The sequence below is a fragment of the Tamandua tetradactyla genome, chromosome 15 (assembly GCF_023851605.1).
Source record: "Tamandua tetradactyla isolate mTamTet1 chromosome 15, mTamTet1.pri, whole genome shotgun sequence".
In the NCBI taxonomy this organism is placed as follows: Eukaryota; Metazoa; Chordata; class Mammalia; order Pilosa; family Myrmecophagidae; genus Tamandua; species Tamandua tetradactyla.
Window position 1 is genome coordinate 36,191,200 of NC_135341.1, and position 107,976 is coordinate 36,299,175.

General features: G+C 43.7%; 3 protein-coding genes across 6 annotated transcripts; all 3 read left to right on the forward strand.

The window, feature by feature from the left end:
* The first annotated feature begins 1,455 nt into the window (after positions 1-1,455).
* On the forward strand, positions 1,456-5,315 carry LOC143657177 (uncharacterized). The gene has a single exon (XM_077129263.1). It carries the CDS (start codon positions 1,520-1,522, stop codon positions 5,288-5,290), a length of 3,771 nt encoding a protein of 1,256 aa, XP_076985378.1. The 5' UTR covers positions 1,456-1,519; the 3' UTR covers positions 5,291-5,315.
* Positions 5,316-9,197: 3,882 nt separating this feature from the next.
* Positions 9,198-19,482, forward strand: CAMKV (CaM kinase like vesicle associated). 2 transcript variants are annotated; one of them, XM_077129265.1, is made up of 11 exons: positions 9,198-9,291; positions 16,398-16,506; positions 16,617-16,748; positions 16,906-16,980; positions 17,202-17,340; positions 17,476-17,596; positions 17,767-17,842; positions 17,939-18,075; positions 18,203-18,281; positions 18,508-18,595; positions 18,873-19,482. In XM_077129265.1, exons 2-11 carry the CDS (start codon positions 16,412-16,414, stop codon positions 19,458-19,460), a joined length of 1,530 nt encoding a protein of 509 aa, XP_076985380.1. In that variant the 5' UTR covers positions 9,198-9,291; positions 16,398-16,411; the 3' UTR covers positions 19,461-19,482. The 2 variants fall into 2 exon arrangements, with proteins under 2 accessions (XP_076985380.1, XP_076985379.1); XM_077129264.1 differs by lacking the exon at positions 9,198-9,291 and adding an exon at positions 12,423-12,674.
* Positions 19,483-22,301: 2,819 nt separating this feature from the next.
* On the forward strand, positions 22,302-82,160 carry TRAIP (TRAF interacting protein). 3 transcript variants are annotated; one of them, XM_077129268.1, is made up of 15 exons: positions 22,302-22,409; positions 44,350-44,407; positions 44,925-45,008; positions 47,050-47,089; positions 47,679-47,806; positions 49,024-49,118; positions 49,597-49,710; positions 50,441-50,528; positions 51,095-51,184; positions 51,601-51,689; positions 78,769-78,918; positions 80,758-80,806; positions 81,084-81,233; positions 81,347-81,397; positions 81,599-82,160. In XM_077129268.1, exons 1-15 carry the CDS (start codon positions 22,312-22,314, stop codon positions 81,713-81,715), a joined length of 1,401 nt encoding a protein of 466 aa, XP_076985383.1. In that variant the 5' UTR covers positions 22,302-22,311; the 3' UTR covers positions 81,716-82,160. The 3 variants fall into 3 exon arrangements, with proteins under 3 accessions (XP_076985383.1, XP_076985384.1, XP_076985382.1); XM_077129269.1 differs by lacking the exons at positions 22,302-22,409; positions 44,350-44,407 and having other exon boundaries at positions 44,979-45,008; positions 46,857-47,089; XM_077129267.1 differs by lacking the exons at positions 22,302-22,409; positions 44,350-44,407; positions 44,925-45,008 and having other exon boundaries at positions 45,601-47,089.
* Positions 82,161-107,976: the final 25,816 nt, after the last annotated feature.

Below are 107,976 nucleotides of genomic sequence, written 5' to 3' on the forward strand. Positions count from 1 at the left end.
TGTGTGTGTGTGTGTGTGTGTGTGTGTGTGTGTGTACAGGCTGCAAATCCTTGGGCTCTGCCACCTTCTAGGCCACAATGTAGGGATGAACAGGTCCTCCTCAGTGTCCAGAGCCGTATGTACCCATGTTAACCTAGGCCAGCATCCAGGGATGGGGGAAGGGACCACAAGGCCTGAGACTTGGCTGAGTAAGGCTTTGCCCAGCGCTGTATCAGGAAGGTGCAGAGTACAGTGCCAAACTTGGTCCCTGGTCACATCATCTAGCACCCCACAGCTAGCTGGAAAACTCTTTTTAGTTTCCATGAAAACCCACTGCTTTGGAAAAGAATGCTGTAGACATACTCTCCCAAACCTGTTTTCTGAGTAGAAAGACTGAGGTCTGAAAGGACATAGCCCTAGAGGACATAGGAAGAAGACCCAGAGCTCAGAGCTGGGGAAAGGGAGATGGACCCAGGGTCAGAATTTCCAAGTCAGGACCTCCAGACCCATTGGTAATGGAGGTTTCCCAAACTGTGGCCTAGGTGTGTGCTTTGTGGCTGCACACCACCTTAGGACCTGAGCTAGTACTTCCTCTAGTTCTGCATTCAATAAATGGAGGGTGAACTGGTCGTCTGGCCTGATAGCTCACATTTCCTATGGGTCCACTTTTGTCCACCCCTATGTCCAACTTGTCCTCACTGTGTTTTCAGCTCATTGCCTATTGAGTGCCCAATCCTATGCCTGCCACACTTCCCACTGTGAGGCCAGCCCTATGCTTACTGTATCCCTACTGTGTAATTGCCACTGTAATTGCAATCCTGTAATTGCCACTTGCCTGTGGCCACTGTGGCCTAGCCCTGTGCCCAGAGCTTTGCCCCCAATCTGGCCAAGGTGAAGCTGATACAATGTGGCAAGAGCTAAAATTCCCTTGCCCCTGTGGGATACTGGTCTTAGGCTTCAGGAATGTGTAACTCTGGGGAGGGGGCTCTATGAGGCATAGACAGAGTAGAACCATCTGGAGCAGCAGAGACTGCCAAGGAGCTGCTGTCCCTGGAGCGGAAGCCAGGGAACGCGGGGGAGAGGAGGTTGGGCCTGAGCCTGGGCCCCTCACTGCCTTCTGCCTCCCGGGACTGAGTGATCAAGAGGTTTTAGCCCCCCAGGATGCCTCTTGCCCACCCACTTGGAACTGCATCCCTGGTTGAAGTTCAGGTCTCAAGTTGCCACATATGAAATGAGGTGAAAGAGGCTTCCCTGGCCTTACACTGAACCCTCTCCACTGGGGCACTGTCCTCACTCTGGGGCTGACCTAGGCAGAGTGGTCATCTGGCCGGAAAAGGGAGAGAGACTGGCCTAGGGCCAGCAGACCTCATCGGGGTCTCTGGGCCTGTTTGCCATCCAAGGCCCCCTGGGTAGGCCCCCATTCCTCAGGGGGTGGGGCCCCTGGTTCCCCACACTCTAACACTCCTCATCACTGCTATGATGTGTGGTGTTGCCATGGCGATTAAGTGGGGGCAGGGCACCTAGGGCATGGAGCAGGACTATGGAAGTCACCAAGAAGGTGGGGGGCCCTGATCCATCGGGCCCCCAAGGCCACCCCTCAGCCGGCAGCCAACAGGTGGGGGGTGGCCTCAGAGGGTCTCAGGGGCAGTGGATAAATCCAGGATCCCTCTACATCAGACAAGGGTTGTCATGGTCCACAGAGGCCGTTATTGATGGGGTCTGTGGTCCAGTTTCACAGGCCCATGCCACTGAGCCCATTCACCAGCTGCTACAGGACTCTGCCCAGGCTAGTTCCCAATGCGGCTGTGAGCAGGCCTCCCAGGATGCCCCAAGAATTTCTCCCACTGGTCCTCTTCTGAACTCTACCGTGGGAGCCCAGCCACATCTCATTATGGAGGATGGGACCCTGGCCCTACCTGTGTGCAGGCACAGCGACAGCACCACCAGTGACATGACCCAGCATGGACCTTGCCACCCTCCGCTTCAAGTGCAGATTGGTGGGGAGAGCACGGCTCCAGCCAAAGTCCTGGTAGGCTGGGGCAAAGGCCTCTGCAGCTCTGACCAGATGGCCCCCTTGGGCACTAGGAAGAGCCGGTGGCTACCTTACATCCCTTCTGGGGAAGATGGAGCAACTGCAGCCCAGAATCCTCTTCCAGCTCCAGCTCAGGCTCAGGCTCCTGCCCAAGCTCCAGCCCAAGGTCAGGGTCAGGGCAACTCTCCATGTCCAACTCAGACATCCAACCTGGCTGTAGCTTCATCTCTGTCACCGGGACCGTCAGCTCCAGCTCATGCTGCTGCTCCGGCTCTGGATGCAACTCCAACACCTGCAGTAGTTGAACCTTACACCCGCGTCCTTGACCACCCAACTGACTCCATCACCATCACCAAGAGCCTGCCCCAAGACCTCCTGCTCAGGAAGTATGGCAACCAGTGGTCAGTCCTCTTGGAGTCTTCAAAAATGGGCATATCCTCCCAAGACAAAGTGAGTTTCCAGTCTCAGGAGGAGCCTTCCAACCCAGTGCCCAATTCAAAAGAGATCCCAGCCCATACACAGGAGCATGAGGTTGCCAGAAAGCAGGTTCCATCTGATCAGCCCGAGAATCCTGCAGAGAAGCCTCTGGTCTCTACCTCCAAGTCAGGCATCCCAACAGTAAACTCAGAGCCCCCAGGCATTCCCAAGCCCCAGAGGAATAGCCAGGAAGTGAGCAGCTTTCAGACAGACCAGCAGCCCTCCAATGTCAGCAACAATATCTGCTCCAATGCCTACCAAGCCTCTAAGCAGCCCTCAGTCCAGGCTCCCAGGGAAGCCATGCCAATCCCCCACTCCAATGCCCCCACCTGTCAGCTGCGGGAAGCCATGGAAGACCGTGTGCTGGTGTTTGATATGGCCACGGGCAACACCAGGATGGGGTTGCTGTGCCATGATCCTATGGGCTCACGGGCAGTGCTTGTGGGTCTTATGCCTAGCCACCCATCTATTTACATCCCTGAAAATATGCTATCCGCTCAGCCATTGGCCATGCCAATCCTCTCCCCTGACAGCAACCATTCCACCTTCTGGTCTACCACACCCATGGTGTCCAGCCCTGTGCCTTCCAGCCTTTCATCTGGTAGCTACCGAGAGGTGGCCCTTGTTCCTAAGGAGGCCAGACTCAACCTGGAATCCTGGGACTCCCCTGGTACTGATACACCCATCAGGGTCGGGATGTTCACTGGGACCATTCCACTGGGGATACCTCATCAATTTGGTGAGAGGATTCTGACCCATGTCCCTGATGTTGGCTGGTCCAAACCCGATGGTGAAAAAAGTGAACCCAGTCGCACCATCTGGATGCTGGATGCCTCCAGGATGCCAGATACTGCCAGGATGCCAGATGCCCCTGTGGTCCAGAGCAAGAAATTGCAGTGGATAAACTCAGGGCAGCCCCCAGAGACTGCTCCACCACCAACTCCCCAGGAAGTACACAGACCCCTGCTCCGGGAGGACCTGAGCAGCCCCAAACAGGAAGAGGTCATTATTGCACACCCCAACAACCTCCAGGCTGAACGTGCTGGGCAGGCCCCCCTCGCCAGGGATCCCCCACGAGCCGAGCAGCACCCCGTTTCCAGACAGACCCTCCTTGCTTGTCAGCCTCCCTCTGCTGAGGAGCACCCCCTAACTAGTAAGCCCTCCTCAACCAAGCAGCTCCCCCTTATTGGTAGGTACCCCCTGACCAGGCAGTTTCCTCTTTCCAGGCAGGCCCCCTTTTCCAGAGAAATCCCCATCACCAAAGAGCCCACTCTCTCAAGAGGGATTCCCATCACCAGGGAACCCATTCAGGCCTCTACTATGTGCCAGGAAGGTGAGCCTGTGGTTCTGCCTACCCATGTGGGGGTACTTCGGATGCCACTGGCCCCTGAGGACAGCTGTATCTATATGAGCAAAGACAAGATCGGCATCAGTATGGGCCAAAACTCTAACATACATCAGCTCCCCCTTTGGCAATCTGGCAGCTGCCCCAGGACCCAGGAGGAGCAACTTTCCCTGATCACGTTCACAACACCTGGAACTGGCTGTAAAGTATTTCCCATGGCCATGGTGAGCACCAAGCCCCAGGGTTCCCGGTTCAAACTAACAGCGGAGGACATCACACACTCATCAGTGGTCACACACCTTGGCCTGCTCCGTGGGACCTGCTATGAGCTGGTATCCACCATGAATGCTCTGCCAGCACAGTCCCCAGTGCTCTACCGCCACTCGCTGGGCCCCTGCCAGGACATGGCAGCCGTAGTGATTGACACTGGAACAGGCTTCACCAAATGTGGGTTGGCTGGAGAGGACCATGTCCTCAGCGTGGTGCCCTCACGCGTCCAGCTACTGCAGCACTCAGCCCAGGGCCAGCCCCGATATGCAGTGTCTGAAAACCGAGAGGGCTCCTGCCCAGTGCTGAACCGAGGTGTGGTCTCTGACTGGGATGCACTGGAAGTGCTGTGGCAGCACCTGTTCTACTGCCGGCTGGGAGTGCAGCCTGAGGAGCTGGCTGTGCTTGTGGCTGACTCGCCCATCTCTCCGCGCACCAACAGAGAAAAGGTAGCTGAGATACTTTTTGAGCGTTTCCACGTGCCAGCCATGCAGACAGTGCATCAGGCCCTGCTGGCGCTCTATGCTTATGGCCGCACCACTGGGCTGGTGCTGGGCAGCGGTCATGGCACCTCCTATGTGGCACCCATCCTCACTGGGGACCTGGCTCCACTTGACACCTACCGGCTGGATGTGGCTGGTGTTGACCTAACTGAATACCTGGCTCAGCTGCTGTCAGCAGGTGGCCACACACCGCCCAAGGCAGCGCTGGTCAACCAGATTAAGGAGGCTACCTGCTATGTGGCTTTGGATATGGCAGCTGAAATTGCCCGTACCCAGGCCCAGGCCCGGGTGGACTTCGTGCTCCCAGACAAACAGGTCATCACACTGGGCTCTGAACGCTTCTCCTGCCCCGAGGCCCTCTTCCAGCCCAGCCTGTTAGGCCTCAACCAGCCGGGTCTCCCCCAGCTGGCCCTCCTAAGCATCAGCCGTCTGGAGGCCAAGCAGCAGGAACAGCTGCTGGCCAACGTGGTGCTGGACGGTGGCAGCACCCTGGTGAATGGTTTCCCTGAGCGTCTGAGACATGAGCTGGGCCCTGGTGCCACAGTGCTGGGCTCTCCTCACAGGGCTGTTGCAGCCTGGCTTGGGGGCTCCATCATGGCATGCCGGGACTCCTTCCAGAGCCTGTGGCTCAGCCGCCGTGAGTACGAAGAGGAGGGCCCATGGGCCATTTACAAGTACCAGCTGTGAGCACATAAAAGTATGGTTCTGCTTGCTTTGGGTACTGTTGCATGTTTTTGGGTACAGGTTAATGCAGGGAAGGGCAGGGGTCCAGGTACCAGGTCAGGAGTGGGAGCCTTTGTACTCCCAAGGCATGCCCTGCCTTTGCACACTAGAACTCCATGGGCTCTGGCAATCCTGCCCTTTCCAGGAAGTTCTGGAACCCCTTGGCTGACATGGGGTCTGGTTTGGCCTGACCTTTGCTGCACCCCAAGGGCAACCAAAGAGAGTGGCTGCTGTGGATTTTGCCCTGTTGCCCTGGCGACAAGTGCAATTACCCTTGATTGCCAGCTGGTTGCCATGGCAATTTCAAACATAATGTAATAACCCACACAGCCTGGAGTGAGTCACAAGGTGGGGGGAGGGGGCAGCAAGGGGGTGGAGAGAGCCCCCTCCCCTAGCTCCAGAGGAAAAGACTGTTTGTCCTCCCATTTCTTGGGCCCTCTCCTGGAGGCTGAGGCGAGTGCCATAGACAACAGCTGAGCAGTTCTGGAGCATTACACGTGAGGAAGGGTCCCTGCCAGAGCCTGGGCTTCTTGGGGAGCTAATCTGGTGATGCGGATGCTCCCTGGAGTCTCAAGCTTGGCTGCAGCTCCTTGCTGGATCGGCAGAGGTTCCTGTCAGCCAGTCAGAGCATGAGGGTATGGGACTCCTGGCCTTTGGTGCCCTGGGTCAGAGAGTAGGGGATAGATAACTCCTGGATCCTGGGTGGGAGGCATAACCTGAGGTGGGAAATAAGGCCTTGGCTTGCCTAGAGTAGATACTGTGGTTGACATCCTGTCCCATCTGTGCAGTCTGGCTCTGGTTGAATCCAGAACTACAGACCTCCTTCTCCCCAACCCTCCAACCCATACAAGGGCCCCTGCCTACAGAGTAGCCAGGGCTCAAGCATCCTCAGTGGGTCCTCACAGAAATTACCAGGCATTGCCAACTCTCCCTCTTCTGCTCCCAAGGCTGAGAGACCTCCTGCCACCCTTCTGGCCAGTAGGGTGGTCAGAAGCCATGGCCCCTGACCTTGTCTGGCCCTTTGAATTGTAGAGGTAGGAATAAATCTTCACATCAGCCCAGCACCTGGCCTGGAAGAGCCAAAAGAATAGTATTCAGCTAGTGCTCCACCTACTACCCCCTATAGATGATTGAAGCTAAACACTGAAACTAGCCTGCCATGCCTTTCCTCCCTGGATGGGGGCTGAGGGACAAACCATGTCCCAGCCCCAACCCTGAGTTCTCATCTTCAGGTTCCCCTTGCCACAGAGGGCAAATACCTGATCACACACACACACACACACACACACACACACACACACACTTTAGAGGGAGGGGCTGCCCTGGGTGAGGGGACTGGGAGCAACCAATCATGTAGGGCCTTCATAGCCCCTGGGCATGGTCTAGCCCCTTTCTATGTCCTGCTCTCATACTCTGATGATGGTTCCCCAGATTCAGCCTCCATGGTTCTGAAGCTGAAGGCAGTAAGGGAGGTGGGGAAGACCTGCAGCTCTAGGGACCAGCTTCAGCATCCATGTACATGTGCAAACAAGCACGCCTGGGTGCACACAGAATGCAAACACACGTGCCCCTGGGCACCACTGCACTTACTGTGCTGCTTCCACCTCAGAGCACAAGAGTGCGTGCACACACACATGTGCACACACACCCTGCCACGTGCTCTCACCCACATGCACACGGAGTGTGCACAGGACTAAGAAGAGGTGGAGTACTGCCAGCAGCAGGAGGGCTTCAGGGAGCCACCCCTTTCCCTGCCTCTAAACCCTCCATTCCGGCTTCTCTTGGCCTCCAGGGTTCCCACTAATGACTGCCTGGATCGTCATGGCCCTTAGGAAAGACAGAAAACGTATGTGACATATGTAGTGTCAGCAACCCATGCTTTGGCTGCACTACACAATTCAGAAATCCATTGTTCTAAGGACAGTGCACAAACAGAAAGAAGGACTGTGTACCAGACCGTTCATTCTGCAGACATTAACTGAGCCGAGTGAGATGAGAAAAAGGTTTTTGCCCTGCAGATGCCCAAATTGTCCGGCGATTCCTACCCAGAGGTAAGGTTGGTGCTATGACTATGACCTCCCAGAGCTCAGGGAGCCCAGGGGCCAAACCAGCCTGGGTAAGGTAACTTAAAGTGAGGGAGGAATGTGAAGGCCCCCTTGAGAACCCTCTGGAGGAAGATATTGAGGGGCTTGTGTGAGGCAGTCATTCCTCAAGCGAGCCTCCTAGCCCTAGCTGCAGCTCCAGCTTCCTCACTTGGCCAGTTCCTCCTGCCAGCAGCCAGGGAGAACAGTACATGGGAGCAAAGACTCAGGAAACCATGGAAATCATCAATGTGGTTGAGGGTTTGGTCATGACTCCATTCCCCCAGGGCCTGGTCAGGAGTTCTGGCTTCAGGGTGATTCTTAGGGCTTGCGAGGGGACAGATATTGGGTCCATCTTCCTCTCCAACAAGGTACAGAGAAACAGCCAAGGACTTCCTTGAAAGCTTTTGGCTGGCAGTTCTGAGACTCCTCCAGTCAGGCCTGGCAGGGCACCTCGGTGCCACTGTTCTCTTGTGTCCCTATGTCTCAGCCCATGTTACCTACGGTGATGCTGCTCATGAAGTGTTTGAGGGTGATTAGACTGGTAAGAAAGCAGACTCCACACCATTTTGTAGGGGACTTTAATAGCTTGGGGAATTTGGTGTCAACGAGAGAGGGCAGATTGGGCCAGTCACCCTGGCTGGAACGTGGGAACCGGAACGATTTTGGCCTTGTGGGAGTGGGAGATAGGGTGGGGCAGGAGTCTCTGCCATCAGCATCTGGGGCCCTCACTGTGGGGCCCAGTGACCTCCTACATGCATACCTGCACCTGTTTATGGCTTCTAGCCAGGTGATAGGTCGGGTGGGGGGACTACTCCCTGCCCAGGGACTCCTGTGCAGCTCCAAGCCGCAGACTGCATGCATCTCACGCTCCCTACAATGAGTATGGGAGGGCCCCTCCTGTTCCTGGAACCGGGTTGAAGTCCGAGGGAGAACAGGAACCTGAGAGTCCGGTTGGGTAAGCCAGTGCTCACCGGTTCCACTGTCAGCTCGAGTCCACCCACCCGCGCGTGGGGTCCCTGCCTTAGGCTCCGCCTGGACTGGGGCGGGGCCATCAGAAGAAGGCCCCGCCCCGAGCCCGCCCCCGGCCCGGGGTGCGAATCCGGTATCGGCGAGTGACGGGCGATGCTGGAGGTTCGCAAGGCGAAGCGGCTGCAGCTGGCGCCGCGTCTGCCCCGCGTGTCCGGAGCAGATTCTGCCCGCCGCCCCCGGAGCCCCAAACGCCCCACTGAGCTCGCGGTAGCTTCCAACCCGTGACGGACCGGCGCTGCAGGTGCGGGGCTGCCGGGGAAGGGGGGCGCCTCCCGAACGCACGCTGGGGGGTCCTGGGGATTGGATCCCACTGGCTCGATGTTCCGGATGCAGAGTGCGCGGGGGTGCCGCGAGGGCTAGGTGTCCCGACCCGGGTGGAGCGCGGGGGCTCTGCAGATCCCATGGGGTGGCGTGCGGGGTCGGACTAAAGTTCCCCGTCCCCTCGGACTGCCCGGGGGTCAGGGTGGAAGTGAAGCCTCTGCGACCCAAGTTCAGGCGCATCTCCTCTCCTTCCCCCCCGTCGCCGGACTACGAATTGTGAAAACATTAGCCCTTCAAGATTCGTGGTCCCCATTGGGGTTGGGGGCCCGAGGGCAGAGACGTCCGTCCTCGTTTACAGAGCCGCATCCAGCCCCTCCCAACTGCCCCCGGCCCCCTCCCTCCCGCTGAGCAGTCACTAATTTCCATGACAACGGAGAGTTCTTTATTGGCGACAACCCAAAGGGGGCTGGGCGGGGCTGCTGCGGGTTGGGGGAGGAGGCTCCAAGCCCCTGGGCACTGGCGGACCCCCAGCCAACATCCAGCTGCCGAACCTTCACACGGGTCCAACCGGGGTCCAGGGCACAGACCCACGTGCGCGGTGGGGGTGGGGGTGACACATGTACCCGCTAGGGGGTGCGGGGCTTGATGCTCACACGTGTGCTCAGCATGTGTGTGCTGTGCCAGCGGGGGCGAGCAGTGCTGTGGATGGGGGTCAGGGTGGCACCACCGTGGAGGTTAGGAGTCCCTGGCTGGAGGGGAGAGGGGCGCAGGGTGAGCTGTTTTTCCCAGTTTGTGGTGACTGGCAGAGACCCCAGCTCAAGGAGCTCTGTTAAACTGCCTTTGTCCGCACCCCCACGGGGCAGAGATTGCTCAACTAGGTTCCCTCCTAGATAGCATGTCCCTTTGTCCCTCAGCAAAAGCTCAGAGCCTGCTGCAGTCTAACCCCTGTCCTGCCTCCCCCCAACCTCCAGACCCAGGATCACCTGCAGAGACCTCCCGGCCTCCCCCCCCCCCCCCCCATTTCAGAGTTGATTCTTGACAGCTCTAGTCACCTGCTGGGTCTCAATTTTCTCAAATGGTACATGTGGTGTCTCCCTTTCCTCCAGGCCAGGATAGTCTCCAGAGTGGGGCAGGGGTCTCTCTCCCTTTCTTTCACAGCATTTGGGCTGGTTCCCCAGGTACCTGGCCTGTTGTTCACACTGTCGCCCCTCCTCTCCAGCTCCATATCTGGCCACCTCTCATTGGCAGGCAGACAGTGGGGAGAGGAGGCCACAGAGGCTTTGATCTATATCTAGGGAAACTGAGCCATTGATTGGGGGTCGGGGGACGACTGTGCAATTATACCGTTTCTGGATTTCTTGTGGAACCACTTCTAGTCCCATCCTGCCAGGGCTCCATTGTGGGAGAGGTTAAGCTGAGCTGCAAGAGGGGCCCCAGAGACCCAAGGCTAGGAGAGTACAGCAAACGGGTGGATGGGTGGGACTGGCTGGGCAGGTTAAGCAGAGCTGGGCCCGCTGAGAGGAGGGGCTATTGAGGGAGACAGCCAGCTCTCCAAGCCTTGTTTCCTTCCCCCCCATGCTTGGCTCAGGGGGCTGCGACTAGCCTCTTCTCCGGGGCCAGGGTTGTGTCTTCCACACTAAGCTCGTTGTGTATCTGAGGGATACAGGAGAGTTCAGCCCTGAAGATCCAGATACCAGGGGCAGCTCCTGGCCCAGGTGGTCAGAGCACATGGCCACGGAGGCCTTAGGGCTCTGCTGGGCACCCATAGATCCTATCAGAACCTCCGGCCTACTTCCTCCATCCTCTCCCTTGCGCGTGTGCCCCTTTTACTCTGTTGTCTTCTTGTTCCTTATCCATCAAAGGTTCTGCCTTTATCTCCCTGTGTATCCGTCCTTCTCATTCCTGCGGGCTCTCAGACCCCTACCTTCCCTTTCCTTGATGGGGCTGGGATCATAGGCCCTCCCCAGAGGAAGGAGCCAAACTAAAGTCCAAGGGAATTCTTGGAGAGAAGGCCTACTCAATACCTCTTTCCTCACCCCCTCCCTTGTTTTAAAACTTCTGTCACTGTAGCAATCCTTTTACTCCAGCACCTTCGTATGCATTTCCCCTCCTCCACCCACAGGAAAGCAGGGTCCCCAGTGGGCTCTCTTTCTGGGGTTCAATGATTGGGACCCCAGGTACCTGGAGAGGCCAGTTGGCTCTTGGCTCTGCCTGCAGGCTGAAGGCTGAATTTTCTGGAGGTAGCACTGGATTGTATGCCCACCCCCAAGACTGAATATAATTCCCCTGCACAATTCCTCCTTAGAAGAGAGAGAATCAACCCTGGGAACTGTCAACTACGGTTTAGCTGAAGCCCAGAGCCCAGCCAGGGCAGCTCCCTACCCAGTCCCCTGAAGCAGTTGGTCTGTGGGCTAGAAGCTTGGCTCTGCCTTTTAACACAAGACCCTACCTGTGAGGCCCCCATCTCCCCTGGCCTTGTAGATGAGGTCTCAGCTGGGAGCTAGACAGGTTGGGGCCTATCTTTTGTAACAGGAAATCCAGCCCCAGCCTGTGAGAAAGAGAGGAGAACAGGGGAGGGTAAGGGGTGCCTGCAGGCTGGTATTCACAGCTGCCACTAAATCAGGAGGTGTTTCCCACAGTCAGGCAGTCAGAGGCCTCCTGGGCCTCTCTTGGCCTCCCTAGATTTGTTGCAAGCTCTGGAGCCCCACATGGGACAAGGAATCAGGATAACAGGATATTTCTATTTATGGGTAGGAAAGGTGGGACCTGAACCAGGTTGACCCCACTGGAGGTAGAGTAGGACTTGAATATGGTGCCTCTGGGCCACTGGAGCTGGCCTCTGGCTCACTTGAGCTTCCCCTGGGCCAGTCTTGCCGAAGGCTGCCATGGGGCTCCAAGAGGACCCTTTACAACCTGGGTGCCAACAGGTAGAGGCTCACTCAGAGTTGACTGAGGCCCAATTCCCTGGGCTCAGTGGTTAGGCCCAAGGGTCAGGCAGTAACTGAGAAGAATTTAAAGTCAGCTGTAGCACAGTGGTTCTCCGCTCCTTGCAAGATCCTTTTGGGTAGGCCCCTCTGCAACCATTCAGTTTCTCTGCAGCTAATGGAGAGAGCCACATCTACAGATAAACTGCTTCTGTGATGCTCCTATGCCCCCCAATATCCTATTGTGGATCTGAGATAGACCCAAGAGCGTATGTTCCTGGGGTTGTGTCTGGGCTGTCTAGGCCAAGGGGAGGAGGGGGGAAAGGTTGAGAAATGCAACTTCTTTCTGCCTGGCCTCCCACCGTTCCTGGAGCTGGCCATTGGCTGCTTCTCCCAGCCTCAAGTCCAGGGCCCCCCTCAATGTAGGCAGGTACCCGGGGTTTGGTGCATAGACCCATAGTCTCCTAGGCAGCAGCCATAGGGAGCAGGAGGTAGAGTGGGTAGAGGTGGAAGGTCTTTCTCCCCTCTCTGTCTTGGGGCCAGGTCTGGGGAAGGGGCCAAGCAAGTGTTGTAGGACATGGCTTCAGGGGCCTTTGTGACTGTGAGCAGAGGCCCAGGCAGTAGAGATAAATCTCAAGAGCAGCCTTGCCTCCTCCCCATCACCCCCAAGTGGCACAAGTGCATATGCATGACAACGAGCTGTGGGGACATACAATTGCAAACATATGCAAACTTAGCCACCTCTGCAGGGCTGGGAGCTGTTAACATCTAGGATGGAGGGTGGAGGGTGGAGGACGGTGTCTCAGAAGAGGGGTGTTTTGTCCAGTTTTGGAATATCAGGTTTGTTTTAGATAATTTGTTGTGCAAATAACCTTATAACGTCAGAAATCACAGTGAAAGAAGAGATTCAGCTCTGGTCACAGCCCTTGCTCAGGTGGAGGCTGCTTTGCAGGGAAGCTGGGGTGGGCAGCACCCTTGCTAGTGCCCACACTTCCTGCCATTGAATGGACACAGCTGAGCTTAACGAGTCACCTGTTGTTGGACGTTTAGGTAGTTGCTGAATTTTTAATGTTATAAATAACTCTGCTGTGACAAATCATAGGATTCTGAAGGGAGGCTTTGGGGGAAGGGCATACTCGCCAGAGGGAACAGTGTAAGCAATGCAACAGAGCTGGGACACAGGTCCCTCCCAGCCCCTCCTAGGGATCCTTCAGGCTGGGGTACCACCCTCCTGCCCTATATATGGCCCTCAGATCCTAGCCCGGGAAGGGAATTGCTGCCCGTCAGGGTCTTTGAAAGGACTGATGTGGGTCGCGTCCCCTCCCCCAGATTGTTCTCACATGGAGATGGGTGGCCGGCAGTGGTGGGTGACTGTCACTGCTCTCAGCTGCAAGAGCAGGATTCCAGCACACACTCCTCCCTTGCAGACGTGGGAGCAGGGCTGTGGTCATGGTGGCAAAGACAATCAGTCGGGGACGATCTTCAAAGCTTCTCTTTGCTTCTGTGATGCCTCACAAGATGGCTTAAGCCCTGGTTTAAGTGAGGCTGGTGAAATGTGCTTGCGTTTCTTGAGCCCAAGCAGTCCAGACGAGGGAATGATGGAATTTGTTCCCTGCTGGTGAGGGCAGATTTGAGGGAGAATTTCCAGGAATGCCACCCCTGGGACTTCCCTCTGCCAGGGTGGGTCATAGGGCTTCTCTGGGCCTTGGCCTGTGACCCCAGCTGGCAGAGTCCCTCAAGCCCAAGCTGCCCCTCTGGAGAACAAGAGGGTGGCTTCTTCCCGTCTCCACTACCCTGAGGCTGTGAGTGCCTCCAGGTAGGTGAGCATCTAGGTATCTAAGGCTCCAGCCCAAGGCCTGTGCAAAGCAAGTGCTAATCGGTATAGAGGGAGAAAATGTACAGACAGCACGATAGAGCAGTTTCAATGTAGCCTCACTGCAGAGCTTGCTGAGGTCCAGTGCCATGCTAACCAGGCACTGTGGAGGCAGCAAGGCAAAGCTCCAGACACTAATTCTGCTACCACCACCCCTGCACCCTAAACTTATCTCTGGAACAAGGACAGGGGGTGCTGTCCTTTGAACTTTGGAGCCAGCCCACCCAGCACCACAGGTGAGGACTCTACCATAGCTGGCAGGGGTGTAGACGCATGGGGCACTATGCCCCAGAAGCACAGACTGCCTGGAGCCCACTGAGCCATCTGCATGCAGCCACCTAGGACCTAACTTCCTAAGCCCTTTGTGGACCCTAGCAGTGAGGCACCGGGGAAGCTTGTCTTGCTCTTCCTGGCCATCATCCCTGCGTGCATCCTAGCAAATCCCTCCCTTCCAAGATCCAGAACTAATGCTGCCTCTTCCTCAAAGTCTTTCCTTACCTCTTCACCAGATTTGGGTTCTCTGTTGGAGGAATCCCCTAAGCAACATGCCTGATGCAATATTTATTAAATTAATAAAAGTAATCATATATAACAGTAAAAATTCTAACCGAAAATTAATAAACCAAAGATACAAATCTGCTCCTCTGACACCCAATCCTTTGCCCCACAGAGAACTCTTATTTTCTTAGATGTTCTTCCAGAAAACAGTTTGTGAGTGTACACCAGTATACAAACTTTAAAAACGGTACCCAGATAGCAGTATACTCTACCCACCATTCTCTTCCTTGCTCTATCACCTTAACAGCATACCTCAGAGACTGCCTTACAACAACACATTTCAGTCTATTTTCTTTTTTTCAGTAGCTACCAAGTATTCCACAGTATCATGGCCATAATTTTTATTAATATATATATATATATATATATTTTGATGCAACAATGTACAAGCACATACATTCTTAACATATAAACATTCCATACATGGTATATAATCAATGGCTCACAATATCATCACACAGTTGTATATTCATCACCATGACCATGTGTTAGAACATTTGCATCATTCCAGAAAAAGAAAAAACTCTTACATACCATACCCCTTACCCCTCCCTCTCATTGACCATTAGTATTTCCATCTGTCCAATATATATCTTTTTTAATTTTAACATTTGTTCCCCCTATTATTTATTTATTTTTAATCCATATGTTTTACTCACCTGTCCATACCATAGATAAAAGGAGCATCAGACACAAGGTTTTCACAATCACACAGTCACATTTGGAAAGCTATATCATTATACAATCATCTTCAAGAAACATGGCTACTGGATTTATTGATATTTTTTATCATGAAATATAACAAGAATCTAGGAATGTGCACAAAAATGTACATCTTTACAGATTACTATGATGTAACACCTGTGTAACCACCACTCAGATTCAGAAATAGTCTCGAAATAGGCTCTCCAGGTCACCCATGTGTCCTTACTACCTCACAACCCCTCCCTTTCTCTTAGAGGTAACTGATATCTGTCTCTTGGTGCTTATTTCCTAGTTTTTCTTTACAGTTTTACTACTGTGTATATATCCCTAGACAGTATGTTAGTACTGCCTGTTTTGTTTTTTAAAGTGAGGTGGAATTGACACAAGTGAATTCAGGGGCATTTAGTACACTCACAATGTTGTGCAACCACCAACTCTCTCTAGTTTCAAAACTCTGTCATCCCAGAAGAACATTCCATACCCAGTAAGTAGTCACTCACTATTCCCTCCTCTTCCCATCCCCTGATAACCACTAATCTGCTTTCTTTCTCCAAGGATTTGCTATTCTGGACATTTCATATCAAAGAAATCATATGGTGATCTTTTAGCATAATGTTTTCAAAGTTCATTCCTTTTTATGGCTGAATAGTATTTCATTGCATGCATATGACACAGTTTGTTTCATTCATTGATGGACATTTGGGTTGTTTCCACCTTTGGCTATAAATATTTGTATATTTCTGTACAGGTTTCTGTGTGGACATACGTTCCCACTCCTCTTGCATGTATACCTAGGAGTGGAATTGCTGGCTCATATGGTGATACTACGTTTAATTTTTTTAAGGAACCACTAAGTTGTTTTCTATAGTGGCTGTACCATGTTATGTTCTTACCAGTAATGTATGAGGGTTCTGCCTGTTTTTGAATTCTATATTAATAGAATCATACTGTATGCATTTTATATCTTTTTCATTCAAAACTGTGTTTGTGAGATTCACCATGCATTTGGTATAGTGGTAGAGTCTTCATTTCCATTGCTGTATAGAATGCCATTGTATGACTATACCACAATATATCCTATTGTTGATGGATATTTGGGCTGTTTCCAGTTTTTGGCAGTTACGATTTTTCCACTAGAAACATCCTTGTACATGTGTACACATTTCTTTAGGGTACTTATTTAGTAGTGCAATTGGTGGTTCAACTTTAGTAGTTTTACCAAACTGTTTTCCAAAGAGGAGAGTTCCTCTCTAGTAGCAGTGTGCATATTCTCCACATCTTCACCACACTTGGCATTGTCAGACTCTGATGATTTGATGGGTGTGTGGTTATAGCCCCCTTCATGTGTGAAATAACCGAAATTTAAAGAAATATTTTCATAGATCATTTCTTTGAGTGTATATAATGCAAAACTATTTCTGATGTCAGCTTTATATATTTTTCATAAGTGAGGGCTATTGTAGTTCAGGTAGCCAAGCTGAATGGTTGGGGCTGCGGCTGGAAAAGCAGGGGTAGGATCTGAGCCCACCTACTCTCTACCCCTGGCTTGGGCTGATCCAGTCTGGGGTCACCAAGACACAGTCTCTGCATTTTGGAGAAGAGTAGTTCGGCTGAGCCAGACCCCATCCATCCCACAGCTCAGGGCCCGGCGATGCCGTTTGGGTGTGTGACTCTGGGCGATAAGAAGAACTATAACCAGCCGTCAGAGGTGACCGACAGATATGATTTGGGACAGGTCATCAAGACGTGAGTGCCAACCCTGGTGGGCAAGGGTGGGTGAGCAAGGGCTGGGATCAGGGGAGCAGAGTGCAGGCCACACCGAAGCCAGGGCTGAATGGGATGTCTGCCGGCTGCAGTGAGGAGTTCTGTGAGATCTTCCGGGCAAAGGACAAAGCGACGGGCAAGTTGCATACCTGCAAGAAGTTCCAGAAGCGGGATGGTCGCAAGGTGCGCAAGGCAGCCAAGAATGAGATAGGCATCCTCAAGATGTAAGTGTGAGGCCTGGAGGCTGGGTGGGGAGGGGCATGGAAGGCAAGTGGCCTGAGGCAGTTCCAGCTTCTGGACAGTTAGCCTGCCATGGCCCACTGTAGTTACCAGAGTCTCTTTCACCCTGCCCTAATTATTGAATCCTCTCCCCACTGGCAGGGTAAAGCACCCCAACATCCTGCAACTGGTGGATGTGTTTGTGACCCGTAAGGAGTACTTCATCTTCCTGGAGCTGTGAGTGCAGGTCTGGGGTCCCTGGATTCCTCAGGCCCCAGGCCCCTGGCCCTTCACCTGTCTTGCCCTCTGTAGCCAGGGAAAAGGCCCCTTTCTGGACCCGTGGGTCCCGGGTGCCTGTACTTTGCCTAGTCAGCTTCCTGGTACAGGGAGCCCACCCTAGCACTGTCAGCCCAGCCACAGTGCTGTCCACCTAAGGCTCAGGGGCTGGTGTCCCCTAGGGCCACGGGGAGGGAGGTGTTTGACTGGATCCTGGACCAGGGCTACTACTCGGAGCGAGATACAAGCAATGTGGTGCGGCAGGTCCTCGAGGCTGTGGCCTACTTGCACTCACTCAAGATTGTGCACAGGAACCTCAAGGTAAGGCTGGGGTTGGGGTCAATGGGCCACCTGCTGGGCTTGGGGCTGGGCAGCACCTTGGGGCCTTGTTTCCACCTTTGGGGCTCTCATTGTGTCTTCCTCTGCCCACCCATGTGTCATCCCCGTCTGGAGCAGCTAGAGAATCTCGTTTACTACAACCGGCTAAAGAACTCGAAGATTGTCATCAGTGACTTCCATCTGGCTAAGCTGGAGAATGGCCTCATCAAGGAGCCTTGTGGGACCCCCGAGTACCTGGGCAAGCAGGGAGTGGGGCAATGACAGGAGGGTGGGGTCAGCCTCCAAGGAGCCACTTCGGGTAGGGGGGAAGGAAGTTCCAATCCTAGGAATTGGGTGTGATTGACATTGGGCATTTATTGGGACCAGCCACGCTTGATACTGACCTACAGGTGGACCCTGTGTTTGCAGCCCCTGAGGTGGTAGGCCGGCAGCGGTATGGACGCCCTGTGGACTGCTGGGCCATTGGAGTCATCATGTACATCCTGTGAGTGGAAGGGCAGGCCAGCAGGCCTTCGGCCAGGCCAGGGGCACCTGCGTCTGTGGCCTCCCTGGGTGACCCTGCCTTTTTGTCTCCATGTAGGCTTTCAGGGAACCCACCCTTCTATGAGGAGGTAGAGGAAGATGACTATGAGAACCACGACAAGAATCTCTTCCGCAAGATCCTGGCTGGCGACTATGAGTTTGACTCTCCATACTGGGATGACATATCCCAGGCGGGTAAGGAGGCGCCCACATGTGGTTAGAGTGGGGGAAGAGCCCTGCTCCTGTCTCCCAGCCCGTTCATCCATCTCTAGACAATGAGATGGGGAGCCCATGCCTGGCCCCTCCCTGGCTTTGTCCCTAGCCAAAGACCTGGTCACCCGGCTTATGGAGGTGGAACAAGACCAGCGGATCACTGCAGAGGAAGCCATTTCCCATGAGTGGTGAGTAGGGCCCAGGGGATGTGGGAGGGGGAAGATGATTAAGGCCAGGGTTCCCTCGCCCTCTGTCTCCCTCACACCTAGCAGCTTCCGTTCATGAGGTCTCAAGTGGGTTGAGGTTACCTAGAGTTCAGGACTGCCCAGAGGCTCTGCCTGGTAGTCCCTGGCCCCACAGGAAGGCCATGGAGGCCCATACCCCCTCAGAGCCAGATTCCCTCACTCTTTCCAGGATTTCTGGCAATGCTGCTTCTGATAAGAACATCAAGGATGGTGTCTGTGCCCAGATTGAAAAGAACTTTGCTAGGGCCAAATGGAAGGTAAGGCTTGGATGGCTCTCTTTTCTGGTCCAACCCTAAGAGTTCTTTCTGGCACATATGGTTTCTTACCTGCACCACAACCATGCAGCCACACAGAGGCTTTTCTTTGGCAATTAGGTGTGTTTGTAGCCTTAAGCAGGTATGCTGAGCAGCTGGGTTCATGGCACAGGGGCAGGCGAGCAGCCGGGTGTACCACTGAATGGGCAGGATTTGGCCACTGCCAGGGAATGAGTTCAGCTTCTGCAAACCTGAGTCTCTCTCTACTGTCCTCTTTCAGAAGGCTGTCAGAGTGACCACCCTCATGAAACGGCTCCGGGCACCAGAGCAGTCCAGCACGGCTGCGGCCCAGCCTACCCCAGCCACAGACACTGCCACCTCTGGGGCTGCCGGCGGGGCCACAGCTGCAGCTGCTAGTGGGGCCACCTCAGCCCCTGGGGGCAGTGCCACCCCAGCCACAGAGGGTAATGTTGCTCTTGCTGCAAAGAGCGATAATGTGGCCTCTGCAGACCGTAGTTCCACTCCAGCCACAGATGGCAGTGCTACCCCAGCCACCGATGGGAGTGTCACTCCAGCCACTGATGGGAGCATTACCCCAGCCACTGATGGGAGCATCACCCCAGCCACCGACAGGAGTGCCACTCCAGCCACGGATGGGAGAGCCACACCAGCCACAGAAGAGGGCACCATGCCCACTACCCAGAGCAGTGTCACATCAGCCACCAGGGCAGCTGTTACCCCTGAGCCAACTTTGGCCCAGCCGGACAGCACAGCCCCAGAGGGCACAAAAGGCCAGGCTCTTCCCTCTAGTAAAGGGGAAGAGGCTGCTGGCTGTGCCCAGGAGTCTCGGAGGGAGGAGACCAGCTGAGTGGGCAGGCTTATGGGGGAGTTGCAGGGGATGGGCAGGAGGGTGGGAGAGTGGATGGGGAGCTCCTCACTGTATATAGAGTCACTGGCATGATACCCTCTCCCCTTCTCCCCACTGCCTCCCACTTTGGGGCATACTTGAGGGTCATGGGAGAGCAGTCTCAGTCTCGTCTCCTGTGTATGTGTGTGAGTGGTGAGCAGGCCAGAGACAGGGCCGGCCCTAGCCCCTGCATGGATTCCTTGTGGCTTTTCTGTCTTGCTAGCTTCATCACTTTCTGTTCTTGTGGGATGCTGCTCCAGGGATACTCAGGGGCTCCCTGCTCTCCTTCCCCTTCCCTCCTTAACTCCCCCAGATTCCTTCTTGATTGCCTCATGATTCTCCCAGGTAGGCCCTGCAGGTCCCATCCTCTCCGAGATCCAAACTTGGACAGTCTTTCCCTGAAAGCTGTCTTCCAGTAAGGCCCTCAGCAGTCTTGGGCTCCTGCACATGTAGGAGTATGCCTGGGGTATGTAGGCTGCTTTAGGGGTGGACCCAGGCTGGTATAGAAAGTACAGAAATCTAGGGCAGTGTGTTTTGAGACAAGATTGGTCATATGGCTGGGGGTGCTGTTTGCTAGCTGTGGGGGCCCTCAGAAGTAGAAGAGAGTGAGTGGGAAAGTAGAAGCTTCCATTGTTGTTCTTGGGAAATCTTTCCCAAGACTCTGTTTTATTTCCTGCTTTCCTGGTTTTGGTTTCCCTGTGACCTGAGCCTTATGAGCCTGTAAGGGGAAGGAGGAGCAATAAGGTTATGGTAGTAAAGTCTGGGAGGACAATGTAGACCCAGAATCCAGTGTCCTAGCCTAGCTGGATCCTTACCCTGGGCCAAACAGGGACAGCCAATACCCTATTGCTCTTCCCAGAGAACCCCCATCGGGCTCAGCCTATAAGTCTTTTCCATCCCAGGGTGCCTGCTGCATTGCAGTGCCCATACTCTCTGATTTGGGGGGTTGCCCTTCTCAGGGGCAGATTTCTGGTCCCAGTTCAACAAAAATGGAGAGGGACCCCCCTCTGTCATGGCTTGGAGGGAGGATCAGGTGCCTCTGAGCCATGCTGAATTGCTTTTGATGGGATTAGGAAGTGAAACAAGGCCCCCAATTCCCTGATAGAGGCTCCTGGCAGGTGCCCTTTGTCAGACTCCACCACAGCCTGAGCTGGCAGCCATACCGGTCCTGGTCCCTGCTCGGCACTCTGTGGCGGTCCCGCCCTTCTCCCTGCATGCCTGTGGGTCTGCTCTGGTGTGTGAAGGTAGGTGGGCTGTGTGCCTGCTAAACCTGGCAAATAAACTTCACCCTGCCAAAGCCTCTGGCCGCCCTTTTGCCTTTGCCTCCTCTGTCCTATTGGGGAGGGGCCCCTGAAAAGCAACAGGGATGGGGGAGGCCTGTGCTCAGTGCCATGTGTATTGCCTGGGCTGAGAGTGAAGATCATTCCACCACAACATGTTCCTCTTCAGCTCCTTCATGTGGGGGAGAGGGAGTCCTCTGGACTCTAAAAATCCACATGGGTGACAGCTTCTAGGAAATCTTGGGTCAAGGATTACCTTATGCTGAGAGTTCTAGCCTGTTCCAATGGCTACTGTTAACCAAGGAGCCTTTGTTTTGACTGGGGCATACAGCTGGACTCAGGACCAGTTACCACAGGGAGAGACCTTGCCCATAGCCAAATGGTCTTCCCTGGGCTGGGGAGAGGGTGCAGGGTGGGCATTGCACAAAAGTTCTATGCTGCCTTGTTAGTTGACTTCTTCCTGTGAAAACATGTGCTTTCTACACAGGGCCCAAAGGACTTCGCTCTGGGCCTACTTCAGCTGGAGCAGATCAGCTTTCCACTATGGGGTTCTGCATAAGGTTTCTTCTGAAGGGGAGGGGAAGGAAGAATAACACTGCTAAATACTGTAAGAGTGAAAATCCTTGGGCTACAAGACTTGCTCCAGTTCAGACAGGCTTAGAGCCAGCTCTTTCTCAGGGAGAACTCCAAAGATATTTTATTTGACTTGAGCATGGCAAAAACAGCTAGTTAGTTCCCTGTGTTAATCACTTAACCATGAAACATCCACACCTCCAAAATTCCAGCCCCAAAGACATAAGTGATCGTCTTGGGGGCTAGGAGCTAAAGTCAGGGTACTTGGTCCTAGCATCTCCATTCTCAGGCAGGGATCCTCATGCCTTGATCTGATAAAGCCAGAGTGGGCCTTGGGGTGTCCTAAAGGGTTAGGGTTTATATGTCATCTCTCCAGGATCACCCAGAGCCCGAAGACTGAGAGGGTGGAGCATTCTTTTGGCCTGTGAGAACCACGGGCTGCCGGTGGTTGGTTTAGCACTGCCCAGAGCCCAAGGGTCCCATTCCCCTACGGCGGCTGTCTTCTCGACCCTCGCAGAAAAGGCCACCCAGGGAGCACACGGCAGAGGGTCCCATGCTCGATACGACTCGAGCTAGCTCCTCTGCTTAAGGGCCTAGCCGGCGAAGCCGCTGCCTCTCGTCCTGACCCAAGGCTACTATCTAGGGGTGCAGGCCTCGACCTCGGAGGAGGACCCAGACAGTGCCCGAAGTGCAGAGAACCCGAATCAGGCCCAAACCCGCGCTCTTCCGCAGGATTCTCGGCCACCTCTCGGCTGCTAAGTCCCGCCCTCACCGAGGGCTCGTCGAATCCAAGGCTAGCCTTTGGGCCACGCCCCCAGCTTCCGTACGTCACTTCCGGCCTGCGTCCGGAAGTGGAGGTTGGAGCGAAATTTGAAGCCAGCGGTTCCGCGGGTGCACGACTGCAAAGCTGACCTGTTCTCTGTTTACTTGGCTACCCCCGCCCCTTGAGTCCTGCCACCATGCCTATCCGTGCTCTGTGCACCATCTGCTCTGACTTCTTCGACCACTCCCGTGACGTGGCTGCCATACACTGCGGACACACCTTCCATCTGCAGTGGTGAGTGACGGAGTCGGGGCCCATCGGCCACGGGGCTTTGCGGCCGTGGAGCTACAGGCCGGTTGGTACCCCGCGCCCAGACGGGTAGTGAGGATGGCAGTACACGAAGCCTGAGGGGAGGTTCTTGACCTGGGCACAGACGGAGGTGACAGCTAAGCCGAGTCTTGGGGCACAGAGTTGGTCCAGTGGATATGGGGGAGGGGTTTCTTTGATCAACTGTGATAAGACATATGACTTCAAAACTATTAGCCCGGGCAGAGGTGAACTTTCGCATTACCGAGCCCTTTTATTTTTTCTTGATAGAAATCTGGTAGGCCAATGGCGACCTAAGAGGATTTGTTGTGGTTTGCTTCATGGTTTGGAATTATTCTGTCCATAATTATCCCATTGGTCACCCCCATCTATTCAGTGATGCCAGCAAACCCACGTTAACATCGAATAGGAAGGAGGTGCTCCTGGGTCAAGGTGTCCTGCTGACCCCATAGGACTCTTCTGTTGAGTGTGCTGCTGGCAGGGAAAGATTTCCCTAGCATCTGTGGATAGGTGGGTTTGGAGCCCCCAGCAAAAGAGATGGGCAGAGTGACCCCTGCGAATGGTAGATGGTTATGGTCACAGAAGGCATGGGTTTTGTGGAGCATAAGGTCCAGGGAATCAGGGAGCCAGGCACAGCCCTAGTTGGCTGCTTTCAGATCTCAACGGGCACCCTCCCTCAGGGTACTGGCTACGCTTTGATGGGACCTCTGTTGCTGACAGCCTGATCCCTCTGCTGAGCAAGCTATGGCTGTGAAATAAGATTAGAATCAAGCTTCCCTTTTAGAGGTACTTCTTTATTTACTGTTTGTATCTTTTGTCTTCTTGCAATCTTTTACTTTCCTCTTTTCTGTGTACTTATGTATGACATGTGTCTCTTGAAAACAACATTTAGTTGGATTTTTTTTAACCCAGTCTGATAATCTTTGTATTTAACTGGACCATTTAGTCTACTTAAAATGATCACAATCACTGAAGTATTGGAATTCAAATCTATCATCCTGTTTAGTGTTTTTAATTTTGTTCTGCTTATTTTTTTCAGGCTATTATTTTTCTTTTTTTTTTTTTAAGCTACTCATTGCAGTTTTAATGACAAATACGGAAATTATAGTCAAATTTATTAGAGAGGAAAGGAAGATAATTAGGAATAATTTAGTCTACCTCCCCATTTTACAGTTGAGAAAAGGGAGACCCTTTTGATTTACCTAAAGTCCCACATCTGGTTATGGTAGTTTGCACTAAAACCTTGGTATTTGGTCTTTTTGGCTGGCTTCTTTCCAATGTATCATGCTGCGCCTGACTCTGGAAGAATAGTTACAAAGTCAAGATCAAAAATAGTTCTGAAAAACAATCATACATATCTAGTCTCAGAGTAATAAAAAGCATTCTTGGATGGGTTAGAGGGGCATGAGTTAGAAGAGGATGGGTAAGGAGCAGATTGAGATCCTAAAGATAATCTACAACCAATATTTTTCTGAATGAGTAATCTGAAATTGATAATGTATTTTATAGATTTCAACAAATTTAATATATGTATGTTGAATGTGAAATTTTAAAGACACTAGACAGAGTCTAGAATTTTTTCTGCCCTACCATCTCATAAAGAAACAAAATCTTGCTGGGAAAATATTAAATAGAGCCTGTTATTTAGGTGTTGTAGTGTCCCTTAGCCCTGGAGTATAGCTCTCATGTAGGGGATATGGAAATACTCCCATAGGTTTGACCTTGTGGATGTCCACAGGAGCATGGTATTGTGAAGCTGGGAATTCTGTGGCCTGTGGATTTCAGAAATATCCTAAATACCATATGATTTGCAGAAAGGAGCTTCTCGTATTCTCTTCAGGGCTGGCTGTTAGCCTCTCTGCTGATTGGTTTCCTGGTGACTTTTGGGCAGTCCTGGAAGTTATAAAAACGCAAGCTGTACCTGTGTTACATCAGGAGGCCCAGACTGGGGCTAGGGGAATGAGTTCTGTCACAATAAACATCATTAAGGAGATTGAGAGGAGGCTTCTTGGAGAAAGGGACACCTCAATGACTAGGCAGAAAGGGTGGGAAATGCATTCCAGGTAGTGGCAGCAGCATTTTTTTTTTTTTATTAACGGAAAGAAAAAAAAAAGAAATTAACACAACATTTAGAAATCATACCATTCTACATATGCACTCAGTAATTCTTAACATCATCACATAGATGCATGATCATCGTTTCTTAGTACATTTGCATCGGTTTAGAGGAACTAGCAACACAACAGAAAAAGATATAAAATGTTAATATAGAGAAAAGAAATAAAAGTAGTAATAATAGTAAAAAAAAAAAAAAACCCTATAGCTCAGATGCAGCTTCATTCAGTGTTTTAACATGATTAATTTACAATTAGGTATTATTGTGCTGTCCATTTTTGAGTTTTTTTATCTAGTCCTGTTGCACAGTCTGTATCCCTTCAGCTTCAATTACCCATTATCTTACCCTGTTTCTAACTCCTGCTGGACTCTGTTACCAATGACATATTTCAAGTTTATTCTCGAATGTCCGTTCACATCAGTGGGACCATACAGTATTTGTCCTTTAGTTTTTGGCTGGACTCACTCAGCATAATATTCTCTAGGTCCATCCATGTTATTACATGCTTCATAAGTTTATCTTGTCTTAAAGCTGCATAATATTCCATCGTATGTATATACCACAGTTTATTTAGCCATTCTTCTGTTGATGGACATTTTGGCTGTTTCCATCTCTTTGCAATTGTAAATAACGCTGCTATAAACATTGCTGTGCAAATGTCCGTTTGTGTCTTTGCCCTTAAGTCCTTTGAGTAGATACCCAGCAATGGTATTGCTGGGTCGTATGGCAATTCTATATTCAGCTTTTTGAGGAACCGCCAAACTGCCTTCCACAGTGGTTGCACCATTTGACATTCCCACCAACAGTGGATAAGTGTGCCTCTTTCTCCGCATCCTCTCCAGCACTTGTCATTTTCTGTTTTGTTGATAATGGCCATTCTGGTGGGTGTGAGATGATATCTCATTGTGGTTTTGATTTGCATTTCTCTAATGGCCAGGGACATTGAGCATCTCTTCATATGCCTCTTGGCCATCCGTATTTCCTCTTCTGGTAGGTGTCTGTTCAAGTCTTTTTCCCATTTTGTAATTGGGTTGGCTGTCTTTTTGTTGTTGAGTTGAACAATCTCTTTATAAATTCTGGATACTAGACCTTTATCTGATATGTCATTTCCAAATATTATATCTCCCATTGTGTAGGTTGTCTTTCTACTTTCTTGATGAAGTTCTTTGATGCACAAAAGTGTTTAATTTTGAGGAGCTCCCTTTTATTTCTTTCTTTCTTCAGTGCTCTTGCTTTAGGTTTAAGGTCCATAAAACCGCCTCCAGTTGTAAAATTCATAAGATATCTCCCTACATTTTCCTCTAACTGTTTTATGGTCTTAGACCTAATGTTTAGATCTTTGATCCATTTTGAGTTAACTTTTGTTTAAGATGTGAGATACGGGTCTTCTTTCATTCTTTTACATATGGATATCCAGTTCTCTAGGCACCATTTATTGAAGAGACTGTTCTGTCCCAGGGGCAGCAGCATTTTTTGATAGCTACGTTATCAATTAGCAAAGGTCTCATCTTATGAATCTCCCCAGTGAGGAAAGCAAGAAAAATGAGTCAAATGTGGGGGCATTTCTGACTTCCAGAGACCGCTACTCCCAACCACTTGAGACCCCGGACAGAGCGAGAAGCCGGGTGTCGCCGCAGTTGCTCACCTTTTATTTCTTATTCTCTTTCCTTTCTTGCCTTGGCTAGGATTGCTTGAATTTTCTGCATCTTTCCATTTTTCCCTGGATTCGTCTGGAGGTTATGCATTCTTTTTCTATTCTTTTAGTTATCCTAGAATTTAAAATATGTATCCTTAATTTACTAAATTTAAGTGTTAATCAACACCTTTCTCATTCTCCCAGGAACTCAGAGACTTAGAACTTTAACACCATTTGCTCCCTTCCCAATTTCTGTTACTGTTAATGAATATTTTAATTCTGTGTATTTTTTCCCTTAATTATAGCTTTTATTTTTTATTATGAAATATAGCATATATATATAAAATAAGGAAAAGCAATAATTTTCAAAGTACACTCCAACAAGCAATATAGATCAGATTTCATAGTTTGGTATGGGTTACTGTTCCACAGTTTCAGGGTTTTCCTTCTGGCTGCTCCAAAATACTGGAGGCTAGGGTGGTGCAACGGTGGCTCAGTGGCAGAATTCTTACCTGCCATGCTGGGGACCCTGGGTTTGTTTCCCAGTGCCTGCCCACGTTTTTTTTAAAAAAAAAAACAAAAAAACTGGAGGCTAAAAGAAATATCAATATAGTGTTATAGCAGTCATTCTCATTTATTAAATCCTATCTTTTCTGTTGTAATTCCTTCTCCCACTCTATAAAGGTCTTTGGGCTTTTTTGATCTTTCTTACTTTTTCATGTTGAAAAGAGGTGTTAATAATATGGGATGGGGGATGGAATTAGTTGGTAGTCTTGGAGAGGCTATGTATTTTTGGGGGGTGGGGGGCATTGGGGTTCATAGTTCAGGAATCGAACCTGGGTCTCCTGCATGGAAGGCAAGCGTTCTACCACTGAACCACCTGTGCACCCTGTATTTTTTTTTTTAATAAACATTTTGTTTTGGAATAATTTTAGATTTACAGAAAAGTTGCAAAGATAGTGCAGAGTTCTCATACACCCTTCAGCCAGCTTCTCTGCGTTAACATCTTACATAACCTTGGTATGTTTGTAAAAACTGAGAAATTAATATTGTTACAATGCTGTTAACTACACCACAGAATTTATTTGGATTTCACCAGTTCTTCCTCTAATATCTTTTATCTGTTCCAGGATACAGTCCAGGGTACCACATCGCATTTAGTTATCATGTCTCCTTAATCTCCTTTGGTCCTTTTCATGACCTTCATACTTTTGAACAGTACTAGTCGGATATTTTGCAGAATGCCCCTTAGTTACAGTTTGTCTGTTTTCTCATGATTAGATTGGAGTTATGGGTTTTGGGGAAAAATACCGTAAAGCCCTTCTCATTGCATCTTTTTTTTTTTTTTTTTTTTTTTTATAGTTCAGGTGCAGCTTCATTCAGTGTTTTAACATAGTTACATTACAATTAGGTATTATTGTGCTGTCCATTTTTTTTTTTTATTAATTAAAAAAAGAATTAACAAAACAATTAGAAATCATTCCAATCTACATGTACAATCAGTAATTCTTAATAACATCACATAGTTGCATATTCATCATTTCTTAGTACATTTGCATCGATTTAGAAAAAGAAATAAAAAGACAACAGAATAAGAATTAAAACAATAATAGAAAGAAAAAAAAACAAAAACAAAAAACCTATACCTCACATGCAGCTTCATTCAGTGTTTTAACATAATTGCATTACAATTGGGTAGTATTGTGCTGTCCATTTCTGAGTTTTTATATCCAGTCCCGTTGTACAGTCTGTATCCCTTCATCTCCAATTATCCCTTCTCTTTTTTTTTTTTTTTTTAATTAACGGAAAAAAAGAAATTAACCCAACATTTAGAGATCATACCATTCTACACATGCAATCATTAATTCTTAACATCATCACATAGATGCATGATCATCATTTCTTAGTACATTTGCATTGGTTTAGAAGAACTAGCAACATAACCGAAAAAGATATAGAATGTTAATATAGAGAAAAAAATAAAAGTAATAATAGTAAAATCAAAACAAAACAAAACAAAACAAAACAAAAACCTATAGCTCAGATGCAGCTTCATTCAGTGTTTTAACATGATTACTTTACAATTAGGTATTATTGTGCTGTCCATTTTTGAGTTTTTGTATCTAGTCCTGTTGCACAGTCTGTATCCCTTCAGCTCCAATTACCCATTATCTTACCCTGTTTCTAACTCCTGCTGGTCTCTGTTACCAATGATATATTCCAAGTTGATTCTCGAATGTCAGTTCACATCAGTGGGACCATACAGTATTTGTCCTTTAGTTTTTGGCTAGACTCACTCAGCATAATGTTCTCTAGGTCCATCCATGTTATTACATGTTTCATAAGTTTAGTCTGTCTTAAAGCTGCATAATATTCCATCGTAGGTACACACCACAGTTTGCTTAGCCACTCGACCATCGACGGACACTTTGGCCATCTCCATCTCTTTGCAGCTGTAAACAGTGCTGCTATAAACACTGGTGTGCAAATGTCCGTCTGTGTCTTTGCCCTTAAGTCCTTTGAGTAGATACCTAGCAGTGGTATTGCTGGGTCGTAATCCATTCTGCCAGTCTATGTCTTTTGATTGGGAAATTCAGTCCATTAACTTTTAGCGTTATTACTGTTTGGATAATATTTTCCTCTACCATTTTGGCTTTTGTATTATATATATCATATCTGATTTTCCTTCTTTCTACACTTTACTCCATACCTCTCTCTTCTGTCTTTTCGTATCTGACTCTAGTGCTCCCTTTAGTATTTCTTGCAGAGCTGGTCTCTTGGTCACAAATTCTCTCAGTGACTTTTTGTCTATAAAAGTTTTAATTTGTTAGAAACAGGGTAAGACAATGGGTAATTGAAGCTGAAGGGATACAGACTGTGCAACAGGACTAGATACAAAAACTCAAAAATGAACAGCACAATAATACCTAATTGTAAATTAATCATGTTAAAACACTGAATGAAGCTGCATCTGAGCTATAGGGTTTTTTTTTTGTTTGTTTGTTTGTTTTTACTATTATTACTACTTTTATTTCTTTTCTCTATATTAACATTTTATATCTTTTTCTGTTGTGTTGCTAGTTCCTCTAAACCGATGCAAATGTACTAAGAAACGATGATCATGCATCTATGTGATGATGTTAAGAATTACTGAGTGCATATGTAGAATGGTATGATTTCTAAATGTTGTGTTAATTTCTTTTCTTTTCTTTCCGTTAATTAAAAAAAAAAAAAAGATATGAAAATTTGTGCAGCTCAGCCTTACCATTGTTTAGGGAGTGCAAGTTAAAACAGTGAAATGCCATTTCTCTTCCACCAAATAGGCAAACATAATAAACCTGACATACCAAGTTTGAGACATGTAGGAACTTCCATACATACTTGATGGGCTACGTGGTACAGTAGTTTTAGAAAGCAGTTTGACAGTATCTAGCCAGGCTGTAAGTACTCTTGACAAAACAGAATTTAAGAATAAATGTAAAAAAACAAAAGACAATAAAGTTGATGTTCCTGCTTGCACTATATGGTAGCATTCCCCTCCTGCCCAGAGGCAACCACTGTCCTGAATTTTGTTTGTATTATTCCTCTGCTTTACTGTTTTACCACAGAATATGTATCCCCAAAGAGCATAATGCTTAATTTTGTCTTTGAACTTCATATAAACGATATCATAGTATAAAAAAAAAAGTTTTAATTTCTCCTTCATTTTTGAAGGACAATTTTGCTGGATATAGGAGTCTTGGTTGGCAGTTTTTCTCTTTTAGTATTTTAAATATATCATCCCACTGTCTTCTAGCTTCCATGGTTTCTGCTGAGAAATCTACACATAGTCTTAGTGGGTTTCCCTTGTATGTGACAGATTGTTTTTCTCTTGCTGCTTTCAAGATCCTCTCTTTCTCTTTGACCTCTGACATTCTAACTAGTAAGTGTCTTGGAGAACGCCTATTTGGGTCTATTCTCTTTGGGGTGCGCTGCACTTCTTGGATCTGTAATTTTAGGTCTTTCATAAGAGTTGGGAAATTTTCAGTGATAATTTCTTCCATTAGTTTTTCTCCTCCTTTTCCCTTCTCTTCTCCTTCTGGGACACCCACAACACGTATATTTGTGCGCTTCATATTGTCATTCAGTTCCCTGATCCCCTGCTCAAGTTTTTCCATTCTTTTCCCTATAGTTTCTGTTTCTTTTTGGGATTCAGATGTTCCATCCTCCAGTTCACTAATTGTAGCTTCTGTCTCTTTAAATCTACCATTGTAGGTATCCATTGTTTTTTCCATCTTTTCTACTTTGTCCTTCACTCCCATAAGTTCTGTGATTTGTTTTTTCAGATTTTCTATTTCTTCTTTTTGTTCAGCCCATGTCTTCTTCATGTCCTCCCTCAATTTATTGATTTGGTTTTTGAAGAGTTTTTCCATTTCTGTTCGTATATTCAGCATTAGTTGTCTCAGCTCCTGTATCTCATTTGAACTATTGGTTTGTTCCTTTGACTGGGCCATATCTTCAATTTTCCGAGCGTGATCCATTATTTTCTGCTGGTGTCTGGGCATTTGATCAGATTTCCCTGGGTGTGGGACCTGGCTGGTTGAAAGGTTTTTCTGTGAAATCTCTGGGTTCTGTTTTTCTTTTCCTGCCCAGTAGGTGGTGCTCGTGGCACTCGTCTGTCTGCGGGTCCCACCAGTAAAAGATGCTGTGGCTCCTTTAACTTGCCAATCCGAATCTCGCAGTCGGCCGGGAAACCGCGCATGGAGGGGGGGGGTCGCCGGCTACCGCAGCTTGGGGGAGTGCCGGTCCAAATTGCCCAGCTGGCCCGAGACGCCAAGCGTGGCGGGAGGGCCCCACTATCCAATGTTCCCAGTCGGACCGGGAAGCCACGTGTGTGGAAGGGACCCCGGTCGCCAGCCACCCCGGCCTGGGAAAGCGCACGCCCCTCGGGTATCTCACCGCAGCGGATTCTCCCTGCCCGTTCAGCCGTTACAGAATGGGGTACGCTGTCTTTTTGGTGTCTGTCGTGGCTCCGGGAGCTGTTTCGTATTGTTTCTGTTTCTTTAGTTGCTGTTCTGGAGGAGGAACTAAGACCCGCGCATCTTACTAAGCCGCCATCTTCCTGAGCGTCCTAGGTTCAGATTTTATAGAGCATGAAGTCACTAATAAATACAATACTGAGTACCTGATGACATGGAGTGTGAACTGTTGTCCAGTCGCTTTAGCACCTCATCTCCGCCGCCAGGCGCAGGCCGCAGAGGGTCTCCATGGCCTCGTCACTCCGCGGACCAGCACCAGACCTCGGGGAACCGCGGCGGCGCGAGAGTCCTCATTGCATCTTATCGAGAGTTACGTGTTAATTTAAGCATGACTTAAAACTAGTATTAGCTTTGATCACTTGGTTAAGATAGTGTCAGCTGGGTTTCTCCTCTGTAAAATTATTATTATTATTTTTCACTTTTAATATCCTGTTCTTTGGAAGCCAGACAATAGGTCCAGCTCATACTCAAGGTGAAGGAGGGGAATTAAGCTTCATCTCCTGGAGGGGGTAATATTTATGTACATTATTTGGAATTCTTCTGTAAGGAAGATTTACTCCTTCTTCCCCATATATTTATTTATTCAGTCATTTGTATATATGTCAGTATGGACTCACAGATACTTTATTCTTTAGGTTATAATCCAATACAATTTTTATTTATTTCATTGCTCAAAATAGTTCCTGTTTCCTTTTTTTTTATTTTGAAATACTTTCAAACTTAAGGACAGTTGCAAAAATAATACAAACCTTATATAGAAAACTCCAAAATACCCTTTTCAGCTCCCACCCCCCAGATACCCAGGTCCACCAATTTTAATGTTTTGCCACATTTGCCATTATCATTCTTTCTAGCCATCTATCAGTCTATCATCATCTATCTATCCAAATATTTACTGAATACTTGAGTATAGATTGTATACTTCATGCTCCTTCCAACATTTAATACTGCCATGTACATTTCTTAAGAACAAGGGTATTTACTTATGTAACCACCTTAAGTGCAGTTATCAAGTTGAAGAAAATTAGCATTGGTATAAAGCTTATAGTCTATATTCCAGTTTTTTCATTTGTCCCAATAACATTCTTTTGAGCTTTTTCTCTTCCCGTCCAGCATCATGTATTGCATTTAATTGTCATTGTCTCTTTAGTTGCTATTCTTTTCTTTTATTTTTATGTTATTTATTTCTCTTCTTTTTATTTTAGAAGAAATGTTATTTTAACATGTATGTTATATGTGAAATATAACATATATATATATATATGTATAAAAGAAATAGCAATAATATTCAAAGTACATTTACCACATAGTTACTAAACAGATTTCAAAGTTTGGCATGGGTTACCATTCCATGGGTTTCAGGTTTTTCCTTCTAGCTGCTCTAGAACACTGGAGACTTAAAGAAATACCAATATAGTGATTCAGCAGTCATACTCATTTGTTAAATTCTGTCTTCTTGGTTATAACTTCTTTGATCCTTCTGTCGCTCTGTAGGGATCTTTGGTCTATGCCCATTCTAACTTTTTTATGTTGAATAAGGGGGTCAACAATATTGGATAGGGGGATAGAATTAGTTGATATTTTTGGAGAGACTGGCCCCTCTGGGTTTCAAGATTTATCTGACCCAGGAACCATCTGGAGGTTATGGGTTTCAGGAAAGTAAATTTAGTGCATGAAACTTTTATAGAATCTCAGTTTGTGCTCTAGGCGTTCTTTAGGGTTAACAGGCACGATGATGGTTGGGGCTTAGCAAACCATGGCAATTAGCAATATCTAGCTGAAGCTTGCATAAGAGTAGCAGCCTCCAGAATAGCCTCTTGACTCTATTTGTATTTTCTTAGTCACTGATATCTTGTTTTATTACCTTTCTTTTCCTCTTTTGGTCTGGAAGACATTGTTGATCCCATGGTGCCAGGGCCAGACTCATCCCTGGGCATCATATCCCGTGTTGTCAAGGAGACTTTCACTCCTGATTAGCGTATCCCATGTAGCGGGGAAGCGTAATGATTTTCCTTGCGAACTTGGGCTTAGAGAGAGAGTGACCATATCTAAGCAACCAAAGAGGTTTCCTGGAAGCAACTTTTAGGCATAATTATAGGTAGTCTTAGCTTCTCTACTACAGAAATAAGTTTCATAAGGATAAGCTTCAAAATTAAGGACTTGGCCTATTTTCTTGGGAGCCCCTGAATTTTGAGAGAGTACCAGAGGTTTTCCAGATGGGAACGTTTGATACTTTTTAGTTATCAGCCCATTGCAGTCTGGGATGTCTCTGGGTATTGCTTTAAGCTCTACAGAATCACAAGACCTTGTTCCAGTTCTGAGCTCTCTGTTTTTGGGTTGTTTAAATGAGCTATCCAGACAGGTTGATTTAGGTAGTGTGTGTTCTAGTTTGCTAACTGCCGGAATGTGATATACCAGAAACAGAATGGCTTTTAAAAAGGGGAATTTTATATGTTGCTAGTTTACAGTTCTAAGGCCAAGCAGATGTCCCAGTTAAAGCAAAGCTATAAAAATGTCCAGTCTAAGGCATCAGGGAAAGATACCTTGGTTCAAGAAGGCCAGTGAGGTTCAGGGTTTCTCTCTCAACTGGAAGGACACATGGCGAACACGGCGATGCTGCTGGCTTTCTCTCCAGGCTTCTTGTTTCATGAAGCTCTGCTGGGGATGTTTTCCTTCTTTACCTCCAAAGGTCTCTGGTGGCATGAGCTCTCTGCTTCATGGCTTTTTAAAAAATGTTTGCTTCTTTTAAAGGATTCCAGCAAACAAATCAAGACCCACCTGGAATGGGTGGAGTCACATCTCCTTCTATTCAAAAGTTAATACCCACAATTGGGCGAGCCACATCTCCTTGGAGATAATCTAATCAAGTCTCTAATACACAGTGCTGGATAGGGCTTAAAGGAAATGGCTGCCTCCACAAGATTCTATTAGGATTAAGGCCTGGCGTTTTTTGGGGTGCATAAATCCTTTCAAACTGGCACACTGTGGTACAGAAAATTTAGGTTCTAGACATGATGAACGTCTCTGATATTGGTTTCATACAGTAGGTGAATCTCTAGAGTAATAACACTATCATTCTTTGCCCTATATTCTGGTTTGCCTTAGTACCAACCAGATTGGCTTTGTTTTTATCTCTAATTGTAGCCTGATCTCTTCTTCGGTTAATTTCACAGTTGTTGTGCATAGCAATGTTGACTTTCAGAGCTGCAGAACTCCAGCTCTCAGTCTTAGGTGTCACAGAGGTACCCAAAGTTCCAGGGGAAATACCCGCTTATACACATATAGCACTGCATCTCAGAATCTAGAAATACACTTATCACTTCAAACTAAGTATGGCTGCTAAAAGAGTTTACAATCTAGGTTCCAATTTTCTTATGTGTATTTTCTAAAAGAGACTATAGCATATTTATTCTTTTGTTTCTGGCTTGTTTTGCACAATAAAATGTCCCCACAGTTTATTCACTTTTCTTTTCTTTTCTTTTAAATTGTGGGAACATATATACAACATAAACTCCTATCTCAATCACTCCCAAGCATACCCTTCACTGGGATTAATCACTTGCATGACATCGTCGTACCCTTGCCACCTTTCATTATTAAAATTTCTCATGTCCCCAAACAGAAATTCTACATCCATTATGCATTAACTCCCCGTTCCCCCTGACCTTTACCCCTTTAGAATGGGTAAAGCTTTAGAATGGTAAGCTGCATTCTAATTTCTGTCTCTATGAGTTTGCATATTCTTTGATATTTTCTTTGTAGTCTTCATGGGGCTTAAATTTAATACCCTAAATTTGTAACAGTCATTTGCTTTAGTACCAACTTAACTTCCATAGTATACCCAAACTGTGTTCATATTTCCCTCTGTCCCAAATTACATATTTATACATTATGACTCAAAACCATTAATTTATCATTATGTTTTATACATTTGTCTTTTTAGATCCTGTAGGGAGTAAAAAGTGGAGGTACAAATTAAAAATCCAATAGTACTGGCATTTATATTTGCCCACGTCATTACCCTCACCAGAGATCTTTATTTTTTCATGTGGTTTCAAGCTATTGTCTATTGTCCTTTCTTTTCAACCTGCAGTACTCTCTTAGCATATCCTGTAGGGCTGGTCTAGCGGTGACAAACTCCCTCCAGCTTTTGTTTATCTGGGAATATTTTTTAATCTCTCCCTTGTTTTCAAGAGACAGTTTTGCCAGATACAGAATTCTTGGCTGCCCGTTTTTTGCTTTCAGGACTTGAAATATATTAGCCCACTGCCTTCATGCCTCTATGGTTTATGATGAGAAATCAGTACTTAATCTTATTGAAGTGTCCTTTTATATGACATGTTGCCTTCTCTTACGACTTTCAGAAGTCTCTCTTTATCTCTGGTGTTCAACAGTTTGATTATAACATGGTTTGATATGGGTCTATTTGGATTTATCCTACTTGGAGTTTGTTGAGCATCTTGGATGTGCATATTCACATCTTTTGTTACATCTGGGAAGTTTTCAGGAATTATTTCTTTGAATATTCTCTCTACCCTTTCTCTCTCTCTTCTCCTTCTGAGACTCCCACAATGTGTACATTGGTATGCTTGATGGTGTTTCACAGTTTCCTCAGGCTCTGTTCACTTATCTTCATTCTTTCTGCTCCTCAGATTAAATGATTTCAATGGTTGCATCTTTTTTTTTTTGGCTTTTTCAAAGGGAATTCATTGTTACAAATTTATAGTTCTAAGGCCATAAAAATGTCCAAACTAGGGCATAAACATGAGAATACCTTCCATGCCAGTTTGAAAGGATGTATGTCCCCTAGAAAATCCATGTTTTAATCTAAATCCCATTTTGCAAAGGCAGAATAATCCCTATGCAGTACTGTATGCTTGAATCTGTAATTAGATCATCTCCCAGGAGATATGATTTAATCAAGAGTGATTGTTAAACTGGATTAGGTGACAACATGTCTCCACACATTCCGGTTGGTCTGGATTAGTTTCTGAAGTCCTATAAAAGAAGAAACATTTTGGAGAATGAAAGAAATTCGGAGAGAGCAGAGAATGCTGCAGCACCACGAAGCAGAGAGTCCACGAGCCAGCGACCTTTGGAGATGACGAAGGAAAATGCCTCCTGGGGAGCTTCATGAAACTGGAAGCCAGGAGAGAAGAAGCTAGCAGATGACACTGTGTTTGCCATGTGTCCTTCCAGATGAGAGAGGAACCCTGACCATGTTCACCATGTGTCTTTCCAGATGAGAGAGAAACTCTGACTATGTTCACCATGTGCCCTTCCACTTGAGAGAGAAACCCTGAACTTCATCAGCCTTGAACCAAGGTATCTTTCCCTGGATGCCTTAGATTGGACATTTCTATAGACTTGTTTTAATTGAGACATTTTCTTGGCCTTAGAACTGTAAACTAGCAGCTTATTAAATTCCCCTTTTTAAAAGCCATTCTGTTTCTGACATATTGCATTCCGGCAGCTAACAAACTAGAACACCTTCACAGAAGAAAGACCAGTGGCATCTGGGTTTCTTCTGTCTCACAGGAAGGCATGGCAGTGTCTCCTGGCCCTTCTCTTCTGGCTTGGTTGCTTTCAGCTTCTAATCCCAGTGGCTTTCTCTCTGAGCTTCTGTAGGTCCTTGCTTACTCAATGGTCGCATCTTCAAGTTCTCTGATTCTTTCTTCTATCAGCTCCAAACTACTGTTGAACCCCTCTAGAGAATTTTTAATATCTTTTACAGTAGTCTTCAACTCTGTTTGGTTCTTTTTCAAAATTTCCATCTCTCTGTTGCTAGTCTCTTTGTGTTCATCTGTTATTTACCTGATTTCCTTTAGTTCTTTGTCCACATTTTTCTTTAGCTCTTAGGGCAAATTTAGCACCATTTTTTAAATTAATTTTTTAAAAAATTTATTTATTAATTAAAAAAATTTAACAAACGAACTAAAACATTAACATATATAATCAGTAATTCACAATATCATCACTTAGTTGCATATTTATCATTTCTTAGAACATTTGCATCAATTCAGAAAAAGGGATGAAAAGACAACAGAAAAAGAAATAAAACGAAAACAAACAAAAAAGATTATACGTACCATACCCCTTACCCCTCACCCCTCGGTTTCATTAGCATTTCAAACTAAATTTGTTTTAACATTTATTCCCCCTATTATTTATTTTTATTCCATATGTTCTACTCGTCTGTTGACAAGGTAGATAAAAGGAGCATTAGACACAAGGTTTTCACAGTCACACATTCACATTGTGAAAGCTATATCATTATACAATCATCTTCAAGAAGCATGGCTACTGGAATACAGCTCTACAGTTTCAAGTACTTCTCTCTAGCTACTCCGATACACCATAAACTAAAAAAGAGACATCTGTATAATGCGTAAGAATAACCTCGGGATAACCTCTCGGCTCTGTTTGAAATCTCTCAGCCACCGACACTTTATTTTTTGTCTTATTTCTCTCTTCCCCATTTTGGTCGAGAAGGTTTTCTCAATCCCTTGATGTTGAGTTCCAGGTCATCCCAGGATTTCTGTCCCACGTTGCAGGGAAGTTTACACCCCTGGGAATCATGTCCCACACAGAGGGGCAGGGCACTGAGTTCACTTGCCATGTCTGCTGAGAGAGAGAGAGAGGCCACATCATTGATGGTTTCTAATGCTCTGATCTTCTCTTTTGCCTGGGTCACCACTTCCTCTTTCTTTGTTTTGTAATCTTTTGTTGAAATCTGTGCGTTTTGATATTTTAATGTATTGTTGCTGGAATTTAGACTCGGAGGTGTCTGTTCCTTAAGCTTGTCTCTAGCAAGTATTATTACTTAGCTTTCCTTGAATGTCCAAAGCTAATAGAAAAAAAAAAAGGGGGGTGGGGATGAGGGTAGGGGAGAAAATGACTTTCCCAGTCTTTGCAGATTGGCCTGTGTAAGTGTACTCCTGTAGGGTTTATACATACAGTGAGTTTTGAAAATAGCTCCAGGCCAAACCATGGGTCCTCCTTGGTCCTTTCAGTTGATGCATCTTGTCTTGGGTATACATGGGTGGTCCTAGGAATTCTTCTGTTTACATGGATAGGTATGCCACTTTTCCTGAGGAAACAGTTTCCTCACGGTCCTAGACAGTGCAATGTGTGTCCTACAGCCAGCAATCCGTGGCCTCTGGCAATATGACTTGACTGCTCCCTCAAAGCATTACCTGGGAGAGCTTGATGCGCTACCTTCTATACAGAGAGGAAGTTCTGGGATGGCAAGTCCCTCAGGTCAGCACCAAACAGCTCTTTAGGTTATATGAGGGTTATTCTACTCCACCCCGGAAACATGAACTGACTCCATGCTGAGAGGATGAGGAGTGGGGGTGGGGCCAGCCAGGGTACCACAAAATCCTATTGCTTTTAAGTTGCTTTTTTCTTGATTTGGTGTGGGCCCATTTATTGCAGTCCTTTAACTGTTTTCTGGAGTTTTGAAATAGATGTTTCTGCTAGTTCTTGCTGGTTGGTCAAAGCTTTCTTCCGGTTTCTTTTTTATATGTTCCTGTCTTTTTCAAAACACATTCTTGCTTTCTGGCACTACTTGCCCCAGGCTCATCTTCTATTTTCTTTGCCCTAATTCTAACATCCACCCTTTTTTCAGGGAGCCCTGCTTCCTTTTATTAGAGAATAATATTTAGAAGCCAAGATCTGGGTGCTGGGTGTGCTCATTGCTTCTAGGCCCTCTCAGTGGTCAGAGCTAGGAAATTTATGTGTTTTATACTAGTCAAGGTACACACTTACCCCTGTATGTATGTGTATGTGTGTATGTTCATTTATGTGTATATACATATAAATATAAATATATATGAGTTCATACTGATATCTCTTGCTCTAGTCCAGCATCATAGGGTTTATAGTAGTTTCAGAATTATTAACCTGTACTCCTGTGAGAAACAAATTTCTTAACTAGAGTATGGTGTTTATGTACTCTAAAAAATTGTTTTTTGTTTTTGATTTTGTCTTTAGTCTTACATTTTTTCAATCAAAAAACTATTTTCCAAAGTTATGCAGGACACTTTTTCCCCCACATCCTTTTCATTAAGGTACATCGTACACTTCTAATGCAGTTAGATGTATTTGTCACTTCTTTGCTGTTGTTACTAAGTATTTTAATTCTATGTATTTTTAAACTTCACAAGGCAATGTTCTTATTGTTTTATACATTGAGTGTTCATTTAGATTTCCTCACATATTTACCACTTTGCTCTTCATTCCTTCCTGCATCTCCAAACTTCAGTATGGCATCATTGTCCTTCTACCTGAAGTGCACCATCTAGAATTCCCTTTAGTGGGTGAGGGTCTGCTGGTTGTGAACACTCAGTTTTTGTTTCTTTGAAGAATGTCCTTATCTTCATTCTTTTTTTAAAAAATATTTTTATTGAGAAATCTTCACATATATGCAGTCCATCCATAGTATACAATCAGTGGCTCACAATTTCATTCTACCTAATTTTTTACCATTTGTCCATTCCATTATTTATTTATTTTGTATCCTTATTTTTTTTTACTCATCTGACCATACCCTGGAGAAAAGGAGCAGCAGACACAAGGTTTTCACAATCACATGGTCACATTGTAAAAGCTATATAGTTAGACATTTGTCTTCAAGAATAAAGGCTACTAGAACACAGTTCAACAGTTTTAGGTACTTCTTCTAGCCACTCCAATACACCATAAACTGAAAAGGGATATCTATATAATGCATAGAAATAACATCCAGAATAACCTCTCGACTCTGAAATCTCTCAGCCACTGAACTTTGTCTCATTTTGCTCTTCTCCTTTAGGTCAAGGAGCCTTTCTCAATCCCATCGTGCCAGGTCCTAGTTCATCCTGGGAGTCATGTCCCATGTTGCCAAGGAGATTTACTCCCCTGGGAGTCATTTCCCACATAGCGGGGAGGGCAGTGAGTTCACATGTTGAGTTGGCCTAGAGAGAGGCCACATCTGAACAACAAAAGAGGCTCTCTGGGGGTGACTCTTAGGCATAATTATAAGTAGGCTTAGCTTCTCCTTTGCAGGAATAAGTTTTATAGGGTGAGCCCCAAGATTGAGGGCTCAGCCTATTGAATTGGTTGCCCCCACTGCTTGCGAGAATATCAGGAATTGTCCAGATGGGGAAGTTTAATATTTTCTCCTTTCTCCCCATTCCCCCGAGGAGACTTTGCAAATACTTTTTTATTTTCTGCCCAAATTACTCTGGAGTATATTGGGGCACCATACTAACCTGTACAAACCAACAAGTTCTTAAGCCTTATTCAAGATTCCATGTAATTATGGTGTTCAAATAAACTGACCACACAAGTTAAATTAGATAATTGCTACTCAAAATATAAATTTTGCACCAAATAAACATCTCTCCCTTTGAGCTTACACAGAAATTGAAGTTTTATCTTCATTCTTGAAAGATATTTTGCTAGGTATATAATTCTAGGTTGGGCTATTATTTTCTTTCATCATATTGTAAGTATCATTCCACTGTTTTCTAGCTTCTATTGTAGTTACTAAAGACAGGTTTTACTTTGTTGGTTAGTCCTTTAAACATAATTTGTTATACCACCCTCCCACTCTTACTATCTTTAGAGTTTTTGTTGACTTTTGGTTTTCTGCAGTTTCACCATGATGTACCCAATGCGTATTTGTTTTTATTTATCCTGTTTGGGTTTCTTTAATCTGTGGGCTGATTTCTTTAATCAGTTCTAGAAAATTATCAGCCATTATCTCCTCACATATTGCCTCTAACCCATTATCTCTTTCCTTTCTGTATCAGTTTCCCATTTCTGCTTTTACAAATTACCATTAATTTAGTGACTTAAAAACACTACAAAATTACGTCTTATACTTCTGGAGATTAGAAGTCCAAAGTGGATCTTACTTGGCTGAAACCAGTTGGCTGGGCTCTAGAGGAGAATCTGTTTCTTCAGCTTCTAGAGGCTGCTGCATTCCTTGACTTGTGGCCCCTTCCTCCATCTTTAAAGCCAGCTGCATGGTATCTTCAGATATCTTTGTCTGACTCTTGGGCTGCTACCTCCCACTTATAAGGACCCTTGTGATTACATTAGGCCCACCTCGGCCAGGATAATCTCCCTCTCTCAAGATCTTTAACTTAATCACATCTGCAAAGTGCCTTTTGCCATGTATGATAACATAGTCATAGCTTTCAAGGATTAGGACCTGGACATTTGGCAGAGGTGAGGGTGGGGTAGAGCATTATTCTGCCTACCATACTTTCTTTCTGCAATATATGAGGGACCCTCTCACAGAATCTTCTGTGTCTCTTACTGTCTTTTCTATATTTTTCCATCTTTTTAATTCTCAATGTTTCCTCTCACCTATCTCAGTTTACTAATTCTTCAGTTATGTCTGAACTACTGTTAAATCCATCTATTTAATCCTTAATTTTGGCAGTTTTTCAGTTTTAGTATTTCTCTTTGGTTCTTTTTCAGAATAGCTATGTCACTATTTTGGTTCTAATCTCTATTGATATTTTCAAGCTTTGTGGTTTTTTTGTTTGTTTGTTTTGAGTAAAGCACCTTAGAATTTAATGATAACGGTTAAAGCTTACCCTCTAAGCTCTAATTTTTTTTTAAACATAATGTACAAACACGAACATTCTTACCATATAATCATTCCATCCTTGAATATATAATCAATAACTCACAATGTCATCACATAGTTGTATATTCATCATCATGATCGTTTCTAAGAACATTTGCATCAATTCAGAAAAAGAAATAAAAAGAAAAAAGAAAAAAACTCATACATACCATACTTCTTACCCCTCCCTCTCATTGATTGCTAATATTTCCATCTACCCAATATATTTTAGCCTTGTTTCCCCTATTTTTTTCTATATCCCTTATCACTCCCTTTCATTGATCACTAGCATTTCAATCTACTAAATTTATTTTAATATTTCTTTCCCCTATTATTTGTTTATTTTTAACTATATATTTTCCTCATCTGTCCGTACCATAGATAAAAGGAGCCTCAGACACAAGGTTTTCACAATCACACAGTCACACTGTGAAAGCTATATACAGTCATCTTCAAGAAACATGGCTACTGTTTTTGTGTTCATTTTTATTTCTTTTTCTATTGTCTTTTTATTTCTTTTTCTGAATTAATGCTAATGTTCTAAGAAATGATGAATATGCAACTAAGTGATATTGTGAATTACTGATTATATATGTTGATGTTTTATTTGGTTTGTTAATTTTTTTAATTAATTAAAAAAAAAAGAAATATGGTTACTGGAACACAACACTACATTTTCAGGCACTTCCCTCCAGCCTCTCCACTATACCTTAACTATAAAGGTGATATCTATATAATGCATAAGAATAACCTCCAGGATAACCTCTCAACTCTGTTTGAAATCTCTCAGCCAATGAGACACTTTATTTTGTCTCATTTCTCTCTTCCCCCTTTTGGTCTAGAAGGTTTTATCATTTCCTTGATGCTGAGTCCCAGCTCATTCTAGGATTTCTGTCCCATGTTGCCAGGAAGGTTTGCTCCCCTGGGAGTCATGTTCCACATAGAGAGGGGAAGGGCAGTGTGTTTGCTTGTCGTGTTGGCTGAGAGAGGCCACATCTGTAAGCTCTCATTTTTATAAGCATTTTGAAATGAGGCTGCTTTCAGAAATAAAACATTAGATAATCGGTTTATATTAATTAACTGTAGCAGAGGTTTTATTCTGATTTACTTTTATACGCTTACCAGTTATATTAATTAATAGATAAAATATAATTTATATATTTGTCTTGCCTCTCTCTTTATTTTTTTTAACTTTTTTTATTGTATAATATTACATATATATAAAGCAAAGAAAGAAAAAAGCAATAATTGTCAAGCACTCTTCAACAAGTAGTTTCAGGATAGATCCCAGAATTTACCATGGGCTCCAGAACATTGAAGGATAGAAGGAATAAATATTTTTTTATCATCACAATCACGGTTTTTTTTTCTTTTTGTGAAAAATAACATATATACAGAAAAGCTATAAATTTAAAATTAGTTGTAGAACAGATCTCAGAGTTTGGTATGGCTTTACAATTCCACAATTTCAGGTCCTTAATTCTAGCTGCTCTAAAACACTGGAGACTAAAAGAAGTATTGATTTAATGATTTAGCAATCATACTCGTTTGTTAAATCCTACCTTCTCTGTATAATTCCACTGTCATTTTTGATCTTTCTATCTCACTCTTTAGGGGTATTTGGGCTATGCCCATTCCAACTTTTTCATGTTGGAAGGGTTTGTCACTAATATGGGGTAGGGAGATGGAACTCGCTAATGTTCTAGAGAGGATGGCCTCTCCAGGTTTCAGGACTTACTTGGCCCAGGGACCCATCTGGAGGTTGTAGGTTTCTGGAAAGTTACCCTAGTGCATGGAACCTTTGTAGAGTCTTATATATTACCCTAGGTGTTCTTTAGGATTGGCTGGAATGGTTTTGGTTGGGGTTCGGCAGGTTATGATAGGTAGAATTGTCTGACTGAAACTTGTGTAAAAGTGACCTCTGGAGTAGCCCCTCGACACTATTTGAACTCTCTGAGCCACTGATACCTTATTTGTTACAATTCTTTTCCCCCTTCTGTTCAGGATGGCATTGTCGACCCCACGCAAGACTCATCCCTAGGGATCATCTCCCATGCCGGGAGGCATTTACCCCTGGATGTCATGTCCCACATAGGGGCGTGCTATGTACTTTTAATTCTGATTTGCCCTTAACTTAAGTTTAGCTCTTTGGGGTCCCAGCTTAAGGCAAGGGTAGGGGGTGGGGTTGTTATCAGAATCCCTATCTCTGAAGGACCCTGACCTTCGACTGTTACGTCGTAGTAAAAACCCAAGCTTGCCCAAAGAGCAGCTCAGGAGTTGGAGGGACAAGCCAGCAGGCTAAAAGAGGGCCCAGTTGCTCTGAGTGTTGTATACCAGTCAGCCTTTTTGGGAGTTTGCTATCACCCACCACTCATCTTACTGCCCTCCTGGGCAGGCAGGCTTTGGGTTATAGAGGAGCAAGACAGATATCTTTGAGACCAGGGAAGCTTCCAGGATTCTGTGTTCCCAGCCAAGCCAGGGCTCACAGTCTGTTTTTCTGCTTCTCATTCCAGCCTGATTCAGTGGTTCGAGACAGCGCCAAGTCGGACCTGCCCTCAGTGCCGAATCCAGGTGAGGGTGTTGGAGTGGGATCGCCTCAGCTGAATATGTCTCCTCCTTGCCAGGGAGCAGGAATGAGGAAAGAGCTCTGAAATTAGGGAATATTTTTTTGGACCCTTGTGGTTTGAGCCCAGTTGGCCTCATTTGCTGTGCCACTGAGTAGCTTAGGAGGCCTGCTTATACCTAAGGGTAGCTGGCATATAGACTCGTTGCTTGGGCCAGTCTTCACTTAGATAGATTTGGCCTCTTTCCTTGCCTTTCCCAATTTTTTCAAGGCACTGGGGTGTCTTGTGAGTATTCACCACATTCATCTGCAGTGACATGACTTCAGTGACCATAAGACTAGCAACCCCAGCTTGGGGTGCCTGCAGGATTGCAGAGGTCTTCTGACTCCAATGTACTATGAAAGGTTAAGTCTGGGCGAAGTCCTGATGTTCATGTTAGGCAGGCAGTTGGATCCATGTGCACCTCCATCCTGCTTGCCCTTTTCCCAGCCAGTGATCAGACTCTATCTTGTACTCCCGTACAGGTTGGCAGAAGAACTATTATCAATAAGCTCTTCTTTGACCTTGCCCAGGAGGAGGAGACTGTTTTGGATGCAGAATTTTTAAAGGTACCCAGAACTTACTCGTCTCACTGAATCCCCCAGGTCCTCTTGGAGTTCACTCTCTACTCTTACCCAGGGAAGTTACCTAGAATATGGAGATGGGGGTATGATATGAAGACTTGGTGGAGATTTCAAAGTGGAAGGAAGGAGAGCAGAGGACAAGTACTGATGAAATTTGGAGTGAGAGGTATGCTAATTGGAAAAATACACTATTAGGAAATATCAGAGCTACTCAACTGAAAGTCCCCATCTTGGGATTTCAGGGCAATTCCAACCCAAAGGCAGAGTGTCTCTTCTGAGGTCCCCTCACCTTACAGAAGCCCTGTATTCATCCTGCCCAATCCACTTTCCTGCTAAAGATTAGAAAACTTCTACTCCTTAGCCAGGGGAGATGTGTGAACTATTCCCAAACCTGGCTGTGTCTCCAAACTGCCTGGGGAACTTGTTATAAATATAGATGTCTTGCCATTCCTCGGACCAAGGATAGAGGGCAGTGTTCCTGGAATTAAGAAGTGCAGCCAGGGCGGAAACCCACATTGTGTGTGTGTATGTGTGTTGGTGGTGGTGGTGGTGGTGGTGGGGTCCCTCATGTCCCTCCTTTTCTACTACTTTTCCTCCGAGTCTAAAATTTAGCTTTCTTTGTGCATGAGGGTGATATCTTGGCAGAAACCTCTTAAGGAAGTTGAATTGGGGTTCACAACCCTGGACTCCAAGTATTAATTTGCCAAGCATCGGTCAAAACGGGGTTTGTTCATCCTCGGCCCAGGGATGTGGCAATGTCCTTGGAGCCCTGTTGCTTCAAGCATGTGGAGCTTTTGTGCTCAGAGCCAGCATGTTCATTGTCATGGTAACTACTTCCAGTTTTAATTGGTGCCTTACCTGTGATGAAGGAAACAAAAACAGCATCATCTTTTCCGGCTTTCAAAGACAGATTGGGAGAGACAGAGACCTATCAACTTGAGTAGTTTGGAGCAAGGTCTTGGAAGGCACCCTGGTGGAGTATGGAAGGAGCCAGGGGACTTTGGTAGTAGTACAGCAGCCTTGGGCTGGTGTCTGCTGTCAGGCAGCCCTTGTGTGCCTGTCCCTACTGCCCACTTCTATCTCCAGCTATTCAGCCTACACTGACCAGCCTGTCCACCAGAAGTTCGTGCTCCTAGAGTCCTGGGTAGAAAGTCTGTGTTAACCTGGGAAGGGTGATTTGGAGGAGGGTTTGTCTGGATTCCATGGAGTTACAGCATAGACCCTTGGTTGAGCCTTCTGGTTCTGCAGAGCCTTGGCTTTTCTGATAGAGTAAGTATCAATCACTCTTACCTACAGGGATGTTAAGTGATCTGGAGTCCTGCATGGAAGATGGATTCAGTTCTGTCCAAGTCTCTTAGTGGTTCTGTGGATGGTGGTTCTGGAATATAAATGTGTAGACTTTGAGAAATTCACTTGACTCTTGTGACAGCTTGGTTAGAGTTTAGCACATGAAGTTTTGCCTAGGGACACAAGGTTATCCCAGCTCCAACTTCACCTACACTAGCTGGTGCCTCCTATTGGATTCTGAGGCCAGAAGTCTTATGATTCACAGAGCCAGCCTGGAGCTCAGAGCAAAGTAGGCTGCAAAGCAGGTAGGTTGCAGGGTTGAAGGCCTAAGGTCCTTGGGCATCCCGACTCTGTGTCCCTGGTGAGTGCAGCTGACACCCATAGAGTGCAAGGGCCAGCAAGGGCCAAGGAAGTGATGGAAGCTTCTGCTGTTGAGACTGGTCACACGGGCCCAACATTACTTCTACCCATCTTCTGTCTCTCTCCATGTCCTAGGGACTTGTTCCTAAGATTATTTTTCTTTACCATACCTACTTTGTTTCAAAGGCACATAGAGATAAGACACTGCTCATCTCTCCATTGTTGGCTTAGCTTTGCCCTGAGATACAGGATGATCCATGCCTCCTTGGACCTAAAGGCTTTATCGTCCCCTCCTGAGGCTCCCCAGAGCCTTATGGGAGGCCAGGTGGATATCAGCTATGATGCTTTACTGCTGCTTAGTGTGGATATTGCCTTACAGAATGAACTGGACAATACCAGAGCCCAGCTTTCCCAGAAAGGTGAGTTAGAAAGAGACAAGGGGCCCTGGAAAGCCCCTGACTTATGTGCTGAAGGGAGGGTCCATAGGAGAAAGGCCACCAAATTCCTGGCACAGCTGGGGTCTCTCCTTGCTTTGTATGTTCAAGAATCTTGCCAGCTCTCGTGACTGGCAGAAAAGGAGAGGAAAGGGAGTGACTGAAGCTGTCTACTTTGACCATGAGAGCATCTTATCTTTGTCTGGGGTTTCTTGCCCAGGGCCAGGACTGGGAGGGAGGTACTTGATGGGACAGTGTCTGCAAGAGAGGACTCAGCTGCTGTGTTTGGCATGCACTTGCTTGAGTTTTGGGTTGATGAAGTAACTAGACCCATGGAAGGAGGGAGCAGTGAAATCTTTTTCTAAATAGTTCCACACAGCAGAAAGAGGGTCTTGTTCCCCAAATGAAGAGGCACTGGCTTGTCTTTCATGATTTGGTGCATACCAAAAAGAGAAGTGGGCCTCCCAATTTCTGGCCTGAGCCCTGTCCCTCACCTGACTCAAGGATAGGGTGCTTGGGCCCAGGTTCCCATACTAATACGTGAGTGGGCCTCCTCCTCACCTCCTCATTACAGAGAAGGAGAAACGGGACAGCCAGGCCATCATTGACACTCTCCGGGACACCCTGGAAGAGCGTAATGCCACTGTGGAATCTCTGCAGAAGGCCTTAGATAAGGCTGAGATGCTTTGTTCCACCCTCAAGGTGAGTTGCTAGGTCCTGTGGGCACAGAGTTGGCAGGCGGGTAACCTCTGCTTGGACTCATCATTCAGTTTAATTTGGTTCTGTCTGGATCAGTACCTTGGTTTGTATAGTTGTAAAATGGAGGCAGATCCCTTCTTCTCCAGGCTTTCCCATTCTGTGCCCAGCCAACCCGTTAGAAAAGGGCCATATTGGCCCTGCCTGTGGATTTTGTACTAGGTAGTTTGGAGAAACGAGGCCTTCCTAGTGCTTCATAGACAGATTGCTCAGACCTTGGTGAGGTTAGGCTATGTTTCTAAAAGTGGCTCTCTGACGAGACCAGCCTCAAGAGCCTTCCATTAACACTCGAGTCCTTGGCTGGGCCGTTCTCTGGAGCCAGATCAAACAGCATCCCAGAAGCAGCAGGGGCCTTTGAAGTCAGCTGTGCTGAGCTGACCTGGCAGATCAAAGTCTGCAGAGCAAGCTGCCCCAGACCCAGATGAATTTTGTATCAGTCTGGGTTGGTGAGCCTCTTGCTCTCCAAGGGGCAAGAAGCAATTGATCTGAATACATGATTGATGTTCTGGCCTCGCAGCAGTAGCGGCCCTTGTTGGATGCCATTTGAAAGGAAAAGGGAGCTGTTCTTATGAACAGACAAGGCCCCAGGATGTTCATTGTCTCTGTTCCTGCTTAGGAACTGGGCTGGATCATGTGGCCTGGCTGGTAGGAGGGAGGGAGTGAAGCAGCACCTAGCTGCAGAATAGGAGTCTCTGATGGCATTCCCATATCAGAAATGGAGAGGACTTATGCTGAGGGTAGCCTGGTCCGCTGTCTCTGGCTTAGCCCTCTTATTCTGGCATGTCTGTTGGCCTGACTGATAGATGGTTTGGCCTAGATTTGTGCCCCAGGCTTTTCTTGCTGCCTGCACAAAATGTGCCATGGGACCTCAGCAGCCCACAGTGGGCCATAGAAGCTGGCAGTGAGTTATACCTGATGTGAGACATATCTCGGGAGGGAGCAAGAAGGAAGATGAGGAAGGAGCTGGCCTAGTGCCTCTTAGCAAAGTAAGCACAAGCCAGAGTGGGGCCCAGGATTCTGGTCTCCCAGAAACTAGAGCATATGGTTATCAGCATTTTCAAAAGATGTGGGACAAAGAGCTCTAGGGTGGAGTTTTCCCAGTGAGCTTAGCCATGGCCTTTAGGACCCTCCAAGCAACAGGTGTGGGTGTGTTTACCCTTCAGAAGCAAATGAAGTATTTAGAACAGCAGCAGGATGAAAACAAACAAGCACGGGAAGAGGCCCGCCGACTCAGAAGCAAGATGAAGACCATGGAGCGGTGAGCTTGGAGCTGGGCCTGCCCTGGTACTTGGGGACCCAAGGTAGCACAGTTGTCAGTCCTGTACTAGGGAATGGAGTTGGGCCACCTCTGGCTCAAATTTCCACAGGCTCTGTATGGACCCAGGTCTCCTTGCTTATCCTCTGTGGACTCCTCCACTTTCCATGGGAGCCCTTACAATACTCTTCCCTGTCCTGCTGCTTATGGCCAGGTGACCTGTCGTTTCTTTCCTTCCATAAACGTCTTTCTAGGGATCCCTGATCTTGGGGCCCTTTTGCCAGCACCCTTCCTTCCCCAGCAGCATTTCTAGAGCTGTACCCAGCTCTGCCGTGAGGATTTTCCTTGGGCAGACCCGCCTACTGAAGCATCCTAGCAGCCTTGGCTGTCACCATAGTAACAGCAAAGGGAGGCAGAGCTGTACTGGTTACCTACCCATAAGCCTCCAGATTTTAAAAGCCATGGGCTGGGTGTTTTTCAGGATTGAGCTCCTACTCCAGAGCCAGCGGCCCGAAGTTGAAGAGATGATCCGAGACATGGGTGTGGGACAGTCAGCAGTGGAGCAGTTGGCTGTGTACTGCGTGTCCCTCAAGAAGTGTGTACCATTGCCCCTCTTCCCAAGCCCAGGAGTCGTGCCTCTCCATCGGCTACCTATCTTTTGTTAAGCAAAGCAGTTGGCACTGAGGAGCAAGTTTTGAAGCCTTGTTGCCTCAGTTTGAACCCTGACTCTACCTCTCACCAGCTGAAACCTAGGTCCAGTTTCTTAGCTGTGAATATCAGCTTCCTGAATGGAGATAATAATAGAACTGCCTCATAGGGTTTCTGGGAGAGTTGAATGGGTATTTCAAGTGTTATTTCTGAGAGGATTGGCCCAGCTCTCTGAGCTATAAGGCCCATAGCAATCTTGGGCCTGTTTCCCATCAGGATTGTTACTGATCCTGCCTGGCTTAGATAAAAAATTTTGCTCAGATTATCTACCCCCAGTTCCAGGTTTTAGTCCCAATAGGCCCTCTGCTAGGACTATGGTGGATTTGAGTTTGCAGGGGGAGGGGACCACTTGGCTGGCAGGCACGGAGGGTCCAAACGTTTCCTGTGGGAGTTGGAAGAGGGGAGTTCTAGTGAGGCCAGGGCTTCCTGCACACACTTTAAAGTCACCATAGTACCACCTGGCCTCTCTTTGGTTCAGATCTCAGAGTCGGTGTGAGAGTGGTCTGAGAGGTCAGGCAGAGCTTTGTGTTAGGTTGGTGTTGTGGCTCAGACTGACCAGCAAGACAACAGACTGTCCCATTCTGGCAACCTGATCTCTTCCCATGGCCACTTTGCAGGGAGTATGAGAACCTAAAGGAGGCACGGAAGGCCTTGGGAGAGCAGGCTGACAAACTGAGGAAGGACTTGTTTTCTTCCAGAAACAAGGTAATTTAGTGGAGAGGTGAAAGTGAGGGGAGAAACTTGTTCCTTGGAGGTGGTTCTCCTTTTGTCATCCTCACTCAGGTTTCTTGAGCAAGATCATGAGGCCTGACCGTGCATCCCACTCCTTGGGACCCTTGGGTGACTCACAGGGACTGGTTCCTGGTCCTTACTGGGCATTGACTCTGGCTTTATGGCTTGTCCCACTTGGAGTAACAGATCTTGGAGGCAGTCCTCCCAAACTGACTGGAGAGCACAGGCCCAGATATGATAACTTCAGAGGTTTGTTTTTATACCAGGACAGTAGTAGTAAGGTTCTCGGAGCCTAATTGGTCAGCATAGCTGGCCTCACTTCTGGGCATGGTATATCCTTGAACCACAGGGTGAAAGAAGCAACCACTGTTCCTGGACAGCTTCAGAGGTTCCTGGCCCCAGAGAGCTGGTGTCTCTTTTCTCTGCTCCCTAAAGGATCTCTTATAGGCTACTCTGGCCATGCACTGGATTATTGCAGGTGTGGGCAGGGCACATGGCCACCCTTTTGCGCATCCTTTATTACCTGTACTTTCTTGTAGTTGCAGACAGTCTACTCTGAACTGGATCAGGCCAAGTTGGAGCTGAGATCAGCCCAGAAGGACTTACAGAGTGCTGACAAGGAAATCACAGTGAGAAATATCCCTGTCCTGATAGAAATGAATGGTGGTTTGTGTACCTTCCGAGAACAGGGCAGGACTGTCTGCCCAGATGCTGTGCACCAGTCATTGGTGGTGATTCTGGGCACCCTGCATCTTCCTCTGGCAGGGTTGGTAAGGATGAGCATCTTGGTACTAGGTTGGAGCCTGGGCCTCTTTAACAGAGGGTGGACAGCCCCGTGGGTCTTCCCTCGCAGTCTGTCCTGTACCTACATCCTTGGGATCCTTACTCACGTGTGGAGGAGCTCCACCAGGGGAGAGTTCTGGCCTCTTGAGCCTGGTGCTGGAGTTTCAGACCTTACTCTGTTCCAAGTGCATATGCTCCTGTCCTCTGGACTTGGTGCCCTCACTAGACTCCTCTCTCTCACCCTTCTCTTTCTTTCCCTAAGAGTCTGAAAAAGAAGTTAACGATGCTGCAGGAAACCCTGAACCTACCACCAGTGGCCAGTGAAACTGTCAACCGCCTGGTTCTAGAGAGGTTTGTTGAACCTCCGGAGTGGGGCAGGGGTAACAACCTGGAAGAACTTCCTAGCTTTGATGGGATGAGTGGCCCCTCTTGCCCCGGGACAAGACAGGACTTAGCTGGAAAGCAGCTTTGAATATAAATGCCAGTTTTAATGTGGAGAGGCTACGGTAGGCCAGAGAGGAGCAGGAGATAGCCCGAGAGCAGGGCAGGAACATTGGTTGTCTCAGGGCATCCTGTTTATGGAATGGCTCACCAAATACATCATCGTTACCTGCCCCAAATTCTGAAATAAACCGTACACTTTTAAACAATTTCCCTTGGGTCCCAGACACGTGTGCCTTAAAGCTGCCAGCAGAGGGAGCCAAGAGTTGGAGGGATTGGCAGCCCTAACAAAAGTGGGCAGTCATTCCTCTTCCTGAGTATTTCACAGACGCAGACTGGCCGAGAACATCCTCAGGGCTACCTTCTGCCTGCAAGAGGACCCCAGCTGATGGCCCAGACAGAAAACACACAACTCCCCTCAGTGAACCCGACTTTTATTTGAGTCACTTTTCAATGTCTTGGAAAATCAATACTTTCCCTCATCCACACATCCAGTCAGTTGCTAGAGCCTGCCCATCTAACCTCTGGTGCCTCCTGACCCTTTTCTTCTGACATCACCTCCATGCGATGTTTGTAGACTGTTCCCCTGCTCCTCAGGTCTGCCTAACACATCAGCTCTAGGGAGACTGCCCTAAAACACAGCTCTGGGAACTGTGCCATCCCCCCAAACATTTCCTGGAACCCTTGGCACTGTGCCCAAGGCACTCTTGGAGCCATAAGTCTGCAGTTTATGGAGTGGTTTGCAGTTTATCCTTAGGCTTCAGCCATATCCCTCTTTGCCTTACTGTCTCTGTGCCTTTGCTTCAGCTTTTCCCCACATTGAAAGGTTAGCTGTCCTAAAACACCTTCCCTAGCCTCTTCAGCAGGTGTAAGCTTGCCATCCTCTGCACAGTTAGCACTTCTTGGTCAGATGCTGTGGCAGGTGGTGTGGGCCACAGAGGTCCTCTAGTGTCTTATTGAATCTGATCCACCTGAAATGTACACACACAGCTGTGATTAGACCAGGAATTACATCTTAATCTGTGTCTGTCATCACCAGCTTCATCACATGTGCACCCTGCCCTTTCCCCGTATCATAGTACCTGTGAGCATCTGCGTGGGAGAGTGAATGCATGCAAGCCAATTTTCTCCCATCCATATTGTGCCTTTAATTCCTCAGTCTTATTCTCTGCTTTTTTACCTCAGCATCTTCCATCTCATCTCTGTGAAGCCAGAGTTGCCTGCCTGCCTGCCTGTCCTGATTTAGGTTAGACCAAGAAAGGGCTATGGGAGAGTGATGGGGCTCATGACCCTCTGTGAGGTCCATCCTGTTATTGATTCTGACAAATGAAGCTCTGTTTCTAGCCTTCTGCTTCACCCCACCCTCAGAGTCCATGGCTATGCCACTTTGGAAGCTCCAGGTAACATAAGCTCTCTCAGGATCTCAGCAAGTATAGTCCCAACTTTCAGGGAGTTGATAGTCTCTGAGGTCATCTGTTGTCGACAAACCTTTAGAACCCAAGCTGCCTCATAGCAGGGGAGTAAAAATCTTTTTCCTAAGATATCTTTAAGTGCTGCTACCTACAAGCTCCTGTGGGCCTTTCCATTCCATGAACCTCAGGGTGTTTCCATGCACTTGTCCTCTGTGTCAGGCATCCAACTTGAGGGAAACACAAGCACACAGGCTGCCTCTAGGCATCCAGGGAGTTTGCATACCACCTTTTGCTTCCTTTATAATTCCAGCTGCTATGAAGGCTGAGTTCCTGCAATATATCCTTATTGAACGCCTGCTGTATGTCAGGCCCTCTGTTCTCTGGGAGCTTGTGTTCTAGTGGATCACTGAGGTGTGGGCAGGGATGGGAAGACAGTTTTGATGACTCAGCTTTGAGCCTGGTGCCCACATACTATATGATGGGGATCTAGTCTGTAGTACTGAATTGGGAATGAGCCAGTTTCATTCTGAGTAAGCCTCATGCTGTGGCCTGCACCCCAGTTTGGTGCAGGGCTATTTAGTCTCCTCTGTCTTTCCAGCCTGCAGGACATCAACCTAACAAGCCTGTATAAGCTGGGCTGGGCTTCCCATCAAGCTGCAAACAGGATAATTTCATTCCCTTATTGTTCATTATTTTTTGGGCATAGAAATTAGAGTGGCAGGCCTGTCACTTTTAGCTTTAACCCTTCTTTTTTTTATTATATATTTTATTGACAAAACATAACATACAGACACAAACATGCTTAACATATGAACATTCCATTCTGGGTATATAATCAATGACTCACAATATCATCACATAGTTGTAAACTCATCACCATGATCATTTCTTAGAACATTTGCGTCACTCCAGAAAAAGAAATGAAAAAAAAAGAAAAAACTCATATATACCATACCCCTTACCCCTCCCTCTCATTGACCGCTAGTATTTTCATCTACTCAATATATATGTATATATTTGTTTTGTTTCGTTATTTGTTTTTCGTTTTTGCATGGGCAGGCATCGGGAATCGAACCTAGGTCTCCAGCATGGCAGGCAAGAATTCTGCCACCGAGCCACCATCGCACCGCCCTACCCAATATATTTTAACCTTTGTTCCCCCTATTTTTTTTCTATATCCCTTACCACTCCCTTTCATTGATCACTAGTATTTCAGTCTACTCAATTCATTTTAACATTTTCCCCCCTATTATTTATTTATTTTTAATCCATATTTTTTACTCATTTGTCCATACTGTAGATAAAAGGAGCTTCAGACACAAGGCTTTCACAATCACACAGTCAAAGAAACATGGCTATTGGAACACAGCTCTAAATTTTCAGGCACTTCCGTCTAGCCTCTCTAATACATCTTAAACTAAAAAGGGGCTATCTATAAAATGTATAAGAATGACCTCCAGGATAACCTCTCGACTCTGTTTGAAATCTCTCAGCCACTAAGAGATTTTGTCCCTTTTCTCTCTTCCCCCTTTTGGTCTAGAAAGTTTTCTCAATCCCTGGATGCTGAGTCCCAGCTCATTCTAGGATTTCTGTCCCACATTGCCAGGGAGGTTTACATCCCTGGGAGTCATGTCCCAAGTAGAGAGGGGAGGGCAGTGAGTTTACTTGCCATGTTGGCTGAGAAAGAGGCCACATCTGAGCAACAAGAGGTTCTCTGGGGGTGACTCTTAGGCCTAATTTTAAATAGGCTTAGCCTATCCTTTGCTGGGATAAGTTTCATATGAACAAACCCCAAGATTGAGGGCTCGGCCTATTGATTTGATTGTCCCTACTGCTTGCAAGAATATCAGGAATTCTCCAAATGGGGAAGTTGAATTTTCCCCCTTTCTCGCTTGGCCCTTGTAACTTTTTAAATTTCTAGATCCTCTCCTAGGCCCAAGCTTTCAAAAATAGTTGTTGAATCCTTCTTGGAAGCTTTGCCATCTTCTTTATGCCCCTGTGGCAAGATCCTTAGAACACAGGTCTCCTCAAAGACCCTACCTCTACCTTATCCCATTATAGCTGATTGATTACAGCATGGTTCTGGAAGAAGTCTCTAACTTTACTGACATATTGCAATGTACAGGCACATTTATTCAACGAACATTTACTAAGAACTTCCTGTAATAAGCACTGGGACAGCCACCAGAAATGAGCAAAGTCAGAGGGGGCCCTGTCAAAGGGACTGCCCCTTTCTTGACCTGGCTCTAGCATTTAACAGGCCTTCAGTGAAGACCTTAAGGAGGGTAAGCTATGGAGCTATCAGTAACAGTTATGCACATTCTTCTCAAAGTTCCTTCAGCAAATTAATGTCCCAAACAATGTCCAGCCTGATGATCAAGGTATAGCCTCATGATACTAAAATCTAAAGGGCAAAGCATTTCAAATAATTATTTTTAAAGATTGGGTAATTCCTACTCTCAAAATAATACACATATGTGCTTTTAAAAATATCATGCTGTGGCTCAGTGGCAGAGTTCTCACCTGCCATGCCAGAGACCGGGGTTCAATTCCCGGGGCTGCCCATGCTAAAAACAAAAAAAAAACATATGCTCCTGAAGGGGTGCTAAAAGGAAAAGAAGCTCTCCTTTGTCCATATCTTTTCTACTCCAGGGAAACCACTTTTAATTCTGTTTCTTCTGGTGGCATTTGAGCTGGATCTGAAGGAAGTGAGGAAATGAGGCTCGCCAGTATCGGAAAGAACAGTTCAGGCAGAGAGGATGGCAAATCTGAAGGGAGACTGAGTTGGGTACGTTTAGAAGGGAAGGGCCAGTGGCAGCCTGTTCAAAAAGCAGCAGGGTTTTGCAGGCCATCCTCTGAACATGGGTTATAGCCTAAGGACAGTGGAAGTCATTTTGAATGCTTGAGGAAGATGTCTCTGGTGGGACTGGAAACACGTGTGCCTCCAATTTTCATTCCAACAACTGTCAATGATTCCTCTAACCTGCACCCTGGTCTGGGGGAGTACTGTGCCCTCCTAGACCTTAGTTTCTCCCCAAAAGACATACATCAGTGTAAGGTGATATGAGGGTTTGATTTTAGGCATTTCTTCATATTTTGGTATCATTTTGTAACTAAAAATATGACTCTCTGGAATGTTTGCATCCAGGTTAGCACACAGAGGTCGTTACTCCTCCTGCTAATCCGTGACTGTGGAACACCAAGCCATGCTTGTTCAGGCACCCCCTGGTTTTCCAGGCTGGCATAAAGCACCATAGGGAGCCCCTTAGGGTGTGAAGGAGAGGCGGCTGACAAAGCAGTCATTCTAGACTTCCCTAACTCTCTCCTGGAAAGAGCTAGTGTTTCCTTTATTCTATGACTTATTCTGTCATGATTTAGTTCCTTGTTTTGCTAAAGTTCATCTTGAAATAATCCTTAAGGAAGGGAACTTGGCTACATGTTGGAATATCTTTCTGCTGCTCTTAGCCTATATTGCCAGTTTGAATTCCAGGAGGAAAGTTAGTCTTCCTCATAACCCTGAAGTCCTTGGTTTCTAGTCATTTAGCCACCAGTATTGCCTCTGAGAAATTGACACAGTCTGATTCTTGACCCTTATGTAGGTAAACTTGTTTTCCATTTTTGGACGGTTTTAGGATGATTCCTTATCCTTTGGCTTCTGCAATTTACTGTGGCATGTCTGAATGCGGATCTTTTTTATTTTTATTTTTTAATATTTTTATTGGAAACTTTAACAAACAAACATACAAACATTCTTGACATACAAACATTCTATACATGGTGTACAATCAGTGTGAATGAGGATCTTTTCCATTTTTCCTGCTGGGCCTTTTTTTTTTTTTCAAATATCAAGGTGTTAGCTTTCTTTTTTTTTTTTAATGATTTTTATTGTGAAATATAACATACCAAAAAAAGAAAAGAAAAAGTAATAATTTTTAAAGAACACTGTGACCAGCAGCTACAGAACAGATTTCATAGTTTGGGCGGGTTACCATTCCACAATTTCAGATTTTTCCTTCCAGCTGTTCCAAAATACTGGAGACTAAAAGAAATATCAATGTAATGATTCAGCAGGCATATTCATTTGTTAAATCCTATCTTCTCTGTTATAACTTCTCCTTCTCCTTTGATCCTTCTCCCAATCTTCAGGGGTATTTGGCCTATATCCATTCTAAATTTTTCATGTTGGAAAAGGGTGTTGATAATATTGGATAGGGGGATGGAATTAGTTAATATTCTTAGAGAGGCTGGCCCCTCTGGGTTCTAGGACTTAGCTGACCTAGGAACCATCTGGAGTTTATAGGTCTCTGGAAAGTAATCTTAGTGATTGAAAATTTTTTAGAATCTCAGATAAAGCCCTAAAATCCCTAATGTTTAAGACAGTATCGGGTTCCCCAGTGGTAAAGCTTTATAGTTCCATGTTTTTTCTCTAGTCCCTTAAGGGACTTTGCCAATACTTTTTAATTATCTGCCTAACATAATCTGGGATGTATCCAAGTACTACATTAAGCTATACAGAATTATAAGTCCTTATTTCCCTTCTGGGCTCCATGTGTTTGGATTGTTTAAATGAGCTTTCCAGACAGGTTGAGTTACATCATGTGCTACAGAAAATTTAGGTTTTGGACAAGGGAAACCTCTCTTCCTTTGGTCTTATACAGTAAGTGAAATTCTAAAATATAATGTCATCCTTACCCCTGTATTCTGATTTACATTAGTCCCAACCAGATTGGCTCATTCTTGCTTTTTAATTATAAACATTAAGGATATTTCTCTCTCAGCACTGCATTTGCCATATCCCATAAGTTCTGATATGCTGTATTCTCATTTTCATTCATCTCCAGATATTTACCAGTTTCTCTAGCAATTTCTTCTTCGAGCTACTGATTATTTAAGAGAGTGTTTGTATATTTGTGAAAGCTCTAGTTCTTTGGTGATTATTGATGTCTAGCTTCATTCCCTTATGATCAGAGAAAGTGCTTTGAATAATTTCAATTATTTGAATACAGATAAAGCATACAAACTGAGCATGATCTATAAATGAATTTGATCTAATTCATTTATTGCATTGTTTTAAGTTCTCTATTTCCTTGATGATTCTCTGTCTGGTTGATCTATCTACAGTGGAGAGTGGTATATTGAAATCTCCCACTATTGTTGAAACATCTGTAGTTCCCTTCAGTTTTGCCAGTATTTGCCTCATGTATTTTGGAACTACTTGATTTGAAACATAGACATATATGATTGTTATTTCTTCTTGGTGAATTGTCCCTTTTATTAATATGTAGTGTCCTTCCTTATCTCTTGTGACATCTTTACATTTAAAGTCTGTTTTATCTAGTATCAGTATAGCCACTCCTGATTTATTTTGATTTCAGTTTGCATAGAACATCTTTTTCCATCCTTTCACTTTCAATCCATTTGTGTCCTTGGGTCTAAGATCTATCTCTTGTAGACAGTATAGAGATGGATTCTATTTTATAATCTATTCTGCCAATCTGTTTCGTTTAACTAGTGAGTTTAGTCCATTGATATTCAAAGTTATTACTGTAAAAGCAGTTCTTGAATCTACCATCTTATCCTTTGGTTTTTATTTGTCAAATCTATATATTCTTTTCCCTCTCTTTCTTTTCATCCTTTAAATTACCCTTACTGGTATTCTTCAAGTCTCTGCCCTCCTCCAGACCTTCCTTTCCTGTCTTTTTTCTTTGGTTGACAGGGCTCCCTTTAGTATTTCTTATTGGGCAGTCCCTTGTTGGCTAGTTCTCTCTGCTTGTCTTTGAAGATTTTAACCTCTCCCTCACTTTTGTTGTTGTTGTTGTCATTATTTGTATGCTATATGGCGGGGGTCAGTTTCATTCTTTTCCCATGTGAATATCCCTTTATTGCAGCACCATTTGTTGAATTTTTTTTGTTTGTTTGGTTTATTTGCTTGTTTGTTTTGTTTTTGGAAAGTGCATGGGCCGGAAGTGCGTCTTCCTGTATGGCAGGCGAAAATTCTACCACTGATCTTCCCCTGCACCCCATCTCCCTCATTTTTGAAGGACAACTTGGCTGAAGATGGAATCCTTAGCTGGAAAACCTTTCTCATTCAGTATCTTAAATATATCATACTACTCTCTTCTCACCTCCATGGCGCCTGTTGAGTAGTCCATACTCAGTCTTATGTATGTAGTCCTTGTATGTAGTAGATCACTTTTCTCGTGCAGGTTTCAGGACTTTTTGCTTCTCTTCAATATTTGATAGTCTGATTGATATGTATCTTGGAGTAGGCATGTTTGGGTTTATTCTATTTGGAATTCATTGGGCCTCTTTGATTTGCATAATTATGTCTTTTATAAGGATTGGAAAGTTTTCTCTGATTCTATCTTCAGCTAACCTTCTCAGCCCTTTACCCTTCTCTTCTCCTTCTGGGACACCAATAATTCTTATAATTTTTGCCCCTTTTGTTGTCCATCATTTCCCTGAGATTCACTTCTATTTTTCCCATCTTTCTTGCCATTTGTTCTTTTCTGTACTCCAATTCAATTGTTCTTTCTTCTAGTTAATTTATTTTTCCTTCTGCTGTTTTGAATCTGCTATTGTGTGTCTCTAGTATATTTCTTTTTTTTTTTTTTTTTTCATGGGCAGGCACCGGGAATCAAACCCGGGTCCTCTGGCATGGCAGGCAAGCATCCTTGCCTGCTGAGTCACTGTGGCCCGCCCATCTAGTATATTTCTAATCTGATCTACAGTATCTTTCATATCTGTGAGATCTGCTATTTTTTTGTTAATCTTTTGAATTCTTCTTTATGCTCTTCTAATGTCTTCTTGGTGTCCTTTATTTATTTATAAATATCGTTGAGTAGTTGTCCATATTTTTGGTCCTCTGGTGTTTTTTGTGGTTATTTAGCTGGACATTTTTGCCTGGATCTTCACATGCTTTGTGACTTTCTGTTGTTTTGGGGCATTTCAGTATCTTAATAAGGTTATTTTGCAAGTTGGTTTCCTTCCTTGTCTAAAGTTCTATATTTACTTAGGCTTTCATTGAAAGTCCCCTTTAATACTTGGTTTGTAAGCAATACCCCGCCAGACCAAGGCCCAGATCTTATTTAGGGAATGCCATTCTAATTTAGGGTCTATTAACAGCTAAGCAGGGGTGCATAGTTAGTTCAGTGGCAGAACACCCGCCAGTCACATGGAAGACCTGGGCTTGGCTCCCAGCCCAGGCATCCAAAAATAAAGAAAAACACCACAGTCGTTGTAGGCCCTGAAGCCAGGAGACACCCCAAGATATATTGGGAATGGACTCAGCCTTGTGCCCACAGAAGAGAAAATAAATAAATAAATAAATAAAAAGAAAGAAAAGAAAAAAACAAAAACACCAACCCAGCCAAATAATTTGCTAGACGGCACTTACTGCTTCTTCCCAGCAGGTGGCGCTCTTGAGTCACCTCCTCCCTTTAGGCGCACTTCTCCCTGCCCATAGCAGCTGCCAACAGGGCCAGACAATGTGCACAGTAGGTGGCAGCAGGACGGCCAGTCCCAGCTTGTGCGACTGGGCAGCTGATCACAACATCCTGGGGGGCATCGCAGTCGATCACATTGCCTGGTGCCCAGTGGATCCACCACCCACACCTCCCCATGGAACACCCACTAGCGATGCCCAGAGGGTGACTGATCCAGTACCCAGCAGGCACAGCCCCTCATGGTGGTTGGCTAGACATGCCCCTGGACTCCCCATGAGTGCTGCTGGCTATGGAGCCGTGCTGGGAGTTCTCCCCAGCTAGCTGCTGGGGCAAGCTGGAGTAGAGGGACAGTCCACACCCCTGTATCCACACTTCCCTGCACACCTCTGCCTGCCCCCAATGAGGCTGTAGCCAACCAGACTCACCCTTCTCTCCCCATCCCAATCCCCCCACTTCTCTCTACCAGGACCTCCCTATAGAATGCCAAAGACCCTCTTCAATCACTTACCCCCTGGGACTATAGTCCTGGTCATCTTTTCTGTCCCCTCTCTTATTGCCCCCACAGAGCAGGGTGAACCCAGCCTACCCTACTCTGACTTCTTAGCTTTATTTCTGATCCCTGCTGGATCTTGCTGTGTGAACACCCTAACCTCCCTTCGGCTCTGGTAACTTCCTTATTTTATTTCTTTGAGAATCAATTGTGTGCCAGTTTTTTTGTTTTCTTTCTGTGACCTCGTGGATTTGTCCTTTGTATCCTTGTCTTTGTGTTCCCTGTTCTGGGAGATTGTCTTCATTTTTAGCTAGCATTTCTTAATTTTTATAAATTTTTATTTTAGCCATCATATTTTTAATTCACAAGAGTTCTTTCTTGCTCTCTGAATCTCTGAATATACTCTTTACAAAACATGCTGTTCTTATTATGTGGTCTTACATTTCTCTTTCTCCCAGACTCAGCATTTGTACTACCTGTGGCCCTCTAAAGGAGAGGTAACTGGAAGGCCACCTGGGAGCCCAACCTATTTGGATAGGATTTGAGGAAAGTGCACAACAAGCTAGTACCATGCTGGGTCTTACCTGAATCCAGGTACAGAGGACTTTGTTATCAGGTCCAATACTGCTGCCGTTGGTCACTGTAGATGGGTTCTTATCTTTGTGTGTTTTTTTACTGGACCAGGTTTTGGAGAAGTTCTTCATGCATGGCTAGCAGACATAGAGCTATTATCTTTCTTTTTTGGGGGGTGGGGTGGGGCGGGGTGGGTACATGGTCTGGGAATCAAACCCAGGTCTCTCACATGGAAGGCAAGTATTCTACCACTTAAATGCTATCTCTTTTACAGCATTGATTCCTACTGTCATGACTTTGCCAGAGTTCTTGTCAGTAACAAAATTGTTGACTACGGTCATGAGCAATGACTGAATGTCTCTGGAAGTACCAGGTGATGAATACTTGTGCAGCAAACAGAAGGATCTTTGTTCCTTCACTTTGGTGGGACTGCAGAAACCTTTGCACAAAGGGAGAAGTTAAAGAGAAAAAGCTCATGAATTCCCACAAATCTAAGGTTTGTGAGCATCATCTTCACTTCAAATCTCTCCTTAGAGCTTTCTAGTTTACTTAATGATTTTTCTATAAAATCTTGGGGGTCATGAATTAAGTGAATAGCTGAAAAGTTAAATATTTCTGGATTTTCCTTCTTCTTTTATTTCTTGAGCACTTTTATCACCTTTTCCAACCTTTTCTTATGCTTGGAGCTTTTCTTCCTTCTGGCATACTCCACTATGTCTCTTGCTGTTGGTCCATCATCTTTGGATTCCAACTCACTGTCCTTTGTTGTTGTTCCTGCTGGACATGTTGACTGCAGATAGGCTCAGCAGTGAGCGGTTCTCTGATTATTTGTCTTTTTGTTGTAGAGTTCTGATATTAAACCCTTATCAGATATGTGGTTTCCAAATGTTTTCTCCTGTTCTGTAGGTTACCTTTTCACATTCTTGATAATGTCCTTTGATTGCATAAAAGTTTTGCCCTACCTACTGAGTCTTCTGGCACAAAGCCCTGTGTGTTGGCTGCGGGTGAATGTCCCAGGAGTAATGATGTCACCCAGGAGGGCTAAAAGCCAAGCTTTCAGCCAGTGAGGGGGAGGCTGTTGGGTCTTGGGCTATTCTTCCCTGAATGACAAACAGAAAATTGGAAGGAAAGAAAGTGAACTGCTGGCAAGAAGGAAAATAGAGTTCAAGCTGACAAAGAAGAAGGATATTCAGGGCACTAAGTGTTCTCAGGGAACAATAATTGTGTCCTTTTGAGCTAGATGTAGAGTGGGATGAGGTGGAGAAGACACTGTGAGAATCTCCCGAGTCTTAAGTTTAGTGTAATGGATGCCCAAGTGGTATACAAGTGCAGAAGACTGGGTTGGCTTCAGCCAAGGTTGAGGACACACCATGGGCACCAGTGGGCAAAGTCCAAGGGTATGGCAGCAGGAAGTCCTGCTGTGAGCCACCTGGAGGACATGATGGCTATGCCCAGGTGGGTCTCAGATCCTGCCTACCGCTTGAGCATGCTTCTCCTTACCTGGGGACTGGACTTGCTGGGGTTGATAAATGGTAGCAGAATGACAGATGCTGTAAAAGGTTAGTATGAGTAGTCCTGTTTTTTTTTGCTATTGCTCCCAGAGGTGGAAGTAAAATAACCAATATGGAGTTGGTTTTAATTTCCTTGACTGGTCAAGAAAATACCATGCAATGGGTTAGCTGTTTACAACAGAAATTTATTAGCTCACAGTGTTGAGGCTAAGAGAAAGTCCAAATCAAGACATCATCAAGGTGGTGCTTTCTTCCTGAAGCCTTGTGTTCTGGGGCTGGTGCTAGTGATTCTTGGTCCTTGGCTTTTCTGTTATATGATAGTATGTGTGGCGGCCTCTCCTGGCCTCCATTCTCTTCCGGATTCATTTGAATTTCACCTTCTTTCTTCCTGTGGGTTTTTCTCCTCTGTCTGAATTTTATTCTGCTTATAAAAGACTCCGGTAATAGGATTAAGACCCATCCTGGGCCATACCTTAACTGAAATAACTCTATCAAAAGGTCCTACTTACAGTGGTTCACACCCACAAGAATGGATTAAGTTTAAGAACCTGTTTTTTGGTGATACATACAGCTCTGAACCATTGAAGATAGGTTTGTGCAGCCTTCACTTCCACTTGCAGGCAAGAAGGAGGGTAGAGCTTCCAAGGGCCTGGCCAGAGAGAAGAAGATAATTTAAGCTTCCCAGGTGCTTACTCATCCAAATCAGTACAGGTAGCTCTCTTTCCTCGGATCTGCACTGTCCAGTGGGGTCCCCAGCTACCTTCAGAGTGGCTCATTCCAGAAACTGATACCCCCGCAACTCATGCCTCTGTCCTTGACCAATGGAAACTGGGGTGTGGCCCAGTCCTAAAGTGCTCCTGAGGGAATGAAGAGGAGAGGAGTTCTTGGGGCTGCCCTTCTAAGCCCCTAGGGTTCTCTGGCTGCAGTAGCTGGTGAACCGTTCCAGGCCTGGGTGGGCTGGATAAAAAAAAAACAACAAAAACATTTGTTGCAGTTTCTAATACTACCCCCCACACCAATTATAAAATTGTAGATAATTTGAAAATATGGAGCTATTTAGAAAATAGTTACTATTGACATGTGGCTTAATTCCTTCTAGTCCTTTTTCTGTCGAGGTGGGAGTGGGGAGGTTGCACACCAAATCATGTGATTGTGCTATACATAGAATTTTGCATTGCTTTTAATGTCTTTGTCTGGCTTTGATATGAGGGTGATGTTGGCTTCATAGAATGAAAATATCTTCAATTTTTTAAAAGAGTTTGAGCAACATTGGTACTAATTCTTTCCAGAATGTTTGGTAGAATTCACATGTGAACCATCTGTGGCTTTTCTTTTGGGGGAGCTTCTTAATGACTGATTCAGTCTCTTTACTTGTGATTGGTTTATTGAGGTCGTCTATTTCTTCTCCCGTCAAAGTTGGTTATTCATGTCTTTCTAGAAAGTTGTCCATTTCATCTACATTGTTGTATTTATTAGCATAAAGTTGTTCATAGTATCCTGTCATTATTTCCTTTATTTCTGTGCGGTCAGTGGTTATGTCTCCTCTTCCATTTCTGATCTTATTTATTTGCATCCTCTCTGTTCTTCTTTTTTTTTAATTTTAAAATATCTTTTACTGTTTTTTTTTTTTTTTACTTTTCTTCTTTTTTTTTTAAATTTTTTTATTAATCAAAAAAAGAAAAGAAATTAACACAACATTTAGAAATCATTCCATTCTACACATGCACTCAGTAATTCTTAGTATCATCACATAGATGTATGATCATCATTTCTTAGTACATTTGCATCGATTTAGGAAAAGAACTAGCAAAACAGCAGAAAAAGATATAGAATGTTAATATAGAGAAGAGAATTAAAATAAAAATACTAATAATATATATATATATAAAAAGGAAACAGAAAAAAACAAAAACAAAAGATACAAACACACAAACAAACAAAACACCATATTTCAGGTGCAGCTTCATTCAGTGTTCCAACCTAGTTACATTACACTTAGGTATTATTGTGCTGTCCATTTTTGAGTTTTTGTATCTAGTCCTGTTGCACAGTCTGTATCCCTTCAGCTCCAATTACCCATTATCTTACCCTGTTTCTAACTCCTGCTGGTCTCTGTTACCAATGATATATTCCAAGCTGATTCTCGAATGTCGGTTCACATCAGTGGGACCATACAGTATTTGTCCTTTAGTTCCCGGCTAGACTCACTCAGCATAATGTTCTCTAGGTCCATCCATGTTATTACATGCTTCATAAGTTTAGTCTGTCTTAAAGCTGCATAATATTCCATCGTAGGTATACGCCACAGTTTGTTTAGCCACTCGTCTGTTGATGGACATTTTGGCTGTTTCCATCTCTTTGCAATTGTAGATAATGCTGCTATAAACACTGGTGTGCAAATGTCCGTCTGTGTCTTTGCCCTTAAGTCCTTTGAGTAGATACCTAGCAGTGGTATTGCTGGGTCGTAATCCATTCTGCCATTCTATGTCTTTTGATTGGGAAATTCAGTCCATTAACTTTTAGTGTTACTACTGTTTGGATAATATTTTCCTCTACCATTTTGCCTTTTGTATTATATATATCATATCTGATTTTCCTTCTTTCTACACTTTACTCCATACCTCTCTCTTCTGTCTTTTCGTATCTGACTCTAGTGCTCCCTTTAGTATTTCTTGCAGAGCTGGTCTCTTGGTCACAAATTCTCTCAGTGACTTTTTGTCTATAAATGTTTTAATTTCTCCTTCATTTTTGAAGGACAATTTTGCTGGATATAGGAGTCTTGGTTGGCAGTTTTTTCTTTTAGTAATTTAAATATATCATCCCACTGTCTTCTAGCTTCCATGGTTTCTGCTGAGAAATCTACACGTAGTCTTATTGGGTTTCCCTTGTATGTGACAGATTGTTTTTCTCTTGCTGCTTTCAAGATCCTCTCTTTCTCTTTGACCTCTGACATTCTAACTAGTAAATGTCTTGGAGAACGCCTCTTTGGGTCTATTCTCTTTGGGGTGCGCTGCACTTCTTGGATCTGTAAATTTAGGTCTTTGATAAGAGTTGGGAAATTTTCAGTGATAATTTCTTCCATTAGTTTTTCTCCTCCTTTTCCCTTCTCTTCTCCTTCTGGGACACCCACAACACGTATATTTGTGCGCTTCATATTGTCATTCAGTTCCCTGATCCCCTGCTCAAGTTTTTCCATTCTTTTCCCTATAGTTTCTGTTTCTTTTTGGAATTCAGATGTTCCATCCTCCAGTTCAGTAATTGTAGCTTCTGTCTCTTTAGATCTACCATTGTAGGTATCCATTGTTTTTTCCATTTTTTCTTCTTTGTCCTTCACTCCCATAAGTTCTGTGATTTGTTTTTTCAGATTTTCTATTTCTTCTTTTTGTTCAGCCCATGTCTTCTTCATGTCCTCCCTCAATTTATTGATTTGGTTTTTGAAGAGTTTTTCCATTTCTGTTCGTATATTCAGCATTAGTTGTCTCAGCTCCTGTATCTCATTTGAACTATTGGTTTGTTCCTTTGACTGGGCCATATCTTCAATTTTCCGAGCGTCATCCATTATTTTCTGCTGGTGTCTGGGCATTTGATCAGATTTCCCTGGGTGTGGGACCCAGCTGGTTGAAAGGTTTTTCTGTGAAATCTCTGGGCTCTGTTTTTCTTTTCCTGCCCAGTAGGTGGCGCTCGTGGTACTCGTCTGTCTGCACGGCAGTCGGCCCGGGAAACCGCGCGTGGAGGCGGGGGTCGCTGGCCGCCGCAGCTTGGGAGAGTGCCGGTCCTAATTGCCCAGCTGGCCCGAAACGCCAAGCGTGACGGGAGGGCCCCGCTATCCAACGTTCCTTCAGACCGGGGAGCCACGTGCGTGGGGGGGACCCCAGTCGCCAGCCGTCCCGGCCGGGAAAACGCATGCCCCTCGGGTATCTCACCACAGCAGATTCTCCCTGCCCGTTCAGCTGTTCCAGAATGGGGTACGCTGTCTTTTTGGTCTCTGTCGTGACTCCAGGAGCTGTTTCATATTGTTTCTGTTTCTTTAGTTGCTTTTCTGGAGGAGGAACTAAGACCCGCGCGTCTTACTAAGCCGCCATCTTCTCCGGAAGTGTCTCTCTTCTTCTTTTTGTCAGTCTTGCTAAGGGTCCATCAATCTTATTGATTTTCTCATAGAACCAGCTTCTGGTTTTGTTGATTTTCTCCATTGTTTTCATGTTCTCAATTTCATTTATTTATGCTCTAATCTTTGTTATTTCTTTCCTTTTGCTTGCTTTGGGGTTAGTTTGCTGTTCTTTCTCTAGTTCTTCCACGTGGACAGTTAATTCCTCGATTTTTGCCCTTTCTTCTTTTTTTTTTTTTTAAGCAGAATATTTATTGATTACCCATATAAAAGGACATGTGGGCACTCTCATGGAGGTGAGAAAGGCAAGGGCCCTGGCATTGTGGGGCCACTTGCTTTTTTTTTTTTTTTTATTAGTTAAAGAAAAAAAAGAAACTAACCCAACATTTAGAAATCATTCCATTCTACATATGCAATCAGTAATTCTTAATATCATCACATAGATGCATGATCATCATTTCTTAGTACATTTGCATCGATTTAGAAGAAGAAATAGAAAAACAACAGAAAAGATATAGAATGTTAATATAGAGAAGAAAAATAAAAATAATAATATTAGTACAAAAAAAAAGGCAAACAAACAGAGAGACAAAAAAAAAAAACCTATAGCTCAGATGCAGCTTCATTCAGTGTTTTAACAGGATTACTTTACAATTAGGTATTATTGTGCTGTCCATTTTTGAGTTTTTGTATCTAGTCCTGTTGCACAGTCTGTATCCCTTCAGCTTCAATTACCCATTATCTTACCCTGTTTCTAACTCCTGCTGGACTCTGTTACCAATGACATATTCCAAGTTTATTCTCGAATGTCGGTTCACATCAGTGGGACCATACAGTATTTGTCCTTTAATTTTTGGCTAGACTCACTCAGCATAATGTTCTCTAGGTCCATCCATGTTATTACATGCTTCATAAGTTTATTCTGTCTTAAAGCTGCATAATATTCCATCGTATGTATATACCACAGTTTGATTAGCCACTCGTCTGTTGATGGACATTTTGTCTGTTTCCATCTCTTTGCAATTGTAAATAACGCTGCTATAAACATTGGTGTGCAAATGGCCGTTTGTGTCTTTGCCCTTAAGTCCTTTGAGTAGATACCCAGCAATGGTATTGCTGGGTCGTATGGCAATTCTATATTCAGCTTTTTGAGGAACCGCCAAACTGCCTTCCACAGTGGTTGCACCATTTGAGATTCCCACCAACAGTGGATAAGTGTGCCTCTTTCTCCACATCCTCTCCAGCACTTGTCATTTTCTGTTTTGTTGATAATGGCCGTTCTGGTGGGTGTGAGATGATATCTCATTATGGTTTTGATTTGCATTTCTCTAATGGCCAGGGACATTGAGCATCTCTTCATGTGCCTTTTGGCCATTTGTATTTCCTCTTCTGAGAGGTGTCTGTTCAAGTCTTTTTCCCATTTTGTAATTGGGTTGGCTGTCTTTTTGTTGTTGAGTTGGACAATCTCTTTATAAATTCTGGATTCTAGACCTTTATCTGATATGTCGTTTCCAAATATTGTCTCCCATTGTGTAGGCTGTCTTTCTACTTTCTTGATGAAGTTCTTTGATGCACAAAAGTGTTTAATTTTGAGGAGCTCCCATTTATTTATTTCCTTCTTCAGTGCTCTTGCTTTAGGTTTAAGGTCCATAAAACCGCCTCCAAATGTAAGTTTCATAAGATATCTCCCTATATTTTCCTCTAACTGTTTTATGGTCTTAGACCTAATGTTTAGATCTTTGATCCATTTTGAGTTAACTTTTGTATAGGGTGTGAGATACGGGTCTTCTTTTGCATATGGATATCCAGTTCTCTAGGCACCATTTATTGAAGAGACTGTTCTGTCCCAGGTGAGTTGGCTTGACTGCCTTATCGAAGATCAAATGTCCATAGATGAGAGGATCTATATCTGAACACTCTATTCGATTCCATTGGTCGATATATCTATCTTTATGCCAATACCATGCTGTTTTGACCACTGTGGCTTCATAATATGCCTTAAAGTCCGGCAGCGCGAGACCTCCAGTTTCATTTTTTTTCCTCAAGATGTTTTTAGCAATTCGGGGCACCCTGCTCTTCCAGATAAATTTGCTTATTGGTTTTTCTATTTCTGAAAAGTAAGTTGTTGGGATTTTGATTGGTAGTGCATTGAATCTGTAAATCAATTTAGGTAGGATTGACATCTTAACTATATTTAGTCTTCCAATCCATGAACACGGTATGCCCTTCCATCTATTTAGGTCTTCTGTGATTTCTTTTAGCAGTTTTTTGTAGTTTTCTTTATATAGATTTTTTGTCTCTTTAGTTAAATTTATTCCTAGGTATTTTATTCTTTTAGTTGCGATTGTAAATGGGATTCGTTTCTTGATTTCCCCCTCAGCTTGTTCCTTGATAGTGTATAGAAACTGTACAGATTTTTGAATGTTGATCTTGTAACGTGCTACTTTGCTGTACTCATTTATTAGCTCTAGTAGTTTTCTTGTGAACTTTTCTGGGTTTTCGATGTATAGTATCATATCGTCTGCAAACAGTGATAGTTTTACTTCTTCCTTTCCAATTTTGATGCCTTGTATTTCTTTTTCTTGTCCAATTGCTCTGGCTAGAACCTCCAACACGATGTTGAATAATAGTGGTGATAATGGACATCCTTGTCTTGTTCCTGATCTTAGGGGGAAAGCTTTCAATTTTTCCCCATTGAGGATGATATTAGCTGTGGGTTTTTCATATATTCCCTCTATCATTTTAAGGAAGTTCCCTTGTATTCCTATCTTTTGAAGTGTTTTCAACAGGAAAGGATGTTGAATCTTGTCAAATGCCTTCACTGCATCAATTGAGATGATCATGTGATTTTTCTGCTTTGATTTGTTGATATGGTATATTACATTAATTGATTTTCTTATGTTGAACCATCCTTGCATACCTGGGATGAATCCTACTTGGTCATGATGTATAATTCTTTTAATGTGTTGTTGGATTTGATTTGCTAGAATTTTATTGAGGATTTTTGCATCTATGTTCATTAGAGAGATTGGTCTGTAGTTTTCTTTTTTTGTAATTTCTTTGCTTGGTTTTGGTATGAGGGTGATGTTGGCTTCATAGAATGAATTAGGTAGTTTTCCCTCCACTTCGATTTTTTTGAAGAGTTTGAGGAGAGTTGGTACTAATTCTTTCTGGAATGTTTGATAGAATTCACATGTGAAGCTGTCTGGTCCTGGACTTTTCTTTTTAGAAAGCTTTTGAATGACTGATTCAATTTCTTTACTTGTGATTGGTTTGTTGAGGTCATCCATTTCTTGTTGAGTCAAAGTTGGTCGTTCATGTCTTTCCAGGAACCCATCCATTTCATCTAAATTGTTGTATTTATTAGCGTAAAGTTGTTCATAGTATCCTGTTATTACCTCCTTTAGTTCTGTGAGGTCAGTGGTTAGGTCTCCTCTTCCATTTCTGATCTTATTTATTCGTGTCCTCTCTCTTCTTCTTTTTGTCTATCTTTCTAAGGGCCCCTCAATCTTATTGATTTTCTCATAGAACCAACTTCTGCTCTTATTGAACTTCTCTATTGTTTTCATGTTTTCAATTTCATTAATTTCTGCTCTAATCTTTGTTATTTCTTTCCTTTTGCTTGCTTTGGGGTTAGTTTGCTGTTCTTTCTCCAGTTCTTCCAAGTGGACAGTTAATTCCTGCATTTTTGCCTTTTCTTCTTTTCTGATATAGGCATTTAGGGCAATAAATTTCCCTCTTAGCACTGCCTCGCTGCGTCCCATAGATTTTGATATGTTGTGTTTTCGTTTTCATTCGCCTCGAGATATTTACTAATTTCTCTTGCAATTTCTTCCTTGACCCACTCGTTGTTTAAGAGTGTGTTGTTGAGCCTCCACGTATTTGTGAATTTTCTGGCACTCCGCCTATTATTGATTTCCAACTTCATTCCTTTATGATCCGAGAAAGTGTTGTGTATGATTTCAATCTTTTTAAATTTGTTAAGACTTGCTTTGTGACCCAGCGTATGGTCTATCTTTCAGAATGATCCATGAGCACTTGAAAAAAAGGTGTATCCTGCTGTTGTGGGATGTAATGTCCTATAAATGTCTGTTAAGTCTAGCTCATTTACTGTAATATTCAAATTCTCTATTTCTTTATTGATTCTCTGTCTAGATGTTCTGTCCATTGATGAGAGTGGGGAATTGAAGTCTCCAACTATTATGGTATATGTGTCTATTTCCCTTTTCAGTGTTTGCAGTGTATTCCTCACGTATTTTGGGGCATTCTGGTTCGGTGCATAAATACTTATGATTGTTGTGTCTTCTTGTTGAATTGTTCCTTTTATTAGTAGATAGTGTCCTTCTTTGTCTCTTTTAACTGTTTTACATTTGAAGTCTAATTTGTTGGATATTAGTATAGCCACTCCTGCTCTTTTCTGGTTGTTATTTGCATGAAATATCTTTTCCCAACCTTTCACTTTCAACCTATGTTTATCTTTGGGTCTAAGATGTGTTTCCTGTAGACAGCATATAGAAGGATCCTGTTTTTTAATCCATTCTGCCAGTCTATGTCTTTCGATTGGGGAATTCAGTCCATTAACATTTAGTGTTATTACTGTTTGGATAATATTTTCCTCTACCATTTTGCCTTTTGTATTATATATATCATATCTGATTTTCCTTCTTTCTACACTTTACTCCATACCTCTCTCTTCTGTCTTTTCGTATCTGACTCTAGTGCTCCCTTTAGTATTTCTTGCAGAGCTGGTCTCTTGGTCACAAATTCTCTCAGTGACTTTTTGTCTATAAATGTTTTAATTTCTCCTTCATTTTTGAAGGACAATTTTGCTGGATATAGGAGTCTTGGTTGGCAGTTTTCTCTTTTAGTAATTTAAATATATCATCCCACTGTCTTCTAGCTTCCATGGTTTCTGCTGAGAAATCTACACATAGTCTTATTGGGTTTCCCTTGGATGTGATGGATTGTTTTTCTCTTGCTGCTTTCAAGATCCTCTCTTTCTCTTTGATCTCTGACATTCTAACTAGTAAGTGTCTTGGAGAACGCCTATTTGAGTCTTTTCTCTTTGGGGTGCGCTGCACTTCTTGGATCTGTAATTTTAGGTCTTTGATAAGAGTTGGGAAATTTTCAGTGATAATTTCTTCCATTAGTTTTTCTCCTCCTTTTCCCTTCTCTTCTCCTTCTGGGACACCCACAACACGTATATTTGTGCGCTTCATATTATCATTCAGTTCCCTGATCCCCTGCTCAAATTTTTCCATTCTTTTCCCTATAGTTTCTGTTTCTTTTTCGAATTCAGATGTTCCATCCTCCAGTTCACTAACTCTAGATTCTGTCTCTTTAAATCTCCCATTGTGGGTATCCATTGTTTTTTCCGTCTTTTCTACTTTGTCCTTCAATCCCATAAGTTCTGTGATTTGTTTTTTCGAACTTTCTATTTCTTCTTTTTGTTCAGCCCATGTCTTCTTCATGTCCTCCCTCAATTTATTGATTTGGTTTTTGAAGAGGTTTTCCATTTCTGTTCGTATATTCAGCATTAGTTGTCTCAGCTCCTGTATCTCATTTGAACTATTGGTTTGTTCCTTTGACTGGGCCATATCTTCAATTTTCCTAGTGTGATCCATTATTTTCTGCTGGCGTCTGGGCATTTAATCAGATTTCCCTGGGTGTGGGAACCAGCAGGTTGAAAGATTTTCCTGTGAAATCTCTGGGCTCTGTTTTTCTTATCCTGCCCAGTAGGTGGCACTCGTGGCGCTCGTCTGTTTGCGGGTCCCAGCAGTAAAAGATACTGTGGCTCCTTTAACTTTGGAAAACTCTTGCTGTGGGGGAGGGTTGCCAGCCGAAGTGGCTTGGGGGAGTTCCGATTCAAATCTGCCAGCCGACCCGGAAGTCCGCGTGTGTGTGGGGGGCGCCGGCCTCCGCGGCTTTGGGGAGTCCCAGTCCAAATCTCCCAGCCGGCCCTGGAAGCCAAGCGTGGCGGAGGGCGCTGCCCGCCGCGGCTTGGGGTAGTGCCGATCCCACGTTCCCAGCCGGATCGGGAATCCACGTGTGTGGAAGGGACCCCATTCACCGGCCTCCACGGCTTGGGGCAACTCCTATCCAATTCTCCCAGCCGGCCCGGGAGGCTGTGCGTGGGGGCGGCCCCGGCCACCACAGCTTGAGGGGACCACCTGTCCAATTCTCCCAGCCGGCCCGTGAATGAGGGAGGGAGGGACTCCGGCCGCCAGCCGCCCCAGCCTGGGGAAGCACTCGCCCCTCGGGTATCTCTCTGCAGCGGATTCTCCCTGCTGGTTCAGCCATTCCAGAATGGGGTACGCTGTGTTTTTGGTCTCTGTAGTGGCTCCGGGAGCTGTTCTGTACCCTTTCTATTTCTTTAGTAGCTGTTCTGGTGGAGGAACTAAGACCCGCGCGTCTTACTCAGCCATCATCTTATCCGGAACCCCAATAAGTTTTGATATGTTGTGTTTTCATTTTCATTTACCTCGAAATATTTACTGATTTCTCTTGTAATTTCTTCCTTGACCCTCTGGTTGTTTAAGAGTATGTTGTTGAGCCTCCACATATTTGTGAATTTTCTGGCGCTCTGCCTGTTGTTGATTTCCACATTCATTCCTTTATGATCTGAGAAAGTGTTTTGTATGATTTCAATCTTTTTAAATTTATTGGGACTTGCTTTGTGACCCAGCATATGGTCTATCCTTGAGAATGATCCATGAGCACTTGAGAAAAAGGTGTATCCTGCTGTTGTGGGGTGTAATGTTCTATAACTGTCTGTTAAGTCTAACTCATTTATTGTATTATTCAAATTCTCTGTTTCTTTATTGGTCCTCTGTCTAGATGTTCTGTCCATTGATGAGAGTGTGGAATTGAATTCTCCAACTATTATGGTAGATGTGTTTTCCTTTTCAGTGTTTGTCTCATGTATTTTGGAGCATTCTGGCTTGGTGCATAAATATTTTATGATTGTTATGTCTTCTTGTTGAATTATTCCTTATTAATACATAGTGTCCTTCTTTGTCTCTTTTAACTGTTTTACATTTGAAGTCTAATTTGTTGGATATTAGTATAGCTACTCCTGCTCTTTTCTGATTGTTATTTGCATGAAATATGTTTTCACAGCCTGTCACTTTCAACCATGTTTATCCTTGGATCTAAGATGTGTTTCCTGTAGACAGCTTATCGATGGGTCCTGTTTTTTAATCCATTCTGCCAGTCTATGTCTTTTGATTGGGGAGTTTAATCCATTAATATTTAGTGTTATTACTGTACAGGAAGTACTTTCTTCTACCATTTTGCCTTTTGGATTTTATATGTCATATCTAATTTTTCTTCTTTTTACCTTTACTGATAGTCTTCCTTTCTATACTTTTCTCCACACCTCTCTCCTGTCTTTTCCTATCTGCCTCTAGTGCTCCCTTTGGTATTTCTTGCAGAGGTGGTCTCTTGGTCACAAATTCTCTCAGTGATTTTTTGTCTGAAAATGTTTTAATTTCTCCCTCATTTCTGAAGGACAATTTTGCTGGATATAGAATTCTTGGTTGGCAGTTTTTCTCTTTTAGTAATTTAAATATATCATCCCACTGTGTTCTTGCCTCCATGGTTTCTGCTGAGAAGTCTACGCATAGTCTTACTGGGTTTCCCTTGTACATGATGGATTGCTTTTCTCTTGCAGCTTTCAAGATTCTCTTTCTCTTTGACCTGTGACATTCTGATTAGTAAATGTCTTGGAATACGTCTATTTGGATCTATTCTCTTTGGGGTACACTGCACTTCTTGGATCTGTAATTTTAAGTCTTTCATAAGAGTTGGGAAATTTTCAGTGATAATTTCTTCCATTAGTTTTTCTCCTCCTTTTCCCTTCTCTTCTCCTTCTGGGACACCCACAACACGTATATTTGTGCGCTTCATATTGTCTTTCAATTCCCTGAGTCCCTGCTCATATTTTTCCTTTTTTTTCTGTATATTTTCTTTTTTTGCCGGATTTCAGATGTTCCACCCTCCAGTTCACTAATCCTGCGTTCTGTTTCTCGGAATCTACCATTTTAGGTTTCCATTGTTTCTTTCATCTCTTCTACCTTGCCTTTCATTCCCATAAGTTCTGTGATTTGTTTTTTCAGACTTTCAGTTTCTCCTTTTTGTTCATTTCTTGCCTTCTTTATATCATCCCTCAGTTCATTGATTTGATTTTTGATGAGGTTTTCTATGTCTGTTCATACGTTCTGAATTGTTTCAATTCCTGTATCTCATTTGAACTGTTAGTTTGTTCCTTTGACTGGGTCATATCTTCAGTTTTCCTAGTGTGATTTGTTATATTTTGCTGGCATCGAGGCATTTAATTACCTTAATTAATTTATTCTGGAGATTGTTTTCACTTCTTTTACCTAGGGTTTTCTTGCTGGGTGAATTTGTTGTTTGTTTGTTCTTTGACATTCAGTTCAGCTTTTTCTGGACCACTAGCTTAGGTTTTAGTTAACAGAGGAGAATTTTTCAGTTCTTGTTTTCTTATTTCTTGCCCTGCCTGTATGGTGCCTTCCCACCCACCACCATTGGGAGGGTCTACTTAGGTATTGTAGACCCCAGCCAGATTTTCCCAGACCAAACTGGCCTCCTGTCAGGAGGAAAGAGTCACCTGTGTAGTTTTCCCTGAGGATGAGACCCAGCAGGTTGAAAGATTTTCCTGTGAAGTCTCTGGGCTCTTTTTCTTATCCTGCCCAGTATGTGGCGCTTGTCTGCCTGCAGGTACCAACAGCATAAGATGATGCAGTACCTTTAACTTTAGCAGACTCGCCCTGCTGGGGCATGGTGGAGACAGAGGAGCGCTTCTAGGCTGGTTTTAATGGATTCAAATTACCAAGCTCTGGGGTCTGAATTCCTTGAGGGAGGGATACCACCTGAGTTGGGCCTCACCCCTCCCCTGGGGAAGGCACAAGCTCCAGACAAGGTCTCAAACAAGCTTGTTTCTGCCTATGCCTGGGGCAGTTGCAGCCTGAAAATCCTGCCACTGTATCTGAAGGCAGTCAAGCCTTTATAGAAACACAGCCACAAAAACCTCTGTTTCTTTCTTTTTTTCTTTTTCCGTCAGCCCTGCCCCCTTGGCACTGGGGCAAAAATCAGCAACCTCAACTTTCACCAGGTTCACCTGAACTGAGGGCCTATTTTTAGTAGTCAGAGTTTGTGAATTAATTCCACACTTTAAGCTTAGTTGCGCTCAGCCCCTGCTGCTGGTAAAGTCTCTTTCCTTTCCCCTCTGGGAAGCAGACTGTGGGGGAGGGGCGCCGGCCGCCACAGCTTGCGGAACTCATGGTTCTGGGGTGGGGCTTGCAGCTGGTCCTGCTGGTCCAGACTGGGGTACTCTGTGTGTCCGGTCACTAACGTGGCCACGGGAGCTGTTCTGTACTGTTTCTGGTTTAGCAGCTGTTCTGGAAGATGAACTAAATCCCACACCTTGGTAAGCCGCCATCTTGGCCATCTCTCCGAGGTTGAGCACTTCTGTTGCCTCGCTTTTAAAAGAGGTGTTTTTTTTTAAAATACAAAAAACCCCGCAAACGTTCCTATTTTGATCATTCTGTTCTACATATATAATCTGTAATTCACAATATCATCACATATTCATCATCATATCATTTCTTGGAACATTTGCATCTATTCAGAAAAAGAAATAAAACGAAAACAGAAAAAAATATATATACATACCATATCCCTTACCCCTCCCTTTCATTGATCATTAGCATTTGAAACTAAATTTGTTTTAACATTTGTTCCCCCTATTATTCATTTTTATTCCATATGTTCTACTCGTCTGTTGACAGGGTAGATAAAAGGAGCATCAGGCAAGGTTTTCACAATCACACAGTCATATTGTAAAAGCTATATCATTATTCGATCATCATCAAGAAACATGGCTATTGGAACACAGCTCTACATTTTCAGGCAGTTCCCTCCATCTTCTCCATTACATCTTGAATAACAAGGTGATATCTTAATATGTAAGAATAACCTCCAGGATAACCTCTTGACTCTGTTTGGAATCTCTCAGCCATTGACCCTTTGTCTCATTTCACTCTTCCCCCTTTTGGGAGAGAAGTTTTTCTCAATCCCTTGATGCTAAGTCTCAGCTCATTCTAAGATTTCTGTCCCACGTTGCCAGCAAGGTCCATACCCTTGTTTTTGTTTTTTTCAGGGGAGGTACATGGTCCAGGAAATGAATCTGTGCATTGCTTTTATTTTTTTATTTTTTTTATTGTATCATACAACATATATACAAAGCAAAGAAAGAAAAAAGCAATAGTTTTCAAAGCACTCTTCAACAAGTATTTAGAGGACAGATCCCAGAGTTTGTTTGGGCTACCATACCATCATCTCAGATTTTTCCTTCTAGCTGCTCCAGAATATAGGTAGCTAGAAGGAATAAATATTTTTTTTACCATCACAATCTACTTTTTTTGTGTGTGTGTGTGAAAATAACATACAAGTACAAAACAATAAATTTCAAAGCACAGCATAACAATTAGTTGTAGAACAGATTTCAGAGCTTGGTATAGGTTACAATTCCACAATTTTAGGTTTTTACTTCTAGTTGCTCTAAGATACTGGTAACTAAAAGAAATATCGATTTCATGATTCAGCAATCATATTAGTTTGTTAAACCCTATGTTCTCTGTATAACTCCACCATCACCTTTGATCTTTCTCCTACTCTTTAGGGGTATTTGGGCTATGGCCATTCTAACTTTTTCATATTGGAAGGGGTTGTCAATAATATGAGATAGGGGGATGGAACTAGCGATGGTCTGAAGAGGCTGAGTCTCTAGGTTTCAAGAATTATCTGGTCCAGGACATGCACTGCTTTTAAACTTAATACATCATGAACATTTTCCATGTTATTAAATTTACTTTCCAGAGACATTTTAATGCCAATATTATATTCAAAGTATGTAAACACCAGCTCTCTAAAGGAGTCATTTTGTTGGTTTCTAATATTGTGCCATTTGCCATGAAAAGTAGCAGTAAAGGGGAACATCCCTCTACATTAACCTGTGGCTGGTTTTTAAGGAATGAGGCTATGAGGCTACTTGGTCCAAGGGCAGTAGTCTTTTTCTTTTTTTTTTTAACATGGGCAGGCACTGGGAATCAAACCCGGATCTCTGGCATGGCATGCGAGAACTCTACCACTGATCCATGGTTGCCCAGCAGCAGTCTTTTGTTTCTATGTTCATGTTTTGCCTGGCTTTTGCTTGCTTCCTCCCTTGTGCTCCAGACTTTCACTGATTCAATGGCTGTACAAAGGACAGAGCCAAGTGGTTAATTCTATAGATTAGGTTTCCCTTGGGGAGTGATTACATGCCAGGAGTGAGCTCTAGGTCCCTGGAACTGAACTGTCTCTGATGTTGGAGGGCTTTCATCCCTCTGGGCAGCCACTGTGGTCTCAAATGACCAAGTAATCTCTGTTCACAGTCCAGCCCCTGTGGAGATGCTGAAACTGAAGCTCTGCCAGCCAGCCTTTGGTGATGACACTGACCTCAATATTACCTTTGATGTGGACACCCCCCCAACCCGGCCCTCCAGCTCTGATCACACCAAGAAACTCTGCCTGGGGAAGGCACAGTGAGTGGCCCTGTCCGTGGTCTGGTGAAGAGATGGCTGAGACATTTCTGTGTGCCTTTCTCTGAGAACTCTGAGTGCCTGATGGTTTACAGTGAGAGTTACCAGATTTTGGCCATGGCTTTGGTTCCCAGTCACCTCTTCTTTCCTCTCCTGAGCACTCAATCTGTACATAGCTCTTCTATGGCTTATCTCATTAATCCACCATCACTCTCTCTCTCTTTTTTTTTTTTACATGGTCAGGCACTGGGAAACGAACCCGGGTCCTCTGGCATGGCAGGCAACCATTCTTGCCTGCTGAGCCACCATGGCCTGCCCCCCACCATCACTCTTCAAGGTGAAAGTTTTGGGGTGCCAGGTTGACCATGAAGGGAGCACAGGGCTCCCAGTGAGGTAGATCTGGACTGTCAGGAATGGGAAGGTGCTCCCAGCATCTTGGATACCTGCCCACCAAAGTTGTGAGCCAGAGACTATGAATTTCTTTGTTTGTGTGCCCCTCCTCTGAGGTTTGTGTTTGAGGCAGGAACGTTTCAAACCACGGAGCCCAGAGTTCCCCCACCGAAGCAGGCTTAAAGAGCTCTGTGGAACTCCAGTAGGGTGCGTGGGATCTGTACTAGAGATACAGAAGGACTGGGAACAGGGAAGTTTTCTCCTTGGCCAGATATGCAAGTGTAGTTCATTATATAGACAAGGACTATGCTCATGCATACACATAGGTATACACTGCCCAGATGGGGGAGGTCAGAGACTTGAGTAGGTTTGTTCCTAACCTTTGGACATAAGAGAAAGAAATTGAGACTTTAGGCAGTGGAAGTGGAAGAGGCCCAGGAAGAGGGTGAGACAGTTGGGCTACTCTACTCTCCTAACCTTAGCAGCATAGGACCCATGCTATGCAGGACCCAACCTGATAGCAGTGAGAAATAAATCTAGGCATGTGTGCTGCACTTGGGGAACCTGTCACTGCCTGCTCTACACTCTGATTTCCTCATGTCACCTCTTCAGTTGTAAAGGTTGAAGGTGGACACTTGGGACCTGCAGGCTGCCAGACTATTTAGAGATACTTCAGGCATCTTATGGGCCCACGGGAAAGTGAGAGAGCTCAGGATGCCCCCAACTTATCAGAGCATCCCCAGAGCCAGACTCGCAGCAGGTGGATAATCTTCCCCTGGTCATCATATGGCCTTACCACAGGCTATCAGAGCAAGAAGTAGGGACTCCAGAGTCAGCAAGATTTAGGTCCCTCCACAGGGTTAGCTGTAGGCCACCATTTTCTCACCCACCTGGAATACCAGGAGCGGGTTTCTCGCTATTAGGGTTCCCGGAAATTGGATGGAAACCGTGTCCAGTGCTGGGACTAGAAGTAGGAGGTCAGGGCCTGGGGCTGTAGTCTCTCTGCCCCCTACTTGCACAGATTCTCTAGGAATATGGCTCAGTCCTGTATTCTGAGAGTACTTTGTGAACTAACTAGCTTATTGAGGGTCTTGTGATACTCCCTTTCCTTATCTCATAGCATGACTTACCTTGGCTTTGTTCTTGTGTTAGTAAATTGGTTGGGCTTCCTGGCCCTACACAGAGGCCTAACACATGGGAAGGAGCCTGAGGGCTTAGTGAGCATTGGAATTGGTTTTGCTCTCAGTGGAGACCCCAAGATTGGGATATGGTCCAATCTCTGCCACCCTACTGGCTGTGGCAATTCAGCTATTCCCAGATCTGTGCTTAAGGTAGGGGTTACAGAGGTGCCTTGTCTAAACCTGACATCAGCCCTGTCACATAGTGGCTCCTCAGGAGGGCATATGCTGAATTCAGCTCACCTGCACCTTGTCTTCTGTCTCTCTCTTGCAGCTCTCCTGTACAGGACATACCCAAGAAGATGCCCAAAGGCCCTAGGCAGGTAAGGGCTTTCCAGAAATAGCTCAGGCAGTCACTCTTCAGCCCCTACTAGAACTGAACCTGAAATTGAACTTCTGGGAGCCCTCTCACTCCTAGCCTGGGACTGAAGCACTTCAGAGTCACCCTGGTGACCCTTTTTGTTATCCTTCTTTCCCCCTAGCGAGGCTTTAGAGATCCTTATCCTGTTCTACTACCACCACCCCCTTCCAATCAGCAGCCCCCATCCTCCTTTGCTGCCATCTGGCTCATTGAGTCTGGCTCTGGGGTCTCCTCTGCAGGAGTCCCAGCTCTCACTGGGTGGCCAGCGCTGTGTGGGAGAGCCAGATGAGGAGCTGGCTGGTGCCTTCCCTGTCTTTATCCGGAATGCTGTCCTGGGCCAGAAACAGCCCAAGAGAGCCAGGGCAGAATCCTGTTGCAGCACAGATGTGGTAAGTAGTGTTTTCCCACGAGTGACAGGTGCCAGCCCTCTGGTGGTTAGAGCTGGGCAGCCAGTCCCCTAGCCCATTGACCTTGGTTTATTCACCTATTCCTTCTGCCCTAGGTAAGGACAGGCTTCGATGGACTTGGAGGCCGAACAAAGTTCATTCAACCTGTATCCTTATTCTGTGATGCTGGGTGGGGCTGAGTGGAACTGTGCAGTCCATCCCATCCCACCCTGAACTCTAGACTGTAACTTGCCAGTGTCTGTAGTCTCAGACACTGGTTCTTACTCAGTGTAGCAGGGCTGCACACCCCCTTTCCTGCCTTTAATTCTAGACCTTTCTCCAGGCCTCTGCCTTGACATCTCCTCCAGACTGATTTGACTGTGATCCGCCCACTGCTTGTTAAGTCCAAGGCCAAGACTAAGCAGAGAGGGGTGAGGACAGTACCCCCTTCCTCCCAGGCCAAACTGGACATCTTCCTGAGGTAGCCCAGGGGCACTGGCTCAGGCTTCCTGGAGTTACGGCAAGAATAGCGAGTCTGATCAGAGGCTTGCTATATGGCCCAAGGACTCCCCAGACAGGGGATGGCTGAGAGACAACTCCCACTGCAAGACCAACTTTGAGGGCAGGGGCAGACCCACTGGTGTGGGTGATAGAGTGGCCCAGAAACTGCCCAACATCTGCCACACTGGGCCTACCTGGTGGGAAAAGAGGTGACCAAATTACTATTCTGGCTGGCAGGGCCTGTTCCTTGTTCCAGACTTCTGTTTATAGCCATGATCAGATGCAGCTGGGCCACTTCTGTCCTAAGATCAAGGTAGCTTACTGACTGTCTGTATGGACCAAAGTGCTTGAGACTTCTCAAGGAGTCCTGGGCCAGATCTCCTGCCTTCCTCTGACTTGCTGCTGGAAATGGCCTGGTGGGGTAGAGGAATGGAGAATGAGGGGTGGGTGGGATGGGGGAAAGTTTCTATGTAAAATAAAAAGATGGAATTTCTTCCTCCTTGCATTGGGAGTGTAAATTTGTACCAGTACTTTAGAAAACTTAGCCATGACAGTCTAGACTGGGTCCTTTGCCTAGAATTGGACCCAGCATTTCACCCTTAGGCTGATGCCCTTTCATGTGACACAGGGAGATTCTAGGAAGAATGAGATCACTGCAGCTTTGTCCACAGTCTCTAATCTGGGCAAAGCCCAAAGGTTGTCAGCAGGACAGTAAATGGATAAACTGAGGTCTAATCACATAGGGAATTCACACAGCAAACACACACTGTTGCCCACTCCAACCCTCTCCACTGCAACTACCCTTTCCCTCCCCTACCTCTTGACTCTGCCAGCCAAACTTCTAGCCTTTGGGTTTTGGCTTCAAGGTACTTTCTCTTAGAGAACTTCCCTCCTTGACCCCTAGCCTGGGACTTCTCCCTGAGCCCCCTAAAGTTTCCCTCTTCCACTAATGGACAGGGAGTTGTCCTGTTTCACCAGGGTAAAACATGGGCCTGGCACAAGATGATGCTTCAGTACTGCTTTCCAGTAGCTCTGGAGAAGCACAAGGGCTTATGGGAATGAGATGACAACCTTGTTTATAGGTACTGGACCCCTCTGGGGCTGGCTTCTCTCGCCCTCCTTGCCAGTGGAGTGGTTTTGAACAAATTACCTAGCCTCTGTACCTCAACTCCTTCATTGGTAAAGTAGGGACAGTAGCACTGACCTCCCAGTGGAGGAGATCCCATGAGTCGGTATATGGATTAAGAATTTATGACAACCAGAATAGCCAAAACAATTTTGGAAAAAAAACAAAGTCAAAGTTGGAGGACTCATTCTTCCTTATTTCAAGATTTATTAAAAAGCAACAGTGAACAAGTCAGTGTGGTACTGGCATAAGGATAGGCATAGATCAATGGGATAGAATTGAAAACCCAGAAATAAACCCGTAAGTCTATGGTTAACTGATTTTCTTTTTCCTATGCTGTGTGCTGGGGGTCACATTTCATTTTGTTTTCCATGAATCTGTCCTATTATTGCAGCACCATTTGTTGATTTTTTTTTCAGGAATGGGAGGGGTGTGGAGTGCATGGGCCTGGAGTCAAACCCAGGTCTCCTGCATGGCAGGCGAGAATTCTGCCACTGAACTACCCTTGCACCGCCCAAAGAGGTGGGGTGGAGGGGGAGGTGCATGGTCCATGATTCAAACCTGGTTAACTGATTTTAGGTGCCAAGACCATTCATTGGGGATAAGAATAGTTTTTTCAACAAATGATGTTGTGACAACTAGTTAGCCACCTGTAAAAGAATGAAGTTGGACCCTTGCCTCATACCATATACAAAAATTAACCCAGAATGGATCAAAGGCCTAAATGTAGGAGCTAAAACTGTAAAACTCTTAGAAGAAAATATATGGGTGTATCTGTATGACCTCAGAGTTAGAAATGGATTCTTAGAGATAATACCAAAACTACAAGTAACAAAAGAAAAAATTGACAAATTGGACTTCATCAAAATTAAAAAACTTCAAAGGATACTTATAAAAAAATTAAGACAACTTACCACATGGGAGAAAATATTTGCAAATCAAATGTCTCATAAGGAGCTTGTGACTAGAATATATAAATAACTATTGCAATTCAATATGAAGACAACTCAATTAAAAAAGGGCAAAGGGAGATGGTGTAATCTAGGAATGAGATGGTATAATCTAGGAATGCCTAGAATGTGTAATAATAGTGAAATGTACAAGGTGCAATTTTAAAAATGTTTTTGCATGAGGAAGAACAAAGGAATGTCATTATTGCAGGGTACTGAAAATAGATGGTAATATTTTAAAATGTCACCTGTGTGAGACTAAAGCAAAAAATGTTTGTTACAAAATTTATATATCGACTAGTGCATTTCCTAATATAACTTATGTAGATAGTTTGATTGAACACCATAAGTACTTGGAATCTCAGGTAGGACATGAGATTTTGCTGGTTTGTCCAGAGTGATGCCCCGATGAATCCCAGAGTGATTCAATCAGTGAGTGGAAAAGTATCTGCAAAGCCCCTTTCGGGGAGTGGTGAGAACAGGGAGAAATTCAACTTCCCCAAGTTGAATTCTTGATATTCTCACAAGCAGTGTGGACAACCAAAGCTATAGGCTGAGCCCCCAGTCTTGGGGTTTGTTCATATGAAACTTAACTCTGCAAAGGATAGGTCAAGTATACTTAAAATTTAGGCCTAAGAGTCACCCCCAAGAGCCTCTTTTGTTGCTCAGATGTGGCCTCTCTCTCCAGCCAACACAACGAGCAGTCTTTCCACCCTACCCCTTTCTACGTGGGACATGACTCCCAGGGGTGTGGACCTTCCTGGCAACGTGGAACACAGATCTTGGAATGAGCAGAGACTCAGCATCAAGGGATTGAGAAAAACCCTAGAATGAGCTGAGACTTAGCATCAAGGGATTGAGAAAACCTTCTCGACCAAAAGGGGGAAGAGGGAGATGAGACAAAGTGTCAATGGCTGAGAGATTCCAAACAGAGTCGAGAGGTTATCCTGGAGATTATTCTTATGCATCAAGTAGATATCTTATTATTCAAGATGTAATGGAGAGGCTGGAGGGAACTGCCTGAAAATGTAGAGCTGTGTTCCATTAGCCGTGTTTCTTGAGGATGATTGAATAATGATACAGCTGTCACAATGTGACTGTGTGACTGTGAAAACTTTGTGTCTGATGCTCCCTTTATCTACCTTGTCAACAAAGGAGTAGAACATATGGAATAAAAATAAATACTAGGGGGAACAAATGCTAAAATAAATTTAGTTTGAAATGGTAGTGATCAATGAAAGCTAGGGGTAAGAGGTATGGTAGGTATAATTTTTTTTTTCTTTCCTGTGTTCGTTTTATTTCTTTTTCTATTGTCTTTTTATTTCTTTTTCTGAATTAATGCAAATGTTCTAAGAAATGATGAATATGCAACTAAGCTATGATATTGTGAATTACTGATTATGTATGTTGTTTTATTTTGTTTCTTTATTTTTAATTAATAAATGAATTAAAAAAAAACGAAAAAATACCATGTGAATTAAAATAAAATTGGAAGTCCCCCCAAAAAAGGGGCAAAGGATTGGGTTAGACATTTCTCCAGAGAAGATATACAAATGACCAATAAACACACAAAAAGATGCTCAACATCATTAGTCATCAGGGAAATGCACATTAAACCACAGTGAGGTACCGCTTTGCATCCACTAGAGTGGTTAGAATCAAAATAGTCACAATAGTCAGAAGATGGAAATAGCCTTAGTGTCAATTGACAGATGAATGGATAAACACAATGTTTTGTATTCATACTATGGAATATTAGTCATAAAAAGAAACGAAATTCTACATACTGCAAAATTGATGACTGTTGAAAATATGCTTAGTGAAATAAGTCAGACACAAAAGGACACATTTTGTATAATTATATAATGTATCTGGAATAGACAAATTCAAAGCAAAAAGTAGAATAGTGGTTGTGGAGAGGGGAGAATGGGGAGTTATTTAATAGGTACAGAGTTTCCTTTAGGGATGAGAAACTTCCGGAAATAGTGGTTATGGTTGCATAACATTGTCAAAGTGTTTAATACCACTAATTGTACTCTTAGTAGTGGTTAAAATGGCAGTTGTTTTTTTTTTTTCTCATGTAGGCACTGGGAATCGAACCCAGGTCTCTGGCATGGCAGGCAAGAAGTCTGCCTGCTGAGCCACTACAGCCCACCCTAAAATGGCAGTTTTTAGGTTATGTGTGTATATATGTTTTCATTCTTATGGAGATGGCTCATTTTATTTAAAGGATAAATTACAATTAAGGCACTCCCATATTGAGTATAGGCATAGAATTCCTCACATGTAATTACTCTTGCTTGTTTATCAGGGTGGTAGATGAAGACTTTCCACTTCTGTTAGATTTATTTTGTGAATTCTGTCATATGATATATCATCAGACCAGCTACTAAGGGTTTTGCTACGAAGATGACATTCACATGTATTCTCTCCTATATAAATGTCCTTTTATTAACTGAAATAGTACGGAAGATTAAAAGCACTCCTGTGTTGATTACATAGTGCTTCTTCAGTATGTGAGTTTTCTGGTGTGTTTAAAGGTTAAAGCTATGGCTGAAGTCTTTTCCATATCTAAAACGTGTAGTGTTAGTTCTCTAAGAGAAGAATAATGACTGAAGGTTTCCAACATGGATGACTTCCTGTGGTTTCTAGTTGAGTTCTCATATTGTCTGAGGGAAGAACAATGATGGGAGGCTTTCCCACATGGATGGCCTTCAGAGGGTTTCTCTCCAGTGTGTGTTCTCTCATGTTGTCTAAGATCAAAAAATCTAATGAAAATTAGGTTCGTATGGTTTAATCTCCAGTTTGTTGTTCCATTGTAGTGTCTGTGGCCAGAGGTTTTTTTTTTTAATTTTTATTAATAAAACCAATCAACATACAATCATACAATATGAATATTCTTTTTTATCACATAGTTGTATATTCATCATCATGATAATTTCTTAGAACATTTGCATCAATTCAGAAAAAGAAATAAAAGAAAACAAAATCATGCATACCATACCCTTTATCCGTCCCCCTCCCCAATCACCAGCATTTCAATCTACTAAATTTATTTCAACATTTGTTCCCCCCATCATCTACTTATTTTTAATCCATATGTTTTACTCATCTGTCCATAAGGTAGATAAAAGAAGCATCAGACACAAGGTTTTCACAATCACACAGGCACATTGCGAAAGCTATATCATCATACAATCATCTTCAAGAAACATGGCTACTGGAATACAGCTCTACATTTTCAGGCAGTTCCCTCCAGCCTCTCTGTTATGCCTTAACTAAAAAGGTGATATCTATTTAATGTGTAAGAATAACCTCCAGGATAACCTCTCAACTCTGTTTGGAATCTCTCAGTCATTGACACTTTATTTTGTCTCATTTCTCTTTTCCCCCTTTTGGTCGAGAAGGTTTTCTCAATCCCTTGGTGCTGAGTCCCAGCTCATTCTAGGATTTCTCTCCCACGTTGCCAGGAAGGTCCACACCCCTGGGAGTCATGTCCCATGTAGAGCAGGGGAGGGCAATGAGTTTGCTTCTCATGTTGGCTGAGAGAGAGATGGCCAGAGGTTTTAATAAAGGCTAAACCAGTCTCTGAGAGAGTTCGAATAGAGTTGAGAGGCTACTCTGGAGTCTACTCTTATGCAAGCTTCAGTTAGACATTGCTGCCTGCCATAACTTGCCAAACCCCAACCAAAACCATTCCTGACAATTCTAAAGAACACCTAAGAGCATTATACAAGATTCTGCAAAGATTCCATGCACTAGGGTAACTTTCCAGAAACCTACAACCTCCAGATGGGTCCCTAGACCAGTAAGTCCTGAAATGCAGAGCCAGCCTCTCCAGAACATTACTTCCATCCCCTTATCCCATAGTGTCAACAGCCCCTTCCAATGTGAGAAAGTTAGAATGGACATAACCCACATACCCCTAAAGAAGGGGAGAAAGATCAAAGGTGATGGTGGAGTTAGACAGATAACGTACAGTTTACAAATGAGTATGATTGCCAAATCATTATATTGTTATTTCTTTTAGTTTCCAGTATCTTAGAGCAGCTAGAAGTAAAAACCTAAAATTGTGGAATTGTAGCCCATACCAAACTCTGAAACCCATTCTACAACTATTTGTTGTGCTGTGCTTTGAAATTTATTGCTTTTTTGTATATATGTTATTTTTCACAAAAAGGAAAAAAAAATGTTTTTTCCAGCCTCCAGTGTTTTGGAGCAGCTAGAAGGAAAAATCTGAAGTAGTGGAATGGTAACCCATAACAAAGTCTGAAATATTCTGTAACTACTTATTGAAGTGTACTTTGAAAATCATTGCTTTTTCTTTCTTTTCTTTGTATGTATGTTATATTCAATAATAAAAAAAAGTTAAAAAAAATAAAGCCTTCAGCACTTCACTGGCATTCATATGATTTACTCCTAGTTTGAATCTCATTATGTTGAGTAAAAGATGACTGGTCACTGAAGACTTTTCCTATTGATTTTCTTAAATATGGTTTACATCTCATGGGAATTAATGCATGTCGAGTCACTGTGGAACTAAGAGTGGACTCTTCTTGCAAATAATTACATTTAAAGGAATTCTTTTTTTTTTATTTTTATTTTTATTTTTTATTAATCAAAAAAAAGAAAAGAAATTAACACAACATTTAGAAATCATTCCATTCTACACATGCACTCAGTAATTCTTAGTTTCATCACATAGATGTATGATCATCATTTCTTAGTACATTTGCATCGATTTAGGAAAAGAACTAGCAAAACAGCAGAAAAAGATATAGAATGTTAATATAGAGAAGAGAATTAAAATAATACTAATAAAAAAATATATATATAAAAAGGAAAAAGAAAAAAAACAAAAACAAAAGATACAAACACACAAACAAACAAAAAACCATATTTCAGGTGCAGCTTCATTCAGTGTTCCAACCTAGTTACATTACACTTAGGTATTATTGTGCTGTCCATTTTTGAGTTTTTGTATCTAGTCCTGTTGCACAGTCTGTATTCCTTCAGCTCCAATTACCCATTATCTTACCCTGTTTCTAACTCCTGCTGGTCTCTGTTACCAATGATATATTCCAAGCTGATTCTCGAATGTCGGTTCACATCAGTGGGACCATACAGTATTTGTCCTTTAGTTCCCGGCTAGACTCACTCAGCATAATGTTCTCTAGGTCCATCCATGTTATTACATGCTTCATAAGTTTATTCTGTCTTAAAGCTGCATAATATTCCATCGTAGGTATACGCCACAGTTTGTTTAGCCACTCGTCTGTTGATGGACATTTTGGCTGTTTCCATCTCTTTGCAATTGTAGATAATGCTGCTATAAACACTGGTGTGCAGATGTCCGTCTGTGTCTTTGCCCTTAAGTTCTCTGAGTAGATACCTAGCAGTGGTATTGCTGGGTCGTAATCCATTCTGCCATTCTATGTCTTTTGATTGGGAAATTCAGTCCATTAACTTTTAGTGTTACTACTGTTTGGATAATATTTTCCTCTACCATTTTGGCTTTTGTATTATATATATATCTGATTTTCCTTCTTTCTACACTTTACTCCATACCTCTCTCTTCTGTCTTTTCGTATCTGACTCTAGTGCTCCCTTTAGTATTTCTTGCAGAGCTGGTCTCTTGGTCACAAATTCTCTCAGTGACTTTTTGTCTATAAATGTTTTAATTTCTCCTTCATTTTTGAAGGACAATTTTGCTGGATATAGGAGTCTTGGTTGGCAGTTTTTTCTTTTAGTAATTTAAATATATCATCCCACTGTCTTCTAGCTTCCATGGTTTCTGCTGAGAAATCTACACATAGTCTTATTGGGTTTCCCTTGTATGTGACGGATTGTTTTTCTCTTGCTGCTTTCAAGATCCTCTCTTTCTCTTTGACCTCTGACATTCTAACTAGTAAATGTCTTGGAGAACGCCTATTTGGGTCTATTCTCTTTGGGGTGCGCTGCACTTCTTGGATCTGTAAATTTAGGTCTTTCATAAGAGTTGGGAAATTTTCAGTGATAATTTCTTCCATTAGTTTTTCTCCTCCTTTTCCCTTCTCTTCTCCTTCTGGGACACCCACAACACGTATATTTGTGCGCTTCATATTGTCATTCAGTTCCCTGATCCCCTGCTCAAGTTTTTCCATTCTTTTCCCTATAGTTTCTGTTTCTTTTTGGAATTCAGATGTTCCATCCTCCAGTTCAGTAATTGTAGCTTCTGTCTCTTTAGATCTACCATTGTAGGTATCCATTGTTTTTTCCATTTTTTCTTCTTTGTCCTTCACTCCCATAAATTCTGTGATTTGTTTTTTCAGATTTTCTATTTCTTCTTTTTGTTCAGCCCATGTCTTCTTCATGTCCTCCCTCAATTTATTGATTTGGTTTTTGAAGAGTTTTTCCATTTCTGTTCGTATATTCAGCATTAGTTGTCTCAGCTCCTGTATCTCATTTGAACTATTGGTTTGTTCCTTTGACTGGGCCATATCTTCAATTTTCCGAGCGTCATCCATTATTTTCTGCTGGTGTCTGGGCATTTGATCAGATTTCCCTGGGTGTGGGACCCAGCTGGTTGAAAGGTTTTTCTGTGAAATCTCTGGGCTCTGTTTTTCTTTTCCTGCCCAGTAGGTGGTGCTCGTGGCGCTCGTCTGTCTGCGGGGCCCACCAGTAAAAGATGCTGTGGCTCCTTTAACTCGCCAATCCGAATCTCGCAGTCGGCCCGGGAAACCGCACGTGGAGGCGGGGGTCGCTGGCTGCCATGGCTTGGGGGAGTGCCGGTCCAAATTGCCCAGCTGGCCCGAAACGCCAAGCGTGACGGGAGGGCCCCGCTATCCAACGTTCCCAGTCAGACCGGGGAGCCACGTGCGTGGAGGGGACCTCAGTCGCCAGCCGCCCCGGCCGGGAAAACACGCGCCCCTCGGGTATCTCACCGCGCAGCGGATTCTCCCTGCCCGTTCAGCCGTTCCAGAATGGGGTACGCTGTCTTTTTGGTCTCTGTCGTGACTCCAGGAGCTGTTTCGTATTGTTTCTGTTTCTTTAGTTGCTTTTCTGGAGGAGGAACTAAGATCCGCGCGTCTTACTAAGCTGCCATCTTCTCCGGAAGTCTAAAGGAATTCTTTTAAGTGTGAGATATCTGCAATGACATAATGTGAGAATTGTCTTTCCTGTAGGTAAGTTGTGTGAATATCATTTCTTGCTTTTTAGAGGCCCTTTCCTGCTTGGACACTGGTTTTGCAGAAATCCCATTTCCTGTCTCCACACTTCCTCTCCTTGTGCCAACTGGGAAAGCATATCTGATTTGCAGATCTGTCATCCTACAAGGACCAGATGGTTGACATTTTCCAGCATCACTTTTCTGAACAGCTTTCTCTGTGATGTGTCTAGCAATGCCTGCTCTTCCTGGGTGAAGTCTACAGCTATATTAACTCCACTGGTTGCATTGTCAATAGCTCAGCTGACAACTTTCTTCCTTTGGATTTTCACTCACAACCAGACATGCAGTAGGTGGCCAACGCTGGGAATAAACATGAATATGAAATGCGTTTCCTCTAAGAAATATAGAGGAGGTCTCTCCTTTCACTGAATAGGGTCAAGACGTAGGAGTTCCTGGATTCTATCCATTGTGGCTGACATTTTGCCCTAGGCTGCTGCTCTCAAGGTGATCTCAGTTATGTATATTTTTATCACACGTTCATTCAAAGAAATAAATACACATTCAACAAAGTAAATGAACCTTAAACATATTGAGTGTGATGGATTATGAACCCCAGAAAAGACTTGTTTTTTTTTTAACTGTTTTTATTAATTAAAAAAAAAACAAACAAAACATTTAGATATCAATCTATTCTACATATACAATCAGTAATTCTTAATATCACATAGTTGCATATTCATCATTTCTTAGTACATTTGCATCGATTTAGAAAAAGAAATAAAAAGACAACAGAAAAAGAAATAAAATGATAATAGAGAAAAAAAAGACTATACATACCATACCCCTTACCCCTCGCTTTCATTTACCACTAGCATTTCAAACTGAATTTATTTTAACATTTGTTCCCCCTATTATTTATTTTTATTCCATATGTTCTACTCTTCTGTTGATATAGTAGCTAAAAGGAGCATCAGACATAAGGTTTTCACATTCACAGAGTCTCATTGTGAAAGTTATATCACTGTTCAATCATCATCAAGAAACATGGCTACTGGAACACAGCACTACATCTTCGGGAAATTCCCTCCAGCCTCTCCACTACATCTTGAACAACAAGGTGATATCTACTTAATGCGCAAGAATAACTTCCAGGATAACCTCTCAACTCTGTTTGGAATCTCTCAGCCATTGACACTTTGTCTCATTTTACTCTTCCCCCTTTTGGTCGAGAAGGGTCTCTCAATCCCTTGATGTTAATTCTCAGCTCATTCTAGGGTTTTTCTCAGTCCCTTGATGCTGAGTCTCTGCTCATTCCAGGATCTCTGTCCCACGTTGCCAGGAAGGTCCACACCCCTGGGAGTCATGTCCCACGCAAAGAGGGGGAGGGTGGTGAGACTGCTCGTCATGTTGGCTGGAGAGAGGGGCCACATCTGAGCAACAAAAGAGGCTCTCTTGGGGGTGACTCTTAGGCCTAAATTTTAAGTAGACTTGACCTATACTTTGTGGGGTTAAGTTTCATGTGAACAAACCCCAAGACTGGGGGCTGAGCCTATAGCTTTGGTTGTCCACACTGCTTGTGAGAGTATCAAGAATTCAACTTGGGGAAGTTGAATTTCTCCCTACTCTCACCATTTCCTGAAGGGGGCTTGCAAATACTTTTCCAGTCACTGACCAAATCATTCTGGGATTCATCAGGAGATCACTCTGGACAAACCAACAAAATCTCATGTGCTGGGCGGGCCGCGGTGGCTCAGCGGGCAAAGTGCTTGCCTGCTATGCCGGAGGACCTCGGTTCGATTCCCGGCCCCAGCCCATGTAACAAAAACGGAGAAACAGAATACAATAAAACAAGAAAATGTTTAAAAATGTTTCCCTTTCTTCCTTCCTTCCTTCCTTCTATCCTTCCTTCCTTCTCTCTGTCTTTCCTTAAAAAAAAAAAAAAAAAAAAAAAAAAAAAAAATCTCATGTGCTACCTGAGATTGCAAGTACTTATGACATTCAATCAAACTATCTACATGAGTTATATTAGGAAATGCTCTAGTCAAAATCTAAATATTGTAACAAATAAACATTTTTTGCTTTAGTCTCACACATAAGGTGACATTTTAAAGTATTTATCATCTATTTTCAGCACCCTGCAATAATGACATTCCTTTGTTCTTCCTCATGCAAAAACATTTTCAAAATTTGTACATTGTACATTTCACTATTATTATACACTCTAGGCATTCCTAGATTATACCATCTCGATCTTTAACAACTATCTTTCTTTCTGATTTCATTTATGTCCCCAGCCCTCCTCCCTCTATCATTCTCACATGCAGCTTCATTCAGTGTTTTAACATAATTGCATTACAGTTAGATAGTAGTGTGCTGTCCATTTATGAGTTTTTGTATCCAGTCCTGTTGCACAGTCTGTATCCCTTCAGCTCCAGTTACCCACTATCTTACCCTATTTCTATCTCCTGATGGTCTCTGTTAGCAACAAAATATTCCAAGTTTATTCACTAATGTCAGTTCATATCAGTGAGATCATATAGTATTTGTCCTTTTGTTTATGGCTAGTCTCACTCAGCATAATGTCCTTAAGGTCCATCCATGTTGTTACATATTTCATAACTTTATTCTGTCTTAGAGCTGCATAATATTCCATCGTATGTATATACCACAGTTTGTTTAGCCACTCGTCTGTTGATGGACATTTTGGCTGTTTCCATCTCTTTGCAATTGTAAATAATGCTGCTATAAACATTGGTGTGCAAATGTCCGTTTGTGTCTTTGCCCTTAAGTCCTCTGAGTAGATACCTAGCAATGGTATTGCTGGGTCATATGGCAATTCTATATTCATCTTTTTGAGGAACCGCCAAACTGCCTTCCACAGTGGTTGCACCATTTGACATTCCCACCAACAGTGAATAAGTGTGCCTCTTTCTCCACATCCTCTCCAGCACTTGTCATTTTCTGTTTTGTTGATAATGGCCATTCTGGTGGGTGTGAGATGATATCTCATTGTGGTTTTGATTTGCATTTCTCTAATGGCCAGGGACATTGAGCATCTCTTCATGTGCCTTTTGGCCATTGTATTTCCTCTTCTGAGAAGTGTCTGTTCATGTCTTTCTCCCATTTTGTAATTGGATTGGCTGTCTTTTTGTTGTTGAGTTGAACAATCTCTTTATAAATTCTGCATACTAGACCTTTATCTGATATGTCATTTCCAAATATTGTCTCCCATTGTGTAGGCTGTCTTTCTACTTTCTTGATGAAGTTCTTTGATGCACAGAAGTGTTTAATTTTGAGGAGCTCCCATTTATTTATTTATTTCTTCAGTGATCTTGCTTTAGGTGTAAGGTCCATAAAACCACCTCCAATTATAAGATTCATAAGATATCTGTCTACATTTTCCTGTAACTGTTTTATGGTCTTAGACCTAATGTTTGGATCTTTGATCCATTTTGAGTTAACTTTTGTATAGGGTGTGAGATATGGGTCCTCTTTCATTCTTTTGCATATAGATATCCAATTCTCTAGGCACCATTTATTGAAGAGACTGTTCTGTCCCAAATGAGTTGGCTTGACTGCCTTATCAAAGATCAAATGTCCATAGATGAGAGGGTCTATATCTGAGCACTCTGTTCGATTCCATTGGTCGATATATCTATCTTTATGCCAATACCATGCTGTTTTGATCACTGTGGCTTCATAATATGCCTTAAAGTCCGGTAGCGCGAGACCTCCAGTTTCGTTTTTTTCCCTCAAGATGTTTTTAGCAATTCGGGGCACCCTGCTCTTCCAGATAAATTTGCTTATTGGTTTTTCTATTTCTGAAAAATAAGTTGTTGGGATTTTGATTGGTATTGCATTGAATCTGTAAATCAATTTAGGTAGGATTGACATCTTAACTATATTTAGTCTTCCAATCCATGAACATGGTATGCCCTTCCATTTATTTAGGTCTTCTGTGATTTCTTTTAGCAGTTTTTTGTAGTTTTCTTTGTATAGGTTTTGTTTCTTTAGTTAAATTTATTCCTAGGTATTTTATTCTTTTAGTTGCAATTGTAAATGGGATTCGTTTCTTGATTTCACCCTCAGCTTGTTCATTACTAGTGTATAGAAACTGTACAGATTTTTGAATGTTGATCTGTAACCTGCTACTTTGCTGTACTCATTTATTAGCTCTAGTAGTTTTGTTGTGGATTTTTCCGGGTTTTCGACGTATAGTATCATATCGTCTGCAAACAGTGATAGTTTTACTTCTTCTTTTCCAATTTTGATGCCTTGTATTTCTTTTTCTTGTCTAATTGCTCTGGCTAGAACCTCCAACACAATGTTGAATAATAGTGGTGATAATGGACATCCTTGTCTTGTTCCTGATCTTAGGGGGAAAGTTTTCAATTTTTCCCCAATGAGGATGATATTAGCTGTGGGTTTTTCATATATTCCCTCTATCATTTTAAGGAAGTTCCCTTGTATTCCTATCTTTTGAAGTGTTTTCAACAGGAAAGGATGTTGAATCTTGTCAAATGCCTTCTCTGCATCAATTGAGATGATCATGTGATTTTTCTGCTTTGATTTGTTGATATGGTGTATTACATTAATTGATTTTCTTATGTTGAACCTTGGATGAATCCTACTTGGTCATGATGTATAATTCTTTTAATGTGTTGTTGGATACGATTTGCTAGAATTTTGTTGAGGATTTTTGCATCTATGTTCATTAGAGAGATTGGTCTGTAGTTTTCTTTTTTTGTAATATCTTTGCCTGGTTTTGGTATGAGGGTGATGTTGGCTTCATAGAATGAATTAGGTAGTTTTCCCTCCACTTCGATTTTTTTGAAGAGTTTGAGGAGAGTTGGTACTAATTCTTTCTGGAATGTTTGGTAGAATTCACATGTGAAGCCGTCTGGTCCTGGACTTTTCTTTTTAGGAAGCTTTTGAATGACTGATTCAATTTCTTTACTTGTGATTGGTTTGTTGAGGTCACCTATTTCTTCTTGAGTCAAAGTTGGTCGTTCATGTCTTTCCAGGAACCTGTCCATTTCATCTAAATTGTTGTATTTATTCGCATAAAGTTGTTCATAGTATCCTGTTATTACCTCCTTTATTTCTGTGAGGTCAGTAGTTATGTCTCCTCTTCCATTTCTGATCTTATTTATTTGCATCCTCTCTCTTCATCTTTTTGTCAATCTTGCTAAGGGCCCATCAATCTTATTGATTTTCTCATAGAACCAACTTCTGGTCTTATTGATTTTCTCTATTGTTTCATTTTCTCAATTTCATTTATTTCTGCTCTGATCTTTGTTATTTCTTTCCTTTTCCTTGCTTTGGGATTAGTTTGCTGTTCTTTCTCCAGTTCTTCCAAGTGGACAGTTAATTCCTTCATTTTTGCCTTTTCTTCTTTTCTGATATAGGCATTTAGGGCAATAAATTTCTCTCTTTGCACTGCCTTTGCTGCGTCCCATAAGTTTTGATATGTTGTGTTTTCATTTTCATTCGCCTTGAGGTATTTACTAATTTCTCTTGCAATTTCTTCTTTGACCCACTCGTTGTTTAAGAGTGTGTTGTTGAGCCTCCATGTATTTGTGAATTTTCTGGCACTCTGCCTATTATTGATTTCCAACTTCATTCCTTTATGATCCGAGAAAGTGTTGTGTATGATTTCAATCTTTTTAAATTTGTTAAGACTTGCTTTGTGACCCAGCATATGGTCTATCTTTGAGAATGATCCATGAGCACTTGAGAAAAAGGTGTATCTGCTGTTGTGGGATGTAATGTCCTATAAATGTCTGTTAAGTCTAGCTCATTTATAGTAATATTCAGATTCTCTATTTCTTTATTGATTCTCTGTCTAGATGTTCTGTCCATTGATTAGAGTGGTGAATTGAAGTCTCCAACTATTATGGTATATGTGTCTGTTTCCCTTTTCAGTGTTTGCAGTGTATTCCTCACGTATTTTGGGGCATTCTGGTTCGGTGCATAAATACTTATGATTGTTATGTCTTCTTGTTGAATTGTTCCTTTTATTAGTAGATAGTGTCCTTCTTTGTCTCTTTTAGCTGTTTTACATTTGAAGTCTAATTTGTTGGATATTAGTATAGCTACTCCTGCTCTTTTCTGGTTGTTATTTGCATGAAATATCTTTTCCCAACCTTTCACTTTCAACCTATGTTTATCTTTGGGTCTAAGATGTGTTTCCTGTAGACAGCATATAGAAGGATCCTGTTTTTTAATGCATTCTGCCAGTCTATGCCTTTCGATTGGGGAATTCAGTCCATTAACATTTAGTGTTATTACTGTTTGGATAATATTTTCCTCTACCATTTTGCCTTTTTTATTATATATATCATATCTGACTTTCCTTCTTTCTACACTCTTCTCCATACCTCTCTCTTCTGTCTTTTCATATCTGACTCTAGTGCTCCCTTTAGTATTTCTTGCAGAGCTGGTCTCTTGGTCACAAATTCTCTCAGTGACTTTTTGTCTGAGAATGTTTTAATTTCTCCCTCATTTTTGAAGGACAATTTTGCTGGATATAGGAGTCTTGGTTGGCAGTTTTTCTCTTTTAGTAACTTAAATATATCATCCCACTGTCTTCTAGCTTCCATGGTTTCTGCTGATAAATCTACACATAGTCTTATTGGGTTTCCCTTGTATGTGACAGATTGTTTTTCTCTTGCTGCTTTCAAGATCCTCTCTTTCTCTTTGACCTCTGACATTCTAACTAGTAAGTGTCTTAGAGAACGCCTATTTGAGTCTATTCTCTTTGGGGTGCGCTGCACTTCTTGGATCTGTAATTTTAGGTCTTTCATAAGAGTTGGGAAATTTTCAGTGATAATTTCTTCCATTAGTTTTTCTCCTCCTTTTCCCTTCTCTTCTCTTCCTGGGACACCCACAACACATATATTTGTGCAGTTCAAATTGTCCTTGAGTTCCCTGATCCCCTGCTCAAATTTTTCCATTCTTTTCCCTATAGTTTCTGTTTCTTTTTGGAATTCAGATGTTCCATCCTCCAAATCACTAATTCTTTCTTCTGTCTCTTTAAATCTATCATTGTATGTATCCATCGTTTTTTCCATCTTTTCTACTTTATCCTTCACTTCCATAAGTTCTGTGATTTGTTTTTTCAGTTTTTCTATTTCTTCTTTTTGTTCAGCCCATGTCTTCTTCATGTCCTCCCTCAATTTATCGATTTCTTTTTTGAAGAGGTTTTCCATTTCTGTTCGTATATTCAGCATTAGTTGTCTCAGCTCCTGTATCTCATTTGAACTATTGGTTTCTTCCTTTGACTGGGCCATATTTTCAATTTTCTGAGCGTGATCCGTTATCTTCTGCTGGCGTCTGGGCATTTAGTCAGATTTCCCTGGGTGTGGGACTCAACAGGTTGAAAGATTTTTCTGTGAAATCTCTCGGTTCTGTTTTTCTTATCCTGCCCAGTAGGTGGCGCTCGTGACACACGTTTGTCTGCGGGTCCCACCAGTAAAAGGTGCTGTGGGTCCTTTAACTTTGGAAAACTCTCGCCCTTGGGGAGGTTCGCCAGCCGAAGCGGCTTGGAAGAGTGCCAACCGGCCCGGGGATCCGAATGCAGGGAGGGTTGCCGGCCGTCGCAGCCCGGGAGAGTGCACCGTTCCCAGTCGGACCAGGAAGTCACGTGTCTGGAAGGGACCCCGGTCACTGTTCTCCGCGGCCTGGGGTTCTCCGATCCAATTCTCCAGTTAGTCCGGGGGGCCACGCGTGGGGGTGTCGCCAGTCACCGCGGCTTGAGGGGACCGCCTGTCCACTTCTCCCAGCTGGCCCGGTAAGGAGGAAGAGAGGGACTCCGGCCGCTTGCCGCCCCGGCCCGGAGAAGCCTGCGCCCCTCGGCGATCTCACCGGAGCAGGTTCTCCCAGCCAGTCAGCCGTTCCAGGATGGGGTACGCTGTGTTTTTTATTTCTGTCGTGGCTCCGGGAGCTGTTCTGTATCGTTTCTACTCCCCTAGTAGCTGTTCTGGAGGAGGAACTAAGATCCGCGCGTCTTACTAAGCCGCCATCTTCTCCGGAAGTCGAAACACTACAGATTTTTGAACGTTGATCTTATAACCTGCCACTTTGCTGTAGTCGTTTATTAGCTCTAGTAGTTTTGCTGTGGATTTTTCAGGGTTTTCGACATATAGTATCATATCATCTGCAAACAGTGATAGTTTTACTTCTTCCTTTCCAATTTTGATGCCTTGTATTTAAAAGACTGTTTTTTAATCCCTTCCTGTGTGCAGGCCTATTTGAGTGGGACCTTTTGATTAGGATATTTCAATTTAGATGTAATCTGCCTCATTCCGGTTGCGTCTTGATCCTCTTGGTGGAGGCTTTTTTCCCCCCTTTTGTTTTATTTTTATTTCTTATTTTTTGTTTTTGGAGGGCTTTTTAAGAGGATACAGAACACACAGAAAAAGCCAAAAGAGCTCAAAGAAGCAGACAGAGAAGGACACACCCACAGATGCTGAGAGAGAAAGTCACTGAAGCCAGAAGCTGAAAACAGTGAAACCTGGGAAAGAAGGATCAGCAGATGCTGGCCATTTGCCTTCCCACATAACAGGGGTGTCCCAAATGCCAGCAACCTTTCTTCAAAGGAGGTATCATCCTGTTAATGTCTTGCTGTGGACATTTTCACAGCCTTAAAACTGTAAATTTGTAAGATAATCCCCACTGTAAAAGCCAATCCATTTCTGGTATAATGCATTCTTTCAGCTTTATCAGAACAAAACATTAAGTGAAAGCAGTCACAAAAGACCACATATCATAGGATTCTTCTTTTTTTTTCAACAAACAGATATTTATTGAGCTCCTCATGTATTCCAGGCACAAAGGAGGAATACTCAGAGGTATTGGATAAGGTCCCAGCCCTTAAGGAGCTTCTTTAAATATATATATATATATATGTGTGTGTGTGTGTGTGTGTGTATGTGTGTGTATTGAGCTATCTTCACACACCATACAGTCTACCTAAGTACACAATCAATGGCTTACAATATCATCACATAGTTGTGTGTTCATGACCATGATCATTTTTAGAACATTTTCAACACTCCAAAAAAATTAAAGAGAAAAAAGAAAACCCCATACTTCCCATATCCTTTACCCCCCTGTCATTGACCACTAATATTACAATCTACTTAATTTTTTTTACCCCTATCCCCTTCCCATTATTCATTTATTTTTGCCCTTATTTTTTACTCACCTGTCCATAGCCTGGATGAATGGAGCTTCACATTCATATGTCTTCAAGAATCAAGGCTTCTTGAATACAGTTCAATAGTTTCAGGTGCTTCCTTCTAGCCACTCCAATACACCACAAACTAAAAGGGTATATCTATATAATGCATATGAATAAATGCCATGATAGCCTCTTGACTCTGAAATCTCTCAGCCACTGAAATTTTATTTCTTCTCATTTCTCACTTCCCCCTTTTGGTCAAGAAGGCTTTCTCAAACCCATAAAGCCAGGTCCTGACTGCATCCTCGGGAGTCATGTCCCACGTTGCCAAGGAGATTTGCACCCCTAGGAGTCATGTTCCACATAGAGGGGAGGGCAGTGGGTTCTACCAAGTTGACTTAGAGATCTGAACAATAAAAGAAGTTATCTGGGGGTGAACAGCAAAAGAGGTTCTCTAAAGGTGACTCTTAGACATAATTATAAGTAGACTTAGTACTTCTTTGCAGGAATAAATTTCATAGAGGTGAGTCCAAGATTGAGAACTTGGCCTATTAAATTGGTTGTCTCCAATGCTTGCAAGAATATCAGGAATTCCTCAGGTGGGGAAGTTTAATATGTTCTCCTTTTTCCCCAGTTTCTCCAGGGGGGCTTTGCAAATGTTTCTTATTCTCTGCCCAAATTACTCTGGGAAAAATTGGGTTATCACACTGACCTGTACAAACCAACAAAATCGCACTTCTTATTCAAGATTTCGTGTCATTATGGTGTTTGAATAAACTGACCAGACAAGTTAAATTAGATATACCAAAAAAAATTTTTTGCAACAAATAAACATCTCTTCCTTTGGTCTCACACAGATTTTGAACATGATTCCATTTTTATAAAATGTCCAGGACAGAATAATAAAAAAAAAAAATACACACACACACACACACACAAAAAAGAAATAAAAAAGAAAAAAAAAAAAGAAAAATGTCCAGGACAGAGAAAACGAGTCAGAAAGTAGATTAGAGGTTGCTTAATAAGTTGATGAAGGAATTGGGATGTATAGGGTTGATAGCTAAAGGGTATGAAATTTTATTGTTTATTTTAGCTTTAGCAAATCTGTCTCGATTCCATTAAACTTATTTTTTTTTGTTATAGAGGTAGTAGGTATGCAGAAAGTACAGAGTTCTCATAAATTTTGCCACAGTTTTCCTTTTAAACATTTTGCATTATGCCTTTGTTACAATTGATGAAAAAATATTATTATAATTATGTTATTACTATAGCTCATAGTATATATAAGGGTTCGCCATATGGTACAATTCTATAGGGTTTTGTCTTTTACAGTTTTATTCTAATAACATAAATACAACCTAAAATTTCCCCTTTTAACAACATTTATTTATACAATTCACTGGTGTTAATTACATTCACAATATTGTGCCACCATCACCACAGTCCATTACCAAATTTTTCACCTCTGGAAACTTTGGAGGTATATATACCCCAGAAAAACATGTTCTTAAAGTTAATCCATTCCTGTGAATGCAAACCCATTGTAAGTAGCCCTTTTGATGAGGCTACTTCGGTTAGGGTGTGGCTTAAAATAAAATGTGAGAGAAAAGAATAAGCTGAGAACTGACTCCTGGGCTTCAAGAAACCAAAAATTGATGGTTTGGAAAATTCTGAGCTTCTGGAAAGCAAGTCCCCAGAGAATAGTGCTCCATGTGAGGGTTCAACTAAACGTGGACCCAGTCAGCTATTTCAGTACAAGTCAGGATTGGCAATGCATTATCCAGGAAGGATCTGTGGAAAATTATTTTGTCTGATGGTTTGGTACTACATGCCAAACTGACAAGTGTGTTAGTGTGTGTGAGAGAGAGAGAGAGAGAGAGAGAGAGAGAGAGAGAGAGAGAGAGATTTATATGAATGGAACCACTGCCAGCATGGACTAAAAAGGACAGATTGGAGGGAAAATCACTTAGAGACAGAAACATGGAAGCTGAGGTCTGGACCAAAGACATCTTGAGCCAAGAGAACAGGCCCACCCATGTGTGTGGAAAGGGTAAGTCTGCTGTAGTGCTTCTGCCTCGTCTTTCAGGAAGAGTGCTGCCACCCCAGTCTTTAGAGAGGGCATAGCATATTCCCTGGGAATTGCAGAGAATCTGGCCGCCACTCCAGTTTTCTCATAGGGTAGAGCATGTTCCCTGGGAATTACGGAGAGTCCGGCCATCACCCCAATTCCTGGAGAGGGTAGAGTCTTTACCCCAGTATTGGGGGAGAACATGGCCACTGCACAACAGCTTGGAAGGTGTGGGGCTGCCTCTCCATCAATCCCAGAGGACAAAACATGGTCCTTGACTCTCAGACCTTCAAATATAATATAGTATGCCCTGCAGGGAATTATTGACCCCTGTTTTCCTTCCAATTTCTCCCTATGGGAATGGGGATATTTATGCTCTGTCAGTTCCTCCTTTGTATTTTGGAAACAGATACCTTGTTCTCTAGATTTCACAGGTCCACAGATGGAGGGAAATTGTACTCCAGAACAGACCACACCTATAACCTATTTTGATGAGACTTTGTACTTAGTATTATTACTGAAATGACTTAAGCTTTGGGGGATATTATGATGGAATGAATGTATTTTGCATACAGAAAGAACATGTCTTTTGGGGGTTAGTGGGTGGAATGTGGTGGTTTGGTGTTGTATGTTCCTCAGAAAAATATGATCTTAAAGTTAACCCATTCCTGTGAGTGTAAACCCATCATAAATACAGCTTTTTGATAGGGCTACTTTTTAGGTGTCAGCCACCTCATTTAGGATGGGTTTTAATCCTACTGCTGGAGTTCTTATAAATGGGATGGAGAGAAAGAGAGAGAGAGACAGAGAAAGAAGAAGACAAAGATGATGATGATGAAGAAGATGAAGGGGAAGGGAAAGGGAGCAAGTAACTGGAATCAACAAAGCTCAGAAGAGACAAGAGAGTCCAGCAAACACCGCCATGTGCCTTGCCATGTGGAGAAGCCAGGGGTCGCTGGCAGCCAGTCTTTGGGAAGAAAACATGGCCTTGATAATGTCTTGATCTGGACATTTTCACAGCCTCAAAACTGTAAGCTAATAAATTCCCAGTGTTTAAGCTGCATCCTTTCATAGTGTTTATTTTCAGCAGCCTAGGAAACTAAAACAACCCCAAACAGAAACTCTCTGTTAACTCTATCAATTCAGCATTACTTTCCCATTACTACTCCTATCTTGACTCCTAGTAAGCTGTTTTCTAGTTTCTTTCTAGAATTCCCACAATGAATATTGGTGGTGTCCCACAGGTTCCTCAGACTCTTTACTTTTCTTGTATTTTCTTCTTTCTGTTCTTTACCCCGAGTGATTTCAATGATCTCATCTTCTTCAAGTTCCCTGACTCTTGGCTGACTCCAGTCTACTGCTGAAACCCTCCAAGGAATTTTTAATTTCTGTTACTGTGGTCTTCAGTTCTGTTTGGTTCTTTTTCATAATTTCCATCTCTATTTTGATATTCTCTTTGTGTTCATCTATCATTTTCCTGATTTCCTTTGTTTAGTTCTTTGCGCATGCTTCCCTTTAGCTCTTTAAGCATATTCAGAACCATTTTTTAAAAAGTCTTTCTCTGGTATTTCCCAGGTTCTGGTCTTTCTCATTTACGGTTCTAATACTTTGATCTTCTCCTATGCTTGTTCTAATATGTTCTAGTTTGCTAGCTGCCAGAATGCAATATCTCAGAAATGAAATGACTTTTAAAAGGGGGAATTTAATAAGTTGCTAGTTTACAGTTCTAATGCCATGGAAATGCCAAAATTAAAACAAGTCTACTCCTATATTGAAATATCAATAAGTTCTATCTACATTTTGAATTTTCCACACTCTATTACTGGTTAAAATAGAAGAGAGTTATATTAGTTTTCAGTTGCAAATAACCAAGGCCTCTAAACCAACTAGTTTAAAATATTAGTAATTTGTTATTTTATATTACAGAAATTTCAGGAGTATGGTAGGATTAATTGTGAATAATGGTTAATTCATTGGTTTATTAGTGTTATCAGAGATCTCAGTTCTTTGATTCGATTCTGCCATCTTCAGCAAAGTCACCTTGTTTCTCTCGCAGAAGCAAGATGGCTGCCATATTTGCACAGTCCTTGGAGTTACAACCAGAAGTAAGGACAGAGATGGAATCTTATTGACCAGACCTAGATCATATGCCCCTTCTTAATCTCATCATTTATTACTCTGATTGGCATAGACTAACCAAGGGTCAGCCTTTGGGGCTGGGCCAGCCTTTCTCATGGCCTTAGGATCCCCGAACAAGGAAAACCTTGTGTAAGGGGCTGAGGTTTAGAAACCCTGAACAAAATCAGGGTTTCAGTAGGAAGGCAGAAAGGGAGACAACCAATGGGAAGGGATTTCCAATATTACTTTTTTTTGTTAGCCATATGAAACAGAAAATATTCATTTTTGACTGAGAGGCTGGGTGAATGACTGCCTTCATTAAGTATATAGTTTTCAGCCTGTATCTTTTAGCAGCAAAAAATATTACGAGGAAACCAAAATCAATGGTGAATGTCCTGGAACAAAAAACAAATACTACTCCCTGGAAGGAAAGTTTTTGATCTTTCAAAAGGTTCTAAAGTCCATAAAAATGCTTCCAAGCAAAATTAACTTCAAGTCCATAAAATGTGATTTATCATTTACAACATGAAATTTATAGTATTCTTTCTTTGGTACTTTGAAAGGGGAAACTGAGAGAAAGGTGTGAAGACATCCTAGTCTTTGAAGATGACTAATGATGTAGTATAGTTACTTATATTCCTGAAACAAAATATGCAGTTATGGTCACTCAAATCTAAGTAGCAAAGGAGCTTAAATCCAATTTAACTTATAAATTAAATGATGTAAATATTTTTAAATGCCACCTTGTGCAATTAAATAAAATACACATTATCAGACAGGAACGAAAGCTTGATTTTTACCATAAAATTGATTCTCAATACTGAGTTTCTGGATTGTATCATAGTATGTGTAATTATATGTGTTTTGTGAGTATGAGTTTTGCATTTTTGTATACGGTCTTTAATACTTTTTTGGAATGAGGTGATTATAAATAAGTATAATATATACTGTTCTGGTTTGCTAGCTGCCGGAATGCAACACACCAGACACAGATTGGCTTTTAATAAAAGGGGATTTATTTTGTTAATTCTTCAAAGGAAAGGCAGCTAACTTTCCACTGAGGTTCTTTCTTACGTGGAAGGCACAGGATGGTCTCTGCTGGTCTTCTCTCCAGGCCCTTGGGTTCCAACAACTTTCCCCAGGGTGATTTCTTTCTCCATCTCCAAAGGCCTGGGCTGAGCTGCGAGTGCTGAGATGAGGAATGCCGAGCTGCTTAGCTGTGCTACGTTGCGTTCTCTCATTTAAGCACCAGCCAATTAAGTCAAACGTCACTCATTGCAGCAGACACGCCTCCTAGCCGACTGCAGATGTAATTAGCAACAAATGAGGTTCACCTACCATTGGCTTATGTCCGCAGCAACAAGACTAGGTATGCTCACCTGGCCAAGTTGACAACTGAATCTAAATAACACATATACTGTTCTATTTTCAAAAAAAAAAAGAAAAAAATTAAAGCAAGTCTACAAGAATGTCCAAATTAAGGCACCAACTAAAGGTTACCTTTGCTCAAGAAAGACCGATGAAGTTCTGGGTTTCTCTCTCAACTGGAAAGGCACATGACAAACATGGTGACCTCTGCTAGTTTTCTCTCCAGTCTTCTTGTTTCATGATGTTTCCCCGGGAGCATTTTCCTTCTTGATCGCCAAAGATCTCTGGCTGTGTTGGCTCTCGTGGATCGGATCTCATGACTCTGTCGTCATTCTGAAGCTTTCTCCAAAATGCTTTCTCTTTTAAAGGAGTCCAGTAAACTAATCAAGACCCGCCTAGGACAAGTGGAATCACAATTCCATGGAAGCCATCTAATCAAAAGTCATCACTCACAACTGGGCAGGTCACATCTCCATGGGAACAATCAAAAAGCTCCCAGCCAGCAATATGAATGAGGATTAAAGGACATTGCTTTTCTGGGGTACACCAAGATTCAAACCAGGATACAATGTTTTCTGTCTTTGTATATTTTGTAATCATTGGTTGAAACCTGCGCATTTTGATATTTTAATGTGGTATTCCTTATATTAATTTGCTAATGCTGCCGGAAAGTAATATACCAAAAATGGAAAGGCTTTTAAAAAGGGAATTTAATAAATTACAAGTTTACAATTCTAGTGCCAAGAAACTATCCAAACTAAGCACCAACAAGAAGTTACCTTCCATCAGGAAAAGCTAATGCCATCTGGAACACCTCTGTCATTTGGGAAGACATGTGGCTGGCATCTACTGGTCTCTTGCTCCTGGGCTCCATTGCTTCCAGCCTCTGTTTCCTGTGGGGGTTCCTTGCTTAGCATCTGTGGGCCTTCACTTAGCTCCTCTGGGATATAATTCAGGGTTCTGCCTTGCTTAGCATCTCAAGGGAAGGTACATGGAGACATCTACTGGGTCCTGCATCTCCAAACGTCTGGGTCTTGTGTTGGCTCTGTTAGCTCTGAAGCAACTGTTCTCCAAGCATCTGCATCAACTCTTCCAAATGCCTGTGTCTGTGTCTGCATCTGCTCTGAAGTTTCTCCAAAATGTTTCCCTTTTAATTATAGTAAATTAATCAAGACCCACTTCTAATGGGTAGAGTCGATCTCTATCTAATCAAAAGGTCACAACCACAATTGGGCATGCCACATCTCTGTGGAGATGATTTAGTCATAAGTTTCCACTCTACAGTATTGAATCAGGTTTAAAAGAAAAGTCTGCCCCCATAAAATTGGATCAGAATTAAAATTTCTGGGGTACATAATATTTTTAAACCAGCACATTCCTGGAATTTATACTCGCCTCTACTCCTCATTCTTGTAGCCAGCTAAGGTTGTTATAAATTTTCCTGAATGCCAGGAGCTAACCAAAAGAAGGAGGGTGGGGCCTGGTAGTTAACACCTTTCTTAGTCTTTGCAGATTGACCTGCGTGGGAACTCTCCTTTGAGAGTCATCCTTACAGTGGGTTTAGAAAATAGCTCCAGGCCAACACATAGGGGACTTCCTGGTCCTTTCCCCACAGGCATCTTGTCTTGGGCATGCACATATGCACAAGGAATTTCCTTGTTTACATGAATAGGAATGCCTTCTCTTCCCTGGGAAACAGTTTCCTCATGTCCCAGGCACTGCACTGAATGTCCTACAGCCAACAATCCCTTGCCTTTGGCAGCATAACTTGACTGATCTCCCACAGCATCCTGTAGGAGAGCTCAATGTGCTGCCTTCTACACACAGGGTGAGTTCTAAAATAGCAAGTCCCTCAGGCCATCAGTAGGAAGATTAGGTCACACATGCTCCCAGTATATGCATGAGGGTTATTCTGCTCCCTCCAGGACTATAACCAGGGGTCTCATTGGAAGCATGGGTTGGCTCTGTGCCAAGCCAGTGAGGGGTAGGGGAGAGGCTAGCCAGGGTGCCATGAGATCCTATCACTTTTGAGTAGCCTTTCTTGATTTGGCACTGGTCCTTTCACTGCAGTCCTTTGTTTTCTGGAGCATTGAAAAATATATTTCTGCCAGTGCTTGCTATTGCTCAAACCTTCTGTAGGAGATAGAGTCCTGAAGTATCTTACTCCACCATCTCTTGGGGCAGAGCCCCTCTTCAATTCTAGGGAAGAGTTTGAACAGGATTGGTGTTAATTCTTCTGGGAGAAGGAGTACTCCAGAGAAGATCTTCCCAGCCGAAACAGGCC

Coding starts and splice junctions, on each gene's coding strand:
- LOC143657177 (XM_077129263.1), top strand. CDS start 1,520: ATGGAAGTCACCAAGAAGGTGGGGGGCCCTGATCCATCGGGCCCCCAA.
- TRAIP (XM_077129267.1), top strand. CDS start 46,726: ATGGAAGCTTCTGCTGTTGAGACTGGTCACACGGGCCCAACATTACTT. Junction 49,119..49,596: donor AAGATGAAGACCATGGAGCG/GTGAGCTTGGAG, acceptor GGTGTTTTTCAG/GATTGAGCTCCTACTCCAGA. Junction 49,711..50,440: donor TACTGCGTGTCCCTCAAGAA/GTGTGTACCATT, acceptor GCCACTTTGCAG/GGAGTATGAGAACCTAAAGG.
- CAMKV (XM_077129264.1), top strand. CDS start 12,629: ATGGACACAGCTGAGCTTAACGAGTCACCTGTTGTTGGACGTTTAG. Junction 16,981..17,201: donor TACTTCATCTTCCTGGAGCT/GTGAGTGCAGGT, acceptor GGTGTCCCCTAG/GGCCACGGGGAGGGAGGTGT. Junction 18,282..18,507: donor GAAGCCATTTCCCATGAGTG/GTGAGTAGGGCC, acceptor CACTCTTTCCAG/GATTTCTGGCAATGCTGCTT.